General features: G+C 36.4%; 16 protein-coding genes across 31 annotated transcripts; 9 read left to right on the forward strand and 7 right to left on the reverse strand.

The window, feature by feature from the left end:
* Window positions 1,169–9,573, forward strand: LOC109725600 (enhancer of mRNA-decapping protein 4-like). Of its 4 annotated transcripts, XR_002220299.1 has the most exons (13): window positions 1,169–2,145; window positions 2,846–2,895; window positions 2,978–3,134; window positions 3,233–3,451; window positions 4,210–4,338; window positions 4,531–6,021; window positions 6,617–6,976; window positions 7,055–7,174; window positions 7,461–7,631; window positions 7,904–8,062; window positions 8,258–8,401; window positions 8,566–8,731; window positions 8,807–8,940. XR_002220299.1 is itself a non-coding variant. In XM_020254842.1 (12 exons), exons 1-12 carry the CDS (start codon window positions 1,339–1,341, stop codon window positions 9,113–9,115), a joined length of 4,116 nt encoding a protein of 1,371 aa, XP_020110431.1. In that variant the 5' UTR covers window positions 1,170–1,338; the 3' UTR covers window positions 9,116–9,573. The 4 variants fall into 4 exon arrangements, 3 of the variants coding, with proteins under 3 accessions (XP_020110431.1, XP_020110438.1, XP_020110444.1); XM_020254842.1 differs by lacking the exon at window positions 8,566–8,731 and having other exon boundaries at window positions 1,170–2,145; window positions 8,807–9,573; XM_020254849.1 differs by lacking the exon at window positions 8,566–8,731 and having other exon boundaries at window positions 1,170–2,145; window positions 8,273–8,401; window positions 8,807–9,573.
* Window positions 12,845–17,758, forward strand: LOC109725151 (probable galactinol--sucrose galactosyltransferase 1). The gene is made up of 13 exons (XM_020254238.1): window positions 12,845–13,330; window positions 13,708–13,967; window positions 14,110–14,200; window positions 14,655–14,703; window positions 14,793–14,884; window positions 14,968–15,075; window positions 15,208–15,342; window positions 15,463–15,873; window positions 15,985–16,126; window positions 16,213–16,280; window positions 16,364–16,498; window positions 16,602–16,819; window positions 16,912–17,758. Exons 1-13 carry the CDS (start codon window positions 13,140–13,142, stop codon window positions 17,286–17,288), a joined length of 2,277 nt encoding a protein of 758 aa, XP_020109827.1. The 5' UTR covers window positions 12,845–13,139; the 3' UTR covers window positions 17,289–17,758.
* LOC109725159 (cytochrome c oxidase assembly protein COX15) lies at window positions 19,590–22,585 on the forward strand. The gene is made up of 7 exons (XM_020254248.1): window positions 19,590–19,919; window positions 20,437–20,750; window positions 20,831–21,056; window positions 21,147–21,392; window positions 21,497–21,607; window positions 21,765–21,896; window positions 22,101–22,585. The coding sequence occupies exons 1-7, from the start codon at window positions 19,713–19,715 to the stop codon at window positions 22,272–22,274; spliced, it is 1,410 nt and encodes a 469-aa protein (XP_020109837.1). The 5' UTR covers window positions 19,590–19,712; the 3' UTR covers window positions 22,275–22,585.
* LOC109725167 (small nuclear ribonucleoprotein Sm D1-like) lies at window positions 23,075–23,714 on the reverse strand (the record flags this gene model as incomplete). The annotated part of the gene is given in 2 exon segments (XM_020254261.1): window positions 23,075–23,403; window positions 23,523–23,714. Coding segments are annotated over 2 exon segments (254 nt in total), but the record flags the coding sequence as incomplete, so codon positions are not given.
* LOC109706675 (probable galacturonosyltransferase 4) lies at window positions 33,012–39,208 on the forward strand. Of its 2 annotated transcripts, XR_002215294.1 has the most exons (9): window positions 33,012–33,360; window positions 33,483–33,517; window positions 33,724–33,832; window positions 33,993–34,396; window positions 35,366–35,634; window positions 36,183–36,540; window positions 37,223–37,798; window positions 38,035–38,747; window positions 38,837–39,208. XR_002215294.1 is itself a non-coding variant. In XM_020227622.1 (8 exons), exons 1-8 carry the CDS (start codon window positions 33,249–33,251, stop codon window positions 38,308–38,310), a joined length of 2,139 nt encoding a protein of 712 aa, XP_020083211.1. In that variant the 5' UTR covers window positions 33,012–33,248; the 3' UTR covers window positions 38,311–39,208. The 2 variants fall into 2 exon arrangements, 1 of the variants encoding a protein (XP_020083211.1); XM_020227622.1 differs by having other exon boundaries at window positions 38,035–39,208.
* LOC109728205 (acanthoscurrin-1-like) lies at window positions 45,079–45,507 on the forward strand. The gene has a single exon (XM_020258570.1). It carries the CDS (start codon window positions 45,079–45,081, stop codon window positions 45,505–45,507), a length of 429 nt encoding a protein of 142 aa, XP_020114159.1.
* Window positions 58,248–58,698, forward strand: LOC109706956 (nuclear transcription factor Y subunit C-6-like). Its single transcript, XM_020227985.1, has one exon. The coding sequence runs from the start codon at window positions 58,252–58,254 to the stop codon at window positions 58,696–58,698; it is 447 nt and encodes a 148-aa protein (XP_020083574.1). The 5' UTR covers window positions 58,248–58,251.
* Window positions 60,497–65,951, reverse strand: LOC109706761 (KH domain-containing protein At5g56140). The gene is made up of 7 exons (XM_020227738.1): window positions 65,623–65,951; window positions 65,155–65,240; window positions 63,003–63,151; window positions 62,101–62,202; window positions 61,910–62,026; window positions 61,234–61,377; window positions 60,497–61,136 (listed from the first exon to the last, which is right to left on the reverse strand). Exons 1-7 carry the CDS (start codon window positions 65,733–65,735, stop codon window positions 60,987–60,989), a joined length of 861 nt encoding a protein of 286 aa, XP_020083327.1. The 5' UTR covers window positions 65,736–65,951; the 3' UTR covers window positions 60,497–60,986.
* Window positions 69,101–75,427, reverse strand: LOC109706760 (ERAD-associated E3 ubiquitin-protein ligase HRD1-like; the record flags this gene model as incomplete). Its single annotated transcript, XM_020227737.1, is given in 9 exon segments — window positions 69,101–70,042; window positions 70,151–70,351; window positions 70,443–70,683; window positions 70,796–70,949; window positions 72,216–72,324; window positions 72,420–72,569; window positions 73,312–73,488; window positions 74,258–74,887; window positions 75,315–75,427. Coding segments are annotated over 7 exon segments (1,541 nt in total), but the record flags the coding sequence as incomplete, so codon positions are not given.
* Window positions 76,796–78,555, reverse strand: LOC109706728. Its single transcript, XM_020227701.1, has 2 exons — window positions 77,464–78,555; window positions 76,796–76,908 (listed from the first exon to the last, which is right to left on the reverse strand). Exon 1 carries the CDS (start codon window positions 78,146–78,148, stop codon window positions 77,468–77,470), a length of 681 nt encoding a protein of 226 aa, XP_020083290.1. The 5' UTR covers window positions 78,149–78,555; the 3' UTR covers window positions 76,796–76,908; window positions 77,464–77,467.
* LOC109723174 (protein FATTY ACID EXPORT 1, chloroplastic-like) lies at window positions 79,277–82,966 on the reverse strand. Its single transcript, XM_020251453.1, has 6 exons — window positions 82,683–82,966; window positions 81,725–81,941; window positions 80,707–80,874; window positions 79,852–79,898; window positions 79,727–79,767; window positions 79,277–79,637 (listed from the first exon to the last, which is right to left on the reverse strand). Exons 1-6 carry the CDS (start codon window positions 82,845–82,847, stop codon window positions 79,544–79,546), a joined length of 732 nt encoding a protein of 243 aa, XP_020107042.1. The 5' UTR covers window positions 82,848–82,966; the 3' UTR covers window positions 79,277–79,543.
* Window positions 84,676–106,194, forward strand: LOC109725088 (proteasome activator subunit 4-like). Of its 9 annotated transcripts, XM_020254179.1 has the most exons (36): window positions 84,681–84,914; window positions 85,715–85,817; window positions 85,897–86,009; window positions 86,587–86,709; window positions 87,256–87,357; window positions 87,465–87,630; window positions 88,647–88,763; window positions 88,965–89,032; window positions 89,134–89,235; window positions 89,325–89,541; window positions 89,701–89,925; window positions 89,999–90,126; window positions 90,219–90,336; window positions 90,425–90,643; window positions 90,717–90,866; window positions 90,986–91,062; window positions 91,175–91,238; window positions 91,338–91,392; window positions 91,854–92,070; window positions 92,171–92,250; window positions 92,323–92,440; window positions 92,569–92,739; window positions 93,429–93,597; window positions 93,673–93,719; window positions 93,825–93,867; window positions 93,944–94,089; window positions 94,382–94,476; window positions 94,587–95,491; window positions 96,880–97,149; window positions 97,225–97,320; window positions 99,993–100,171; window positions 101,306–101,387; window positions 102,072–102,196; window positions 102,366–102,455; window positions 105,529–105,682; window positions 105,939–106,194. In XM_020254179.1, the coding sequence occupies exons 1-36, from the start codon at window positions 84,754–84,756 to the stop codon at window positions 105,978–105,980; spliced, it is 5,337 nt and encodes a 1,778-aa protein (XP_020109768.1). In that variant the 5' UTR covers window positions 84,681–84,753; the 3' UTR covers window positions 105,981–106,194. The 9 variants fall into 9 exon arrangements, with proteins under 9 accessions (XP_020109798.1, XP_020109782.1, XP_020109760.1 ...); XM_020254155.1 differs by having other exon boundaries at window positions 91,175–91,392; XM_020254164.1 differs by having other exon boundaries at window positions 90,717–90,830; window positions 91,175–91,392.
* LOC109728215 (transcription factor MYB80) lies at window positions 108,475–111,837 on the reverse strand (the record flags this gene model as incomplete). Its single annotated transcript, XM_020258581.1, has 3 exons — window positions 108,475–109,231; window positions 109,579–109,708; window positions 111,759–111,837. Coding segments are annotated over 3 exons (966 nt in total), but the record flags the coding sequence as incomplete, so codon positions are not given.
* LOC109725140 (transmembrane 9 superfamily member 12-like) lies at window positions 111,890–114,801 on the reverse strand. The gene is made up of 2 exons (XM_020254228.1): window positions 114,566–114,801; window positions 111,890–114,224 (listed from the first exon to the last, which is right to left on the reverse strand). Exon 2 carries the CDS (start codon window positions 114,131–114,133, stop codon window positions 112,145–112,147), a length of 1,989 nt encoding a protein of 662 aa, XP_020109817.1. The 5' UTR covers window positions 114,134–114,224; window positions 114,566–114,801; the 3' UTR covers window positions 111,890–112,144.
* LOC109706573 (phosphatidylinositol/phosphatidylcholine transfer protein SFH13) lies at window positions 129,275–137,331 on the forward strand. 4 transcript variants are annotated; one of them, XM_020227500.1, is made up of 16 exons: window positions 129,275–129,614; window positions 129,775–129,989; window positions 130,175–130,246; window positions 130,329–130,647; window positions 130,741–130,840; window positions 131,359–131,625; window positions 131,786–131,863; window positions 131,946–132,047; window positions 132,142–132,191; window positions 132,308–132,407; window positions 132,550–132,648; window positions 132,752–132,865; window positions 134,144–134,306; window positions 135,048–135,430; window positions 136,166–136,240; window positions 136,997–137,331. In XM_020227500.1, the coding sequence occupies exons 3-16, from the start codon at window positions 130,240–130,242 to the stop codon at window positions 137,015–137,017; spliced, it is 1,878 nt and encodes a 625-aa protein (XP_020083089.1). In that variant the 5' UTR covers window positions 129,275–129,614; window positions 129,775–129,989; window positions 130,175–130,239; the 3' UTR covers window positions 137,018–137,331. The 4 variants fall into 4 exon arrangements, with proteins under 4 accessions (XP_020083089.1, XP_020083091.1, XP_020083090.1 ...); XM_020227502.1 differs by having other exon boundaries at window positions 129,775–129,939; XM_020227501.1 differs by having other exon boundaries at window positions 129,785–129,989.
* On the forward strand, window positions 138,255–140,484 carry LOC109724424 (GPI-anchored protein LLG1). The gene is made up of 3 exons (XM_020253245.1): window positions 138,255–138,647; window positions 138,777–138,833; window positions 139,857–140,484. The coding sequence occupies exons 1-3, from the start codon at window positions 138,566–138,568 to the stop codon at window positions 140,216–140,218; spliced, it is 501 nt and encodes a 166-aa protein (XP_020108834.1). The 5' UTR covers window positions 138,255–138,565; the 3' UTR covers window positions 140,219–140,484.

Consider the following 141,983-nt stretch of genomic DNA (forward strand, 5'->3'; position numbering starts at 1 on the left):
GATTCTTACAACCAAGAAGTTCTTGATTGTAAGGCTTGCCTTGCCCATATTTTTATCTGATTTATAACTTCTAAGTTTTTTAATTATCTTTATTTATTTTGTTTTAGTCATTCAAATTTAAATTTTAGGAGTGTTTGGTCCCTGGTTGCATGAGGCCACGCAAAATCTCCGCTCAGGAGCTGCATCATGCAGCTAATCAACCCCTTTATCAAGTTATATCTGTATAAAGTGTCACCCTGTAATTAATTTTCATTCATAAAATATTTGAACTTTATAAAATAAATTATAAATATATATTGTATATAAAAATGAATAAAAAATTTTATGTCGACAAATGAAATTTTAAATGCAATAAAGAGTATTTCATACACATTGGAGGAATTTTTAAAAATAATTAACTAACTAAAAATAATTTATGTTGTGAATTCGATCTATAGATTTAAATCTAAATTCAAGCTTTAATATAAATTTTAAAATGAATTCAAATGTTTAAACTTAGCGTATACACTAAAAAAATAGCATGTTACAAACCACATATTAAAAATATTTATGATATAACAAAATTGAAAACATACTTAGAAATAAATAAAATTTAGAAAATAAGTCAATTAAAAACTAGACTCGTGCCACAAATAATCATTTAAATTTAAAATATAGATTTCAAATCTATTTGTAAATGTGACATGCATCACACGTACACTATACTAGTATAATAAAAACCTGCAGTCCGCTTTGACATTACCGCTATTTTTATTTTTTAATATTAATTTTATATAATTTGCTATAATGCTAGAATTACTATTATTTTAGATATGATTAGTTAGCTAGAAATGGACTCAAGTGATAGGTGACGATCTCTAAATTTTTTCTAAAGAATATGAAAGTGGTTACAAATATTTTTTTATTTCTAAAATAAATAAATATTTGAATGTATGAATTTGGAGGTAATCTAACATTCCTTTGCATACTATTTACATAGAATTGTTATATATTTTTAGTTTGATGTAAATGATATTTATATTATTAAAAACAATGGAAATTAGGAGGGGTTAGGTGTTAACCAAAAAAAAAAAAAAGGAGAGGAGTTGGGGATGAATGTTAGAGGAACAAATAGTGGAGGGGTGTCTATACATTTTTACCGCTGTTTCTTTCGCTTTTTCCAGTCGCCCCCCTCGTCACTTCTCGTTCTCCATTTTCATCAGTCTCCCGACTCTCCACCCAGATCTACTAACCTGCGCCCCCTCCTCTCCACCCGGCGCACGATAGCCGGGCCCAACCCTTCCCCTTAAACCCTAGACCCCGCCGCCTCCGCCGTGCTCGGAGGAGTCGCCGCCTCCCATGGCGTCCCCCTCCGGAAACCCTAACCAATCCAGCCCCTTCGAGCTCGGGAAGCTGTTCAAGCCCCCTCCCAACCCTAACCCTAACCCTAGCGCACCCCCTCCCTTCCCGCCTCCGTCCTCCTACGCCGCCGCTCCGCCGCCGTACCAGGCGGCGCCGCCGCCCCTCGGGCCCTACTCGTACCCTCCCGCCACGCCGCCGCTCCACCACCACCCCTTCCTCCACTACCCCAAGGAGCCCCTCCACCGCCCCACCATCTCCTACCCCGCGCCCCCTCCCCACCTTACGAGCCCGACCCCGAGCCCGACCCCGAACCCTAGCCCCCCCGCGGGGCCGAACGCCGGCGCCCGCCTCATGCAGCTCCTCGGGAACGCCGCCCCGACCCACCTCGAATCGGTGGTCTCGATGCCCCTCCCCTCATCCATCCTGCAGGACTTCCCGCCGCCGCCGTCGCCTGCGGCGAGCTCGCCGATCTTGCAGGCGATCCCGTCGGCGCCGCCGGCCGTCATGGCGGGGGTCGCGCAGCCGCCGCCGGCGAGGATGCCAAGCAGCAAGATGCCGAGGGGGCGGCACCTCGGCGCCGGCGATCGGGCCGTGTACGACGTGGACTCGAGGCTGCAAGGGGAGTCGCAGCCGCCTCAGCTCGAGGTGACGCCGATCACCAAGTACACCTCGGATCCGGGGCTCGTCCTGGGCCGTCAGATCGCGGTGAACAGGTCGTACATTGTTTACGGTCTCAAACTCGGCAATATCAGGGTGCTCAACATCAACACGGCGTTGAGGTCTCTTCTTCGGGGGCACACTCAGGTTTGATCTTGTAGAACACTTATTATCTGAGCTCTCTATATGGTCCACCTCTTCATACAAATGTTTAACTTTGAAGTTCTTGTGATATAACGGTATTCTTCGCCATATTTGGATGGTCTTGTGATTATTTGTTATCCCAATTCATAGTGGAATGACCATACACCATACGCCATACGCCATACGCCATACGCCATACGCCATACGCCACCTATATGAGTAAAGATTTGGAGTGCCTTTTTCTTCGCCTCCTTTTCAAGATTTGGACTTCTATTAGTGAAATCTTTGCAAAAGTTTTAGCATTCTCCTGATGCGGATGAGATAGCTACATGAGATAGCTACGTACTGGCTTGTGAGAACTGGTTTTGTAGACTCGAACTTCGAATTGAATTCTCAAATCTAAAATAAAGGTTGAGGGATTCTTCTTGTGGTCATATTACTTCATCTCCTAGCTTGCTTTTATTTAGTGAGCTGACTTGGTATGTATCATTGTTGGATGAGATCTAACTTTGTCAAAGCAGTCCATTTAAGTTCTATAATTTCTTGAAATTGATTTGATATTTGTAATTGCTGGGATATTGATTTGATTTCAGGTTCTTATATAGTGGTTTTTTGTATGCTTAAGATGTGCAAGAATCATGTCCTTTTTACTGCAAATTCTGCTCTTTACCCTTCGTGTTAATTACATTTTTATTTTCTTTAGAGGGTTACGGACATGGCTTTCTTTGCTGAAGATGTTCACCTTTTAGCAAGGTAACTTTGTGTATGTTACCTCTTTGTCTCTTCCCTGTTTTTTCTTCAATGCATTTTATCGATTTCCCTGGTTTTTTTACAGTGCCAGTGTAGATGGGAGGGTTTTTGTGTGGAAGATTGATGAGGGACCTGATGAGGAAAATAAGCCACAAATAACAGGAAAAATTGTTATTGCGATACAGATTGTCGGAGATGCAGAATCGTTTCATCCAAGAATATGTTGGCACTCTCACAAACAAGTAAAGCCAGCTTTCTAAGATTACTCTTACATTGAAGCACTTTTTTTTTCCCCTGAATTTTATTAAGTTAACTCCGTGCCATGATTACTGTATCTCAGGAGATTTTATTTGTTGGAATTGGCAAACTTGTCCTAAAGATTGATGTAACGAAAGTAGGACGTGGAAAAGAGTTTACTGCAGAGGAACCTCTTAAAAGCCCAATGGAGAAGCCGATCGATGGAGTGCAGCTTATTGGTAAACATGATGGGGATGTGACTGATTTATCGATATCCCAGTGGATGACAACTCGATTAGCTTCAGCATCAAAAGATGGCACGGTTTGTAATTCTTCTTGACTGCACGCCGCTGTGATGTTTGTCTTTATTTGTAGTAGTAATATATCTGTTTTCATGCATATAATATATGTAGGAGATAGTTGTTTCCTTCATTTAATAGCAAATGATACTTTAAGTTTGCATATTGCATTCCTAGCCACACACTATTGGACATGAATACAGTGCTAGTGTTACTGGCAGGATTCGGCAATACTTCCGTTTTGATACTGGTTGCCCTGTTTGGATGTTGGAATTAGTTTTCCAAGAATAAGGTATTCCGTATAAGATTTTCTAGTATGATTGTAAATAAGGAGTTTGATTTTTGCTCCTTCAAATATTTTGCAATCAATGATTTGGTAGGACAACATATTTCACCTACGAGGTGATTTATCTTATCTAAAAAGATGATTTGAAGGCCAATATAGTATCTAATTCTAAACATTCGATCACATTCCTTATCAATCAAAAATACAAAATTTTTGAATAAATCAAAGGGATATGCCAAACAAGATATTCATGTATCTAAACAGGATCTTATTCTTTCTGCCTCTCCCAGTACTTCTGGATTATAAGCCTAATGATTTTGTGTAACATCTGAATGCATAAGCTGTTTAAACTTGTATGATGCAATGCTTCAAGAGGATTTCTCATAATAAATAAATGAGTGAAACAATGTTTTAACTTGTAAGGCAGCATAGTTTTTACTTTTCTGGTGCAGTTTTGGTTACTAACACCCTATTACAACTATATTTTTACTACAGGTAAAGATTTGGGATGAGCGCAAGGGAGTGCCTCTTGCTATTTTGAAGCCACATGATGGGCAAGCTGTTAACTCTGTTGCATTCTTGACATCACCTCATCGTCCCGATCACATCAATCTTATAACAGCTGTATGTGTTCTTATTGCCATTCCGATTTCTTCTTGATGGTAGTCATTTTATAGCTTTATTCTTTAGATATATTTTCTGACATGATCTTCTCAACATTTATCAATTTTGCATTCTTTATAGTCAAATTAGTCAGCATTAACATGCATCTGATCCATGGTGACTTCTCTAACAGTTTCTTATTTGTGTTATTAGGGTCCGCTAAACCGAGAAGTTAGAATTTGGGCTTCTGAGAGTGAAGAAGGTTGGCTATTGCCAAGTGATTCTGAATTGTGGCAGTGTAATCAAACCTTGGATTTGAGAAGTTCTTCAGAACCTCGGCTTGAGGAGGCCTTCTTTAACCAAGTTGTGGTTTTGCCTCGAGCAAGCCTCATTATACTTGCAAATGCAAAAAAGAATGCAATATATGCAGTCCATATTGAATATGGCCCATTTCCAGCTGCTACACGCATGGATTACATAGCAGATTTCACCGTTACAATGCCAATTTTGAGTCTCACGGGAACCAATGAATACCTTCCTGATGGAGAACAGGTCGTTCAAGTCTATTGTGTTCAGACAATGGCTATTCAGCAGTATGCCCTGGATTTGGCACAATGTCTACCTCCACCAAATGATGGTAATACTACACTGGGAAGAGATTCTTCTGTCTCTCGTTCTTTTGACGCCCTTACTTTGGAAACAGCTGAAGCTTCCCGTGGAAGTACTTCTAGCATCGCTGAGAGTGCAATTGCGACTTCAGACCCTGCATCCTCGGCTTCTGCAGAAGTTATTAGTAGTCGTGATTTCTCTGTATCTAATCTTGAAGTCAAACCATCAGCACCTCCACTTCTTTATTCAGAGGCTGATGCCTCACGTGTTCCAACATTGCCCATTCCTTTGGATATAGATCTTGCAGGAATTCCTGCTTTAAAAAGCCCTTCAAAAGGTTCTGAACATGCACCTGATACTCCTGCAAATAATAACATGGCAAGGGAGGAACCTAGAGGGGGTCAAACTGATATATCATCAGTTCAGGATCCTCATTTAATGTTTAAACCAGGTGGCAATCCAACCCATCTTATAACTCCATCTGAAATTATGGCAGGTGTCTTATCTTCCTCTGAGAATACTCAGGTCAATCAAGCAATAAAAAGCAATGAATTGAAAATTAAAGATAGGGCCGCTAGTGATAGCTATGAGAGTGTAGAGATGGACGTAAAGGTTGTGGATGAGAGTAGATTAAACCAAAATTTGGAATTCACTAGAAAAGATTCTCAAGGTGCTCTCGAGGAGAACAAAGAAAAAATCGCCAAAAATTCAGAAACCAGTACTGAGGTAGTTGATCGAGATTCTGCACTAAAAGAGATTTCTGGTTTGGAAGATTTGCATTCTAGAGATGAAAAGACAACTGCAGAGTTCTTGGAGCAGCCACCTGGTACTAGTAAGGAAGAGGTGCAAGACAGCACGAAAGATGTCCCCGAGAAATTTGAAGAGTCGGCTGTTGCTACTGTAGCACAATCTGCTTCAGCTGCAAAAGGGAAGAAGCAGAAAGCGAAGCAACCTCAAGCATCCATTCCATCGTCCCCTGTTGTAAGCCCTTTTAACTCTACGGACTCATCAAATGAACCAGGAAGCAGCGAGAGTGTACCTCCAACTGATGCTGTTTTGCCTCAAATCTCATCCATGCATGACATGTTGAACCAGGTGATTTTTCACTCAGAAGCAACATCCTTATGTCCGTGTATTTAGCTTTTAACATTAGATTAGTTGCTTCTCTCTATTCACGTCTCACTTGATTCGTATTAGAAAGTTCTCTTCTAAAATTGGTAAATGCATGATTAGAAGAGTAGTATTTTATAAGATGTGCAACTTATACTACATATTTGTCAATTTTCTTGTGATTTTAGCATCCTTTTCTAATGATGGCATTTCTCTTATGTTTTTGAACTGTTTAAATAATAGTACTGAGATTGCTGGCCTTAAACATGGATGAAAAATTAATTGATTTGTGCAAATTACTTAGAAAAATCTTCTAATTGTTTTACTGCTGTCAGAAAAGGAAGTGTTAGTTTGTAATAATTTGTGTGGTTATTGTTACTTTTGTTCTGTCTTATTAATATTTGCTTGGATGGAAATGAACGGTAAAATTGTTTAATGATTGACTTCCTGGATTACTTGGTTCTTATACAAAAATTTGACCACTATTTGTTAATCTGAAGATTCTATAAAGCTTTCGCATGCAAGCTAATATAAGTCTAGTTGAACAGGAGTTTACTGATTGCCATGGGCTATGTCACAGGTTATTGCATTGCAAAAGGATCTGCAGAAACAGATGAGTGTAATGGTTGTTGTTCCTGTTACCAAGGAAGGCAAAAGAGTGGAAGCAGCCCTAGGGAGGACAATGGAGAAATCTATCAAGGCTAATGTCGACGCTATGTGGGCCCGCTTCCAAGAGGAAAATGCGAAATTTGAGAAGGCTGAGAGGGATCGAACCCAACAGATTACTAATTTGATCACAAGCTGTATGAACAAGGATCTACCTACCTTATTCGAAAGGGCACTAAAGAAGGAAATATCAGCTCTGGCTCCTGCTGTAGCTCGCGCAATGACACCGGTTGTCGAGAAGACCATATCTTCAGCTATAGCGGATGCCTTTCAGGTTGTGTTTAAATTCATGTTACTATTTTGTCATTGATTTGCTGAACTATCCGGGACCATTAATACTTTTTTCTTTCAGAGAGGGGTTGGGGATAAGGCAGTGAATCAGCTGGAGAAGTCGGTTAATTCGAAACTGGAAGCTACGGTGGCTAGGCAAATCCAAGCACAGTTCCAAACTTCCGGCAAACAAGCTCTTCAGGTGTGATGGCTTTGCAAAATCTTCTTTTGTACACCTTGCATTATATTACCCATGATTTAAATCAGTGTTTTAGTGCTTGTATAGTTTGTCCTTTTAAGACTATCGTAAGGTTTTCTTTTTTCTTTTCCTTTTTTCCTCTTCTGATATTCTGAGACTGCTATCTACATGATGCCAAGTTCTCGCTCTATAACTATATTGCACTAGTCCTCTGGAAAAGCTATCTTTTCTGATTACACAGTTTCATATGTAATTAAAGAAGCTGTTCTAATAATGGATGCATATACAGGATTCATTGCGATCTTGTTTGGAATCATCACTTATCCCTGCATTCGAGCAATCTTGTAGAGTAATGTTTGAGCAAGTTGATGCCACATTCCAGAAAGGCATGTCTGAACACACTGCCGCTGCTCAGCAGCAACTGGAGGCGGCACATACTCCACTGGCTATTACTCTGAGGGTAAGTGTTAGCCTTGTATATTAATAGTTATCCCAAGAGAATTTTTTGATAATATAATGTTTAAATTGCATCGGAGGTGCCTCCCCTTTCTAGAAGCTCTAAATTTGTACCTAACTTTCAGTCGTTACAATTGGGCCTCTAACCTTCTTATTAAACTTTTCTTCAAGTTCATCAATATTATGAGCCCCTCTGGTTGAAATTATGCTAATATAAACAATGTGAACTAGTTAATTTACTAATAGACAGTAACTTGTGTTCTTTCTCTTTTACAGGATGCAGTCAACTCTGCATCATCGATCACCCAGAGTCTCACCACTGAATTAGTTGATGGCCAGCGCAAGTTGTTGGCTCTTCTTGCGGCGGCAAACCCTAAAGCAGTCAATCCAAATGCCCAGGCAAACAATGGCCCTATGGCTGGTCTTCCTGATTTGGTAACACTCTTTTCTTTGTCCATTTCTTTGATTTCTGCCTCTCTTATTTTATTATGGGTGTCTCTTCCTCTCTCTCTCTCTCTCTCTCTCTCTCTCTCTCTCTCTCTCTCTTTAACTGGCTTATTTTGGAAACCAATATAGCAAAAAGTACTTGCGCATGATGTGTACAAAATATTTCACACTCACTTCTAGCAGGCCTTATCTGTTCAGCAGGTTGAGGCACCATTGGATCCCACAAAGGAACTGAATAGACTGATATCTGAAAGGAAGTACGAGGAAGCTTTCACGATGGCTCTTCAAAGAAGCGATGTCTCCATTGTCTCTTGGCTTTGCTCTCAGGTCTAAGTTCAGAAATTACTTAGCCCGGATGTTTCAAGGAGCTTAGATATAAAGGGCCTGTTTTGCCTTGGAGTTTTTGCAGAAATGCTGTTTTTGAGAGCAGTTTAAAAAAGCACTAATAACTTTTTTGTGAAAACCTTCTTCATTGCTTATTTCTGCTGCAGAAACAGGACCCCCAAATTGAAGCTTTTGCCTTTTGAGCCGAAAATCTCATTTTAGTTTCGCCCACAAAACTGTCTGGGCTATTTGTTATTAAATGGTCGATTTCTAGGAGTTTCTGCGTTGTAGATGAAGCTATGCCAGAAGTGACACCACTCTTGCTACAAATAGGTTTCGATAACCTCGGCACTTTAAATTTTACTAGTTTGTTTTCATGTTTCCCATTTTGGGTATCCTTTCTTGCAGGTTGATTTGCATGGGATATGCTCCACCGTGCCGCTTCCGCTTAACCAAGGAGTGCTCCTCGCTCTTCTACAGCAGTTAGCATGCGACATCAGCAACGAGACGTCACGTAAGGTCGCGTGGATGACGGACGTGGCCGTTGCGATCAATCCCACCGACCCAATGATCTCGGTTCACGTGCGGCCGATATTCGAGCAAGTCTACAACATTTTGGCCCACCAAAGATCACTACCGTCCACGACAGCTTCTGAAGCTACCAATATCCGGCTTATAATGCACGTCATCAACTCGGTGCTAATGAGCTGTAAATGATCTCCGTCTCCCTCCCCCCCCCCACCTTCTGTGATTTGTTAGTGTGCAGCTGAAACCTTTTGTATAGGCTAAAAAATAAAAAAAAGGAGAGAAATTAGAGGGACAATTGAGTAACGTTTGGACTTTTACTGGGGGTGTTTTGTAATGTAAATTAGATGGTAGGAGACCGGTATCATCCCCCCTTTTCTCATTTCGTCCATCGTCGCAGTTCTTTTAAATTTAGGGGGTAAAAAAATTGCCATCTTTTTTTCTTCTATTTTAATTTTGTTAAGTGTCTATCAACAAAAGGTGGGCCTAAAGGTTTGTATCTTCTGCTTTGTCGATGAGCTATGCTTTCTCTGTGGTGGCTATCTTTTATTAGCAGAGTCCTAAATTGTTGTTACGTCCTTTGAAACTCTGGGATTATGAGGCTGATAATATTTGCAGTAGCACAAACATTTACTTGCTACATTTTTTTTCTTTTTTTTGTAAGTGAAAACCAGTTTACTTCAACACAAACATTGGTTGTGTCGAGTTCAAAGTTAAGCTTGTTTAGTCTCGCAGATTTATCCTTGCGACTGACCTTAAAATTGCATTCTATGTACATTGCGAAAAGCTGCTAATGGAAGAGTTATAAATGATAGCTGAATCGTTGCTTTATAATCGAAACGGAATATTATCTTATGTCAAAAAACAACAAAAAAATAGACTGAATAAAATGTTTCTACGTCCGAACAAAACTAAATCGCAATATGGAAAAGAAAGGTTCAGCCACTTGAGAAAGATTGGATTCGGAAATTTTTGTCATATCACGTTGTTATCGCGTTTCGTCGTATCCTATTCAACGTTGGGTGCTCCAAAGCCGCGCAGCAAAAGTACCAAAAATCTGAGCTACGCATGACTGGGACAAACAACAGCAACAACAACAAAAACCGTGAATACGAAGATACACATGCACGTGATCCTCGATAAAAAAAGACATACTGAATTCTCAGGTAAGTTTGTCTCCTCCGTGATGGCGGTCCTTTTCGGGGAGCCACTTTAACTTGGATTCGCGTGGCTAGTTATGGCCTGCTGCTAATCTCAGCCTACAGTTTGATATTATAATTGCCAAAATTTCCTCTTTAATTTGCATTATACAAAGCTAAAACGATAAAAAAATATTTTCAATTTATTCTTCTCGTATACTGAAGAATTGCAATTACAATTGCCGCCGAAAGAAGCATGTCACGCTCAGCAATTGCGTCTCCTCTGTGATCGTGGTCCTTTTTGCGAACCACCTTATTTTGGACTCACATATGTGGCTAGTACTTACCATTTACTTGTCCCAAAAACCATTATTTTTACGCTATATATATACATGGAAAAAAAAAGTAAAAATTATTTTTATATTCTTTTATACTACAAAATTTCGGTTGCAACCGCTATCTTAGCATCATTATGTGCTAGATGGTTGCAGTTGTGATTTTATAGCATAATAGGAGAAAAAATTGGAAGAACTGATGAATTTTTTGAACCTTTCCCTGGTGTAAAAATAGCATATTTTTTTATCCACCACATTACCAAGCTAAGCTTTACTTGGATATAACACAATTGCACAATCCCTCCAAACTTAATTAGCTTGTTTTAATTCCATGGCATTTTCATTTTCCATTTTTGAGCTCGACATAATAGTGCTTTTTTCCTTCTAAGTAATTACAGTTAGTTCTGAAACCCTTCATTCATAAAGATGGTGGCTTCAATTCCCTACGTCCATGCCTACTTCAAGTGTATCTCATCTGTTCCCATCTTTAGGCTTTTGTCCGGGCAAATTTTTGATAGATAAATAGTTAATTAGTTAACAGGTCTCTAAAGAGTAATCAAGGGCATATTTGGTGAACTGCTGTTAAATAAAAGCTATTAGAAGAAGAACCATTTCATTCAAAATCCTCCAAGACCTAGAAGCATGTTAATATTGATCAAATGAATGTTAAACAATATACAAAATGGATGTTGTGATACTTCCAGAAGTAGGTGGAGGTGCATGTGTATATGGTAGCTACCCCTCTCATGCCCATGAGTAAGCAAGAATCTTATTTATCTCACATGTGATCTATAATCTTCTCGGTTGAGGACAAAGATGATTTGTCGAGAAATTCTAAAATGATGGTCTAATTATGTTTTGATTAGTTTTGTTTTTGCTTTTTTTTTTTTTCTGTGTATTCATGTTTCCGTGGTCTGACTTTGTTTCTGAATTGAATAGCATTTTACTTTTTTGTATTAAGTTAGTGATATTAAATTTATAATTTCATTTTGAGTATTTCATATTGAATAGAGCAGAACAGATGCCCTTAATACATATACATCAAAAAATAGTTTAATATACAACTTATTAATTTGACCCCTCACATATTAGACCAACAATTAACTGCTTAAATAGCATAAATGTTGAGGCTAAGTAAAGAGAATTATATGCGCAAAAGCAAAGGGAAGTGGCTCGTCTTTGTTGGCACAACAGTATCATTCCCTTGTGTGTACATTAAGGCAAATGAATGATGAATATTAATCAATAAACCTGGTTAATTCACTACGTAATCTTCATAATTTTCGTGTTTTAGAAGAAACAAACTCATCCAATGATTATTCTATTATCAATCATTAGCTTTCTCTAAATTATCACATTGCAATCTCTCTGAAATGACAAATTTATCCTTTCAATTCTATTAATAAATTTTATACAAATAATAATAATGATTATACTAATTAGTGTAATTTGTTGGTACTTTTGTGATTTCAAACTAGTTTTATAAGAACTTCGAAATATAAATAAGGGAAAACTTCAAACCCCCCCTGTGGTTTCACACTTTTTCATTTTAGTACCCTGTGGTTTGAAGTGTATCAAGTTAGTACCCTGTGGTTTCTCACTTTATCACTTTAGTACCCTGTGGTTTAAAATGTATCAAGCTAGTACCCTGTGGTTTTGCACTTTATCACTTTAGTACCCTATGGTTTCACACTTTATCACTTTAGTACCTTGTGATTTAAAAAACTATAGGGTACTAACTTGATACAAAATTAAAACCACAGGGTACTAAAGTGATAAAGTGCAAAACCACAGGATACTAACTTGATACACTTTAAACCACAGGGTACTTAAGTGATAAAGTGAGAAACCACGGGGTACTAACTTGATACATTTTAAACCACAGGGTATTAAAGTAAAAAAAATTGAAACCACAAGGAGGGTTTTTGAAGTTTTCCCTATAAATAATATAAAATTATAGAGGGTAATTTGGTCATTTTACTTGGGGCTCCAACTAAAACCTCCCTGTACTCCCGATACGCCACCTATGATCCGACGCAGACGATTAGACGATCGTGACGCTTTGACTCAACACGTCAAACCGACGTGTCCTTTGGCTCTGACTCGGACCTAAACCGGCCCACCCAGGCACCTCACCCCGAGATCCGGTCGGTCCACGGCCGGTCCGAACCCGGGCCCAAAAAACCGGGTCCAGTCCCGCCAGAATATATTTTCTAGCAGCCAATAGTAACTCGACACGTCCGTCCTTCCACGTCAGCAGGACATATTCACCACTCAACTTAAAAGCAGTAAAGCACCCACCGAAAAGTGTGGGGCCCACTTCCCAAAGAGTGGGTTCAAAAAGTGGGTGCGAATGGCGGGTGAGAGGTGCGCCGAGCCGACCGTTGGGCACTTCCCGCCACTGCCACCCTGTCTACGGTTGGGAATTGTGGTGGGCGCATTTAATAATTAGCTTTTTAATTTTAATTTTAATTTTTTTTTCATTTATTGATGCTCCACGATCCTATAAAAGGGATCGGGGAGGCATAATCCCCCTTTGTAATTTGCTTTATCTGTGTTTGTTCGAGGGAGTTTCTCTGAGATCAAGAGAGATCTCTCCTCTCTTATTAATTTGAGGGTTTTTTTTTTTTTGAAAAAAAAAGATTTTTTGGGAGGGTTCGTGAGTGATTTCGATCAATTTGGGGGGATTGAAATTGTGGGTTTGTTGTTAATTTCTTAATTTGAATTGCAAATTGGGGAAAAATGACGGTTGGGGCTGGGATTAGTGTTCAAGATGGGAATTTGATGGTGTTGGGGACTAGGATTTTATCCGATGTTCATGGGAACATAATTTTGACCCCGGCGAGTGGGAATGGATTGATGAACGGGGCGTTCATCGGCGTTCGATCCGATCGCGGCGGAAGCCACAATGTTTTCCCCATTGGAAAGCTTCAGTAAGTTCTCGGAAAAAAAAAAAATGCGTTTTTTGATGTATGATGTATCAGTGCTCTTTGATTTCCTTTTCTTTCTTTTATTAATTTTTGTTGGTCTCTTTTTTCAAGTATGTTTATTGTTTCTTTCTTTTTCTTTCTTTTTTAGGTCGATTTTCTTTCATGGTGGAAATAAATATAATTGTGACATGCAATAATTTGGCTAACAGATCGCATGCTAATGATTTAGTTTTTATAAATTTATTTCCTTTCCATCAGATTCTATGCAGTTCATCAATTATTTCATGGGTTTTAGTCTCATGCAACAATTTATTATTATCATTCATATATTTCTGCTAGAATTGTATGATAAACTCTATATCATGCTCTCGGAATCACAGGGATTTACGATTCATGTGCACCTTCCGATTCAAGCTGTGGTGGATGACACAGAGGATGGGTTCATCCGGCCGAGACATCCCCTTCGAAACCCAATTCTTGATTGTCGAGGGAACCGATTGTTCACAATTTGGGGAGGGGAGTGAAGATGGGTTCGGTCGATCCGCGGTCTACACCGTGTTTCTCCCAATTCTGGAGGGTGCCTTTCGCGCTGTTCTTCAGGGCAACGCGAACGATGAGCTCGAAATTTGCTTAGAAAGCGGTACGAGTTTTTAGTATTATCTCCTTTTCCTCTTGCAAGTGTGATACTGAGCTTAAAGAAAAAAGAATTTCAGGAAATCAAGAAATTATAATTGTTTTCTGAGAGGTTAGTGATTAAGGATTATTGCATTTTGATATTTCAGGTGATCCAGCGGTTGAATCTTTCGAAGGAACCCATTTAGTTTTCGTCGCTGCTGGATCGGATCCGTTTGAGGTCATTACAGATGCTGTAAAGTAAGTTTCCTGTACCTTCTACAATTGGAATTATTTAGCCTTATTGTCATGCTCTTAGCAGGGCTTCCTCGCTTAAGTTAATAGATGGACCAAGCAAGATAATGATTGTGTCCAACAAGTTTGGTATATATGCGACTCATCAAGTTTGTACTAAAACCTGATTGATATAGTTTTTCTCGCAACCAATAGAGACCGCGTAGTCTGTCAATAAAGAATGATTTCATATTTTCGTGCCTTAGCGGTGGGAAAGATCACAAATGGAATGTTAGTAAGAAAAGATGTGCTTTTTTATCGTTTGTTAGTCATTACTGTTGGCTCAAAATAGAGCTGATTGAAGGAATAAGCTCATACGGCCGATACAGAATAATTGAGGCTGAAGCCTTTTTGTAGGTGTTTATGTTTCTAATCCTATGTCTACTACTTATTTATCTTGTAAACCTTTAACTTCTTATAGGACCATCGAAAGGCACTTGCAAACTTTCTCACACAGGGAAAAGAAAAAGGTATAATAAAATCCTAATATCATTATATATAGGTTTCATATATTCTTCAATTGGTTACTTGGACTTAATTATATTCATGTTCTCAACAGATGCCAGACATGCTAAACTGGTTTGGTTGGTGCACATGGGATGCTTTTTATACCGATGTAACAGCGGAGGGAGTAAAGCAAGGACTCGAAAGGTGCCTTCGTATCCTTCTACTTATTTCTAGTGCTTAATCTTGGCTGATAATTAGACATCTCATCTGTTTTGTTTTGTTCTCAGCTTAGAGAAAGGGGGAATTGCTCCTAAATTCGTCATAATCGATGATGGTTGGCAATCGGTGGTCATGGACCCAACTGAAATTGCTACTGAATCTGATAATGCAGCAAAGTAAGCACTCAAGAAGCACTTCTTCTGAAGCTGCTATTTTGCATGAACATTTTTCGTTATAATTTGTCAAAATGTTCTTGTATTAACCGTTTCCCTCCCCCCCCACCTTTTTTTCCTTTTCTTCTCGATTAGCTTTGCAAATAGGTTAACCCATATCAAGGAGAACTATAAATTCCAGAAGAATGGGAAAGAGGGCCACCGTGACGAGGATCCAGCGAACGGCCTTGCTCATGTTATTTCCGAAATTAAGGAAAAGCATGAACTGAAGTAAGACATCATTGCTCTCTATTAGACAAGATGTAAATTTTCAATTTCTAACTGTATTTTTTGATAAAATTGATCGATAATTTTTTATCTGATTTTGATTTTGATTTTCTTCTCTCTCAGATATGTCTATGTGTGGCATGCAATTACTGGTTACTGGGGTGGAGTAAAGCCGGGTGTTACTGAAATGGAACGGTATGAATCGAAAATGCAATTCCCTGTTTCGTCCCCTGGCGTTCAGTCCAACGAACACTGTGATTGTTTGAATAGCATAACAAATAACGGACTCGGCCTTGTTAATCCAGAGAAAGTGTACAATTTTTACAATGAACTTCACTCTTATCTTGCCTCTGCCGGGATAGATGGGGTGAAAGTAGATGTCCAGAACATTCTAGAAACACTAGGTGCCGGCCACGGCGGAAGGGTACAGCTTGCCAGAAAGTACCACCAAGCTCTAGAAGCTTCTATTGCAATGAACTTCCGCGACAATGGGATTATATCATGCATGAGCCATAATACTGATAACTTGTACAGGTAGGCCATTCAGTCTGTATCTGAATTCTTTGGCATGTTGCTTATATGGTGAAGTATTAGGACAGGTGAATTAATACTCAAATCTCTTTTGCTTTCTTTTTGGGGTTTTAGCTCGAAGAGAACGGCAGTTGTGAGGGCTTCTGATGATTTCTGGCCGAGAGATCCAGCATCGCACACTATACACATTGCATCTGTTGCATATAATACTGTTTTTCTTGGAGAATTCATGCAGCCTGATTGGGATATGTTCCATGTAAGTGATTTTACAATCGCTTTTTTAAACACCGCTATGCGATAATCTACTATATTTATTGCTGACTTTGGCTCTATTTATAAAAGAGTGTTCACCCTATGGCCGAGTACCATGGAGCGGCTCGAGCAGTCGGCGGTTGTGCCATATATGTTAGGTAAATTGAAATTGCTTAGAACTTAAGTTTAGTAATAATTCAAATTAAAGATTCATTACGTATGTATAAAATGTTTCATGCAGCGACAAGCCGGGAAACCATGACTTCAACCTATTGAAGAGACTTGTTCTTTATGATGGGTCTATCTTGAGAGCTAAACTTCCTGGGAGACCCACAAGAGACTGCTTGTTTTCAGACCCTGCTAGGGATGGAAAGAGGCGAGGATCAGCAATTTTTTGTTGATTAACTTTTTTTTTATCTTTCGCTTTAGTAATGCTTTCTAACTGTAGTTTCTTTGAATTTTTGAATTCTTCGTTGCAGCCTTCTAAAGATATGGAATTTGAATGAGTATTCTGGAGTTATTGGGGCCTTCAATTGCCAGGGAGCCGGCTGGTGTAGAGTTGGGAAGAGGAATCTGATTCACGACGAACAACCCGGGACGATCACTGGGGTTATCCAATCGAAGGATGTAGATTATCTTCCGAGAGTCGCTCATGACGGCTGGGACGGCGATGTTATCGTGTATTCTCATTTAGGAGGTACATTGCTTGCTCTTTTCCTTCGAAAATCACTTGATTCAGTTTATCACATATGTTTATCATCTTGTAACTGGTTTTAATTTTTGATACAGGAGAGGCAATTTACCTACCGACGAACGCATCTTTGCCTGTGACGCTTAAACCACGTGAGTATGAGGTCTTCACTGTCGTTCCGGTCGCTAAGCTATTAAGTGGAGCCTCTTTTGCTCCCATCGGATTGATCAGAATGTTCAATTCCAGTGGAGCCATTAAGGAGCTAAGATATGAGTCTGCGGAAAATGCGACCGCGGAATTAAAAGTGCGCGGTTCGGGCACGATTGGGGCCTATTCATCGGTTAGGCCAAAGAGAATAACAGTTGATTCAGAGGAGGTTGAGTTTAACTATGATGTGAGTTGTGGGTTGGTAACCTTTGAACTGGGGGTACCACAACAAGAGTTGTATCTGTGGAATGTCTCAGTGGAGTTGTAGATTGGAGTTATATGCTGCACTTTCGGAGACTTTTCCACTCTAGGACTGAGAGAAGCCGAGTTACAAAGTATGTAATGATGGAAGGATCTCTTGCTTTCCTAAGCATTGCACCTAATCACTAGATGATAAGGATGGAAGTGAGATTTCTCTTTGCTTTGATGCATTTGCATAAGAATGGAAGTAAGGTCACCTTTGGAAGAGTAAGAGGGAGCTAGGAATTTAGAATGAGGGGGCTTATGCAGTATCACAAAACACTAACATTTTGTATTTTGGGGAGCTAAGGGAGTATTTAAAAGATCCATTTATGCGGATTTATCCTATGCTTTTGCTGTTCTTGTTGTTGTATTTTCATTATTTTCGGTGCTTAGTGATGAATTAAATGTGCCCACTGTTGTAACCTTCAGAGCAAAAGGAGAGGCTAGTCTTTACTGTGGACTCGGGATTATTTTTATTAATAGGGTATTAACTTCTCCGTGCTTTCAGGATGAATTGGGGACGAAGCTGAAGGGCGCCGCGTGGCGTGCGGGCGCCCATCACGACCGTCCCTTTTCCTCACTTGCTTCTTTCTCTCTCTCTAAAAAATCTGGAGTCCACAATTTTTCCTTTTTTTTTTTTTGTTTCTGAGGGTCATGATGGGTGCCCGCACACCACGCAGCGCCCATCGGCATCATCCCCAAACAAATTCTTTAGGGACGATGCCCACAAAATTTTTGAGCACTAAGCCTAGGCAAAAGAGTAACTGGCTGGCTTTCAAAATGGCTTGTCACTACTCAAACACAGTAGTAAGATTACTGTAATCACGTTGGGCAATACTATTGATACATCCTAAAATAATATGCATGTTTGAGGGTGTAAGATCTACACCTCTTTTCGAGTGTATAAGTAAAATTTTTCTAACTTTCTCATATATGGAGAGATACTGTTGAGGTATAAATATTTATTTAGCATATTTTTTTAATCTACATAACAAGATATAGAATTTGATAGTCAAGAAACATTCAATTTGGTCTCTAGTTGATGAGAACTATTTGGTAGATATAAACTGTGATTAAAAAAAAAAAGATACATGTACATTTCATTAGAGGTTATACGCAAGGTTTGAAGTGCCGTGACATGAGAGCGTACCGCTGTCTGCATGATACGATACAACACTGGCATGCTTCCTTGCCGATATATGATACGTCCGTATGCTGATGGATACGTATGACCTCCTACTGGCATGCTTTCGTATAAATTTATTTTAATTTTTTTAGTTCCAATAACCTCTTATAACATTATTTTGAAAAATTTAATTAAATAATTATGAATATTTGCTATATATAATTTACTAAAGTCATCAATTAATATACTTGTAAATTTTTTTTTATGTAAAGTACAATTACACTTGATGCAGGATAAAATTTTTACATGCCAGAATTTTAAAAATGTAAAAATATCTTTTTTTTCTTTCTTTCGACCATATTACAAATTTTTTTAATAAAATATAAAAAATATTTTTTAAAAATATTTTTTAAAAAATATTTTTTTATTAATTTTTTTAAAAAATATTAGATCTATCAAAAAAATTAAATAATAAATTGTATGATAAATAAATTAAATAAATCTAATTATCAATTGATTTAATTTAGCTTTTAATTTTATTAGTATTTTTAATCTTCTAACGCAGAAATATAGTTTTATGTTTAATGTCACTCAAAATTTATTTATTGAATTCTATTTTGTTTCCTTAATTAGCTAAAAATTTTACGATGCGACAAATTTTGATAAAATAATTATGAAAAAAAAATGTCTGTGATGGAAATGAAGGGCTCGGGCCGATAAGGAAGGTGCGGGGGGCTTTGCCTTCTGCAGAATGGATCAGATATATAAATTAAAATTTTATCTGTATATTGATAAATAAAAAATTTAAATTATTTTTTTTAATTTATCAAATAAGTAAATTTTCGATTTGTAATATTCTTCGAAGGTGTGGATGCTTCGGTGTATCCCACAGAACAAAATAAAAGAAAAGCAAAAAAAAAAAGTGTGCTGCTAAGGCACAGTGCTGTAGCATGGGCTTGCGTATCACTCCCTCTCGCGTGATATATGTAGATCCGTGCTGCGGCAACGGAGGGGGGTTCGAGACCCCCCTACACCGTGCCACCTTTTTTATGGCACGGTAAGTGTCATCCCATGCCATACAACATAAGGCGGAACTTAAAACCTTTGGTTATGCGTCTCAGTCACACACTAATATCATTTAAAGGTTTGAAAACCATTGATAAGTAAATCTAGACTTTTAAAAGGGCATGAAAAAAAAAAAAAAAAAAAAAAAAACATGGCGTAGACGACGCCAACCGCGCTCTTTAACTAAACCGCCGCCCGCGGTCGTCGTCGTCGTCGTCTCGCATTTTCTCGCCGAAACTGTGGGCGCTCGAAGAGGCGATGCTCGGGAGCAGGGTGGGAGCTCTCCTTCGTCGGAGCACCAAAACCCTAACCCTAATCTCTCGAGATCTGAGAGGCTCTCCTAGGGTTTACTCCCATGAGCACCCCCTACTCTCTAACCCTTCGCGATTCGCCGTCTCGGAACCCTGCGGGAGATGCTTCCTCTCCAGATACAGCTCCTTCTCCGCGTTCAGATCCCTACCGAAGGTTCGATCGCATTTCCGCTGTGGTTTCTGTCAAATTTCGATTTGATATGGCTCTTATGTACCAATGAATTTGTTGATTTAGTTGTTCATAAGAATCCTTATTTATCATTGTGTGGATCAAACTTGCTGAGCAATATCCGATCTTGATCGATGCATTGTATTTCGAGAAATCTATAAAGATTTGTTGGAAATGATATTTTAAGTTGGTTAGGGTTTTGGAAAGGTTTAACAAGCCACGTAATTCACTAATTTGATCAAAACTAGCTGTAGAAGCAAGTAGGACCTAAATGGCTTACTGTTTGAAGGAAATTGGCGATAAATTATATTCATTTTGACATCTGAAGATCACCATATTTCTGTCATACTGTATCACCGTAGTAATTAAGTTAAAGATTAGTTTCTTTCTGGGTGAACCTCATTGTAGTATTAGAAAACACAAGACGGATAGTGGAGTTTCCATTTCTTGAGATTATGTTCAGCTTGAAAACAATCTAACAGCAATATTTACTTTCCTTTAGAGCTTATCTGGTCAATCTTCAAGGAAAATGTCCACTTCAGCGACGCTTCTGAATAAAACCAGGACAGATGTAACAAATGCAGGATTGAAATTACTCGTTACGAAGGGACCCCATGCACAAAAGGTAGTCGGGATATGGCTTTTTGGTTGTGCTGCTTGGGTTTTCAGTTTGGTGGTTCTTGGTGGAGTCACGCGCCTCACTCGTTCTGGTCTATCGATGACCGACTGGAAATTCACTGGTGCTCTGCCTCCATTGTCAGAGGATCAGTGGCGTCTTGAATTTGAGAAGTATCAGCAATCGCCCGAATACAAGCGGTAAAATTACATTCACTTCGCTTTTTAACAAATGAATGAACATATCATTTACTACAGTGATGGTGCATGACTTTGTGCAGGGTGAATAGAGGAATGAATATGGAAGATTTTAAGTTCATTTATTGGATGGAATATGCACATCGGATGTGGGGAAGGGCGTTAGGTGTTGTGTTTGCTGTCCCATTTGCATATTTTCTCGCAAAAGGGTACATTACCCGCCAACTTGGAGTTAGACTGTCAGCTCTTTTTGCTCTTGGTGCTGGGCAAGGACTTATCGGCTGGTGGATGGTAAAAAGTGGTCTGGAGGTATAAAAATCCTTCAATCTTCTAGTGCCAAACTGCTGAAATGTCTATTTACAGTTTACAATAGTACAAGTTCTTCTTTTCCAATTTTAGGAACCGGCTTCTGAGTATGTTCAACCTAGGGTTAGCCCATACCGTCTGGCAACTCATCTCGCCTGCGCATTTGGTATATATTGTGGCATCTTGCGGACTGCTCTGTCGGTAGTCATGCCTGACCCTCCAACTGGATCGATGAATTGGGTAAATGGGGCAGCAAAAATCCGAAAACTGGTTCTTCCTGTAAGTGTCCTTGTGGGCATTACTGCTGCATCAGGGGCTTTTGTTGCAGGAAATGATGCGGTATATGATAGTATTCTGCTGCTTTTCATTTTTTTTGCTTTTTTTGATGATTGCTGCTTGACGAATTTTCTACATAATTATGTCTAATTCTTGATGTGATACAGGGTCATGCATACAACACATTTCCTAAGATGGGTGATTCCTGGATCCCTGATGACATATTTGATATGGAGCCACTCATTCGCAATTTTTTTGAGAACACGTCCACAGTACAGGTAAACTGTTTTTAATGCTGGATCAAATTTTTGCTGTCTTTGCCAATATGCGGAATGAATATTCAAAGTTTTATTATTTACGCTCTAAGTTTTTGCCAGAGTACTAAGGTAAACTTTGGACAAAGACAATCTTAATTAGAATTTTCTGTGTTTGCAGCTCCATCATCGCATTCTTGCAACAAGCACGTTGGTGTCAGTTGGTGCTTTGTGGTTGGCTGCAAGGAAAATAGAGATGCATCCTGCAATCCAGTCATTGATTGGGAGTACATTGGGAATGGCCGCACTTCAGGTAATTATCTTCCCTATTTGAAGTACCACTTCGGGTGTCGTAAGTCACTTAGGAGAAACAGAATTTTTCTTCTTATGAATTATGTCTAATTATGAGAGGAGTATCATATCACTTGAACTTCCAAATAAGCTAATGCAACCACGGAAAAGGCCCTAAGAATGAAGTTTGTGTAGGTAACCATTGTATGACCTTGAATCTTTCCAGGTGACACTGGGGATATCGACACTGCTGACGTATGTCCCAGTCTCTTTAGCCTCAGCTCATCAAGCCGGAGCATTAACTCTGTTAACCCTAATGGTCCTTCTTGTTCACACTGTGAGGAAGCCGTCGCCATCCCTTCTCAAGTCGTTAGCTTCAGTGCCAAAATCTAAGGGCTGACTTACAAATTCCATAATACGTCATAATCTTCATCACTACTGGAAGATAAAAAAAACTGGCAGCTTTTCATCTTTCAGTAGAAAATTATCGCCCAAAGGTGGTAGTATATTGTCTTTACTTCTTTATAGTCCCTTAATTAAGCATGGGACTTCTTGCTGAGTAAAATTCTTCATTCGCCTGTCGCTGTTGCTGTGCTCTTCAAGCCCTCTGTGTTATTGATCAGGCCTCTGTAAGTGTACCTGTATTACATCTTTGGTTGTCTGACGAGGAGTCTAAGAATGACTAAAAAAATTTTGCACTTTCATGTACTATCTGCCATGTATGTTAATAGCAGGGTATTCTAGCATCTTACTAGAGTTAAATTTGCTAACTAAGTCTTATGTTATGAAGAAGAAAAAGAATGATTAATCAATTTCTAGCTAAACAGCTTTTAAATCTCACGGGTGAGTGCTCCGAAGTTTTAAATACTGCCAAAAATTGACTTGTAGCTTCCTTTTCCCTCTTCATTTGGCCCCCGTTTAACTTGACATGAAAAAATATCAACCGCACCTTAATGCAGGCAACGAGCACAAGCACAACAAGATCACATCCAAAATGACATCTTTTCTGCTGCTTCCTCAACTTTTCACAGCATTCCAAGTGGAATGAACAGTGTTACTTGGTTCATTTGGGGCTTGATATCGGTCCCAGATACAAATGCAGCCTCTTTTATTTAACAATGCATGCAACATTACCCACCTTCATTATCCACCAAGGATGAGATAATTCAAGCAACATTCAAAACCCACAAAGCCAAATTCTGGTCTCCATCAAACTAGGCACAATCTTCAAATAAGTGTGCAGATCTTTTGCCTGAATTGTCCACACATACAGCATGCTAAAAGTAAGCTCATCTACCGACATAAGCTATAAATTCACAAGAGACACTAACTCTCCAGGAAAGAAAGCAATTAAAAAGCTGTGAACATAATCCTTTGATCAGCCAATTCTTGAACCAAAAAGCTTAAAATAGATCTCAAAGCTAGTACAGAATACATGCTGCAAAAAGTGAAAAGCAGGCAACACTTCTAACGGCCCCGGCCACGACCACGGCCACGTCCGCGGCCACGACCACGCCCCAGCGGTCTCCCTGTTTTTGCAAAAACAATAGCAGTGGGTCACGTAAAATACTATCTAAAAGGTAACAAAAAAATTTTAAGCATAATATAATGAACATAAAAAATAGTAAATAAAAAATTATAATCTTACCTGCAGTCGGCTTTTTAGGCTTAACCCTAGGCGTCTCCTCAACCAGTAAAGTCTCCAGATTTAAGCTGTCAGGTAGGATATAATACCGAATATTGTTACCTCTCACACTGAGGTGATCAAGTGTAACTGGATTTTTTCCTTTCAGTGTAAGCTTCACCGTTTTTAGGTGTGTATTCATACTAATATCAACACCTGCATTTAAAAAAGAAAAATCAATATAACAAGCCTTAGTTCCTATATCACAAATGGTTGGTAGATGCACTACAACAACAATACGACTCAATTGGCATGTCAAATGAGCATCAAGGGTAACAATATCTTTCTTGCATTGCATAAACTCTATCTACAATTAAAGCATGAAGATTCACTAGGCTTACTAAGTGCCGCACTTGGAATGGAATAGTTGTTGCAATGGGAGTTAGGTCTATTGTGATTTTACATGATTATCAAGCTAGTTTTATTTGCTTAAGCTAAGCTCGTGTTCGAAAGTCCCGCCTGTATCCAAGACAGCAACAAGTGACTCTTACAGGAATCAACTGCTCATTCAGATTCACAATTGATGCAAAACAGTCCTCAACATGTGATTTTCAGAGAAACCAGAAACAACATACCGCCTATTAAAACCATCCATATAGAGGTAAAAGATTAATGCATAGAAAGTGAGAAGACATACAAAATTGACTGACATACAATAGAGAGCCTTCCCTGATCAAAACAATCTAACATACCCTCTTACAAAGAAGCAATTCCTCTTTTTTTTTTTTTTTTTTTAAAAGTCTCAAAATAGCCAAGCTTAGAGAGGAACTAGCAAACACATGTTGATGCACAATGTTCCGGCAGATAAACCAAAATAAAGAATTTACGATGAGCAATCCTTGTTTTATATTGCAAATAGCACACAACAAAAGAAAGAGCAATCCTTGTTTTATATTGCAGATGAGCACACAACAAGGATTGCAGATGAGCAATCCTTGTTTTATATAGCAGATAGCATATAGCCATCCTTCTTCCTGCAATTGATCAGTTACTTCGTAAACTCTCTACCCATACTCACTACACCTCTATTATCTGGAAGATGTGATAGAACATATAAACTACTTCCAAACCACCTACAGTGACTGAGAATCAGTTCAAGACATAAGAATGAAACAATTCATTACAAATTTCAACTCTAGTGCTCGGCAAGTCCAAGACATTCGTTACTCAAAGGAGATATAGTAAGATTCAGATGTGCCTAATGATGCCTCAAGAAAAGATGAGGTTATCACAGTTCCATTGTACATAGTTGGAAAAACATACAACTTACAACACCATAGATTAGAAACAACGACTAGTTGTAATAAGTCAATGAAATTCTGCCAGTGATTGTATATACTGAAAAATGTAGCAGCTGAGCTGGTACAGCTCAGGATACATAACTTTTCAGAATCATCAAAAGCCCAGCCTACCACACACTATATCACTTAAAAAACTGATAAAACTACAACTTCTTGAGCTGGTTAAGTTCAGGATATTGCAAATAGTTTTTTAACTATGTGAAGCCCAATAATATCACTCAATATACCACACTCACAAATGTAATAATCACCGAAAGCCCAATTCATCACACGCAAAATTGCTTTTAAAATCGATAAATGTATCGCCGTCTATTTGGTTAAATTCGGTATGCCTTCTCCCTTGTTGCCGTAAAAACTCTCTCTTTCCAAGCTGAGGCACCGCTTAATACCCCATAAGCAAAGGTAAGAGATCTAGGTTCAACTGAGACTAAAAATAACAGATGGGGCCCGTTATTGCATCTGGTGATAGCAGAGGTAATGTGGTGTTTCTGCAGTCCTCTTGAAAGAGAAAAACACGCTTTCTACGCCAAATTGAGAGGATTTGAATGAGAGAAAACAAGAACAGTTATCTCCATGGAATTAAAAAACAAGAAGAATCAGGGAGCATTCTCGTGTTTGTTCATTCATAAGCACTTTCTTCTACATGACAAATCATTTGAAATCAATATGACGCACAATCTACATCACTCCATTTCCACATGCGGTCACCCCCGCAAAATCCTTCGCAAAGGGGAAGCGAACATAAAACCCTAGCAGCATCATAAAAGCAAATCCCTATCCACGAATTTTCACAAAACCCTAGAAAACTACACTACCTGAGAACAACTAGAGACCATAAAGAGAGAGAGAGATAGATGCGACGCAGCTAGGGCTTCAAAACCTGTGCGCAAAGCCGGCTTGTCGCAAGCGGGAGCTTAAACCCTTATTATTATTTGTAAATAAAAGACGAATAGCCAGTGCAGATGGATCGGACCGGCCCATTTATCCAACGGCCCATTTCTCTAAAATAGCAGTTGCCCAGTTGCTTTAAGATGGGTCGCATCCAATTACTTTCGACGCGGGGGATGCAAATAGATTTAAGTTGGTGGAGCTCCCACCAGCGATCCAACCGAATAGGGCAAAGTAAATGGGGGGCCAAAAATTTAAAAAAAATAATAATCTATCTTTGATCCTTTGAGAAAAATGAAACGGAAGTTGGGTCAAAATTTTGCTCCTGTCCTAATCCAGTTTGAATGAAGTATTACGTAGAATTACTTAAAAAAAAAGATAAAAATTAGCCTATCCTGACCAATCTGATTTGTTACATAAAACGCAAAGTATTGTATTTCAGCATAAAAATCATAACAATCGTAGGGATGCAAATGGATCTGGATTGGTAGAGCTCCCATCCCAAAGGGGTAATAAACAGGAAGAAATAAACGGATTAATGACAGAAAACGAGATAATTTTTATGATCCAAAATGGATTCGGGCAGAAAATGAAAAAAAAAATTTATCCACTCCGAATCCGCCCTGCTATGATCCGTCTCGAATCCACCCCAAAAATTATTTATAGTTTAAAAAATATTCATAAAAAATAATATATTTATAAAAAGGTTCAAAATACAAATGAATTGACGTCTTATTTCTCATATATTTGAAACTTTTAAATTTTACTTCGATTTGTGATTGATATTTTTTATTTTTATAATTGATGTTGTTAATATATATATAACTTAGTAATATTATTCATTATTATTAAAAAAATATTAATTTATATTTATAAAATATTAATAATATTATAATTTTTAAAACATATTAATTGGCGAGGCAGATTCGAGGGGTTGGGAAGGTGGGTGTGACGCCCTACTTCCAAGGGGTCATCCATTCTAAGATTACTCTTAATCCTAGCACGCTTAACTCTTTAACCTCTCGGACCTAGTTACCAGTAAAGAGGTTTAGGACTACTATATCTTATATATAAGATTATTTGGGATCTCATATTCTCCCATCCTTTAAGTTCTTATGTTCTCGTCAGATTCACACTCACAAGTTCAAGCAATGTGAGACTAGTCTCGTAAATCTTAACCGACCTTGTTGGGGAGCCGCACTCTATCGACAACAGTTATCAGTATGAGAATTTCACTCTCCCCGCTGTATAACCTGACTTAGCCGAGATTAATCTCACATTTTCGGCTGGTAATTGACTCTGATAATAATTGTAATGCTTGACTTTGCAAGGGGTCATCCATCCTAAAACTACTTTAACCCTAGCACGCTTAACTCTCTTAAACTCTTGAACTTAGTTACCATCCAAAATACTATAACTGGTTAAGTGATTTAGCCATATAGCATCTCGTATATAGGACTATCTCGGGTGTTATAGTGAAGCGGATTATGAGATATATTTTTTAACCCATCACAAATTCGGGATGGGAGGTGGGACAGAATTTTTATAGTCGAAGTGGGAGGCGGGACCGGACTCCTGCCTTCAGACCCGCCGCGTTTGCATTCCTAAACAATCACTGCATAGAGTTGTAATTTATTATTCAAAGTGTTATCTACGAGGTTGTTATTTGACCCCATCATGCACCTAGCAACTTCAATATTATTAACTTCAAAATACTAAGGCTCGGTTTGAGGTCCTAGGATAATCATATCGTATTGAATAATATTAAAGTTCCTTCACACAATTTCTGTTAGCCGAGTAATATTAGGCGGCCCTTAATACCAAATACAACCCTAGTTAATGGTTTAAAGTTACTCCTTTTTCACTTCATTAAACTCTTCATTGGATTCCATGGTCTTTCCATTTATAGCTTATCCTCACAGTAAATGAGCTACTTAATTGACCAATTAATCAAGCGAAGATATTCCACTGGCACCTGCGTTTCCTGCAGTAACTGCTAAAATTAGAGGCTCCCCACTTTTTGGTAGTCATGTGTATTAATTCGTGCAATTATTACCTCACTAAGTCAAATCAACAGTATTATCCAAAACTGATAATAATTATCATTAAATTTGAAAATCAAATTCTCATTTTTGTATATTGTACTTATTACATAATAAATATTTTTAATATCGTTGTATTACGCAATATCTTATAGCCTTATGGGATATGTAAAATTGGTAACTAAGCTCCTAATGGTTCACAAACTGGTCCCTTTTGCACGCATAAGCTGTCACCTTAAGGGAGCACAGGAGGGCCCACTCCTTTTCGATTGATCCAATTGTGCACGAGCTTACGACAGCTAATTATCAATAAATTTGTAATTAATGAGCTAATTAATGGTTGAAACTAATATTCAATAGTAATAATAATAATTGGTAATGATAATAATAATAATAATAATAAAGATAAGTATGAAACAGTAAGAGCTCCTAATCTCTCGTACAAATTGTGGTTTGTATTCGACCCGTGTACGGTGCATCCAGTTAATCACCCTTCTACGCGATCAAGCTAATCTTATGATTTTTTTTCTTTAGAGAGAAAGATAGAATGCTATTTGTTTCGTTTATTTTTTAAAAAAATAAATTTTTAGTTGAAAATATGAAACAACTAAGAATTTAGAATTTTGAATATTAATTATCAAGCCTTTAATCATTTACTCCAGAAACAGTCGGTTAATCGCATGATTGTTATATTCCACGGATCCAAATCTTTGATATGGACAAAATTTTAAGATTTTACATTGCACTTGTGAACAACTTTTAATGGTCTTCCAAAAGCTAGGTGGTGCATACCTTCCTAACTCTGTCGCAAATTACTATATGTGCCCCTATATTACGATTCATACCGTTAAATATTATTTAGACCATTTAAAAGTTTTAAAAATCAAATTTTATAATTTTTTAACATCATTTGTCTTACGATCAAAAAGTCATAAAATTGATAATTTTCTACGGTAGGTATGGGATACTTGTTAATTTAACAATGTAAAAAAATGGAATAGGCTAAATTATTGATAGAAAATTTTATTCACTATCTAGATAAAAATCAATAATTCTGATCGTAAATTGAAAAATCTGATCAATTATTTTTATGACGTCATTTGATTTTGATCGTTCATTTTATACCCGCTTAATAGATTTTATTATGATTTCGAAAAATTACGAAATTTATTTTTTACAAGTTTCAAATAGTCTAGATCATATCTAATGAAATAAACCGTCGATTAAGAAGCTTCATCATCAAAAATAATTTATAAGTATGAAAGGCTCTATACTTATAAAAATATAGTAGCCCCTCTCTCTCTCTCTCTCTCTCTCTCTCTCTATATATATATATATATATACACGCACACTCAAATTGGATGCGGTGCATGAGGATATTTGGATACACCGGGTACAGGCAACTATATCTCCCCAATCACGCAGAAGGAACCTCGTAACGGACGATTCTGACCCTCCCAACTCTCCACCTAACCGCGCACAGCAACGAGCAAGTTAATTCATCTCACAGGGGCAAAATCGGAATAGAAAAGTAAGTATGGTTTTACGAGCTTCGAGCGCCAATTGTATGCGCGGAGATGGTGAGCCATAAAAGGAAAGCGCTAAGTGCGCCCACAAAAGCCCACGAAACGATAACAAGGAAAGAGAGACTGAGAGAGAGAGTGTCGAGAGGTCCGCTTAAACGGGTTATCGGGTACAGCTTAGGGTCCGCGAAGCTCGAAAACCAAAGCACCTCGAGCTCCTACGGCTCTCTCTCTCTATATATATATGGAACCAAAGAAACCAACCGAAGGCATCGTCCCCTTATTGTTTCCTCGTGAGCGAACGCCGCATCGTCCGATCGAGCGAACTGAGGTACGAACACAATGTGTTTGCGTGCACGGTCGATCGATCTCTAATGCGAACAAAATTTTATGACTCATTTTATTTATTTATTTATTTATTTATTATATTTATTTATTTATTTATTTATTTATTTATTTATTATAATATAATGTTTGTGGATCGAAGGTGAATGGATCGTGAGAGCAAGAAGAAGCGAGGGAGGGAGGAGGACGCGGCGAGGGAGTCGAAGAACGCGAAGAAGCGCTATGAGGACGTGGCGGCGGAGGGGGTCCAATCGTGGGGCGACGCGTGTCGGCCGCCGCCGGGGGTGTTCGAGTTCCCGTGGGAGGGGAAGGGGGCGCGGGAGGGGCTGGTGGCGCTGGAATCGGACGGCTGGGACCTGCGCCACGTGTTCTTCTCGTCGCTCGTCGACGGCCAGCGCGCCACCATCGGCATCCCCGGGGACCGCCTCTGTCGGCCGAAGCCGGCCCCGATCGCCATCCCTGATGGCGATCCTCGGCCGTCCAATGACGCCGACGCCGACGCGGAGTGCATCTGGGCCGCCGCGCTCCGCGAGCCCCTCGTCCCTATCGTGTGCACCGGAGGAGAGAGAAAGATGGGCTAAGCGAATGTGGCTGCAGTGGCGGCGGCGGCGGTGAAGTGATAGAGGTCATCATTCCTCTCTCTCTCTCTTTCTATTCTTATCATAAAATTATCATAAAATTAGGAAAAATAGTCCAAGTGTCGTCATATAGTGGAGATATATAAGTGCTAAATAGTTTTGAAAATGTCAATTGGAGCATTTCTGTAGAATACCAAACAATATATATTTGAGTTACAAACAAAAACTGTTTTAGATTTTTTTTTTTTTTTTTTTTTTTTTTTTTTGGGAGGGGTGGTGGGGAGGAGGAGTAAAGCAGAAGCTCTAGCCAACAGGAACATGGAAAATCTATCGACACTGTAAGATGACAATGAAGGAAACAAATTAATGTTTTCCTCTTTAGTTGCATTCTGAGTATTTTGCATGAAATGTTGAGTTTTATAGATTGTAATATTGTTTGCAGTGAGTAGATCAATTATTTTTACTGCACAATTTTGCATCAGGTCGTAGCGTATCTGTTGCATTCTTAGTAATTGGATAATAGAGAAAATATTGGTTCAATGTGCGTGCAGTTTGGGCAAATGGACGGATCAAATTTCTTATCAATCGTGACACATCGAATGGCCATGCACGTTTATACGTTATTCGACGTGCTAAATCTGCTGTGCAAAGATAAGGAAGGCTATATCTGCTGTGCGAAGATATCGAAGTATTTAATGACTGAATCATTTTCGAATCATTGGCGGCACGTCCAATGAATGCACGGCTGCACGTATCTTCGAGGTTCAGTAACGCAAATGCGCATATTTGGTCTTTCTCTATCAAATATATATATATATACCTATTTATAAATAAGTTCATACGTGTGTGTACGTAGTACACCGTGGACGATTAACGGTAATAACGGTTAAATTGAAGAGCTTTGTGCAGTAGATCTCCTGGCTATAAATAAGTGAATTTGCGCGAACGATAGCTGCAGTTAATGAAAGGCAAGAAACGACTTCGTTATCCATGAAATAATTACGATAAGCGGCGGCACGTCCAATGAACGCACCTCTGTGCGTATCTTTGAGGCTCAGTGACGTAAATGCGCATTTTTTTGTCGCTTCCAAAAATAACCTAGCTATAAAAGAAGTGAATATGCGTGTTTAGTACACCGTGGAGGAATAACGGTATTAACGATTTAACTGTGGCACTTTGCATATATATCTCCAAATATAAATGTGCAAAATGGGCATAACAAGCATCTTTGATCATTCTACTCAAGTAGTCACTTATGATCAATAACTTGTGAATTTCCTCTTGTTACTGTTGATATAGGTCATTTTCATAATTCGATATTGAGAGATCATTAGAGCCTCGCTTATTTGGGAGAAAATGACTTCAACAAAAAGAAACTCAACCTTAAAAAGCCTTTGGGGGCCACTTAGATGCAGTTTTTGATTATTCTAGCTAGGAGTTGGCTCCTATTCCAAGTTCATATATAGTGTCTTATATAGTTCCTAGTTTATCCTCACTTTTGTGCAAAGAAGAGATAACCTTCACTATTGAGAATGATAAAATATTACGAACTAACAAAAGTAACTTCCTCAACTATTCAGGGGAGAATTGGTTGATTGTAATAAAAAAGATTCTTCGTTTTGGATTATATTGTACAGATAAGTAATCATCGGAGAGGAAGATGATCGTTGAGTAATAGAGTGTAAAACCTCTTGTTTTAGACGTACTATATATCATGCGCCTACGTACGCACTACACCAAAAGGAACTTTTTGTGGCAATTATTTAGCGGTGATTATCAAACGGCCGCTATTACTATTATTTTATTACCCTTTAGCGGCAATTATTTTCAAATATATAGTTTTAACCTACTCATGTTTATATATTAAATATAATCCTAACCCAACCTAAACCTAACCCAACTCACCCGAACCCTCGCCCTCTCTCTATCGCGAGCGTATCTCCCCCACCCCGCCCNCTGTGCCCTGTCGCTTGGCCTCCCCTTCTTCTTCTTCGCCGTTGTCTTCTTCTCCGCATCCAGCCCGACCCCGTTCGCCGCGGCCGCTGCCGCCGCGGTGACGGGATCGGGCTGGGGGCCCGCGGCGGCGGAGGAGAAGAGGAGGGGGTCGCGGGCGGTGGAGAGGAGTGTGAGGAGGGGGGCGACGGTGAAGAAGAATGGTGAGGAGGGAGACGACGGTGAAAAATACATTTTAAGGATTAAATCTTATCTATGTTGTTACATCAATAATTTATAAAAATAATATATTTGTGGGGGGACTGTTGCAGTAGAGGCTAAAATAAGTGATTTTATATTTTTAACGTCCAAATTTTTATTCTTGTTAATTTTATTGCTATTGAAAATTTTTTTTATAATAATTATTTCATCTGTGATACATGTATATCTCTCAAATCAATTCATGGTTACAACTAATTAAGGATATAATATAATTAATTTAAATTTATACAATTTTAAAATATTATTTACATATGTTTATACAAAGATAAGAATTCAATTAACTGTTATTTATTTCTATTAAGTTTACATACGAGATGAAAATTTTAGCCCACTTGTTATCCTCTTGTGGTCTTTATAAGCAATCTAGTGGAATGCCCAAAACACCCTCAAAATTCCACAAAAGACAAGCGCTCAACGGAGGATAAGGTAGTAAATCTAACATCGAAGCCACGTGGCACCCGATCCTTTTCCCACGTCACATCTCAGTCGCTCATTTCGCGATCTTAAAACGTTAAGCAAAGCGCGGCGTTTTCGCTAAAATAGCAAGGAAATTTAATTTCCTCTCATAAAAAGGGACAAAAAAAAAGAAAAGAAAATTGCAGTACAACGTAGATCCAGAGAGAGAGAGAGAGAGAGAGAGAGAGAGAGATGTAGAGAGCAGCTACTCGCAACAACGAAGAAGAAACAGAGCTCGAGAAGCGATTTGTAGAAGCAATTTTGGGGGGCATTATTTACCGCTTTTGCGTCGCCAAGAAGCGCTTCTGGGGGTCGTCGGGAGCGGAGGAGATGAGGTGCTAACATGGCGACGAGGAAGAGCAAGAGGAGGACGGTTTTGGGCTTTCTCCTTCTCTCCGTTCTCGCCCCCATCGTTCTCTACACCGATAGGATCACCAAGTTCTCCAATTCAATCCGTAAGTGTTCGATTCGATTGGAAGAGGCCGAAAAGTACGATCTCGATCGGTGTTCTCTTTCTTTTTTGGTGTTAAATGGTGGTTTTTATTTTTAAATTTAAATTTTATTTTATTTTTTGCAGCAAATAGCGATTTTGGTCGTGAAATTCCGAATCGGGTAAGTTCCCTTTTTTTTTTTTTTTTCCCTGCTCTTTAATTTTGTTACATTCGCTCTCTGTTTTTAAAATCGTGAAGAAAATGCTGTTCTTTTTTTGGTCTATTTCCTCTAGGTTTCCGTGAAATTTTAGTTGATTATTCTACTAGTTTATGCTAAAAATGTATTCATTTGGGTGGTTAATTTTGATGCGAACGATCTGGTTGTAGGTGTCCTTTGATTCTCTTCAAGAACCCGTTCGGATTGTTCATTCTAAGAGCAATGCCGATGCGATCTCAGCTCGATCGGTGATCGGATTCACTGCATTAACAGCTAACGGTGAGGTTCCCTCTTTCCCTCATTATCAAGTAATTAGTTTCCCCCAAATTATGACGCTTCATTCTAATTTGTGGTTTTTGACGAGAATAGAACAGTAAAAGGGCGTTTTTTTAACGGAGTAAGGGTTAAGGTTTGATTGAGTGCCACGTTTTCTGTATAGAATTGCCACGTGGGATCTCAGACGAGCATAAGAGCCGAGTATTATCGGCTACCTACGATGAAGGGAAGCAGTTGGAAAGAGACAGCTCAGATGAGAAAGTCGATGCAACAGATCAGGAAAAGGAGAGGGGATTAGACAAAGTCGGAGATCAAGAACATAAGAGTCGGGCTTTATCGGTGATGGATGAGGGGATTCAATTGGAAAAGGAGGGCATAATTGAGCAAGTGGTAAGATCGGCGAATCTTGCAGAGGGGGAGAAGAATATGGAGAATAATGAGGGCACTCAATCAGAAAACAAGGGCATGATTGAGCAAGCGGCAAGCCGAGAAAGCGACAAGAAGCCTGAGATGGAAGAAAAGAACAAAGAGAAGAAGATTGAAGCTCCGACTTTTCCATGGAAGCAGGTAATTGGGCCTATCAAATTTCATTATAGTCTTTAGCTTCTATGCGGATGGAACTTTTAACTAATTCCTTGGACTAAGATGAAAGAATGAGATTTCCGAATTTGACTATAGTTATGTGACTTGGTCATCAAAGCTAAATAATTTCATGTACCTGTCTTTGCAGAGATAACTTCATCATATTATAGTTTCTCTTTTTTATTTGGGTAAACACTAAACACTATATTTGTGTAATATTGGAGATATGTCATCATATTTTTGCGTCATTTGTTTCAAGATTTGATTGTAGAATTTCAATACAACCAGTGAAGATAATTTGGAAGTAAAATTATTTTCTTTTTACTGGAGGTTGCTCTGAGCGCCATTTATTATCCTTTTTCTGATGGACTTATCCCTTAAAATTTAATTTTGTTATTTGATGAGTCAATGACTACAAAGAGGACGTGAAAGGTATCTTAATTAGCTGCCCTATTGTCTTAGAAGAGAGGCAAACTGTTGTTGCATTTATGTTCTGTGTCAATTTAGCCCCTTCAGCAAATTATGCCAACTCTGCGGTGATTAAGACCCTTTGAATGTCTCTAAAGGGGTTTCCAGAAAAATATTGTTGGGGGTGGTGAGAATTGTATTTTGACCCAAGGTTTTGTTCTATTCTCCTGTCATGCATATTTTCTTATTATCTAATCACTATCCGTATTATATTTGTTAGTCTTTACTTTCTGGATTGACCAATTGATGTGGTTTAATTGAATCTTTATCAGTTTTTGACCATTCATCTACTCATTGAGGAAATATAGCTTTCGGCTTAGGGGTTTTTTTTTTTTTTTGTCCTGGAGAATTGGCCTACATCTTGTCTCTCCTGATGCTTGATTTCTTCTTTTTTTCCCCCTTTTTTTGGCTTTTGAAATCTGTTGCTTGAATACCCTCTTTTTCTTTCCTAATTTATTCATTACTACATTTTGCTCTATTATCCAGGGAAATAAGGATGGAAAGCCATCTGAACTAGTTCCTTCTCAAGTTCGTACTCGAAAGCATAGGAGGAGATCCACTAATAATGACCGTAGTGGTGCCACGACTTTACCTGATGTTAGAGTGCGCCAACTTAAGGATCAATTAGTAAAGGCAAAGGTTTATCTTGGCCTTTGTAGAAGCAATACCAACTTCGTCAGGGAGCTTCAAGCTCGGATAAGAGATGTTGAACGAGCACTTGGCGATGCAACCAAGGACTCAGAATTACATAAGAAGTACGTTTTTTGGTTTCACTAATTAGTGTTTTGACCTTGTAACCTTACATCGCCTGTTATTGGTTTGCTTTGTTGTGAAAAAATTTCACTAATTGTCATTGGTTTGCTATGACCTAGTAACCTTTTATCCCTCCTTTTCCCCTTTGATCAACGTGCTGTTTGACTTCAGATAATTCTTTCCAAACTTAACCATCATTGTAACTTTTCTGATGGAATATCTACAGCTTAATAATAGAATTTTTCAAAGTTTTTGACAGGAACTTTTTGAGGGAACTTTTAAAATTGAATAAAAAAAATTTAGTTGAGAAGTTTAGATCCAAAAAATTTAGTTGGAGGTTCTGTTTGAAAATGCAGTTGTGGATGTATACGCAAATTTTGCATTTTCTATAGTTTGCTAGTTTAGAATATGTTTAGTCTGATTAACAAGTTAAAACATTTGAGATTAGTTTTAACATTTACACCTAGTAGCTCTTTTTTATATTGTGTTGCATTAATCAGTTCACGTGTACACCTAGTAGCTCTTTTTTATATTGTGTTGCATTAATCAGTTCACGTGAGAAACTTCGGGCGATGGAGGAAACATTGGCCAAGGGGAAGCAAATTCAAGAAAACTGCTCTGCTGTTATCAACAAACTCCAGGCGATTCTTCACTCCACTGAGGAACAGCTCAATGCACATAAGAAACAGGCTATCTATTTAACACAGCTAGCAGCAAAAACTCTACCAAAAGGCCTCCACTGTCTTCCCCTGAGACTCACCACCGAATTTTATATTTCAAATGTCAGCCAGGAGGAGTTTCCAACTCAAGAAAAGTTGGAAGACCCCAAACTCTATCATTATGCACTCTTCTCTGACAATGTTTTAGCTGCAGCAGTGGTTGTGAATTCTACTGTCTTGCATGCTAAGGTAAGCTATATGACTTATACAGCTACAAACGAACCAGACCAGATCCAAGTTGAGCCAAAAACTGTGCTGCTTAGTGTTTTTTTTACCGTGGCGTCTAATATAGCTTCTCCTTCAAAAAGCATGAACTTCTAGAAACTAGGTGTTTTGGCTGATAATAATTTTGAAGCTTTTGTGGTGATGAAAAGCTAAAATGAGATTTTGAGCCCCTAAAGTAGAAGGTCTAATTTGAGGCATCTCCTTTGTCTACGGGCAAGTAGCTTTTGAATAGGTTGTAATGAAAAACTTGTTACTGCTTCTTCAGACAGCTTTATTTAAATTGTGCTTCTACTTGGACGCTCCAGTGGAGCTAAGCTTTAGAATTTGGGGATATTTGAACTCTGCCTGAAGCTTATAAACTATGCTTAGTCTTGTCTTGTTAATTTTTGAATTGAGCCTTTCGATCTGGAATTAGTGTGAATTTCTTGCTTGTGTTCATCTTGCTTATTGGGTTAAGGCTTAAAATATAGGTTGACATTGTCTTCTCCTACAAGCTATTCAAGCTACACAGAGCTTTTACGAGTCAAAGTCCTAGTTGCTCACTATCAGCTTTACTTGTTCCCAGCGTTATTGATTGCGCTTTTCTTACCATTTCCATCAATAAGAGATGATATTTATTTATGATTTGACCTTTATTTTCTTGCAGAACCCAGAGAACCATGTCTTCCACATTGTCACTGATAGACTTAATTATGCAGCCATGAAAATGTGGTTTTTAGCTAACCCGCCAGGCAAAGCGACCATCCAGATTCGGAATGTTGAAGAGTTCACATGGCTAAATTCCAGCTATAGTCCGGTTCTGAAGCAGCTTGGGTCAAAATCCATGATTGATTACTACTTTAAGACTCATCGAGCTATCTCTGATGAAAACTTGAAGTTCCGAAACCCTAAATACCTCTCCATCCTGAATCATCTTAGATTTTATTTACCCGAGATATTCCCTAAGCTTGATAAAGTGCTTTTCTTAGACGATGATGTTGTAGTCCAACGGGACCTTACTGCCCTTTGGTCTATTGATCTCAAAGGGAAAGTTAATGGTGCGGTTGAGACTTGTGGCGAGAGCTTTCACAGGTTTGATAGATATCTCAACTTCTCAAATCCTCTCATTGCCGAAAATTTCAACCCTCGGGCTTGTGGATGGGCTTATGGCATGAATATATTTGACTTGGTTGAGTGGAGAAAGCAGAACATAACTGATGTCTACCACTCTTGGCAGAAGCTGGTAAATTGCATTAATCGCTTACATAACCATGCAACTAGTTACTATCTTTTGTACGTTTTTGTCCTTTTTGTGTGCATTTCCTGGGTTTTGGTGGAAAATTCTTTGCTTATGGTCATGTCTCACACTTAAATTTCAACTGAGTTACTCAAACCTTTTTTTAATCTTTTATTAGGTATAATTTATGCTTGTCATTACATCATGCTTTGAACCTGAATTCTGGTGTTTACTATATGCAGAACCAGGACAGACTATTGTGGAAATTGGGAACTCTTCCTGCTGGTCTTGTTACTTTCTGGAATCGCACTTTGCCCCTCGATCGGTCGTGGCATGTTTTGGGTCTTGGTTATAACCCAAACATTCGCCAAGAGGATATCAAAAAGGCGGCAGTAATACACTATAATGGCAACATGAAACCTTGGTTAGAGATTGGATTGCCCAAGTATCGCAGTTACTGGTCCAAGTATGTGGATTTCAACCAAGTTTTCCTAAGGGAATGCAACGTAAATTTCTAAAAAGTTGAGGGTGTCCTTATATTTCTTTCTTAGTAGGCCTTGTGGATGTATATTCAGCGGAAGGTTTAGTTCTTTCCCTCAGCTTTTCTTTTCTCCACTTTCAATAACATGTTTAGATTTATTCTTTGTGCTCTAGAAATGTAAATTTGCTAGAGCTTCTATTCTTGTCATCCTTTGCTCTTCTCCTTTGCAGAGATGCATGCAGCAGAAATTGTACATTGTACATTAAATCATAATAGCGATAAAAACATGTAGGATTTATAACTTATAGTACAGTATCTTTGAATCCTTTTAAAGTTGGTGTTGCTGCTGCTTTGCAATAATTAGTAACTCCTCTTATTCTGCTATTATTCCTTTCCTACTCTGCTTTGCCTTTTTGCGAGCCGTGAAGCATCAAAGTGGCTGTGCATTTTCAAACTAGGCCTAAGTAGTATAAAGTGAGTAAGTGACCGTTCGCCTGTTCTCCCAACTTGGCATCTTTGATTACGGTGGCCATTTATCGGAGTGGGCGCCGGTTTGGCTGCAGGAATTGTGATCGAGGAGGCGATCAGTGCTGTGGAAAGTGGCCGAGGGAGTGGCAGTGACAGCAGTGACAGCAGCGGCGGTGGCGGCGGCGCTGGCGGCTGTGGTGGTGGATATGATGGTGGCAACGGCGACGGCGGTGGATGTGGAGGCGGTGGTGGATGTAGCAGCGGCGGAGGATGTGGTGGTTGAGACTTGAGAATCGAGCAGTGCATTTATATCTATTATTATTATTTGAAAATACTTTTTACGGTTTTTTCTCTCTTTTTTGCATGGATTATTTCTGTACCAGCAGTAAGATTGGGGCTGGATTTTTGAGTGTTGATGCTTTGACGCTGTTTCTGAAATTTGAGGATGCTTCTTTTTTATTTTGTAACTTAAATTTGATTAATTCATCTCGACAAATGAAAGTTATTTTTTTTAATTTTTTTAATGAACGAAATTGCACTAGTAAGCAGAGAAATTATTTTCATAAATTTGAAAAGTTCCTGGGTATAATGTTGCACCAAATATGCCCTCTTAATGAGGACCCAAAAATGACTGTTTCTTTTTATAATTACATGTTCCAAAGTGTTATATTGACTCGAGGGATTGTGGGCATTGTCCAAAAGTTTATGTAATTATGGTAATAAACTTAGAGATTGTTACATTTGATATGATCTGTATTATTTAAAATATGCAGAAAAGTAAATCACAAATGTCAGAGCACTTTAGTCCTAAGATCAACTGTTTCAATATTTTAAGAACTAGGCTAATATACTATTAATAGCACCAAGTCATTGGTGCTATCAAGTTTTTGGCCATTGGATTAAGAGATGTGCGGTTAGGATGATGCGGGCCCCTTAGGGTTGAGTGGGTGGTTGGTTGAATAGTATGATCTAACGGATGAAAACAATCAAAAGGGTAGATCTAACGGCGGAAAACTTGGTAACATCAAGTGCTTCGTGCTATTGATAGCATAGCAGCCAGACTCATATTTTAATGTCAAATTTCTTTTACTTTAAGACCAGATGGTGTTACGCTTTTTGAAACTTTTTCACATTAAATAATTAAATTATTTAGTTGCAAACGTAATTAGCTGCCGAAAGGTAACATAATTTATATTGAGTATCATATGTATAAAGAATTCTTATAAAAATATATTACTATCATTTCACGCACCCTCACTAATCCCCCAAAATTATAATATTTTTAGAAGTATTTCAGTATAATTTCGCATATAATATATTAACCTAAGTATGCCTCCCCTCTCTCTCTCTCTCTCTCTCTCTCTCTCCCTCTCTCTCTCTTAAGTATGCAGCCCCCCAATTTTCATAATTTGCATAAGGATACTTTATATATAAAAAATATAGTGCTCTCTCAACTCTTGAGTTTTTTCTTTTAAATTTAGTATCTTCATAACTTTTAATTATTTTAAATAAATTTTTTATTTAATTAAATTAAAGATTATATTAAAATTAATAGTTCGGTCAACTAATAGTCATTTATTGTCACAATTATATTTAGTAAAAATTAAGAAATTAAATTATTTATTGAATTACTATTAGATTTAATAAATTTCAAAGTTATTTGAGTGAAATAATATAAATAAAATAATTAGAAGTTAACTAAGTATAAATAAAACAGGGGTAATGCTTTTTTACACTAATTATTTAGCCAATATATTTTTTCATCAAAATTTTGACTAGGTAAATTTTGTTTATTTGTTAAAATTTTGATTTGTATATATTTTGGTCCCCTCATAATCAAGTGCTAGTTTCGTCCCTGTAAGTGCGATCGCCCTTATGCTTATAAGTCGTTTTCGATGATAGAGCTTCCGAATCGACGATTCATATCATTAAACGTTATCTAGAGTATTTAAAACTTCTATAAATCAAATTTTATAATTTTTTGATATTATTTATTACGATCAAAAAATTTCAAAATTGATAATTTTTAACGGCCAGTATGAAATACTTACTAGTTTAACGGTATAAAAGAATCGAAATCAATTGAATTTTTGATAAAAAATTTTATTTACTATCTAAATAGAGATCAATAACTCAAATCTTAAATTAAAGGATCCGATTATCTATTTTTAGGACATCATTCGATTTTGACCATTCATTTTATGTCGGTTTGATAGATTTTATTATGATTTCGAAAAATTACGAAACATATTTTTTAAAAATTTCAAATATCGTATATCATATTTAACCGAATGAATCGTCAATTCGAAAGTTCTATTATTAATAAATAACTTATAAGTACGAAAAAGTTTGATACTCATAAAAGTATAGTAGTCTTACTTTATATATATATATATATATATATAGTCCGTTTTCAGTGTCTCTCTGTATATTGATACAGAGCGATAGCATAAAATTTCTCTGACTTTGAGCGAAATTTGTGTAAAATTCACAAGCTGAAGCAATTTCAATTTAAATAGGAGAAATTAAGATGGCTAGGTTTCTTGCTGATCGAGTTGGTTGACTACAACAACAATTCGAGCACGGTAAAAATGCGCAATACATGTTAAAATTAGGCCATCAATTCACGAAGGTTATCAAAATATTTAAAATAATAATAAAAAATAAAAAAATAGGACTTGTCAACGCAAGGATTGTCCCTTTCAAAAGACTTGGACAATATACTATGACAAAATATCTTGACCAACTCTATTTTATTCCCATTCCACGCGTCATTGGCAAGGAAGCTTAACAATTACGGAACAGGGAGACCACTAATTCAGGCGAAGACTTTGAGGGCCAATAACACTATCCCCTTTTTCTTCTAAGACTTTTTATTTTTAATGTTGTTCAATTTGTGTATTTATAACAATATTTTGAACAGTATATACTTGGGGAAAAATTGCATGGATCAACTTGGCAAACTTAGATCTTAATTTTTTCCTTCTTCTTGTTGGCATTCGGTTAAATCAAATCGGGTGCGTCCATGATCGAGCTCAATCCGACAGTTACTATATTATCTCATTATATTAAAATTAATCTTGCTTTTAAATTGAAAAACTATTTAGAGATAAATTCTACTCATAGGATAACAATTAATAATTGATTTGGCCTTATCTCTTACGCATCTATTAGAATTTTGAAATTCCTTATAAATATGCGGGCGATCTCATATAAAATAAATAAGAGAACGAAAGAATAAGAAAACCAAGTGAGAAAAATTTAAAAACCACATTTTCTATCAACTTATTACTTATTATTCTAGAGGGTCTTGAACGATGGATTTGCGATCGTGCTTGTTTGTAGTTCGATCCATCGCGAGTTTTGAGCGATAGAAGATTTTCAAGGACAATCCGAAGAGACGTGAATCAACCTTTACGATCCTGACTCGTCGCATTCTAGCGCGAATCACTTTCGTAAAAAGGTACGAACAAATACTTCTGCTGCATTCTACACTTCTTATTCAAATTTATATACTCCCTAAATTTCTAATTATTTTGACTTGAATTATTTTTATATACTGAGTTCAAGTTTCATTAATTGCAATTTGCAGTTCTCAAAATTCACAATTCCATGGCTAGAAAATTCTTTCATTATAGTTAAATTTTATAAAATCAGTATTAAATTATATACATTTTTTTAATTTATTTGATGACACTACTTAAACTAAAAAAAATTAAAAAAATAGAATTGAAAAATAAAAAATAAAAACAATTGAGAGCATATTGTAGAGGGTGTCTCTGTACACTTTCTTCTATAATATGCTTTTTGAAATTTTAATTTTGAAATCTAATTATTTTATATTTTTAATTTTATATAAGAATTGAGGTAGAATACTTTTAGAAGTACCGACCTCTTGGTGCTTCTAAGTTTCTAGCTCTTGGATCCACTCATTGATTACTAATAGCTTTTAGATCAAACACTATTCCAGCTAACACCATCTATCACTATCATCTCAACCCTACATCTCTCCATCCAATGGCTAAAAATTCAAAAGCACTATCCTCTTGGTGCTTTTGAGAGTATTCTAATTCAACTCTCTCTCTTTATATATATATACTAGTTGAATGTACGTACAAATGCACGTAACAATTAATTATTTAATAATTATTTTAAATTAATATGAAATTGTACATCATATTTATTAAAAAAAAATATAATTGTTTAAATAAGTAAATTTATTTATTATAAGCTATTAGAAAATACCTACCAATAAATTTGTCAACAATAATTATAGTGTTTTTTTATTTTATAAAATACTATATATAAGTGTAGATATAGATAACATTAAATATTTTCTGATAAAATTTTACATAATAGTGTAGATATGATATAAATTAAATATTTTTTTGATAAATAGATACTAGTGGTAAGTATAAATATACATAAATATAGATATAACAATTAAAAATTTTGTATATCTAATAAATTTAAAATTTAAATAAATATTTTAACTAAAGTATCAAAATAAACATTAATATGAATAATAAAGTATTATAATAGAATAAGAGATAGATAATATAATATTATTATAACATATATTATATATATGTAGATAGATATACAGGAGATAATTTTTCGGTAGGCAAAATTTGGATAAATATAATTTTTTACTGTTGTGAAAACAAAGAGATTAATAAAATTTGTTTAATTCTTTATTTATTTACGTAAGAAAAAGTAATTAATTTTTTTTTTTTCGCCAAATAAATGGTCTGATCGACAGATCCCGAAATTGAATACATGCTTTATATAATACGATAAAATGTACGTGCAAATACACTTAATAATTTAGAAAAAGTTTATATTTTTAAATTATTTTTATATTTAGGCCATATTTTATATGATTGCCAAATATGTATGCTGAAATAATTTAAATAATAAATCACGCTATTTTAATACGATATTATCTTTAAATGAATAAATAATTAACAGGGAATAATCTTAATGAAAAAATTAGTCTTAAATAATAAAAAATAAAACCATCTGTTAGAATAAAATTTGAAATTAAATAAGAAAAAGAAAATCCGTTATCGTTAAAGAATATATAATTGAAATAAATAGATTAAATCTAAAAAAGATATTAAAAATAAAATGAAAAATACTTTTATAGATTTCACAGCCTGTAAATCTGTTATAGAGAAGCTCTATTTTTGAAATTAAAATAGAAAAATTTATGTTATTAGGATTTCACATGACAGCACTAATCTGTTATAGGAGAACGTTACGTATTGCATTGCTGTTTCTATTTTTATTCTATATTTAAAATTTTCGTAACGGAGAGATGAGGGCGCTAATTTCCCACCGAAAAAATGGTTTGTCGAAAGACCAAATTTGATATAGACGTGCTTTTAATATCAGTGTATAGTATATATAATATATATATTATATATATATATATATTATATATATATATATATATTTAATAGGCTAGGGCTACTATCCTATAATAGGATAGTAGCACTTGTCCTTCAAATTGTTCTTCATGATAGAGATTCTGAATCGATGATCGGAGCTTTGAAGTTGAATCAAGAGATTCGAAATATCTAGAAACTAAATTTCATAAATTCTAAAATTATTTACATGGTGATGAGAGGTCGCAAAAATCGACAATTTTTTGAACTGGCATATTATGATCGTTCTTGTTTAACGTGATGAGTAATCTAAATTATTTGAATTTTTTGATAGAAAATTTTTTATACTATTTAAATAATATTTGATAATTCTGATTATGAATTGAAAAAGTCTAACCTCTATTTTAAGAAGGTTATTCATTTATAACCATTCATTTTTCAACTCTTAAGATGAACTTGATAATAATTTTTAAATATTACAAAATTTGGTTTCTAAACATTTAGATCAATTTCTCTTCTCTCTTTCAATTTGATGGGCGGTTAAGAACTTAGGAGCACAAGGGCTGCTGTGTTTCTAATAGCACAGTAGCCCTACTCTATATATATATATATATATATATATATATAATATATATATATGCAGCGTGTTGCAAGCCGACTAAGCAGTTTATAAAGAGATAATTGATGGAGACGACTTAGCCAAAGATGAATATAATAAAGAGCTATAAAATGAATATTCGGAGTTGCAATATCTTTTTAAAGCGCATTTATCTTGTCAGGTAACTATTGGGTCAAACTTCACATCGCACAAGAAAAGAAGAGGTCCATTTGGATATATATATGTAAGCAAGATATTTGTAAAGTTCGCCCTACAAAGCTTAAAATATATAATAATAAATAAACACCTCTTTGAAGAAGAAGAAGAAGAAGAAGAAGAAGAAGGAAAAATGGCTAGGGCTTTAGCCCTCTTGATTTCCGGCGATGTCGGCGGCGAATCCGTTTCTCAATTCTCCGGGATTCTTCTTATGATATGCATGGTTTTGTTGACGGTCTCCGTCTTGGCCATCGTCGCGTTCAATTGCGGCGTCAAGAAGCCGAAGCCGAAGAATAATGTGTACTACTACGGCGCCGGGAACCCTCCGCCTTACTACGGAGGCGGTCCGACCTACGCAAGTGGCGGCGGCGGCGGCCGTGGTGGCGGTGGCGTCGGTGCAGGCCTGGCGGTCGGAGCTGGCGTAGGCTTGGCCGCCGGTTTGGCCACTGGCCTGGTCGTCGACGCCGCTATCGACAGCGCTCATGGCGGCGGCTGTGGTGGCGGTGGCTGTGGTGGCGGTGGCTGCGGCGGCGGCGGCTGCGGCGGCGGTTGTGGTGGTTAACTATTATAGTTTTCTATGTATTCATTCTTGGTATCTGTTTAAGTAAAGCACATAACCAATCCTTTTTAAATCATTCGAGGATTAATTCTTAATTTGTGCTGTGTGTTAAAACAAACGTTGTGTTGGTATTTTGATTGCTTCTAATGATCTCTTAATTGTACACATTGATTTAAGTTTACTTTTCTGTGCACGTGGACTAAATGATATTTGAAAGCTGACTCTGCACCTACGACGCCACATAGTTATGATAAACTTGGTCGAATGGATAAGCTTTGTGTTAATTTAAGAGTAATTTTTCGAGCCTCATAAATACTTTCTATATATCTATGTGCACCCATGGCCTCGGGAATGGTTTCGAGATAATTCCACCGCACCCCCTGTTTTCTCTCTTGGATCCTCGTTGAAGATCTTTTTCGATATTTTAAAAAAAGGGGGGTGGGGATGGGGAATTTTCGTGAGAGAATTTTCGAAATTTTAAAAAACGGCCGTTTAACGAATAACACGAATTTTATCATCACGATCCAAGAGTAAACTACATGAAATATCCGATTTTTCTAAATATTTGAATAATTAAAGAATAAATTTCCCCAAAAAAAGGGTTTAATCCCTCTTCTCTCTTTCTTATCACAATGCAGTAGCGTGCGAATGGCCTAAAAAATCGGACCACAGTAGGCTTTGGCCCAATTTGGGCCGGATGTGTAGCCCAATTCAGGCCGGCCATGTGGGCCCATCTTCGATAAATTGTGTAACATGATCTCTTTGATTTTTTTTTCCCCCCATTTTGCGATATATTTTGTAATATCCCCTAGAGATGATAATTAAATTTTATCTTTCTCTTTATTCATTAAATTATTCATCTACTTTGTCATCAATTATTCTTTTTAAATTTTACTTGAATTTTATGTGGATGAATTGCCAGATAGATTAAATAGAAAAGAATTTGAATTTGTAAAAGAAAAGTACACACGCTTTTATTTTTTTATATTTTTTCGTTGCCAAGTACAAACCCATATTTAATGGAAAAGAATTTGAATCTGAAAAATAGAAAACAAAAATAAACATAACCAAAGAAGTCTTAGTCAAGAGCTATTTAAATAATAATAATAATAATAATAATAATANTTTCTCTCTCTTAATTAAGTTGGATTTGGCCTTTAATGGTTTCAGATTCCCACCTTCCAGATAATGGTTTGCAGATCCGCCAACCTGTTAGCGCAAACCGGTTTGGTAGTTTTTGGATTCGGGTTTGGGACTTGTTATGATTCGCCCAATACCAGATTACTTTATTGGATTTGATTTCTAAACCCTAAACCCTAAAATCCTATTCTAATCTACTTATGAATTGATTGCCACATCCTTCGTGTCAGAAGTTGAAAATGAACTTATGAACTTCAAAGAGCTTCCTTTTTTTTGTTTTCACACTGGTCTTATTAATTTTTTATTTTAATTTTTTTTTTGAGAGAGAAAGGTAACACGCTATCCGCTTTATTTATTTAGCAGATGAATTTAGCTATAGAGATTGAGACAACCCGGCCTCGAAAAATATTAAAGGCAACCAAAACAAAAAAACCAAATAAAAACTAAAATTAATATTAAAGGCAACCAAAACAAAAAAACCAAATAAAAACTAAAATTAAAAAACTATAGAAAATTGACACTTGTACTCTTCATTTAAAACCAAGACACTAATAAGAGTTGCAAAACTTAGTCCAATCTCTCCCATATTCATCTAATAGTCAAAAGAGGGTCAAATGATTGACTCCTAAAAATAATATTATTTTTTTTTCGCCGTATCATTTACCAACAGATTACGTTGCCCCTTGGTGGTGGTCCCAGCCAGAAGCTCCCAAACACTCCTCACTTCCATCCCAAGCCTAAGGACGTCCCTACTTTCTAGGATGTTGTACATAAAAAATCTGTTGATTACGCATCCAATCAGCAGATGATTAACAGTCTCTAAATCGTTGCCGCACGTCACACATTGTTGATTCTCAGACCAACATCTTTTTAAATATTGGAATAATTAAAAAATAAATTTCCCAAAAAAAAAAAGGTTTAATCCCTCTTCTCTCTTTCTTATCACAATGCAGTAGCGTGCGAATGGGAAAAAAAATCGGACCAGAGTAGGCTTAGGCCCAATTTGGGCCGGATGAGTAGCCCAATTCAAACCGAGACCATGTAAGTTTGGCCGGCCATGTGGGCGCATCTTCGATAAATTGTGTAACATGATCTCTTTGATTTTTTTTTCCCCATTTTGCGATATATTTTGTAATATCCCCTAGAGATGATAATTAAATTTTATCTTTCTCTTTATTCATTAAATTATTCATCTACTTTGTCATCAATTATTCTTTTTAAATTTTACTTGAATTTTATGTGGATGAATTGCCAGATAGATTAAATAGAAAAGAATTTGAATTTGTAAAAGAAAAGTACACACGCTTTTATTTTTTTATATTTTTTCGTTGCCAAGTACAAACCCATATTTAATGGAAAAGAATTTGAATCTGAAAAATAGAAAACAAAAATAAACATAACCAAAGAAGTCTTAGTCAAGAGCTATTTAAATAATAATAATAATAATAATAATAATAATAATAATAGAATCTACAGTTCATCTGCTAAGCAACTTCTCAATATTTGCATAGGCAATTTAAAAAAGTGTACTTTCGCCTTCATTCACCTTAGAAATAGCACTATTCCTATTCTACTACTCTTGTGTACAGCTCAGAACAGCTATAAACNTACCGTCTTTTAGAAGACGGTAAACAGTTAACCGTCTTATATAGGCACCTTGTGCCACGCGGGGAATTGCTGAGAAGGTGGTAGGGTGCGCGGGGAATTGCTGAAAAGGCGGCATGCTACGCCTAGAGAAGACGGTTAACGATTTACCGTCTGAATAAGACGGTTAACCATTTACCGTCTTCAAGAGCTATACTTATAGACGGTGAACGAATCACCGTCTTTATGAGAAATGCTGATCTGGCCGCTGAGGTGGCGAGAGGAATGTTAGTTTCACAAATAAAATTTTCACAGGGTTAGTTTGGCAAATATGAAATTTCACAGGGTTAGTTTCGAAAAAAGTCCCAGTGTACAATTCTCCAAGCTTCCCTGACCAGGTGCCAGATGAAAACAATGAAAACATCTACTTACAAACAAGAGGGAATACTATAAGCCACAACTTTATTTATTTATTTATTTATTTATTCCATGATAGCACCTTGTGTTGAAATTAACTAGGGGGTGAAGGGTGAGTACATGTAGATCGGTACGGTTTGATTTTTGTGCAGCAGTTTTTAAAATTGAACCAAACTGAATTAATTTGTTTTGAGGAAATCAACAAAAAGTGGCTATAAGTATGATTAATTTTATAGTAAAATCTGTAATTAATATGAAAATAGTGGTCAAATTTTCTAATAATTTGACTATTACATCAAGATAATATATATATATTTTTTAAAAAATTATAAGATTAAATATATATTAAATTATTGAAAGTTTGGTTAATTTGAATTTTCCGGTATTCAAATTTCAAGATCAAATTTAATAGAATTTCTTATAATTAGAGCTAGCTAAGATGAAAATAAGCGGATTCGATTCAATAATTCCATTTAAACCAAAGAGTTCTCACCCTATCTATAACTGTGGATTCGCATTTTGATCACATATATGAATCCTAAAATCTAATGCTATGTCATTTTCACATCCATATGTCAAGTAAATTTCTATAACTTTTCGTGGTTACGTGCTTGGAAAAAACATTGGAAAAATCAAGGGAAAATTTCAATTGGCCCCTATATATGTGATTTAACATATTTTAATTTGGCTATTTAAAAGTAATATTTTACTATCTTATATTTTGATTTTCATTTGATTATAATAATCTATTATTAAATAAGATAGTAAAATAATACAATTTACAGCCGATAAGATAGTAAAGTAAAATTTACAATTGAATAGTATACTATATTTTATTATTCTGTAATTTACAATTATTAGTTGTGATTTTTTAATTGTATTACTTTACTATCTTATTGAACCGTAAATTTCTACAATAAAATAAAAATAAAATCACAAAAAAGCAAAATGACACTTTTCAAACTATGAAATAACAAAATAATAATACACTAAACCCTATTGGACAACTCAAAAGTCTTTCCCAAAAAATCAATTTACAACAGGTAATAGTATTAGTCCCCATATATATATATATATATATATATATATATATATATATATATATANGCGTTGCAAGTATCCTTTCATATTTTGACTCACATATTCGCAAGCCTACATATAAGGAACTCACAGTCCTAATACAGGAACCATGAATACATTCACAACATTACGTATTTGCAACCTCAATTAACTAATTGAAGAGAGAAGGAGGGAGAGAGATGGCAAGGATTCTGGGAGCTTTAGGGCATCCTATTTCTATGGTTTATGCCACTCCAGGTGTGTTATTGTTTTGTGCTATTGCAGCATCACTTGCGGTGATAACCATGGCCATTTTCATTTGTGGCGGCGATCATGGATCAAACAAACGTAGGCGGAAACGTTCGCACTATGCATCGGGTGGTGGTGGCGCCGCCGCTGGCAGTGTCGCCGCCGGTGGCGGCTGTGGCGGAGGAGGAGGCGGCGGTGGCGGTGGGGGCTGTGGTGGAGGAGGAGGTGGTGGTGGCGGAGGATGTTGATTGTGTACCTGCGCATATATGGGACCTATGAAAAACCAATAGCAGTTTTCTCTACAATATTATTCTGCTTGTTGAATAATTTTATTCGTGGTTTGGATTTTCTGAAATAGTACAAAATAATGTTTTGATGATCTTGTTTATATATATATATATATATATATATATATTCTTTTCGATTAGGATGATTTGGATTGACCGTGAGTTTATACTGTATGTTTTATTTATATATATATATATTTCTTTAATGAATCGTGCAGAAAAAAAACAGTAATAAGTTCTATATCTTTTCTTTCTGAATTGTTTGATTGTAAGAGAAAGCAAAAAAACAATTTACTATAGATCATCGAAAGCGTTCCCATTTTCAGAATTTCTTATTTAATTTGACTTTTATTATATTTGTCTAGTAAGAAGAGAAACAATAAGAACTCATATATTTTTCTCTTTCTCGATTGTTTTGTTATTAGAGAACTCTAAAAATATATTTTACTATTTATCATTTAAAACATTCTCTCTTATTAAATTTATATTGATACCCTCTATATGACAAAGCGATTTGTAAATAACATTGCACGCTGCTTCAAAATTTAAGCTCTGTATGTGATAGTAGAAGATCAGAGTACCACGTCAGCCATAGGTCAGTCCATAATTTTAGATGCCTATATACGAAATATCGTAATACTTCACAAAAAAAATAGATATATAAGAAAAAAATTATGATAGATTAGAAGTTTTTATGAAAATAAGCGGATTCGATTCAATAATTCCATTTAAACCAAAGAGTTCAGTTCTCACCCTATCTATAACTGCGGATTCGCATTCCAATCACATATATGAATCCTGATATATATGAAACCTAAAATCTCATGCTGTGTCATTTTCACATCCATATGTCAAGTAAAATTTCTATGAGTTTTCGTGGTTACGTGCATGCTTGGGAAAATCACTGGAAAAATCAAGCGAAAATTTCAATTGGCCCCTATGTGATTTAACATATTTTAATTTGGCTATTTTTAAAATAATATTTTACTATCTTGTATTTTGATTTTTATTTTATTATAATAATCTATTATTAAATAAGATAGTAAAATAATATAGTTTACAGCCCATAAAATAGTAAAGTAAAATTTACAGTTGAGTTTTGCCGGCTCGGTTTGTAGGCTCTAACTGCTTCCGTCATGTACGCCTAATTCATTTTGCTTAATGAATGAAGCAGGTAGCTTGCTATCTATTTCTCAAAAAAAAAAAAAAAAATACAGTCGAATAGTATACTATATTTTATTATTATGTGATTTACAATTACTTGTGATTTTATTTGATTTTTTCTTTCTTTCCTTTTTTGGCTCCTGACTCCCTTAAATTTTTCTGTCTCTTTTACTCAATTTTTTCCTCGGAAGCTTCAGCTGCTTCCATTCTGTAAGCTTAGTTTATCTTCCTAATGAATAAAGCGGATAGCTCGCTATCTATTTCTAAAAAAAAAAAATAGTTGTGATTTGTTAATTGTATTACTTTGAACACACTTTTCAAACTATAAATAACAAAATTTGGATAAATTGAAAGTCTTTCCGTCCCAAAAAGTCAACTAACAACAACAGGTAATAGTGTTAGCCACGACATATATATATATATATATTAACTAACTCCGCAATAACGCGTGGCAAGTGTCCTTTCATATTTGGACTCACATATTTGCAAGTCTACATATAAGGAACTCACAGTCCTAATGCAGGAACCATGAATACCTACACAATATTACGTATTTGCAACCTCAATTAACTAATTGAAGAGAGAGGGAGGGAGAGAGATGGCAAGGATTCTGGGAGCTTTAGGGCATCCTATTTCTACGGTTTATGCCACTCCAGGTGTGTTATTGTTTTGTGCTATTGCAGCATCTCTTGCGGTCATAACCGTGGCGGTTTTCATTTGCGGCGACAATCATGGATCAAGTAGGCGGAAAGGGGATGTCGGAGGGGGCGGGGATGGTGGCGGAGGAGGCGGGGATGGTGGCGGAGGAGGAGGAGGAGGAGGTGGCGGTGGCTGTGGTGGCGGCGGCGGCGGCGGCGGATGATGTTGATTGTGTGCGCATGGGACTTATGAAAAACCAATAGCAGTTTTCTGTATATTATATATTCTGCTTGTTGAATAATTTTATTCGTGGTTTGGATTTTCTGAAATAGTACAAAATAATGTTCTGATAATCTTGTTTGAATATTTTCTTTTTTTTTTTTTCCTTTTCGATTAGGATGATTTGAAAAAAAATAAAAACAATAAAAAACATTCTACGCTGCTTCAAAAATTAAGCGCTGTGTGTGACAGTAGAAGATTAGAGTACCACGCAGTATCAGATTAGATCCGGTATCTAAACCANTTTTTTTTTTTTTTTTTTTGAGAGAGATAGATAGCACGCTACCCTCCAATCAAACACTCTACTATTCTAATTCATACATATAATCGGTTCATGACCACAACTCACAAAAATGTAGTGCACATATATAATTCACTGGCAATATAAACGAATTTTACCGACCGTCCCTAAAGCAAATGGCAATGAATTTGATGGTTGGTATTCGAGATCCAAGTTCGAATCCTAGTTGATTCACATTTCTAGCCAAGTTTATTTTTAAATAAAATAAACGAAGCGGGTAGCGTGTTACCTATTTCTCAAAAAAAAAAAAAAAAAAACGAATTTCCTAGCTAATAACTAATTCTTTTTTTTAATAACTAATTTATTAAGACAAACAATTCTGGTAATAATATCAACATCATATATTTCACATTGAGCAATCATGCATTCAAGTTTCCGCGTGTTTCCGTAGCTTAAAAAAAAAAAAGAACCGTGCTTCACGACAAGAGCAATAATGGAAAGAAAAATCAAAGTAACTAGAGGTAATAATAACAACCGCTACTTTTCTGAGGCCAGAATATATCGCGTGCGCGTTGTAACTATGCGTTCATATATATCTTGGACTTGATGTATTCATATTTTGTACTATATATAATTGCAACCTTATCTATAAGGAACTAAAGAACATATTTATTTGATGTATTCATATTTTGGACTATATATAATTGCAACCTTATCTATAAGGAACTAAAGAACGTTCGGTAGTTTCTAAGGAAAAAAATCACACTGAAAATTTGATTATATTAATTATTTAATTAATTTTATGATAAAAATTAAATTAAATTTACAGATAAATACTAAAATCTAAATAAAAAATTGTTGAAGAAAAATGCCAAAATATTTATTCCGGAAGCATGCGTAGCATTGCGAGATTAATCAAAAATATTATCCCAAAGTACGACCAAAATTTCTTCTCATGTGAACACGAACGCAAAAGATCTTTCAACACCCGGAATCTCTCTCTGCCATGTCCATCTCATGAACAGTGAAAAGAATACTATAAATAGTGGTGTAAATAGAACGTTGGAATCAAACCCAATGTTCCACTCCAAGGCAATACAAAATAATAATAAAAGTGATTGAAAATTTTTGAATTTTTTCACCAACATAGTTAACTTGATCGAAGAGAGAGGGAGAGAGATGGCAAGGATCCTGGGAGCTTTAGGGCATCCAATTTCTACAGTTTATGCTACTCCAAGTGTTTTGTTGTTTTGTGCTATTAATTGTAGCATCTTTTGCAATCATAGCCGTGGCGGTTTTCATTTGTGGTGGTCATGGATCAAACGAACGTAAGAGGAGACCTCGGAATGATTCAGCCTTAGTACACGGAGGCAGCAGTGGCGGGGCGGTGGCTGCGGTCGTGCCGGTGGGCGCGGGCACGGGCACGGAGGTGGCAGCTGCGGGCACGGAGGAGGCGGCTGCGGGCACGGAGGAGGCGGCTGCGGCGGTGGTTGTGGCGGCGGAGGCAGTTGCTTGTGTGCATGGGACATGCATGCAGGACCAAAATACGTAGAAATATGTACCTACAGCGTAACCATTTTCTATTTTTCTACTTGTTGAATAAATTTTTGGTTAAGATTTTCTGAAACAGTAGAAAAGTAGTGTTTTAATTTTTTATTTTTTTGGGTCTTAGTTTTATTATAATAATAATTATCTAGTGTGTGTGTGTGTCTATATATATATATATAGAAAAATAAGAAGCCATATACTTCGTTTTTCTTTCTCTTTCTCAATGCTTGACTTGGTTCGCACGATTTAAAATTTAACTTTTTAGAAATTATAACCCTAAACTTGAATTTCAATATTCTAGTATCTTAGAATACCTAGGATTATGCCTTGTTCCACATGTTTGGTTCAAGATGGAAAAATAACTATATTATATTGATAAGTTTGCTGTTAAGTCTATAATATCTTTTTTTTGATTAAACAGTCCTATTTGAGTCTATAATCTAAAATGATATTAATAAAGATGATATTATATATTATTCGATCTATACTAAAATGATGATTAATATCAAACTTAAGTAGAATATTTTATTTCATTAAGATCAATTCTCGTGGAAAAATAAAAAAAACCAAGAGAGGGTGCGTTTTGAATTCCCATTTTTTGGTGGGGTTAGAAGATTTTTTTAAATCCCATATTTTGTTGGATTAGAAGATGAATTTTTCTGCCACGTTAGATTTTTTGACTAACCAAACATAAATCCTAACCCTAATTCCTAGAAATTTAAAAGTATACTTCCAACCAAACATACTCTAATAGATAGTTAGAATTAATTTACCTATAAGATCATTTTGAAGCATTTTGTATATTGAACAAAAATCATTTGACTAACCAAACATGACTAATTCCTAAGAATATTAATTAAAAACTATCGCAAACCAAGCATGCCTTAAGTGATAGTTAGAATCAATTACCTATAAGATTATTTGAACAAAAAATCAAATGATGATCATCTCCACGGTAAAAATGCTATGTAAAATGCATCTACTCTATCATTCACGAAATTGTTGGGGAAAGGCGCCCCAATTATCCCTGACAACACCTTTCTGATTTTTGATATTAAATATTATAAGTTTATTCGCTAAAATAATTAGAATAGGACTAATAATTTATCAAAATAAATTGATCATGTTTTTTCTTGTAATTTTCTTCTATAGTAGCACACCAATGCCCCTCCAATAGTTGGTCTATTGAGTAAGTTATCTAATGTGATAATTTAACGCTAGAAGTAGGATCTAAAAAGAATGAAGCGGATAGCATACTATCTTTTTTCTCAAAAAAAAAAAAATGCTAACAGTAGGATATAAATTTTGCGTCTATCTATCTTTTAATGTAAGTAAGGAGAAAATAAAAAATATCAAAAAATTTTTTTTAAAAAATGGCTAAATTACATAAAATCTCCGTGTCAAAACCTGATTTTTCACTTCCCCCCCTATCATTTAAAAACGGATTAATTACACCATTAGTCCCCAACCTTTGCACTAATTTTTACTTGGGTCCCCAACTTTTTTTTTTTTGCAATTGAGTCCCTAATCTCTTAATTTTATTACAATTATGTTCCAACCGTTAAAAAAACTATTAAAATTAACGGAATCGCCACGTCAGCGCCTATTTGGCATTCTTTTGCATTTTAATTTAGGTCCCTAAACTTTGCACATTTTCCACTTTAGTCCCTAAAATTCAAAATTCAAAATTTTAAATTTAAATTCAAAAATAATATTAAAATTAAAATTTTAAACTAACGAGAAATTAGAATTTTGAATTTGAATTTAAAGCTGAATTTAAATTTTGAATTGAAATTCAAATTTTAAATTTAAATTTTTAATTGAATCTAAATTTTGAATTCAAACTTAAAATTTTGATTTTGATATTTCAATTTACATTTAAAATGAAAGTTTTGAAACCGAAATTTAAATTTAAAATCTGAATTTAAATTTAAAATCATAGGTAAAAATTTGATATTAAATTTTAAATTTGAATTTAAGATTTGATTTCATTAAATTTGAATTTAAACTTCGAATTCAAATTCACATTTTGAATTTAAAATTTCAAATCGAAGTTTGAAATTAAATTAGAATTTATAATTCGAAATGTGAATTTGAATTTAAAATTTAAAATTTAAAATTAAATACAAAATCGAAATTTGAATTCCAATTTAAATCTAAATTCAAAATCAAAATTTAAATTTAAAATTTAAATCTTAAATTAAAAATCTTATTTTGAATTTATAAATTTAATGGGTTAATTACACCATTGGTCTCCAATCTTTATACTGTTTTTCAATTTGGTCCCCAACCTTTCTTTTTTTTGCAATCCGCTGACATAGCGCCACCATGGTGCTGACACGACGCCTCCGTGGCGCTGACATGGCACCTCTGTGGTGTTGGCTTAAATGGGCCAACATCCTGCCCTGTGGCGGGAGCCCATGTGGGCCGAGTCATGTTCGAAATGGCGTGAGGTTGGGTTCGGCCGAGTCATGTTCGAAGTGGCGTGAGGCCAGGTGGGCCGAGTCACAATCGAGATCCGTGGGCGCTGTTTCTGTACGCTTTAAGTGAATTGATTGCGTATTTCTAACAGCTCGAGCTTTTGGGATTAATGGTTAGCGCCAACGATCCGACACGTGGCACTGACATGGTGCTGACGTGGCATTTTTCGTCAATTTTATTATCTATCTAACGGCTGGGACTTAATTATAATGAAATCAAGAGATTAAGGACTTGATTGCAAAAAAAAAGGTTGGGGACTAAACTGAAAAACGGTGTAAAGGTTAGGGACTAATGGTGTAATTAACCCTTTAAAAACCTACACTTTGTCCCCTTGTAAAATGAAAAATGTTCACAGAGGTACGGTGTGAACTGTAATGACAAAATGACCATTTTACCCCTCACCATTTTCATCTCCTTCATCCTCTTCCTCATCAGCCGCCTCGATGGCGGCCGATCGTCCGCGATTCATGCCTCGATCGGCCGTGGTTTCTCTCCATTTTTTTCTCCACCTGCTCCCTTTCTCCTCCTGCACCCTCGTTGCCCCTCGATTTCGGTGACAGTGGGGAGGAAATCGAGGTGGGTGTGGATGGAAAGGTGGGCAAGGACAACGAGGGCGAAGGCGAGGCCGTAAAGAAGGGTGAGGGAATGTTTGTGGGCGCGGACGGAGATGTTGACGAGGGCGAGGCAGTGGAGGAGGGCGAGGCGGCGAGGCGAAGGAAGGCGAAGCAACAGGAGAAAGGGCGGAAGGGTATTTTTGGCATAAAAAATATATAATAATATTTTTTTAACGGAACCCTAACAATTCACTAATGGTAGGGGGTAAAGTGAACATTTTTTATTTTACAAGGGGGCAAAGTGTAGGTTTTTAAATGACAGGGGGGGAATGTGAAAAATCAAATTTTGAGGGAGATTTTCTGTAATTTAGCCAATATATATATATATTATATATATATATATATATATTATATATATATATATAATATATATATATATATATATAATTATATTATATATATAATTTTTTGCATTTTTCGATATCTTTACCTAGCAATCGAAGGATTTTAAAATCAATAATTTTAACAGTTGAAAATAAAAATCCTATAAAAAGTGGTGATATAGCACTAAATTTCGATCAGAAATATTGATCTTGTTGTAGATAGTTTAAAGATTTTGTATCAAAATTTCATCTGATTTGAATACTTCTACACATTAAACTTGAAAACGGCAGATATCAATAATTAAAATTATTGATTTTAAATCATTTCGATCACTAGATAAATGATATAAAAAAATCGCAAAAATTATTTTCTAAAAACTTCAAATGCACTAGATCAAAGTCTAACGGAGCCGATCGTCGATTTGAAAATTTCATCATCAAAAACGGCTCAGGAGCACGAGGCCTCGTGCTCCTGAGAGCACAGCAGCCCTGCTATATATTTATATATAATATAATTATATATATATAATATATATAATATATATATATAACGTTTGATGGATCAATTTATAAAATGGTCAATAGTGGAGGAGTCGCTCTGCATTTTTCACCCTTTTCCCTCATAATTTCAAACCCGAGGAATTTGGGGGCGTACCGTTCCTAAAATCCTGCGCACGAGCAAGTAAACTACACCAACAGAAAGAACAAGAAGAGGAGACGCAATGGATCCGAGCGGCGACGGATCCCCTCCTCCTCCTCCTCCGGCGATCGTCGGCGCCGCCGCGGTGGTGCCGTACGCGCCGTTCCCAGCTCCGCCGCCGCCGAGGGAGGCGTTCTGGGCGGAGCAGTGGCGGGAGGTGGAGCGCACGGTGGACGTGAGGGAGCACATCCTCCCCCTGGCCCGGATCAAGCGCATCATGAAGGCCGACGAGGACGTGAGGATGGTCGCGGCCGAGGCGCCCGCCCTGTTCGCGCGCGCCTGCGAGATGTTCATCGTCGACCTCACCTTCCGCGCCTGGGCCCACGCGCACGAGAACCGCCGCCGCACCCTGCAGAGGGCCGACGTCGCCGTCGCCGTCGCCCGCACCGACGTCTTCGACTTCCTCCTCGACGTCGTCTCGCTCCACGACCACCCCGCCCCCTACGCCGACTACTACATCCACCCGTAGATCTCCTCTCTCTCCTTTTTTTTTTTTTTTTTTTTTTTTGGTTTTAAGTTTTAGGGTTTAGTAGGCATTCTCATCCCCCTGTTTTGCTCCTTTTTTCTTTTTCTTTTTGGCAATGAATATAGGTAGTTGAAAATTGGATTGTCTTCTTTTTTCTTTTTTTTTTTCCCCCCTTTTGCAGCACGAAAATGTGTAGGTTTTGGCCTCTGAGGGTTAGCTTCAGATTTAATGGGCTTAGATTGAATTGAATTGAAGACCTTTCTTTATGTGCGTAGTAGTTGCAAATGGCTCTATTACGAAGAACACGAGAGAAAAGGATTTGTAAAAATGCTCATTGCTTCTGTGGCGGCATTGTACGAATCTTTCTTGCATATGCTTAATTTGATAATTTCTCGATTTCTTTTAGTGTCTAGTTATGCAGATTCTCGGAGGTTATTTGTAGATTCTGTTGTTTCTGCTATTTTCAGATAGATTGTGTGTTTTGGGAACAATAGATAGATGAGAAGCCTCGTGAGCAGCTCTGTTTGTCACAGATTGAAAGATCAAGAACTGCTACCTACTATAGTAGCACGCTCATTAAAGGATCTGAAATTAGAAATTGAGCTTCTGTGTAAAATGTGGTCTTTGGAAGACATAAACGACCAAAAGTGAGAAGGGCGGGAGAATTAGTTAGCTTCCAGTGTCGGTGTTTCGTGCTTATAACAGAGCATAGCCTCCAGCATAGAAATTTTATATGAATCTTTGTTTTAGGTATTCGTGATCTGTTAGCAAATCGAAACACAGATAACTTTATCAGTTTTTTTAATTTTGTATTCTACTCCTCTTGGCTTGTATTTTGTGTTTGTAGGTTAACCGTTGTTCTTAGATTTTCTTCAGATTTTATTTTTTAATCTCCAATAAGTATTGTTGTTTGTTAGGTAGCAGATGTTTACTTTTTTCTAGAGTGGTCCGGGTGTTACATAGTTCAAGCTCCAACTGCGGGGATTTGGATAGGTTGAAGTTGGTAGCAAATAAGAAAATAATGAGGTAATGAAGATGTTTTTTTTTTCTTTGAAATAACTCTTTCCTAAATTTTATTTGACCAACTTTTTTTTTTTTTTGCCAACTTAGGACAAGAATGAGAAAAACGATGAATCGTTTATCATTTTTAGATTGTTATTATAGTATAATTTTTTTTTTGTATGGATTGTTGGAATATTTGTAAGGTTGTTAGGATTGGATATGAATTATTGAAGTTTCAGTTTGATTGTATAACTAGGTTGTTAGAATTTTTTGAATTATTTAGATTGTATTTTATTTGTTGAAATTTTTATCTAGTTGCTAGAATTCTATATAGGAAATACAAAGAAACAATGAATGCTTTTGTTTCCGAAGAAAAGATGTTGAGTTGAAAGAAATAGAATTATTTGATCAATAAAATTTTACTAGAATTAGTTGACAAATTATAAATTTTAAAAAAAATTATTTGAAAAAAAGTCCACTAATGGTGGTTAAGCGATGCTATATTAGTTCATTTATTTTTTCTGCCGAATCAGTAGGCTATTATTAGCGGATGAATCATTAGATGCGTCAAGCTCTAATAATTTTCATAAAATTAGCTTCGATTTTCTTGATTAGCTTAGAACTCTAATCTTCAGTCTCCACTTAAATCTTTCTCTAACTATTCTAACTTTTCCCCAGTTTCATGGTGTTATGAAATTTGGAGTATTGATGATCAATCATTCAACGTGATCAAGTGATTTAGCCATAATAACTTCATATCCAAATTTCCCGGAGCGAGTGGCTTCACAAAACTACGCAGTTAACAGGTACAATCCATATCTTCTTTCCTGTTCTTTTGACGAACCAATAATACACCAATCAACCGTGCAAGAACAGAGACATCTTACTATTACAAACATATATATATATATATATATATATATAAACTAAAGTTCCTATACACTGAACTACTACGTGGAATTACTCTCCCAGTGACACAGCTTCCCACCAAAAATAACGATTACTGTTTCAAACACAAAACTCAAGCATAGTGACATGTTAATATTAAAAGATATATAAATGGCAAACCTCACAAAAACCCAAAACTTGCTCACTTTTGACGTCACAATATACAGCAACATACCCCCACAGCAGAACATGTACTTCAGATAAATATTGCAGTAGAACAGGCCCTGGTGCCGCTCGCCCATCAGCTATCTAAGGCCGTTATCCAGCATATCAACCCCCCAGTGTGGAACTACATTTTCTGCAGTTCTCAGAATATATACTGGTGCTGACAAATTTTCATTCTACCCCCTGGTCTTAGCCCTCTTCATGCCAAGCCCATTGTGGAATGGCGAGACCGAGCCAGACATGCTCGACCCTTCTTCACGGAGCGTTCCATTAAGCATGGCGAGTTCACGAAGCTGCTGCTGCTTGAAGAAATCATGTGATTCATCCTTCATAAAAGAGTGAAAATGAATTGATAAATTAGATCATATATTGGATACTAGATATAAATGGCAAAGAATAATGAAGCTCAAAAGATGGTGATACCACAGGCTTTAGCAGTTCTTCGAGGATCTCATGAGCTTGCATCAGACGGGCGTCAATGATTTCTACAGGTAGCTCAGCTTCCACCAGTATGTGAAGAGGTTCGTTCAGATGTTCATACCCTGGCTTGCCTCTCATCAGTTCCTCCTACAGAAATAAGCACAAATTCCAGTAGCCAAGGTGATTTCAGACTGTTCAGTAGAATTTTGTTTTCATATTCGGAGTAGGTTTGCACCTTTCAAAAGAAAACATATTTGTAGTAGGCTCTCTTATAAAACTTTTAGGTAGAGATACAATAAAAGTGCTCCATCCAGGATAAAGCAAAGCTGGAAATTTATGTCAGTCAGTAAAATGCATAATCTGATAATTTTTTTTTTTGGGTAAGAAGTAATCACAATAAACTATGTCACCGAATAACTTTATACACAGATGTATAGACCCAGCATGTATTGTACTACCCAAGTATCTTTTATGTCTTTGATTGCATAAGAATGGCCACTATATAAAATTTTATACATCATTATGCACGCCTAAGGATCCTGATTGACCCAATTTCGTTAACTCTTATGTTATACGAAGATCATGCAATGTGTAACTACTTTTATTTCTCAAGTCAATACAGGAGGGCATCTATAAATGATGCAAGCGCATTAAGCATGAATCATCTAAACATTATTACCCTAGCTGGATCTTTGATGCTGCCTCGACCTCTTATCAGAACACGGCAATCAGTAGTTGCCTCCACTCGCTTAAGAGAATTTCCCCTGGGACCAAGCAGTCGGCCAACAAAGTTGTACTACACAAAGAAATAACAGAGTATCATAATGTCTGATAAAACCAGCCCAGAAACATAAAAAAGCGGTGACTTACTGTTGGGTATTTGTCGACAGGAATATCAATTTTGATTGTTTTCTTCACAATGAGACCTGAGGAGCTACCTTGGGACCCGAGCCAAGAATGTACAGAGGAAGGCTACAAAACGACAATTTATGCATGTTACATCTAAATTAACTTGAAGGAGCCAAAAGATATTCGAAATTTGTTCTTAGGATGCAAATAATACCACAAGAAGGCCTTCCACTCAAAATTCTTTTTACGCTCGTAAGGCATTGCACTTATGAAATCTTTAGGAAAGAACAATGACATCAACCATAACATGATAACTTACATTATAATCAATGGCAACAATATGTCTATGCTCTAGTGACACATTAACAAGGTAGAAGTGAAGGCAAACAATATATGTATGCTCTAATGACACATTAACAAGGTAGAAATGAATAAACAATATATGTATGCTCTAGTGACACATTAACAAGGTAGAAATGAAGGTCAGTCCAAATTTGCCAAACTTTACATCCTAAATATTAACCATTACAGATTTCTGCTTCTCTATTATAGTTAGTTTTGCTGCATAATCTGTGCAATTGAAGTTTAAGACAAATGATATGCACTAGGTGTATTCTGTTAATGGTGAGGTTATGTTAATGTAAAGTAAGGTCTACAAAATTTAATCAGCAAGAGACTACTTAACTTAGAATAGTCCAAATATTTTAAACACTCTAAAGTTAGAAAGCCCGCAGTTATTTGGATATATTAGGTACAACAGAAACATGTAAAATCACTAGGCGCTGAACCACAGTATAAAAAAAAAATTGTCAGGAATGTAAGCAGTCCAATAGAAATCTAATTAATTTAGGTTAGAATGAAACCTATAGCAAGCCCATGGAGCAGTAAATTAGGTACCAAATGTTAATGGTTAGTTTCCGTACTTCTGATTGAAATGCTGAAGCCCAACTGTTCATATCAGCTGCTCCTCCGTTCGAAAATAATCCTCCAGTAGTTAGTGGGCTACCATGTTCAATCCCACTTTGATTTAAAATAGATGCATTCTCCAACAGTTTGGAAACACGCAAAATTTCTGCTTCAAGATGTCAATTTCAAGCATAAGATGTACCAGTTAGCAGTTGTTAAGATATTAGTCATCAGTAACTGCACAGATTTAGTGGTTAGGGCGCCAAGAGATTCTTTTAAATTGAATGTATGTAAATTTTGCAACCAAGTAGCCATGAATAATTATTCCTCATGTTTAATGTCAAAAAAAACTTTTGTAACATGCACGTACTATTATATGGAACTACTAATAAAGTACCAAAAAAGTCTGATTTACTACATACGGAAGAAACTTAAAATAATTTAGAATTCAAAGTTATTCAAAACTAATGCTTAAGGCACGGCCGGAGCTTTCCCCTCCGTCTTGGGAGTTTGAGTCTCCAAACGAGTGTACCAGCCTGGGGTTCTTTGACTCTTCGAACATATATTTCAAAGCTTCACTATTTATAGTTTCCCATGTAAATTAAATTAGCCTGATGAACATTTTTCAACATTTTACATATATAAGCTGTTAGTGAAAACATAGTGAAACTAAAATTTGACTCTAAATTATGATAAACTCTAACGGACTAATCAAAAAGGTAGACTGTGCTTGTACTTTCCTATAAGGACTTGCTTGTGTAAATATCACCAGCTGTAAAACTTGGAGAAGGAAAAATGAAAGACTAAGTCATACAATTAAAATCAACTAAAGCACTATCATCATCCTCCATAGAGACATACATGATAACCACAAATTTGACATCGTTTTACAAATAAAAAGGCATCAAGTCCTAATTTGCACAAGCAAATTATGTTTCTACTGCATAAAGCTTAGTTTCAAAATCTGATTTACTTTGTATTAGCATGGTTGGAAGGGCATCTGGTGTCTTCTTAGAACATGTCAAATTTGCAGTAAATCTAATGGCTTTATTAGGAGGGTTACTCCATCTTTTGCATTTAAAATATACCAGATTCAACAATTACAATCAAGTTTCCAGCCCTTAAGCTGAACATGCTGCATGCTACCACATGGATAATGCTCGCTAAATACTTAATGTGGTTTTATTTTAAGACGAAATCAACCCTAAATGGTCTTCACATTTGTTGACCTGACTATAGCCTGCAGAGGTATAGCGAACTGTCAACAATAGCAAATCATAAGTCAGTACGAACAATGTGAAGAATTAATTAGCCAATAAACAAAGTAGAATGTCGGGTCTATCGGTGTTAATATAAATTATTTTTTAAACTCAAATATGTATTAGCTGTAACTGTTTCACATATTTCCAGCGAGTTAAAGGATATAGAAGATGTTGCATTCATGTTCCCTAGTAGGATTAGGAAAAGTAAAAACGCCTCTCTTAGCGAATAGAGAGGTATGTTTCTTCACTGACAATGAGCAATTAAAATGTTAAGAGCCCAGCGATTTAGCTTTCAGGAAAGAGCCCACTTTCATCAGGCAAAAGGCTTAGCAGCTTTCAAAGGGGTGGATGCCGCAACTAACCAAGGGGATTAATGAGCTTGGAAGAGTAGGGTCATAGTATCTCTCTTAAATTAAAAAATAGCTGTGCATTAGCAAACATGAATCTCTATGGATAATATGCAATCAAAATGAGCTTGAAAGGTGCAGTATGACAATTTGCCTTCAAGGAGGGACAGAGAACAAGGATTGTAGAGACCATTCATATCACAAACCACACTTAGAACAGAGAGGATCACTATTTCAGAACAAGAAGGAACTGCTTCAGTAAAGAGCAAACAAAACCCACTTAGTGGTAACATACAGCTCAAAAAATCATCCGACCTTTCACACCAGCAACATGTCCTATAAATACTCTTCCAGAAAAGTAAAAGGACAACAAACCAGACAGAAAAAAAAGAAAAAGAAAAATGGGAACCACGCGCTGTATCACACCAAGACATTGTTGTCATAGATTCTCCTCACAAAGGGATATCCCATATGGCCACAAGAATGAATTCAAAATAAACAGTGAAAATTGAGAAGCTAATAATTGAGATATTTATTTTGCTTCTGAATCTTAAGCTTACCCTGATTTAACAACCGATAACAATGAGGAAGCACCGGCACAAAGGGATTGAGCTTGTGACGCTCTGCAAACAACTCCGCAAGATACCTATCAAAACACTTCTCACAGTTTATAAATCTATCATCGAATCAAACAATACATAAGTATTCACACACAAAAGTTTCAGATCTTGCACAAAAGAAGCATCCAAATCAATAACCATGGTATAATACGCAAAGGAAACGGAATATGGATCTTAGATCTCAAATTACGTAGCATAATTCGACTCTATCATGAAAACGAAAAAACAAATCTCGACCGCGTCATCGTCACGTAACTTTTAACGAGAAAGAAACGATCGAAAGCTTCTAGATCGAATCCGATCGAAATCGAAATGGATCGAAACAACCTAAAACATCAGATCATGTAGAGATCCAGCAGTTATCGAGATCGAAGAGCGAGATTTTGGGGAGGGGGAAGAGGATCGTACTTCTCCTGATCCGCGACGAGGCCGCTGGCGGCGGAGCGGAGGCCGGAGACGTGGGGAGAGTGGGGGCCGGTGGAGGGAGAAGGGGAGTAGGCCATGTACCTGCCGGAAGACATGGCTCCGGCGGGATCGGCAGCGAGGCTCCGGCCAGGTTAGATCGGCTCCGGCGAGATCTAGACGAAACCCTAGAAGCTTCCGTGTGGTGTCGATGGGGGGAGGGGGAGAGGGAGAGGGAGAGAGAGAGCGCGAAGTATTATGAGGGAGAAGTAAGATGAGGACGATGAAGAGGGAGAGCGACACAGTGAGAGGCGATCGTCGTATTATCACACTGTTCACTGCCTTAGGACTACGTAAGGATTAAAAATCGTAGGCGAAATTTCAAAATACCCCTTGTACTTTCACTCGTCTGTTGATTGCACCTTGCACATTTTAGTTTAAAAAAAAACAAAATAAAACAAAAACACAAGGAACCTTTGGTTTCAAAAATCTTAATTTTCTAGCAAGAAGATTGAATAAAATTTTTTAATTAAGAAAACTTAAAACTTCTTGTACCCACTATCAAGTTTTTAACCAATTATGCTAAGTACTCTTAGTTTTTCAGTATTTCTAGAAATGTAAAACAACTTCAATCATCTTTTTTAAAATTTATTAATGTCCACTTTTTAGTGTTTAATAACCATTGAACTAACATTCAACACATCACTTAACTACTTCGGTAGTTAATCACAGAGTTTGAGTTTTAAATATCCAATTTTAAAATTTAAATGGCCATTTATATTTGGGATTAAGAGTTTCATACCCCTCTATCCTTTAAAAAGATATTTTAGGTGCTTGGCTTATTTATTGAATTAGATAATCATTTAAAGTTTAAAAAGCTAAACTAATTAAATGACATAATTCTAGTAATTATTTTGATCAAGCTTCTCCTAAATTTTTGTTAATATTTCATAATAATTTATGGCAAACTTGATTGTTAAATATTTGGTTGTTTTTCAATAGTTGCAAAATTTTAGAAAATAAACTAGTACAAAATCAATAACTTACCTGAATTGAATGATTTCTTAAGACAACAAACGAAGCAATGCCTAAACGCCAAGTTCACAAGTGAACTATAGTGAAAGATGATGATTTTTCATTTCAAGTGAAGAAAACGAATACCAATGAAAATATCGTACATTATTAAGCTTTTTTTTTGTAGCTAATGATCTGATGTTGTTTCTTGTGGACACAACTATTGTTCTGAAACTAAATTTTTTTTTTTTTTTTTTGAGAGAGAGATAGGTAGCATGAAACTAAAAATTTTGGGTTTTTATTGCAAATAGCCCCCTGACAAATTTTATTTGTAAAAATAGCCCCGTCCAAAAATTATTTGCAAAAATGGCCCTGCCCATGCCACGCCAGCGCCACGTCAGCGCCACGCGGGCAGAGCGGGCCTAGGTGTTTAAGTTGAATACGGTGAACCATTCACCGTGTTCAATACAAAATTTTTGTATTGGACACGGTGAATGATTCACCGTGTCCAATACAAATACCCCAACAATGACTAAGTTGGAAGTATTTGTATTAGACACGGTGAACCATTCACCGTGTCCAATTATTTGTATTGGACACAGTGAATGGTTCACCGTGTCCAATACAAATATCTATTTTGTATTGGACACGGTGAATCATTCACCGTGTCCAATACAAATAATTGGACACGGTGAATGATTCACCGTGTCCAATACAAATACCCCAACAATGACTAAGTTGGAAGTATTTGTATTGGACACGGTGAATCATTCACCGTGTCCAATACAAAAATTTTGTATTGAACACGGTGAATGGTTCACCGTGTTCAACTTAACCATCTGGCCCAGCCCCGCCCGCATGACGCCGACGTGGTGCTTGCGTGGCGAGGCCAGGGCCAATTTTGCAAATAAATTTTTGACAGGGCCAATTTTAAAAAAAAAATTTGTAAGGGAGCTATTTGCAAAAAAAGCCCAAAAATTTTAACCAAAAATTTTAACCAATCTAATTAGTAGAAGAAACTTGTAATTACTTATAATCACTTGATACAACTTCAATCTTATAAAATAGATTAGAAATCAGTATTTGGTAGCAGTGGCATAAAGATGACAACATTTTTTTTTGGGCTATCTCCAGACTCTCCTCTTCTTCTCTCTTTCTTTCTATATTCTTCTCTAACCTTCCCCTTCACCATTTCCTCCGGCCAAAATCTGGCTAATAAGCTTGAGTTTTCTGTCCTTTCATTCTCTAAATTTTTTTACTTATATTTTTCTTTAGGTTTTACAATAATTTAGTTTTTTTATCTCTTTTTTTTTTTTTGCTACTCAGGACTTTTCTTCTCTTTTTTTCAAGGACGGGATTTAAATAATTGTTTTTGTCTATAGTATTCTCCACACTTGATCGATATATTTCTTTATCTCAGATTGGGGACTGTCATTCTTTTTTTTTTTTTCTTTTATCTTACTTTGAATATATTTCTTTTAATATATATATTTCTTTTATTCTTCAAAATGGTGTACTAAAATAATCAAAATTTACTTTAATCAAAATTTACTTTTTAAATAAATCACCTATGCCTTTAGCATAAAAAAAAACAGCCTCTGTTTTTTCCTCTCTCCTGCTGCTTTTTTAATTTACTTTTTGTTTTTGGGTCATATAAATAGGGGGTGATACCATGGCACCCATGTGAGAAACATGATGATGATTTTTCAAATAAAGAATTGGTAGACAAAGCATCATGCAAATCGTTCTTCAGAAAATACAAATCAATCAAACTCATGAATTTGATATTTTGTCTTTGCTTGTTATTAAAGGAAAAGAGAGTAAGTAAGATGCTTTGTTTAATTAGACTATTGATTCGGGTTGGTTTGTCCCCATCACCACAGCTGTTTGTGAACAAGATATAAACCACCTTTAATTCCCACTTGAAAAACCCAAACAAAAAAAAAAACTAAGAAAAAAAGGTTAGAATCTTATTTCTCATTCATGTTGTCATTTGTAAATTTATGACTCTCTTGGTTGCCGGGTGGCTTTCTACAGGTGTATATAAGTTTGACACGGCTGTTTACGGATGGTGATACATAGAAAATCACATGACAATAATAAGATGCTCTTTAGCTCAAGTAAACCTAGATTTTTATAGGTGTAAAAAAATTTATAATAAGGTTAAATTGATATGAAGATTAACATTCAGAATTCTGACCCCAATAAAGACCAGAGACTTGCCCTGTTACTGTGATTCTGTTTAACATTTATCACAGCTAAGATTGAAACAAGTTATTACGGTTTCGTAACTAATTATATCTAATTATATCGATAGCAAAACTAGCAAAAATAGTTGACCACATGATTTTACGCATAACGACAACTGTTTCACAAACTTTTTTTAAAAAAAACAAAGAAACCCAATTAAATTCACTACACAGGTAGATTAATAAAAGATCCTGATGGGAATCATGCACATTACGAAATATTGTGGGCAAATTGAAATAGCTCGCTTACACAGAAGATAGCGAAAAAGGAGTGATGACTCAGGCAACATTCGACACTTAGGTGCTAGAAAGGGGTTATTATTGGTGATTGGCTGGTTGTTTTGTTCGCTTTACAAGATTCATTAACAAATTAGCCCAACAGCTCCCTCCATAAAGTGGTATTATATTGCCCCTTTTTAAGTGATCATTTGCCCATCTGGGCCAACAAGATTACTTCTTCTCCTACAAGATGTCTCAGAATAGGCCTCACCAGATGATCATAAAAATTAACAAGGAAACACAGGTAATGATTAGGATATATGTAGAGATTCGCCCAAAAAAAGAAAGAAATAAACAAGGACATCAAAGGTAAGTTATGTCTTTGGCTTGAACATCGAAATTTCCACCGCATCATTAGGCAACAATTTTTTTTTGTTGTACCAGGCGTAGATTTGCACCAAGAGAAATAATTATATGTTGCAAAGCTTTTCTTGATTCCTTCATTCGTTTGGCCTCTCGAGAATGAAAGATAACCAAGCTCACATACATATAAAGGCTAAGGAAGCATTTGGATTAATGTGATTGCAGTTTAACCTTAGTTCAAGTTTAGCACGGATAAAAACATTAAGTTCTGCTGCTAAACGCAGTGATAGAGAGGAGATCCATACCTAGCCATGGACCATAATTTGGATTTTATTTTCCATGAAAGAAAACTTCATGCAGTTCTAATGGAATGCTGCCTTCAACAAAATGAGTCTACAGCCAGGCAGTGCATCTTCGAGGCGTCGTAATAATCAACGACGGAATTAATATTTTTACTCTCACTAAACTCGATTGATAACTAAATAGCAATCACATCAACCCAAACACTCCCTAAACCAAATTATATGAGCGATGATGCTTGGCACCAACATCAGGATCGAAATTTTCCTCTTCGCAAGACACTAAACAAAAAACCACAAATGTTTTTTTATATCACCTATGCCCAGCCCAGAATATACCTCTCTACAGCATTAACATCATAAAAAGGGTGAATTGTGTATCAAATATACCTCTCCTACTGTTTAAGGGCTTCAGTCTGTGTCAGCATCTTCAGTCTCAGCATGATGGCCACAGTCATCGGGGAATGCTGGGGTATTCGACACGAGAACGGCCTTTCCCTTGCAATCAGCAGAAATTCCATCTCCACCACCCAGTTTGCCTTGATCGACTTTCTGCTGGTGCTGTAAAACTTTCAACTGGGTCTCCAGAAGCTGGAAAAGATGTTGAATAACGTAAACTTCATTAACTGCTTTATAGTGAGAGACGAATCAGTAAACTGAGTGGGAACAGAAGCTGTATTACCTCAATCTGGCTGCGGATGTAATTTTCCTGCGCCTTCAACAATGAAACTTGTAGCTCTGAACCACTGGATTCAGGTGCTTGGAAAGGTATAGAAGCGGAAGGGTGTCCGTTTAGTTGTGAAGGTTCAGTATGGCATGATTGCCCATTAGTATTTGGGTGCTCACTTGACAGCTTGACCGCATTATTTGGTGTCTCCATTTGCGTCACATTTGTTTGAGGTCGCAAAGGATATCCTGAGGGCCTTAAGTGAATAACAAGAAGAAGAGGTTGGATTAAGAGAGCGAAAAAGTAAAGGCAAGAGAATTCAGTTATAAACCAACTTTCTATGTGGCTTTAGATAGGAAGAGGCATACCTATAAAACGTATTTGTCGGAGGATAAACAAACGACTTTTCATATGCAGAAGCAGCCAATGCAGCAGCTTGAAGCTTTGCCTGAAGATGGCTTATATTTTCACCTGCTGCACCTCCATCTGAGGGTTGAGGAGATAAGCCTGTCGCTGCCGGTCCTAATAAAATTAAGTTGTTAGTACTTCACATGAAAAACCTATATCAGTGAGGTAAAACAGGAGGATGTTTACCAGAAAAATCTACATCAATGAGTTGATGAAACACAATAGGCACTAAAAACTACTAAATTCCATCTAACCAGAACAGTTTCAGGTCAAACTTGATATTTTCTTGTTAAAAGAAGCTCAATTGGCAATAGAAAGCCACTGCATGCCAGATATGATGTGATTTCAAAAAATTAGCATTTTAGATTCACAAAAAGACTAACTGCATGCAGTACAGGTAACTCATCATTCACAGCTCAATCTTTTTTCCTGAAGGTTTCAGCTTATGGTTCATCAAAGAAAATCTATGACTGACCCATCTAACCAGGATATCTAGCAGGATAAAAGAAGAAGAAACAACAAAGATCATAACTTCCAAATATTCTAAAAAGGATGGACATATAATATGAATAGTCTGGCTTTTACGTCTGTAAATGACCACAGATTGATCTTTCGAGCATGTCCAGAGTCCAGACCAATACTACCTTTGTCCTCGACATTAAACAATGTTACAGTTCCAAAGGGGCAAAGAGATCAAATGCAGCACATTCTTCTTTAATATTAAAACCAAGGATTAAAATGCCCATCGGCACGGGTCGTATCCACCGCGCTGTATCATGCCAGCAAGATATCGGCGCGATACAGCTCCCATGCCGATGGCACAACTCAAAAGTCAAAACCCTCTATTTTGAAATTAATAAATAATTTTCTCAATAAAATTCAAAAGATTTGATAAAAATACATAATAAATAATTGACATATTTTGTTGCTAAAGAAAATAAATATTTCATGCCATCACGTGTAGGGCTGTAGGCACATATATATTTTTTGTGACCGACACGCATCGGTATGGCCCGGCACGCACTGTGCCGTACCGTGCCAGCAAGTTTCCAACACGACTCCGTGCCACGGCACTTAAATTCTTAGTTAAAACTGCCAACGAGCTGAGTGGAACTGAGTCATTGACTCATAAAAATTTAAACTTTAAATTTAAAATTTTGAATTTAAATTTAAAATTTAAAATTTGAATTCAAAATTAAAATAAAATTTTAAAATTTAAGTCTAAAATCAGAATCAGATTGCAAGAAGCAAATTTTAGCTGCTTCTAATTTTGGGACTTGAAAATAATAAAATTGATGTTAAATATAAGAACCAAATTCTGAAAATGAGATTGCCAAATGGTCTATTAAGCTAAAAATTACTTTTGAGTCCAAAATCACNTTGACGCTCCAACCATGAACGCAGACAATGCACGTGAAAAAGGTGTCCACATAGCAGCTTTTTGGCAGTCACCATCTCCTCCCGGCATATAATGCATGTTGCATCACTTCTGTCTCCAAAAATAGGTGAAAACATTAGCTATTGTAGTAGTTACATACTAACACAAATTAGAAATGAGAACGATAATTTAATTAAAGGGCTTACGCATTAAGCTCCTCAGGGGTTGCATCTGGGAAGCGTTCATTCATATTAGATGTGATCTTGCGGTAACGAATATAGTCAGCAATACGAATCCTGAAGTTGCGGAATGTTTCATACAGTTCACGGATCAAGTGCAGCGGGATACCATAGTTCCTAATATTAGCATTACCAACGAAAATAAGTCATTTACGATTAACACTAATTGCCAACAATAATTTCGATGTTCTAACAAGTTAAAAACGTCCGGTTATAGCAAGTGAACTTAATTGTTAAGTATGTTGATCAACAATATAATCTTCATATAGCTAGACACATCAATGAAAGCACCCATTTGTTATTCTTTTTTTTCATTTATCTTATGTTGTGAAATTAAACTTTATAATAGTAACCAATGTGGTGAAAAAAATAACTTAATCTAATCAGTTGGTAATGATACTTCAACAATACATTATTTAATTTGGGCATCTAACCCTGTGGTTGAATGTTCGTGTGTCTAACAACATTTACATCTTCGAAATACCAACAGTACCAGAGACTTTCTAAAAAGACGATAAGATGAATGCCTCGTTCCATATGTATTAAGTATAGAATCTATTTACAATGCAGCCGATCAATTCTCAAAATCTCAGTATGCTTACAGCAAAGTTTGGTCAGTGATGATGCACTTAGTATATGACTAGCAAATGCATACTTCTTGTAGCAAACAACATATCACTAAATACAAAGATTGTGCAAGATGGTATAGCAAGAAGAAGATGTACTTTAACCATATGACACTTAAGTAACATTTATAACGTATTTTGATAAATTTGATTACGTAGAATGCAATGCATGGGGGTTGTCATCATACATAATAATAATAAAAAAGTAAGTAGCAAAGGCATAAGACACTTACACAAAGATCACAAGGAAAAAGAATATATACAAAGACAGGTGCAGGAGGTCGCGAACAAGTTCCAGGTAAAATGTGTACACAGCCTTTCTCTCCCATTGCCCTTCCATAAGCATGTCACTTACATAGAAAACATACTTGACAAATGTTGAAACTGTTGTTGTAGCCAGAATTGTGTATCTGAAATGAATTTTCACTCACCATATTAAACATGAAGTCAAAATAATTACATAACATTCTTGGAATGAAGTCCACAGGTCATTCGATACAAGTTGAGTAACTAGGCAATTCCTAGCAACAGTCTCACTAGGAAATACATATTCTACAAGAATACAAATATAAAGAGAATCTTGGTGCTTGAGGCTTCTCCATCTTTGCTAATGGCTCCAGAACATCATTACCCCCCATAAGAAGAAAAAAAGTATCTTTAACAGCAAATGAAAGTCTAATTTATTAATCAAAACAATATTATTTAGAAAAAAAAATCAATTAGTACCCAGAGGTATGAACCAGGGGTCTATATCGCAGATTACCATGGATTGCAGTATGAGTATAGTTTCATGATATATCAACAATCTTTATTACTTGTTACTGCTTTATAACATTTGAATGCAGGAAAACTCTTGCACATAAAACAAAAAACCAAAACAAGAGCAGTAAATAAAGAAAATTAGCACTTACTTTCAGAGTTCAAAAAAGAATGATACACAAACAGATCAAAGTTGTAATTCATAAAAGTCTCACAGTTCTGCATATCCCTTATCATCATGCTATATAAGATGATGAAGAGTTTTCATAAAGAATTAGTTGAACAAATTGGGATTTTAGAGGGGTCAACTTATTTTATAAAATTACAGATAAACTGCAGCATACGGATAAATGACATAGAAGCTTTTTTCAAAAAAAAAAAAAAGAAAGCAAAAAGAGGCAAATTGATCGATTGACTTACTCAAATAAAAAGAAGAGTGCAACCGATGCCTGTCGGGTTCGTATGAGAGATTTCAAGGAGCTGGACAAGAAAAGGCAATCGATGACAAGAAGGAACCCCATAAAAGAGACGATCCGCATGTGAGAGAGAATAGGGACAGATGGGGTCGTCTCAATATACTCAACCCTCTTCTGAGCCAACCAATGCAAAGCTTTAATCAGTAGCAGAGCAGTTACCATAGCAAGAAAGGTAACTGAGAAGTCCTGACGGAATATGGTGACCGCAAAAAGGATCTCCATCACCTCCCTCCAAGATTGCTCATTAAGCCTTTCGACCTCTGCTTCACGAAGGGAGCCGAGGAACAAACGCTTTACTAGTTGCCACATTATGCACATGATGACCAGACCCGTGTTCAAAAGAAGAACGAAGCAGATCTTGGAAGTCGAGAGGTACACCATAGCCGGGTAGAACTGCCCTCGGCTGCTAAATGCATAATAAATCGCCATAATGGTCGCTAAGAAACTAAATCCGGCGTATGTTTGGAGCTTCATCCTTTAAAAACAGGAAGCTTTGCCAATGATTTTCCGGATTTCAAATTGAACCCAATTTTCTCCACAAGAAAATTACAATGACAGCTTTTCTTTTAGACACCTGGAAAATTGAAAAATTGCACAACCGTAAGCAACAACATATAAAGAACTATTCAACAATATGAAAAACCTTCAATATGTAATCTTTCTCGCAGCTTAGAGATGAAGTTATGCGAAATGTAAACCCTAAGTTCTATTGATCATCTTCTACCTTATTCACCGAAACAAATCTCCCAGCTCAATTTCTGAATAATTTTTTTTAAAAAAAATTCTCCTCAAAATTGAAGGATAAAGGAGAGATTTTGCGAAAGCAACCACTAATTCAGCCCCAAAATTCAAAGCATGCCAATAAAAACCAAGAATTACGATGAAAAACCTAGTCGAAAACGAGGAGTGTCGATTGAGACGGAGACGAAACCCTAGAAACCGGTCCAAAATAATGGAATCGGAGATTTGGAATAGGAGAGAGGCATCACGTAGATCATTACCTCAGCAAAGGGTTTCCGATGGTGATCCGAGCGAGGATCCAAAAATCGAAAGCTCCGCGCGACGAAACGAGGGAACGAGAAGGAAAATGGGATTAAGGACGGTGGAGAAGGTCTACGCTCGGACGCAGGAGTCTACTGCGTGTCCCCGCCAATGGAAGGTAAACACGTGTCCGATCAGGGCACCGGACAAGGACCTGATTTGAACCCAATCCAATGTCTCTGGGCTCGGTGCACAGTTCCCGAACCGGAAGCGAGCAACAAAGCCTACCTTGTAGGGGTTTTTAGTTCAATAATCCACTTCCAAAATTTTATTTTAAAAATAAATCTATTAAAATTTTATTTGTTGATATAGTCTTATAAAAGCGGTGAATGATTCACCGCTTTCTTTCTTTTTCTCCCTTTTTATTATAATTTTATAATGGTAAAAGCGGTGAATGGTTCACCGTTTTTATTATTTTTAGAAGTTATGAATACAGTGAATGATTCACCGCATTTAAAGATCTATTTTTATAATTATTTTTTTAAAAAAATTATTTTTATAATTATAAAAATTGATAAGATTGGTTATAAAAAATATTCTACCTCGTACCCGTGGCTTTGTAAATAAATTTTTAATATTTTTAATTTAAAAACTTTATGACAAATTAATTATTTATTATAAATAGAAATTTTATCTAAAATGTCAAATAATAAAGTTATTAAAAATTTTTAACTCATATGGTTGAAAAACTTTAGATCGCAGTAACTAAAATTCAAAAAAAAATTAACTAATAAAAAAAAAGTTTAGCGGTCTATTTTAGAATAACCTCAATAGTAGACGAATTCTCTCATATTTAAACTTCATTTCTATTCGTGTGTTACCGTATTAGCCTATAATATTGAGTTTGGATCCAATTAATTATTGGATCCTTTTGATGTTCTAGTTGGATCCAAACTAATGCACAATTTTAGGAATTAAACCATTGTCATAAAAAAAAACAATACAGTATCTCTAAGTAAGTAAGTAACTTTGGCAATTGCCCTTATTACAAATAATGAAAGAATGCCCTCGGCTCGCCTGCCCGCGCCACTCGCACATGCGTCCGCGCGCCGGCGCCCGCTCGCCCACCCGGCCCTGCTCGCGCAGATCGCGGGGGCCCTGCCGTACCATTTAGTACCCACGATTCAAGAGTTATATAGATTGTTATAGTCAGGAAAAAAAAAAGAGAATAAAAAAAATAAATGTCGCCAATCACTTTTGCTTTCCGAGTAGTGAAAAATTCTAGAATGCAACGGGTTTATTAGTGACGTGGCATAACAAACCAATCAAATTAATCCTTTTAAGAATATATGTCCCATCATGATTGTAAAAAAGTATTTTTATTTTACTTTTGTTTGAAAAGAAGGAATGTAATTGGCTTGTTATTGATGACGTGGTGCAAGTGTGACAGTGTAGAATTCCTCCCGAGTAGTAGTGAGATAGAATTTAAGAAAGTAAAAAGGTAGATAACAAGAACGTTTTGAGTGAATACTAGAGCACAAGCAGTGATCTCTCAAATTGCGAGTGATTCTTCAAGTAGATGATTTTCTCCGCTCTTCATTTCTCAATGGGTACCTGGAATTTACATGGGTAAATAAATCAGGTTCAAAATTCTTTTACATTGAAAAATCAAAATGACATCGACAATTTTGAAAAAATGTGTGTATATCCAAAAGTTGTTTGTGTGTGCACACAAATATGCGCACTCTTTGATTTTTGATGCACGGAACAATCAAATCTTTGCCAACAAAGATCAAACAGTAATTTTGCTTTGTTAAGAGAGAAATTTAGGAGTTTTCAATCAAACTTGCAATTTACTTTTGGCCACACAGAATCTTAAAATAGAGGGTACCTTTCGTTCTCTACTTTTAATCTGCAGGTAAATAAATACACAGTATAAATTTCCAACGGAACAAACACTGCACACGGTTGTAATATGTATTACGTTCCCTCTTGCAATTACTTTTTCAAGCAAACATAATTCAAAGCTCTACATAAATGGAAAAGAATCAAAATTTATCATCCACAATATGCAAGGGGGAAAAAAAAAAATCAAAAAACCTTGCGAAAAAAGAGAGTATAAAAAAGTCGCACCTACAAAAAAAAGAAAAAAAAGAAAAAATAAGTTACGGTGTCAGCCGCATAGGATGAACTTGCAACAGGGGACGACGACTCCGGCGACGCAAAGCAGGGCGATGGTGACGAGATTGCGCGAGACCCACGCGATCGGGCGCCACGTAACCTCCACGCTGGAGCTCTTCATCCGCTTCGTCGACGCGGCCGCATGCGGTTGCTTCGACAGGTCGAAGCTCGCGCCCTTCATCCGCAGCTCCTGCATGCACCGCGCGAGCGCCCTCCCCTCCCCGCGCTCCCTCGTCAACCTCCGCGACGCGTCCCAGTAGCCCGAAACCCTAGCGTGCACGGCGCACGCGAGCACGAGCGAGGTGGAGAGGGAGAGGGCTGCGGGGACCCACCACGTGTGGCGGCACGCGCGGTGGGGGAGGTGCGCGGAGGAGGCGAAGAGGAGGGTGAGGGAGAGGCCGTGGAAGGCGAAGAAGAGGGAGGAGAGCTCGAAGGCGCCGCGCTTGGCCGCGTCCATGCGCGACTCGAGGGCGGCGGCGCGGCGCCCGTGGAGGTCCTCCTCGCGCTGCCACAGCTTGAGGAGGAGGAGGTGGCCGGGGCTCTCCGAGATCTGGGTCAGCGGGTGGTGCTGGATCGCGGCGGAGGCGGCGACGATGCTCGGCAGCGCCGGCGACTGCGGCGGAGCGTCGCTGGGGATTTCCACGACGTGCGCGTCTCTTGGATCCGCGGCCATTGGCGTGGATTGGTGGACGAATTGGGAAAGAATCAAGAAAATGGGGATTTTTATTTTTTTTTTTTGGTGGGGGGTTTTGTGGGTTCTTCTTTTCTTAAAAAAAAAGAAAAAAGAAAAATGGGGAAGTTTGGAGTTTCTGGGGTTGCGAAAAGGAAATTATCTGAGAGGGGGAGATGGGTGCAGGAGTGGAAGAGGAGAGATTGGGTTTGGGGTGTTTGGATTGGAGGCGAGATAAAGGGGAAGGCGATACTGGGAGTTCGGAGAACGTACGCGAAGGCCCAACGGTCGAATTTTTGTGGTTTCTCATCTCGTGCTCCAACGGTCAAATTTGGTAATACGGGATGCCGAACCGGCGGCAAGTTTCTCTTCTTCTTTCTTTTTGCTGCAATTTTTTTTTTTCCCCATGATGCTTAAACTTCTGGTACTACAATTTCGTATCTAGCAGCTGAAAAAAAAAAAAAAATGAAATTCTGATTGTTTCAAATAAAATTATATATTCAACCACATTATAAGAACACTAACATCAAAAAATAAAGTTCTAAATTATTATAATTTTATAGAAAAAATATGTGGTTTTATATTTTACAATCGTAGATAGAATTGTAGTATTACAATTTCATTAATCTACGAACTATTCAATTTGGGTTGCAGGCTTGCAAGATTGATGCATTAACACAGGACATGTATCTGCAATTTATCCCATGACCAATCCAACATACGAAATGAAAACGACGAAATATACCTGCAATTTATTCCATGACCGATCCAACATACGAAATACATACTAACATCTGGTGGAAAATAGAATTATCTCGCGTAACATAACACGTCCACAAAGTAAATCACCTACCAAATTAGCCTCAGATATGTGTCAGATGAATTCAAGTTAGTGATTCTCATTCTAGTCCTTTGGTTTGGGAAGTTCAGGTTCCCAATTTGTGGTGGAATGGAAATAACACAAATCTTCGGAAACCAAATCACCTGCAGAGACGTACCACAGCCATCTATTTTGCAGCCCTGCTACCACTGTTGCAGCTGCTGGACATTGCCGCTGCCGCCTCCAATTCCTCGTGCGCCACCACCCAACCAATGCCCACATTCCCTACTGTTTTTATTTTTCTAGAAGGATTTTCAAAGCCTCTTATCAATTGTGAATTGAAACAGCTAGTTATAAGTGAACAGCCGATAAACTGCAGCATACGAGCACACAGGAGAATAACTGATCTTCCAGGACAAAGATATTCCTCAGATTTGAGTCATTAGACATACAACATAGGGACATAGGGTCGAACGAAAATAGAAAAAAAAAAACTAAAATTATACAATAAAAGCATATAGAAGATCTACACAAACTGCTTATAGAAGATCTGCATGAAGAGGAGCATTCTTCCTGAGCTAGGATGGCGAAGCTGCTGCAAGCTTCTGCTTCTTTGGTGGTGGATTTCCTCCAGCAAGCATCACATACGTATAGAAACAAAGCATTGCACCACTGCATCATGTTACCATTAACAAGAAACTGAGTAAAATTTTTAGCGAACAAAATGAAATTTACACAGAGGATAGGAGGAAATGAAGTACCTTAAGAAAGCATAAAACCCCCAAGGCAGTATTTTCTTAGTCTACAACCAGAAGAAACAGGGTCAGCAATTAGAAAATAGAAGTGGATAATTTAGTCAATAGAAAGCAAGGGATAGAGTACTTACCATGTTGTATGCCTTAGAGTACTGCCATGTAAGTATGCTAGATAATGCTGCATACAAAACCAGCAGAATCATTAATGATAGCATACAGCAAGCCTCAAACAGTAATCATCTGTATCATCGGTTGGGTGTGGTTGCTTAATATGACCTTGCTCTCATAGGAAAAGTGTCGAGTCACACATTGTCAGGGCCAAAATGAAGGATACAAATATTATACTGCTATAGAAAAAAAAGTTATTTATAATGTAGTCCCCTCTATTATGAGGACACCAATACAATCCTTAAATTCTTCCTGTAACAATTCAGTCATATCAACTTATCAAGTACAGTAAATTATCATTGCCACCCTTTTGTCAAATAAATTCATTTCGAATTTCATCTTCCATTCATATATTAGCAAATTTGCCCACATGGACAATTAAAAGTGATGGGGTAATCAACAGGCATGCAACTGATTTTGAGCTTATAGACCAAAAGTGTAGTAAAAAAAATGTTATTTGGCTGGGAAAGAAGAGCATGATAAAATTTTTAAAACTGGGTAGACTTGCTATATTTTAAAATATATATATACACACACTGACCACATCGGTTGCTAGACAAAAAGAAGAGATATTTCTAATTATCATACTGTATAACAGAACTTACAACGGTTCTAGTGCTTTATCATAGAACTTCATACATCTATCCAGTGATAAATGATAGAAGAGAAATTTTCCAATTTCTCCAGTTAGTTAACCATTTCAAAACAAAAAATTTACATAACAGATTCTTTTGATGATGAGCCCAATCTAGAGGAACGCATTTAAAAGTAAATTCTATAGTACTATTACTCGCTCAAGAATAACAAGATCTACGCACCTGCTTGCCCCAGTATGAATGGTACACTGGATATTCCACTCCTCCAAACCTTCAGGCTAAGTACACCCAGCAAAAATATAGTAAAGCCAGGTGCAACACCTAAAACAAGACTTACAGGGCTTCTCCATAAAAGGTATCCGATAAGTCCCATAGAAAATAAGAAACCACCTGTAAAAGAAAATTTCAACAATCTTTAAGCAGAAAGCTGCAATTTATATTCTCCATCACAGCTTCTAAAGTTTCACCTGTCAATTGAAAACTTTCAAAGAAGTTTATGGACAAAAGTTGTTGAAAAGACTTTTTTGAGTTCAAAACCTCTAATAATCAGAAGAAAAGTCGCATGACTAAGTAGACAGCTTTGGTCACGGTAATTAAAGGTGGTATTGACCAAAGGTGAATCACCTATTTGTTATTCACACAATCTTCTGCAAGAGAAAGCCACGACTAGTGAGGCCAATAGTGGCTAGTCAACAACCTTAGCTGAAACTTCCACACTATAGTTTGAAAGAGAATTTGATGATTTTGGTTATTGTATAATTTCGACTTTGGTCCAACCTTTGGTCAAAACAATATAAAACTATTCAAATGTAGAGCAAATGCAGTCTAACGAATTTGTTTTGCATAATTATATATGCTAAACTAATACATTAGTCTAGTATAACCACAAAAGTTTTCTCTAATTATTTAAAAGAGGAAAAGCAATCAAAAGAGAGGCTGAGGGATCAATACTTAATGAACTAATTCTCTACACACACACAAAAAAAAAAAAGAAAAAAATGAAAGAAAAGACGGCGTAAGTTGCATAAACAAAGATGGCAATTTTACGATTCATAAATCAAAAATTAGTAATGAAGAATCGAAACTATCTAAGGCTCTGACACTTTCTAGTTTCCAATATTGTCCAATGGGAACATGACAAGATATTTGAACATGAAACAAGACTTACATCACAAAAGAATTTTATGGCGTAAATTGAAATGCAGAGGAGATTTGCATGTTTGCTGTTTTTCAAACTTACCAAAAGGAATGCCTAAACAAAAATCATGAATTTTTGCACTTCTTTTTGGTGGTGGAGCGACTGCTTTATCCATCGTCATCGTTTCATCCACTGGTTCGGCAGTGAAATTTGTCTTCGGTGATTCATGAGTTTGATCCTCATTATAAGTTACCGCAGTATTAGCCTCAAAACCAGGAGATTTTGTACTATTTTCTCTAATACACATGGAAACTGACAGCTGCAATAATTTAAAAAGAAAAAAAAAAGTGAACAAGTTAATGCACACCATACAGCTCATTAACATCAAGCTTCAATATAATTCTTCACTGTCGTTATCCATTCCGATTCCTTTCCAAACAAAAAGTTTAATCAGCATAGAACAGGATTATGAACAATCAAGGAACGACAAAGGCACTATAGAGAATTAAAAATGTTTCAAAACATTATAGTCTACACAATACGTGGAAGATAACTCTAAATAAATTAGACGTCAGGAAATAATGAAACTTATTTGCAGTCGCATGAAGATCTCACTTGACATAAAACTTTTTAAATGGTAGCAAGATAACAAAACGGTAAATCACCAACACTGAAAAGCCAAAACAAGATATAATCGTACATATTCCTAAAAACATTTTTTCAAAATTTTCTTCAATCTCGGTTCCATTTTTTTACACTCAACATGAGATTGATCTTATTGAGACGTTTCTTAGAATTTGATGCAATTATAGTGAAGTGCAGAAACAGATATTTCGATTCAACAAACAAGCCCAACAAAATTAAGATCACACAGCAAAAATAACAGTTGCGGCAGAAATATTCCATCTCCAACACCATCTTCTCGGGTGCCATCAATATGATTCCGATTATGAAGAGAAATAATAAAAAAAAAGAAACAAACAATAAAATCGTGCAGTAAATTCATATATTAGCGAGAACGAGGGTTTAAGAGTGATGCCCCGATCCAATGCACACATACCTTTGGGGCGCCATGACTAGGGTTTTTGAAAGTCCTTTCGATCCCCATCGGGAGGTAACGCAAAACCCTAGGGGTGGAGAGCGAGAGGCCGAGACCATTAGAGGGGACGAAGGACCTCCTCGGCGCCGCTACCGACGCGTAAAGCTGCGCCGCCGCCATGGCCATGACGAAGAGAAAATCGCAAAATCAAAGAGCAATTTCACACTAACGACCAGAATATTTGGTGACAAGAGATCGCGAAAGCTCCCGAATGGTTTCTCGAGTAGGCGTGTCGGATTCGTGCGACAACGACGCGAGTCGTGGACGCTTCATTTCGACCGTTGGGTTGAAGGTCCAGTGGAATGGCCGGTTCGAAACGCGCTGGCGGAACGGAGGTCGGCGAACCGGGTTGAGTTCAGAAGCTGGACCGGGTGCAACTCGCTTCGGGCCATCCTCTAAGAAGGCCCGCTCTTTATTTATGGGCCTTGGTACTTTCTTGCTTAGACTCCGAGCTAGTTTAGTAATCCCATATTTTGAATCTTTACATGCTACAATTTTTTTATGTGAAAAGCCTGTATTCATTTGATATTTTAAATACACTACCCCTTGGTGAGATCTCTTTTAGGGACGGTATAAAATAAAAAGACTCTTGTGTCATGGATTAAGAATAAAGCGTGTAATACATAAATAATGGCCCCCACAATACTTAAATGCCTAAATGTCACAAAAAAATAAACCATGTAGCTAAACTAGCCACATCAGACACTCATTACACAGTCACGCTTGCCATTTCTAATTCACGATGACGACACCATAGAGTAAAGCAAAGTTATTCACAATTAAAAAAATAATTATATGGGGAGCCGCTCCAAGGCTGTAAATGACGATAATACGCGTGGCCAATTATAAGGGACTAAATTTTCGGAGGCTAAACCGTAAAAAAATGAAAAAGAAAAAGAAAAAAAAGGCATATAATAAGGACCATGGCTTTTTTTGCAAATAGCTCCCTAATAAATTTTATTTACAAAAATAGCCCTGTCCAAAAATTATTTATAAAAATGGCCCTACCCCTGCCATGCCAGCGCCACGTCAGCGCCACGCGGGCAGGGCAATGTTTAAGTTGAACACGGTGAACCATTCACCGTGTTCAATACAAGATTTTTGTATTAAACATGATAAATGATTCACCGTGTCCAATACAAATACCCCAACAATGGCTAAGTTGGAGGTATTTGTATTAGACACGGTAAACCATTCACCGTGTCCAATAATTCGATCTTAGCTATTTTGTATTGGACACGGTGAATCATTCACCGTGTCCAATATATAAATTTTATATTGAACACAGTGAATGGTTCACCGTGTTCAACTTAACCATCTGGCCCAGCCCCGCCCGCGTGGCGCTGACATGGTGCTTGCGTGGCGGGACCAGGGCCATTTTTGCAAATAAATTTTTGACAGGATCAATTTAAAAAAAAAAAATTGTAACTGGGCAATTTGCAAAAAAAAGCCCTAAGGACCACTTGTACCCCCATTTTTCCGTACTCCTCGTCTCCATTACTTTATTTTATTTTATTATTATTTTTAAAGACTTTCGGGACTTTAGGGCATATTGTCGGAGCAACTACACCGGGAGGTGATTCGACCGCGCTCCAACACAACACGGGGACTCGCGTTTGCCATGTGCGACGTCAACAAGTCATCCGAAACCTATTCCCTGGACACGGTGTAGGTGTACAGTATTCCATTAATTCGATTTAGCCGTCCATATCACTTTACCGTTTTAAGTCAAGAAACTGTCGAGATTCGATAGTCGGTGCAGATGGAATTATGAGATGAGATGTAGGGTTGGGAGTGTGCCGGTTCATGAGATATCTTCATGCACCAGGTGCACGATATTGTTTTTCCAAGTCTTCGAACGTCTTCGCGAGGAAGGTGTGGAAAGAAGGGTATAAATAGCCCAGTGGTCTCTTGTTCACGGAAACTTCCAAGGAGAGTGTGAGAGCAAAGAGAGAAGAGGAAAAGAAAAGCGGAGGAAGAGAGAGAGAGAGAGAGAGAGAGAGAGAGAGAGAGAGGAGGAGGAGGAGAGGGGATGCATCTCTACAACGCATGGCTACCGCCGATGGTGGCAGAGGAGACGAAGAAGGAGGCGGAGTCCTTCGCATCGGTGGTGCGATCGGTGAAGGGTTCGTGGCGCCCTGACGATCCCAACTCCGTCTACGACACCCTCAAGTGGATCCCAATCATCGATCTGTGAGAGTTCTTGATCCTTCCCCGTTTTTTGGAGTCCGAAGGGATTTGATAGTTTAATTCCCTTTAATCTTGTTATTGAGCACCTGGGATCGGATCGTGTTCTTGTTACGTGGTGATTCTAATCATGTGATTGTCCTCAATTATCTAGTCTTGATGATTTCTTCTTAGTTTCTTAAATGATATGCTACACTGTATCCGCGATTACTGTTTGTTGGTTTAGATCGTTTATATTAACTCCCATTTAGTTCTTTATGTGATGTAATGGGAATCGTTCTTGTTCTTGATTGTCAGAGAACTATTGTTAGGAATTATGATTTTGTAATGTTCATTCTCAGACTTGATGAATTCAATGATTTCTTGTTCGACAGAGTCAAGGCCAGCTTTCTGATGAGATTGATCGATGGTATATAATGCGGTCATCATGTAGCATCGCATTCTTGGATAACAGTGTGTTCTCCTGTTTTAGTACTACTTTTTTGTTAGTTTTATAAAAACAGTGAGTGATACATTGCTCTAGGTTCTTGATTTTGAAATGTTGGGAGCTAAAACCAGGTTTATTGGGAACTACTATTAGGAGTATTATTGCTCTTGTTCTCGATTGCTGAAATCAATCATTGCTGCTTCTTAAGCGTTGAGACTAAGATTCTTGATGAAGTAGATGGCATATAATTCTATAATTCTATAACATTTTATTGCCTCTGTTTGCTGAATATTAATTCATTGTTCTGTCTTAGCATTTCTAATGTTCTACTTGTGTTAATTTCACACATTATCCTAATACGATGATTGTTGTTCTGTAGTTTTTTAAAAGCTAAGAGTGATATATCTCCTGGAGATGTGAAAAACCTTGTGGAGTTTGGGTTGGAATTATTTCATGCATCACAAGGCAAATTGTATCCTCAGGTAAGGGTATGTAATTTACTATTGGTGCATCGGCATTCTTGTTGTTTGTTTGTCTCCTGAGGTATATCATTCTGATTAGGTTATGTGGGGACGTATCTTAATCACACTTCTGAAGAAGCATGGGAAAAGGTTGTCAATTGATATTCACTGGAGACCGTTTTATGACAATTTGATGCTTACGCACTTTAAGAGGTTAACATTTCCCTGTCACCCTTAAATTTTGGACAACTTTACTATTGACAAGAAGATAGACCTATGTTATTAAAGTCATGCTAGATATAATGGCTATTGACTATTATTTAGGTAGTGCTAATTTTGCTACCCTCTTACTATAAGACCTCTTGCCAAATATTTTTCCTACCTTTTTCTCAATTTTGTTCATTTCAGAGAACTCTTGCAAGCTATTTGCTTTACTATTTTTGTTATGTGTCAGGTCTCTAAAACCTTCCTATTTTACTAATTTCTAGCCAGATTTGAGGCAGTGATCTCCTAGGCTATTCAGTTTAGTTTTTCCCTTTCCAGTTATTACATACTGAATCATGTGGATGCTTACAGTTGAGTAAAACCCTTGATGTGGCTGAATTTCAGTGGAGAAAATAGCTCAGTGCAACTACATTGATTCTCTTCTTCTCCTCTTTCCAATAACTTTCATGTTGTTAGATGCTTTTTGAAACTTTTGTAAGATGTAGACATGTAGTTGGTTAATGACATGTTGGAGTTTTCTCCTTTTATATTACCTTTTGACCAGAGTTTTTCATATATTGAGCAGAAACACAGGACCCGAAGGGTGGAGATTGAAACAAAAGCACATAGAAACTGTCACTTCCCTTGTTCAATCTTGTCGAAAGTTTTTCCCTGCAGGTTCTTCTTCTGAGATATGGTCGGAATTCAGGTATTCTTTCTCCCTGTTTGTTTTTTTCTGCTAGTAAAAGACATTAAACTACAAAGAACATTAAAGTTCCTTGTACCATCTGATGTGCAAGGTATGTATCTTGCTTGCTTCGCTGATGATTATACTGGTCCAAGAAATTCCAAACATCATTATCACATTTATCCTGGCAATATTGCTTTTTCTGTTTCCTGGCATATAAACTACTGTAAAAATGCGTCAGCTCCGTCCGAAAATTTCTTTGTCCTTAATTTTAAATGCTCCTCTGCTACTAAGGATATAGAATATGGATGGTCCGATCTACCCCCTGCCTTCCCCTTTTTCTTGACTTTTTTATGCTTATAAGGAGATCTACTTGTATAGTACTATAGTTCCATCCATACTTGATTTCTTGCATAACCTCTCATCGAACCATTAATACTTTAATTAAAAACCATCTAAAGAAGGTACAAGATCATAGCATTTCTGCGACATATTCTTGTATATGATCCTATTGAAATAGTGAGACTCATTTGTTATACATGTTTCTTTCTCTTGACAAATTTGCAGGCCTTTTTTGGACAATCCATGGCACTACTCAGCTTTCGAAGGTTCTGGGTTTCTAAGGCTGTTTCTTACCATGAACTCGGAGAATCAGAATTACTTTACCGGGTATATATACTATGTTCTCATGTAGGACCTATGTAAATTTTTCTTCTTCTGTTCTCAGAACTAATAATTTATTCTGCCTTCCCTTATTCCCTGTAACCTGATGGCAGAGACTGGGTGGAAAAGAGCCTTAATATATGGGACTCTATGCCAAATTGTCAGTTTTGGGATATTCAGTGGGCTTCTATTATTGCTCGATGCATAAAAAACTGCAAATCAATTGATTGGGAAGGTTTTCTGCCAACACTTTTTACAAAATATTTAAACATGTTCGAGGTGAGACTATTTTATTTATATGGATTGTGTGGCAGTAATCATGTCGGATGTGTAATAAGTTACACCTTAACGATCAGCATTTACTTCGCGATCTTGTCCATGGATTACTTCTATACATATTCTCTAGAGATCAAAAGCTAAAAACTTCATACGGTTTTCAGTTTTATTCCATTTTTTTTGATACCTGGTTTCTAGAAAGGCTAATACTATCGTTAGTTTAAATTGATTAATTCTAGTGACCGTTTTGTGGATATCTTCAAACATGCTTGATTTGTTTGACATTTTCTAAACTGAGCTCAAGCAATAACTGAAATCCTAAAGTGTGGCTTTAGTTAGTGTATTTGTACTTGCTTCTTCTCAGAAGCTTTATACATACAGGACTTTTTTTTGTTTGATGGAAATATTTCTAAGATTCTTTCCTTTAATCTCTTTAGTTAAACCTCCTCTTTTATACAATTGTCGACTTGTCGTTATATGGGCTGAACTTCAAACCTTGTCTCCTGCAACAAGTTTAGTCTATTGAGCTCGTGAACTTGATATAAAGCACAATGGTACATATTAGCAGTGTGTATGAGTGTTCTATATTTGTGTGTATTTGTATGTATATTCCAGAAGTTTATTTTATTTTATTGTTCATTTTTTTATATAAGATGGACAGAAGTAACTTATTTGTTTCTTTATTTGTTTCTTGTTTTGTTATTTACTCATTTATAATTTATGAGTTGCAATCTAACCTCTATGTCACACTTTTCTTCATATACTATGTTTGCTTTTGAAACCTAGAAAGTTTCCACACTTCTAAATTAACTACAAAATAGATTTTTTTTTTTTTCCGAAACAGTCAACATTTTTTTTAGTCTTTTGTTGAGAATTACCCAAAAGAATTAGATTTTATTCCATCAAAACGGGGCTTCGCTTATGCAAATTTAAACTGGCCAAGAAATTGGTCAATATTAATTCATTGCGGATATAATGTGTGGTAACATCATGTCTCTAATGATGCCATCTATATTTAGGTTCCTGTCTCAAATGGAGTAGAATCGTATTCTTTCCCTATATATGTTCCTTGGAGTGTGAGATTCTTGTTTTCAAGCAACATGCGGACACCTTGTAAGGCTATAGCAAAGTCAATTGTAAGTGTACTTTCTTGGTTTGTGTTTATCTGTATTTGGACGTGCACAGCATCTATTTGGTTGTTTGTTTTCACGTACACAGGGGTAAAAGGATTTATTTTATTTAGTGTATCTGTATCAGGGTAAATGAAAAGTGCCTATTGTTGTCTTTTATCGAGTTTTATGTTATGATCTCTTCTCTGGTACATCATACTTCTGCAGGTTTATCTCCTGAAGCCTCAGGGTTCGGCTCAAGAATACTTTGAGAGATTAGCAAATCTATTAGAACAGTTTGGTTTCTGACCATTTACATCACTTTGTTATCTTCTCACAGTTTTATGCCGCCAGTAAGGAACTAATAATTTTATTGCTGAATTTGTTTGCATTCTAGATATTACCATCCTTCTAATGAAGGTCACTGGACTGACTCATTGACGTACTTCTTGTGGCATTTAGTAATTACTTTCCAGAAACGCCTTCAGCATGAGCTGCAGTAAGACATTAATCTATAAGCTCTTTCAAAGAAACTCAAGCCCGGTAAACTTTCTGGATAGTTATTCATCTCATAAAAGTACTATGCAGTAACACAAATAATTGCATTCCGGAGGAATTTTGTTTGGGGAAGTTGGAACGAGCTTCTTTTGTGAATGTGGTACTAAAGTTGATTGCTCATGGTCAGTATAGCAAGGATGAGGATCTTTCTGATACAGTTACTTTCGTCACTTCAATTTTGTCATATGTGGAGCCTTCTTTGGTTCTTCCGTTCATCGCATCTAGGTTTGAGATGGCCTTACAAACAGTAAGTTCTTAATATTGTCTTTCTTTGTTTAATTTATTGATGATGGGTAAATTGATTTCTTCTTAAAACTTCAACACTTGCAATTAAATGATTGTGTTGTTGTACATCCTCAAGAAATGACAAAAAAATTGTTCTCATGACTGCTTTCTGTCTAAACAGATGACAGCAACTCACCAGTTGAAAACTGCTCTGACATCAGTTGCCTTTGCTGGTCGTGCAATTTTTCTTGTTTCCACTTTTGCCCAGACTGATAAGTGTGACACTGCTGATGTTTCGTTGGCTCTTGTACTTAACTCACTGTCCAATGCATTGCTTGGCATAGATGCCAATGATCCTCCAAAAACGCTAGCTTCCATGCAGTTGATTTGTTCCATATATTCGAGTGTAAGTGAGGATGCACTTGTTTCTACATGCACCATGATGAATGTTTACCCTAATGTTTTATTCGTACTTTCAGTTAACTATAATTGGAAGCAGTGATAGTGAGCCTGTATTCCAGCAAACTATCAGCTTATCTGAATGGTTGGATTGCTTCTTTTCTCGCTTATTTTCCCTGCTACGTCATGCAGAATCAACCGGTGTTATGTGAGTTCTTGCATTTAGACATTAGGGTTTCACTTATCTTTTGGTTAACTCTTCTTTCATATCTTTTCATAGTGTCTATCTGGATGTTGTAGCAATGATGTTCTCCCGAGTTCGACCATGGAAGAAACATTTCTTATTGAAGATGATCCTTACTACTTCTGCATGCTTGAAATTCTTCTTGGGAAGTTATCTAAAGTTCTTTTTAATCAGGTTTTATCTTAATTTCACACTTTTTAATTTATCATGGATATCAGTGTAATGCATTTAGGTTTTTATCATCCTTTTTCAAACTGTTCAGTCACTGGAGAAAATTTCCAAGTTCGTCAACACAAATATCCTTCCAGGAGCTACAAAGGAGGTTGGACTTCTCTGTTGTGCCTGTGTAAAATCTAAGCCAGAAGAGGCTGCAACCTACCTTATTAAACCGATATTGGAGACCATAACCTCGTCCTTGAGAGGGACACCTATTTCAGGTTTGTGGGGAAGCACCACATCTGATACTTCATCTTTTGCAAAGGTATGTTCTGCAACCTGGCATGAGTTATCTCCATTTCCGGTGATTATCTTTGAACAGTGCAATATCTATGCAGGCTGCTCTTTCACCAACTCTGGAAATTGTCGCAGAATACCTTCTAAAAGTTTTAGCCAGAGCCATTAGATTTGCAGGAACTGTGCTACTTCATTACCGGGAGGAACTAAAAGAAGCAATTGCACTTGCATTTCAGGCTCCTTCGTGGAAGGTTCTTGAGCTTGGTTATTATTTTGCTGTAGCCAGTTAATCTTCAGTTTACATAACTTTTTCCCCCCTTCTTATAACTCCTTTTTTAGGGTTTTTTCTGAGATGGTTTTGTAATGATAGGTTAATGTAGCTGGTGGTCACGTTCTTTGCTCTCTTCTTGGTAGCTTGGTGCTCTATTACCCAGTCAATCAGTTCATGTATGTAGGCTACTAATTTTCATTCTCATAGCTTGTTGGGCATTCATTACCTTAGATACTGTGCTAGTGGATGTCATTTTTGCACTCTGATAAGAATATTTTGGCTTTCTAGGCCTTTACTTTGTCAGCCTGCTAGTGCTGCTTTTGAACCATGGGGATGCTCAAAAGATTACAATGTTGGAAGAAATGAACCACTTAATCTCCCCCCAAAATGGCATATTTCTAGTCAAGATGAGCTCTCTTTTGCAAATGAACTCTTAGAGCTTCATTTTCAGTCTGCTTTGGATGATCTTTCTAGGATTTGTGAGACAAGAATCCATACTAATGCAGGTGAATATGCCATGAGATTTTTAGCAGCTCTGTTATCAGATGATTTTACATTCTTGAAAAGTTTCTGCTCCATATATTCTATAAAGCCACAGGTGTTGATGGGCTGTCCTTTTTTAATTGACTGGCAGCCGGGTACTCCATAGCCTTAATTAAATTAGACATCAGTTATGTATTTGCCAAATGGACTAGGGTAGATCTTTGAGACTCGCCATCTAATATTTTGATGATATGGCTGTTTTGGAAATGTAAAGGATCTAGAGCTTTCATCTTTTCCTTGTACCAAACTTTTGCCATATTTTAACGAGTCCAGTCAAATCAATCTGTTTCATCTATTGTTTTATTGTAATTTATAGGCTCTTTCTCTGCTTCTTTTTCATCACTTAAGATTATCAATGATCACTTTTGTTATTGTAGAAATGCATTTTATCAACAAATGTCTTCTTTTACATTTGATATTGCAGGAACTGAGAAGGAACACTTGAAAATCACGCTGTTGCGCATTAAATCTTCACTACAGGGTGTAATGTCATGCTTGCCAGATATGCGCCCATGCGACAAAAGAACTGGCGTCATAACTGTGGAGCATAGTTACTTTGTAATTGCTGGGGCAGTTGGTTCCTCTGTTGGTAGTCCAGAATTACGGGAAAGAGCTGCTAATATTATACACCAGTCTTGCAAGTAGTGTAAATGTTTGATGGTGCTTCTTTAAGATGATATACTCTCTCGATTAGTCTTGGTTAGTCTTGATTAGTCTCATTAGATGCATCATATTTGACAGGTTTTTACTGGAACAAAGAGCTGATGACAGCATTCTTCTCATCCTTATTATACGTGTCATAGATGCATTGGGGAATTTTGGTATGGACACTTCACCTAATGAATCATATTCTCAAAGTTTTTTAATATGGCTTTCTTATGGTATTTATGTAGGAAGCTTTGAATATGAAGAATGGCTAGACTACATTCAAGACCACAATCTAAATTCTGCTGTCATTACTGAGCCGCCATGTAATTTCATTGTTTCTTCTCATGCTCAAGGGAAAAAATGGTGAGGCCCTTTTTCACACACAAACACATATATATGTATGCATGTTTGCATGTATGCCGGTGATTCTATTTTAGCTAGAGCTCACAATACTATAATTTCTGCTGTGAGAGATTTCTCTGTTTTTGCAGGCCCAGGTGGGCGTTTGTTGACAAATCATACATGCACAACATGTGGCGATCTTCACAGTCATCTTATCACAAATTTTGTTTAGATTCTGACATTGTCCCATCTCAGAATATGAATCTCCTGATGGAGAACCTTCTGGATCTCGCATTGCACAGCTATGAAAGAGTTCGCTTGTGAGTTTTCAATAGGTAAAAATGTATGGAGAATCCCCTCAACAACTGGACATTTTAAAATAGGCCCCCAACCTCTTTTTTTTTTCTTGGTTGGACACCCTGTCAACTTTTGGTTAATTTGATTGGAGTTATTATAGTCATTTAGGAATTGTGTTTAAATTTTACATTTTCTTGTTGGCAAATTAGTCATTAACTATAAATAGAATCTGCAATTTTTGTTTGCCAAAGAAGGTTAGAGCAGCTAATTTAATTGAGTCACCACTAAGTCAACAAAATTCCCAATTTAGCTTACACTATAATACCTCAAATCAAAGAAACCAAATTGAGTGGGTGCAATTAGGAAACTAAAGTGTGGGATCTATTTAAAATGGCATATACTTGAGGTCCCTCCATACAATATTACCTTTCCAACTGCAGCTGTTTTGCCTTCTAAAGATATTATTGTTAAATTTGTCGTCTTTATAAATTATAACTCCATTATAGCTCAGACGTTTCTCAAATAAATATACATTACATGAAAAATCTTGATAAGTTCAGTTTGAACTACTGCAAGTCTCAATCAGCACTGCAAAGGGAGATTTGTTGTTATATGATGCTGAAACGTTCACTATAAATTTAATAAAGCATTTTTCAGTTTCTCTTTTGCTGTAACTTTTCCGAGTAACACAAAACTGTTTATTTTACTTTAGGCTTGCTGGAAGATCTCTTTCACGGATGCTTAAACGATGCCCATCATTCATTGCTAGTTCTGTTCTCACATTGATTGGGAACTTAAATGATCCAAAGGTTCCAGAACATGTAGTTCTAGGTTCTTGCAGACTTCTCGAAAAACAGAATTTTCTTAATCACTTGACAATGGTAATTACTATTCAACAACATATTGGTATAGTCTATTCTATATATGTTCCTTTAATGACGTCTTTCTTTTATTAGGAGGATGCTAAACTGTTCCCTTCGTTTATCCAGAGTCTTTTGGCAAGGTAACTAGTTAAACTACTTTGATTTTTTTCAGTTACCATTTGTCATAAATCATACATTATTGCTACCTGAAGTTTGCTACTAACTTGGTTCGTGTCGATTTGAAGCTCCCATTTCGAATCACTGAAGGCTCAAAAAGCTGTTATTAAGGTATCTATGAAAGTTAAGTATATATGGAATGTGAAAAGAAAATTTTACTAATTTTTTGCTTGTTTGACTGTAACAGCTGTTCTTAGCATTTAACAAGCACTTTTCGGTGATATCAAGGAGCTTTTTCAAGACTTCAGATGCTCAATCACGTGATTCAAGAATTGCAGATTTGGTTTCTCAGATCAGTTTGCTGAGTTCTGGCACAACTGGACGACATTGGCGGTACTCTCTGTTGTCCCTTGTTAAACTGGCCTAATAGCTTTCATGTCAAGTTCCTCTTATGTAATTTTGCTATGAGAATTTGGATATTGCTTTTGAGATTCTATCCTGTTGTAGATGTTTCATGTTTCTTACTTCTTTCGGAACCTTTTCATTTTTCTTTTGTGGCCTAGCTGACTCAATATTGTTGGGGAAGACCCACGGAGGAAGAACTCGATGTTCTACATGAAGTGTAATCTTGCATATGTTTTGTAATGTTATGTTTATCTGAAATTAATTCAGATAAATTTTGTAGGTATAATTTGATGGCCAACAGAGTACTGCTCTTGCTAACTTTATCTTCTAGGAATCATTCATCTTTGACCTCAAATATGCTCGGGGAAGCTGTTGGTGAGTGTACATCTAGCTACTAATGAAAGAGTTCTAGTTTGATAAGTGTCTTGCAGCTTTCTATTCCCAAATATTTGAACTTAAATAGGATTCTGGTTATCTGATGTCAGGACATTTTTTGAGGGATTTGAAAAGTAAGCTTCCTCATTCAAGGATACTTGCAATCTCTGCATTGAATGCCCTGTTAGAAGGAACACGATGTCAAGATTCAAGTCAGGATGAGCAGTTTTACTTTTACCATAACAAACAACTTGGTAATTCATCCATTGGAAGAATATTGAATCAGATAATACAGGAGGAGGGACTCTTAAGTGAGGCACTAAACAGTCTCTCCCTTTTACATATTGATGATGATAGTGAGACTTCTGCTTCTAAAGGATATATAGAATCTTCGTTCTTTCAGAGTGTGACTGATGAAGAACTAACTTCATTCTACTTTGACTTCCTGGCACAATGGCCACGTACCCCATGTTGGATACCTTTTCCAGGAGTTGATAAATTTCACCCCAACTTTGCAAGAATATTTCAGCGGCTTGCACAAGAATGTGGAACACCAATTTTGCATGCTCTTATGAATATCATAGAACAATTTTCTAGTGCGAAAGAGAGATCAAAGCAGTCAGTTGCTGCTGAAGTCTTGGCTGGGATACTTCACTCAGATGTTAGTGGTCTTCCTGGAGCGTGGGATAGTTGGATGATGCTTCAGCTGCAGAAAATTATGGTAGCACCATCTTTGGAATCAATTCCAGAATGGGCATCTTGTATTCAATATGCAGTCACAGGAAAAGGAAAAAATGGCACCCAAATTCCTGTTTTAAGGCAGAGAATTTTTAATTGTTTAGAAAAAACTTCAGCTCAATCTGCCTCAACCAGTGCAATAGTGGCTAGGAGGTATTTTTTCCTTTCAGTTGCACTTACTGAAATCTCTCCACCTACAATGCCTGTTGAAGAGTTCCAATACCACAAAGAACTTCTCAAGGAATTGCTTTGTAATATGAGCCATTCATCTGCCAAGGTATATGTTATTTTACAATTTCTTTTCCATTTAACAGCATTTATACTGATTCTCCTTCTATTGTTGCAAATTTATGTGGTAGATGGAGTCATTCGTGTCAATTTATTTTGTCTTTTTTGTAATTGTGAGTTTGCTTTTGATTTCGAAATAAAAACTTTGAATATAATTATATTGTTATTCACATTATGACATTAGAATTGCTGTTAGAGTGGCGATGGACTTGTAAGAGTGGCAATGGACTTGGTGGGGCAGCCAGTCCTTGTAACTGACCATGAGAGAAATTTGGGCCTGATACCAGCCTCATGCCCTCTACAGGTTAAAATACATCGACCTATTTACAGATCTCTGTCTCCATCCTGCCACATATTCCTGTCTATCGTCCAACTTGCTCCACTACCCTACATCACCCAGCTCACAACCATTGGATTTGTAGAGTACTTAGAATTTTAATACCCTAATTATAGATCTTTATTTGGAGTGAGACGTTTTCCGTGCCCCTTTTAGCTTGCCCAAAAATCTACCGTATATACTAAGTCATCCCTATTGCCAGGGTCCAAAATGGGATAAACCCAGTCATGAAATGCTTTGGCCTAGTCTCAGCCTACATCATCAAATTGAGAGCTAATGGAACACACTGATTCTTTCAACTCAATGGATCTTAGTACAATTTTCTATGTAGATATAAAAATGTAGCTATTTTTATTGGTAGAACTACAAATAAATGTGACTGTATGTGCTTACTCCATTTTCTTGTCTTTGGTAATTTAATTTACTGCAAAATCGTCTAGGCTGATGTTGACTGTTATTATTAGCTCATCAATGTCTACATTAGTGCTGTAGACAAGCTGGCCATGCATTTTGTATTAACCTTGAGACATCTTATTCACATGTCCTTCTTTATATATCAAGAAATAGTTTACTTCTTTACAACATGCAATTAGGTCTAGTGGTCTGCAAATTCATTTGTTATACATATCTTGAACAAGTTTATCTGGATATAGTTCTGTGACTTATGAAACGAATTGGTATAATTTCATGTTACGAATTTGTTAGATTATTCCATATTGTCAAACAAGTTTCTAGAGGAATCTTGGAAATTGGGCTCATGAATTTAAGAATAAATGATTGTCCCAAAATTTTTCTCTTTTCATTTTTAAATCCAGAAATAATAAATAATATTCGAAGTAAATCAAAGTTATTACTAGGCTTTAGACTCCACTTTCTGATTTTTCATCTCCTTCTATTACTCACCACAAGTGGAAGCTACTTATTCTATATCTACTGATCATGCAAAATCTTTATTGCTGCACACATATTGTCTCAGATTATACCAATAAGTATTCAGTTTATTGTCATGCTTGCATCGCTTATTGAGACATGAATGATAGGTCAGGGAATCTGTTGGTACTACACTATCTATAATATGTTCAAACATGCGTCTTTTTGCATTATTTGGGGATAAGCACTTAAAAGAAGCTGCAGAGGACATTAACATGGTTGAACCACCTGAGAAGGAAAATTGGGCTAAAATTTTGATGGAGGGAACTTTTGAGTTGTCTAAAAATATAATTGCTAATTTACATACTAAGGCAAATAGTGATTCAAGTCATGGAATCATGAATACGGCGGTGGAGGCTGATATTAGAAGGATGGAGACGGTACTTGTTCTAATTTTGCTTGTATTTACACTGTTGATTTTACTGCAGTTGCTAATTTGATCTTATTTATGGCAGATATTCCATTTTATTATTTCATCTCTGAAGTCTGGGAGATCTTCCTTTTTGTTGGACATACTTGTTGGAAACCTTTATCCCATTCTTTCTTTGCAGGTATGGAGATCAGTAAATTAAATACTGAATGCTCTATTTCACTAGCAGTTTTGTATATCTACCAATTTTGCAAAAGAAGTCGGAGAATCTAGATATTTGTTTATATGAAAGAGTATCGTATTTAATTGGTTAATTTCTTTAGTATATACTATGTAGAGTTTGTTACATGCATTCACTATGACTACTTTGGTACAATATATTTCTGGTTATCTTCTATAAGAAAGCCTGGGGAGTAATATTTGGCTTAATTAATATCAGAATGTTGCATAGTCTTTTAGGGTTGTTTGGATGAATGAACATCTCATTTAGCACCTTTTTTTATTTACTCAAGAAACTTATAGTAGTTGGTAGATGAGGAGTGCGATGAAATGTCTAGAAAGACATACTATATTCGGTCTCCTAGTCATTCTCACGATAAGACAAATACATTATCCAAACATATCATGGCTGTCAAGACTTTACAAGAAGCTAAAATCAACCTCCTAGCTTACAATCACAAAGAAAATCCTTACAGAGTACAAATTATTACTGAATAGCTTAGTCTGACATCCAGACAAGCCCTTGATGTATTGGTATATTTTACATTTCAAGATAGCTTGACACCTGTGTTCTTGCTTACATTCTATACTCTGAAGGCATATCTTACATTTCATAATAACTTGACACTTGTCTACCTGCATACATAGTATAATTTTATGTAAAATCACAGTGTGATCCTAGCTTGTTCATGGCAGAGGGGATTCATGTACGTCAATTTGAGACAGAAGGAGGGGAAGGTCAGTGAGTTGAGAAGAATAAGTCTTGTAAACGATTTTAATAACCGCCTTTTCATTTAAACTAAGGAAAAACTAAGGAGAGCACTATACCAGAAACCTAGTGCCAGATGTTTTACATTCTTTTTCTAGTGAGCCTTAAAACCAGTATTTTTTCAATTCTAGATGCACTGAGTGTGCTTCTATTCAAATTGGTTTGTCAATTATATTATCATCCAAATGAACCTATCCCAATTTTCTGGGTTTGATTTTCACGCAAAATTCTAAATAAGAAAAAGAAACTTTATTAAAAGTTTGAGAAGAATTTAGTTACATCCAAATTACAATTTAATAGGAAAGGGTATAGCTGGACCCTGAGCTCTAAAAATTTGAAATTCTGTTCCTATATCAGAACATTTGGTTTTTGTCTGTTTTTGATCATGTAGTTTGCTTTTTGTTTTTGCTTTTGTTTTTTCTCATTCAGATGAATTTCCTGAATGCAGTATATAAAAAGAGAGAGTAGAAGCTCTAATGAGTTCACATGCCAAGGAAAGGCATCAATGTACTTACATAGTACATACAATTTCTAACCTAGTACATAGTCTATAAAAACACAATGAGTAAAAGCTCTAATAAGTTCACATGCCAAGGACAGTATCAATATACTTGCATCACGGTTTAAGGTGCCGTGGCACAGGGGTGTGCTACTGTCTGCTTGGTACGGTACGGCATCAGCATGCTTCCGTGCCAACACATGGTACACTTGCGTGCCGATGGATACGCATGACGCCATGACCTCCTACTGGCACACTTTGGCACGGATTTATTTTAGTTTTTTTGTTTCTAATAAGGTCCAATAATATTATTTTGAAAATTTTAATCAAATAATTATGAATATTTGCTATGTATAGCTTACTATACTCATCAATTAATATACTTGTAAGCTTTTTTGTATGTAAAGTATAACTACACCTTATGCAGAATAGAAATTTTTATAGATTAGAATTTTAAAAATGCAAAGTCATTTTTCTTTCTTTCTTTTGACCATATTATAGTCTTTTTTTATAAAATACAAAAAAATAATTTTTAAAATTATTTTAAAATTATTTGAAAAATTATTTTAAAAAGTATTTGAAAAAATTATTTTTTAATTAAATTTTTCAAAAAATTATTAGATCTATCAAAAAAATTAAGCAATAAATTATATGACAAATAAATTAAATAAATTTAAGTATCAATTGTTTTAATCTAGCTTTTAATTTTATCAGTATTTTTAATCTTCTAACGCAAAAATAAAATTCTATATTTGATGTGCCTCAAAATTTGTTTATTGAGTTCGATTTTGTTCCCTTAATTCGCCAAAAGTTTCGCGGTGTGACAAATTTTGATAAAATAATTTATGAAAAAAAATTGATGTCTATGATAGAAGCGGAGGGATCAGATATGCAAATTAAAAATTTGGCCGTATATTGATAAATAAAAATATTAAATTATAACATTTTTGACTTATCTAACAAGTAGATTTTCGATTTACAATGTCTTTGGAGGGTGTGGGATACTCCGGATGCTTCTTGGTACCCAAAGAACAAAGCAAAAAGAAAAAAAGCAAAAAAAAAAGTGTGCCGGCACGGCACAGTGCCATGGCATAGACCTGCGTATCACGCTGTCTCGCGCGATACGCAGGTCCGTGCTGCCGCATGAAGGGGGGGTCCGAGACCCCCCATGTACCGGCACGGTACGTGTCGCCCCATGCCGTATGGCACGGGGCGATACTTTAAACCTTGACTTGCATAATGCAAATAAAATTTCTTACACAAATTTCAATCTTTTATAGAGTTGAGGTGGCTTTCTTTTGAGTTTGCTATTGACTGTGAGTTTGCTTGGTGCTCTTTAGCTGATGGCATTTACTGATGCTCACAGGATATATCAAATAAAGATTTGTCCGCATTGGCTAAAGCTGCTTTTAAGTTACTAAGCTGGAGAATTCTACCACGGCCTTTTTTGGAACGTTTTGTTTCAGTGATCCTTTCTTCAATCAATGATTCTAATTGGAGAACTCGATATGAATCTATCACTTTTCTTGGTATCTTTATGTACAGGTTTGAATTTTAGTTATCTCTCATTTTGTTTTGAAAATGTGATTTTACCTGTCAGAATAAACATTTGGTTTATAATGTTTTAGTTTTTCATATTGTTCTTTAGGCTGCTAAACTTTTAACACATCTCAGTCTATCTTTAATGATATCTCGTTTTGCCCTGCCAAATCTCCTCTTTCACTTATTGCTATTGTTTCTCAACAACTGATCACAAATTAGGGAGAGCATGGGCAAATATTTACCTAGCAGAATATTCCCACCCTTTGGTACTTTATTCTTAGTTTTTGTTTTGTATCTTCTGAAGTGATATGTGTGATATCTTATGGTGTAAATATTTTCTAAATATTTGTATGATTATACCGAATCATCAGTGATGCATTTCATTTTATTGCTATCGTGAATGCCACAAAATATGTACCTATAAAGTATAAACCGATGTTGCATCCATCCTGAACAAGAATTATAATGATGGGTTTTCTGGCATATTTGTACAATGACCACTTCATCCTAATTACCCTCATCTCCAACAATAGTAGCCAAGGATGGGGTGAGATTCTCATTTTGCATTAGGTTATTGTAGATGATACAGCATCCTTAGTATGATGTCATGTCATCTTAATATTTGCTTTTGCATCGACCTTTTTCTTTTCATTACTTCTATGGAGATTCATGGTGGTATTTGATTCAAAGTAGGACTAGTTTGGAAGTTAAATCCTTTAGATAGTAGTTGTTCAGGCAGGAATATTGAGTATTTTGTAGATGTCTAGATTAATTCCTCCTTTCTTATTTCTCTGTGCATGGAAGTATCTTTGCGTAGGAGAGAAAGTTCTTAGAGTTATTACTTATGAGATGCTTCATGACACGTCATTGACTTCACCAATAACTTTTTTTTTGTGTATTTCTAAATTTTATTCTTCAGGAAAATATGATTTATATTTTTACATTGCAAAATTCAGAAGAAAAATGACAAAAGGTTTCAATTCTTGATTACTCAGTGTTTCATAAGGGCTTTTTTCTATTCTGCTAGTGAACTCTACTTTCTTGACACGATGACAAGACTAAAAAAAAAAAAAAACTTAACTCCAAGAAAAGTGTCTCGCAGACTATGATTCTAACACTTCGCCAGCGTTTTAACAGGCACACTTTCACTCTATCTAGATTGGAAAAATCACAAATATGGCAGAACATTGAGAAGCTACTTGTTGACAAACAAGTTGAGGCAAGTCCATCTATTTGGTTTTCATTCTCTCAAAATGCTCTCTTGAATTTCTATTTCATAATTTTTTCTGGAATTGGAAAAGGACGTATTGAAAAATTTAAAGGAAAAAAAGAAGCTAAAAATTTGATTTTTTTTTTTAATGGCAAACTGCTTGAAGCCCTTACACTAGTAAAAGCACATACTTGTAACTATTTTGCTACTCTTTTATCATGTGATTCTATTCACTATGTCAAAATTTTGATTACATTAGAACGTACTTTCACAATTTTAGAAGGGGAAAAAAATCCAGACTCACCTAAACTTGGCCAGATCACGAGTACAAATTGCCGTCCAAAGTTTAAAAATTTGAAGTTTACTACATTGATAATTAGTTTGTTTCAACTCGCTTACCTGAATTTCCGGCCTGATTTCACCCATAGTTTGGCACTATTACAAAACTTAAAAAAGTAATATAAAGAACATGTTGCGAAAAAAAAGAAAAGAATAATGCACGGATGTCCACGCATGTTTTCAATGGTTGGAAAGTGTGAAAGAAAATTACATTTATTTTCTGAACTCAGGCACATGTTTTTTCAATGGTTGGAAAGTGTGAAAGAAAATTACATTTATTTTCTTAACTCAGGCACATGTTTCGAAAATATACTGCACATTATCTGCTATTCTTTTCTCTGCATGAAAGCTCAGGTGAGAGAGCATGCTGCATTAATTCTTGCAAGCTTAATGAAGGGCGGAGACCGTGATCTATATAGGGAGTTTCGTGATCGATCATATGCCAAAGCACAATCAGTTATGCAGAAGGGAAAACCGAGGTTTAATATTGACTTCTAAAATTTTTTTTTGTGATTATTTTACATTAGCTGAACTTCCTCCTTTTTTCTCGTTACTTAGTGCCTGAATTCTCTGTTCTTTACCTGCTTAAGTGGATAGATATCTGTTATGCCTATTGTAGTGGATTAAATGAAAATTATGCTACTGCAGAAAAACTTCTCATCATTCGGTAGCTTCTATACATGGTGTGGTCCTTGCTCTCGCTGCTTCAATACTATCAGTTCCATATGATATGCCCAGGTCTGTGGTGCGACAAAAAGTTCCTATCTTAAGCCCACAATAAAACAGAGGCATTTAGTTTCAGTTATCTATATTCTTTCAGCTGAAAAATGTCAACCTGTTAAATTATATAAAACAACTGCTATTCTCCAATAGCTTAAAATATCAAGGAACATTTATATTCAACACTCCTCCTCCCGTTTGGACTCAAGACATTTTGATAAGCTCAAGACTTGGACTTGAATTAAATGAGAGAAAATTAGTTATATTAAAAGCCTGGTGGGAGTTGACCTCATGACCTCTGGCTCTGATACTATATTAAATTGTGTGAAACAATTGTTGTTCTCCGATTGCTTAAGCTACCAGAGAACGGTATTTTTAATTTTTTGTATTCAACACAACCAAATATAGATGCCAGTTTGGGCTTATTATATTTCAGGAGTTATTGCTTATATGTTCTCTGGTTTATAAGTTGATGTCGTAGTGTCTAAATCACCTGCAACATTAACTTTAATGTCTAAATGACCTGCAACATGAACTTAATTTTGAAATTTGAACAATGAAGTTCTCTTCTATGTAATTAGAAACTTAGTATAATAAGCTAATCTAGAGCTATCAGTATTTGACTAGAATGCTTTTCTTCATGTCTTTTGGATGGATGGTAGGAGATTGTGTTAAATTGTACGAAATAACCGTTATTCTCCAAAAGCTTAAGTTGTTAGATAATAGTGTTTTACTATTTATATTCGACACTCCCTCTCACGTCTCTGCTCGAGACTTTTTTTATAGACTCAAGACATGGACTTGAATTACATGGAGGAAATTAAATAATACTAGGAGCCTGGTGGGACTCGAACTCCGTACCTCTTGTTCTGATACCATATTAAATTATACAAAATTACCGTAATTCTCCAAAAGGAGCAAATGAAATATAAAAAAATACCATTCTCTAGTTGTTTAAGCTTTTAGAGCAAACAGTTGTTTTACATGATTTAACATATTGCAATAGAAAAATTTTTTAAAAAAAATTCCTGTCTATGACTAGTCATAGATAAACTAATCCACATCCTAAGAAAGGTGGCTGAAAACTCTGAGATGGATTGTTTTTTAAAAAAAAAACAAAGTTAAAAAGAGCTTACGAGGATAAGGTCTTTGAATCATCATAGTGGAAGTATAGAAAATACAAAGAGTGTTGATTAAGATAATGGCTTGCCCTCTGCTTATTTTTAAATGGGATGCCTGTGTAGCTACTGTGAGATATGGATCCCAAGGATCTAAAAGGTGAAAAACACCTAGAGGGGGGTGAATAGGTGTAAACGGTAAAATAAAATAAACTCGATGCGAATATGAAATAAATGCGGAAAATAAAATCAGCACACCGAGAATTAACGTGGGAAAACCCCAAATCGGAGAGAAAAACCCACGGGACCGATCACACAAAGAAATCCACTAAGAAAACATGAGTACAAGTGATTTAGCAAAAATACAAGACTCAAAATACCGAATCCTCGTTGTAGATTATCTTTGCTGGTCCACGATCGCTTGGAACCCTCCAACCGATCACACTGCAAGTCCTTGCAGCTGCACACGCCTCGATTCCACGAAACGCCCACCGAATCCACGGTCTCCACGCGAGATCCACGCGCTAAAGCTCCATCTGAAGCTCGTAGAAGTTCAACAATTTGTGGTGATTAAAGGTCTTTGAAAGCACATATAATATGAGGAGAAACTCGAATTAAAACATCATCAATTTGATCCTTAACTAAAATTTGAATCAAAACGAAGAATCACTAAAATTTGAATCAAAACGAAGAATCAAATTGATGATCTAATGCTTGATGTTTTAAAAACATAGAACCGAAACTCCGAATCAAGCCGTTAGGGTTTTTAAAAAGTTATCTCGCTCAACTCTCTTCAAATAGAGATCCTCATATCATATTTATAGGTTTAGAAGACTTCTAGATAGATTAGGATTCCAAAAACTCAATTTTAAAAACTGACGTCGGTCTCAGGGTCCGGTCCTTTCGAGGAGACCGGTTCTTGGGAGACCGGTCCTCCAAGGTGAGGTCCGGTCTTTCGCTGCGTAGATGTCAAAATATGCGTACAGGGACCGGTCCTCAATTCAGAGACCGATCCTTCCCTGCGCAACAAGGAAAACCACGTACGGGGACCGGTCCTCATGATCAGAGACCGGTCCTTCCCTGCGCAAAAAGGAAAACCACGTACGGGGACCGGTCCTCATGATCAGAGACCGGTCTCCCAAACCTTCTACGCAGAGAAGCTTGATGGGTCCGGTCCCTCTGATCAAGGACCGGTCCCCAACCCCTGAGTTTTTCCAGAAAACTTAAGTTTGAATAAACAAAAAGGAAACCAAGTCTTCTAAACATCTTTTAACAATGAAAACTTCACCACAATTTATTTATAATCATACCTGAGTTCTCAAGGGTCTTTGATCACAAAAACTTCAATTCTTTTCGTCAATCTTCATCTTCTAATTCTTCGAGACTCCATCCAAACCATCACGAAATTCGCCAACTTATAAAATCCTTAACAGCTACCACAACTACTGCAATGAGAAAATGAAAATATATTGGACTTTTTTTTCCAATACATGTAACCTCTTTTCCTAGTTCCTACTTATCACAAAAATATTTTGAAACTCTTAATTTACATCGGAAATCTTAAAAAAAAAAAAAAAAACCTTTTTGGTATGGCGCATGCCTCGCTTGCATTTTATCACCCTTTGGTTCAAAATGTTGTAATTTGCTACCCTATGATTTTTGTTTTACTCTCCATAAGGGCCTGTCCTTTAGTAGGGTAGCAAAGTGATGCATAGTACAACCAAAGTATGCAAAATGTAGCATTTTATTATGCTGTGGTTATTAAATAACGTGTGACGCTGTCTTATAACAGCAGGTCCTCACAGCAAATAAAAACAAAAACCACATGGCAGTAAAGTGCTATATTTTGAACCACCAGGTAGTAAACTACAAATGCACTGAAAGCAAAGGGTGGATTTTTGAAGTTTCCTTTTTCTCTTTTTACCTTGATTCCTTTAACATGAATCATATTCCTGTTTTGGCATTTTCTTCAGCTGGCTACCCAATCATGTAACCTTGCTAGCCCAATTTGTTGATGAACCTTACCCCACCAGATCAACAGTTACCAAAACGGTTGCAGAGTTCCGGAGAACGCATGCAGATACTTGGGACATTCAAAAGCATGTATTCACAGAAGAGCAACTTGAGGCAAGCCCAATCGTTTCTTTCTTGGAATCATATAGAGTCTCACCGAGGAAACATTGGTTAGACATGTTCTATCATGTCAACAATAACAAATGACATGAGCGCTAAACATGCAACACAAGCCCTTCAATCCTCACAGGGCTGTGATTGCATTTTTGTCGGCCCAGTATGAGAGCCTTGATCAAGGAATGTTTTCTCTTCATTTTTATTGCATTGAAGTATCTTCTATCCTCTAATAAATCCTTATTTATATTTGCAGGTCCTTGCAGATACCTCATTTTCTTTCTCATACTTTGCTTAGTTAATCCATTATCTCATCTTGCAGTAGTCCATAGGTACCTTTAATTTGGAGAAGTCGTCCCAAAATTACACTTTCATGTTATTTTGTTTTATTTAGCAAATAATTGGTTGTATTTGTATCATCATAATTGTAACATTGTGTTATATCCTTGATATATTTAATTTGGTTTCTATTCAAGAGTTCAGATTGCCAAATAAATAGGCCAAATTTTTTAGCATTGTTTTTTCCCATTGATTCCTTGAGCCTTGGATACCATTAGCTTGCAATGGGGCTACCTACTCAATATATGTAATGAATTTAGGAACTCATCAACATGAACATACCAATTTTCACCATTACTTAGTTTACCTTCTTTCTGTGCACATGATACTTCTTCCGAAGAGTCACTTGAAAATGAGTCTTGTTGCAATGAGTATTGACGATATGATTCAAATGGTATTTTCAAATAAATTTGTAAGATTATCAGTGCACTAGCTTTCTTACCGTTGGCTCCTGAGGTGATTCACCTTTGTCTTCCAAAAATCTTGGGGAAACTGCTGGTGACTGTTCATGTGTGGTCAAATCTCTTTATAATCCAAGGGTACATGCCAAGTGGATATTTAATGAGGCACTAAACCATCCACCGAGCCAGGGAGACCTTATTCTTTCAGAGCATGTTTGGTAAGGCAACTCTTTCTTTTATTTGGACTTACTCAGTGTGATAACCTGGCAGCCTAAGTTGGATAATTTTTTCTTTTTTTTTTTTTCGTTCTCCTCAGATGCGATACTGTGTCCAACTTTGATACTAGAATGTGAAGTAGCTGATACTAGAATGTGCAGCAAAGAGGTCAAAGCTGTGAGTCTGTACTGGAGCCATGAATGATATATGGTCCACTCAGGTACCATGTGGCTTTGATTTTTGAAAGCATGAGACAATTGAATGATGTTTTAGCTGCAAAACTATCTGTGGGAATAATTTTTGACCGGGACTGCTTTTATTTGATACATGGTTGTGGATGGCTAGGCTGGACCATTGCATCTAATGAACCAGTATAACTATTCCTTGTGGTTGATCTTATTGAAATTTATTTAACTAGGATGGCACCTTTGGAGATCAAATACCATGCCATTCATCCTTTCAAATTAAATTAATTTTATTTTGATAATGCTCGCCCCATTAATATTTTCTAGTTATCTAAAGATGATGCTTTTATTATTTCTCTTTTATTTCTCTGTCTAATTCCTCTGAAGCTTTTAAATCATGGCTCATATGCATGTATCTCCACAACCCCTTCGAGTCAAAATTTGCAGATTGCTTAGCTTGGCGAGCATTTAATCAAGTTTGCTGAGAGTTAATCCTTCCTTTTGGTTGCTCTTACTGAGATCTCTTCATTTAGGATGACTTCTTTGGAGGTCAGATATCGCACCATTCATCTGCCTATATTGTTTAGTTTGCAGTACACATAATACCCCAGGCGGAATTCTTTTAATTGCTTTGAAGTATGTTGTGAAGCTAATATATATAATAATTATGCATGATTCACTGGTTGTGTAACTATGTTTTAGGAAAACTCCTCTCTGACCTGAACTTGCTCCAACTTCTTCGGGATTGACATCAAGTTGACTTCTGTTGGAAGTTTGTAAGTTCCTCGCCAAACTTTCTCAACCTTTTTTAATTCTGCTATCGCCAATTTCGTAGACTCGGATGAATGGATTGAGCAGCAACGCTATTCTAGTGCCTCTTTGGCACGTCATGCACCTTCACTTAAAGTTCTTTTTAGAAATATAATTTTATCTAATTATGTGCCTAAGACATATTCTTACAGTTTTTCAAATGTTTTTGCTTGACATTTTCACTTTAGTTCAAGCCTTAATTAGCATGTTGATCATGAAAATACGTGATGGGCATTTATTATACCAAGAAAGAAGTTTCTTCCTTCTTCTATAATTGTTCTTGGGGTAACGGAGAAATCGCCTTTATAACATATCATATATGAGCTTATCAAATTAATGTTTCTGTTGAGAATTATTATCCAATTCATCACATACTTAGATGTTATTAGAGCTCATTCAGTGTAATTTTACGAAGTACTGACCCATCTATCTGTATTCTTGAGCTACTTCGGCAGTTCCTTTATAAATCTTTGCCAGAGTTAATCATTGTGTGTGACCTTTGTATTTTCATGAGCAAGTAAATCGACAGTGGTTGTGTTCTTCACATAACCAATCGCCCGGTGTGTTCTCACTTTTTGTCTAGTAATTCTCAGAATGCCAGCAATTCATGGGGATTACTAGAGGTACCTCTCATAATTAGATTGCTTTTTGTTTCGAAATTGTGACTTAGTTTTTTGTTATTCATTTATACAGGCAGTTTCTTGCATATACGCTTTCCCCTCATTGTGTAATTCTATTACAAATGCTCTTATATTCTAACCCTGTACTCTTTTATTGCGGGCTTATAATTATTTTTCTTTTCTTTTTCTGTTCCATTTCAGCTGTACCATTTGTCCCTTTCTCAAGCCAGAGGATTCATCAGATCCTCAGGTAAGTCCCAGAGAACGCAGTCAGCACCAAATATACCACCGTCCCTTTTTCTGTCATCTTTCCTGCCCTCGGCCTCTTCCCCATCGTCATCCTCCCCTTTCTCCCGCAATATGCCGGGCTTCTGTTCCGCCGCTCCCCCCGTGCACGTGCTGCCCGTGCAAATGCTCTGGCTCCACGCGGACGCCTCCCCGTCGTTCCCGTACGAGGTCTCATCGTATCCGAAACCCTCTTCGCCCAGTTCCGGGAATGCTCCGCACATCCCAGCAAGCCCACTGGACGGCTCCCCAGCGGGCCCCACCATCGCACTCCACGCCTTGTCGGAGCTATTGGGCTCATGCATGACCGCCCGGGAGAGCCCCAGCTTGATCCTCCGGATGGTCTCATCCTTGACCTCGTCCGGATTCGTTGGGGGAAAGGCCGTGATGGTCGGACCGCCGGCGGCTAGCTGCGGCATCGGCGGCGGAGGGGGTCCGCCGGAGAAGTCGGTGCGCTTCTTGGTGAGGAGGTGGAGCATCTCGTCCTTGAAGCAGCCGAGGGCGGCCTCCGCAAGGTGGGCCACTTGGGGTGGGGCGAGGGTCGTGGCGATCTCGGCCATGAGGTGGGAGAAGGGCTTGTGGGTCACAGGATCGATACCCATCCCGGAGAGCTTCTTCTTCAGCTTGGTGTTCCAGTGGTTCTTCACGTCGTTGTCCGTGCGCCCTGGCAACTGCGCGGCTATCAAGGACCACCTATAGTGCCCCAAACCAGGTGTGACTGAGAAATTCAAATTATGTTTTGCAATTCAATCAAAAGAAAATTCTTTCTTTGGTGTGTTAATCAGAAGAGATCAGCTTTGGTATTGTGCAATTTGCAGTAAAATTGTCACTGCCAACCGCTACAGCACCTTAGGTTGTGGGGCCAGCTAACCTTTCTGTGCTAGAAGTTTGAACAGCTATTGCAGAATTTATGCCAAACAAGGCTTATGCTATAGAAAAACTATAATGAATAATTTTAAGTACCCAGAAGGGGTTTGCGCGTGAAGATGCAGGTTTAAGTTGCAGTGGGATGATACAAGAAGCATGAAGAAGAGCATTGCCTGTTTCCAACAACAGAGTGCAGTTTGACTATGGTTTGCTCTTCACACTCGGAGAACTCTCCATGCTTGAGATCAGGGCGGAGGTAGTTTGTCCACCGGAGCCGGCAACTCTTTCCACATCGCTGCAGACCTATTGCCCACGTTTGGCAAGTCACGGGTAAGTTACATGCAACAAGTTTGTAATTCTCACATATAGAAACTTCACCAGGAAACAGCTAAATGCCTACTTGGCCTTGCTTAGAGAATATCTTCTTACTAAGAAGCAACAGCCGCAGTTTTGACGAACAAAAGAATCCTAAAAAATCTAGAGCTTCTGGTATTTGGAAGCCAAAATGAGTTTCCAGTCCAATGAATAGAAGCTACGAAAATTTTTCATGTAGTGGTTACTAGAAATTCTACTTTTACAGCATCCAAGCTAAACAGGCTTCTGAGCACAAATCAATTAAAGCTTTAGTAGGCACATAGTCTACAGTATAGGGCTGTGGAATTAATACGCCTGGGATGAGGTTTGTGTAGCTACCAGCGTTCTTAGGGATGAGACGCCAGTTGCGGGTTCCATGTTGCGCGATATAGGAGGATAGCTTGTTGTCTTCCTCCGGGGTCCACTGTCCTCTTTTTACGTTGTCCTTCTCACAACACGGGATCCTGCCCATTCTTATCTTGCTGGCTTTATCTCTCTTTATATCTAATCTTAATCTTACTACTCCCCTCTTCGGGCCTCTCTCTCTCTCTCTCTCTCTCTCTCTCTCTCTCTCTCTCTGGAGATTCGCTGCACCTAACTAATTAACCCACTCTGGAAAAGGTAAAGACTAGGAGAAAGAGGTTTCACCGTTCCTTCTTTTTCCCTATTCTATCTTTTGCTCGTCTTTGTATTGTATAAGGCGGTAGCTATTAATATTATTTGTCCATGTAGAGAGAGATGTGAGGAGGGAAGTGGGGGTTCACGTGTGGATGCATGGAAGGCTCAATGAGCATGATTTGTATAAAGAATTCAACGCCCGTTGAGTGCGTGAGGCTCGGGGCAGGTGGCTCACCCACAAGATGCCTGGTCAACCCTCACGTCTCTCTCTCTCTCCTCGTTGACCTCTGAAATTGAGCATCTGAACGGAAGTGCAGGTTGTTTCTACCCTTAATTATTAGCATTTACTAACTCTTTGATTGTGCGCGGAGCTTATTAAGGTATCTTATGTGTGCTCGCTTTCGACGCCTGAGATGATTCTGCTATATTTTTCTTTTGCCCATTTATCTTGCTATTGTGATCAATAATATTTGAATATGACAATGCGTTCCGAGCTCACAAACTCTAGGCCTAAGATGCATGGGCTCGCAACTCCAATGTTTATATTCAAGCAAAAGACGTGATCTGGGATTCACATTGCAAAGAAGGCTTGGTCTTTAAACATGCTATGCTATTATTTCATTATTTTAGGATGTGCAAATGAAATATCCCAAATCTTTTATATGGCCTGATGAAACCGACTACCTATGTGGGTAGTGCCGTAGTGGGCTCGGAGTTTGGTCTGGATTTTTGTCCGATTGAATAACCCTAACCTAAGATTTTCTAAGTACTACATTAATATAGCTCAAACTCTTTTTTTTTTTTTTCATATTTTATGTTCTCAAGTTTAGTTAAGCCAATCACAGGCGAGCTATATCTGTCTAATAAACATACCAAATTAGTGAGCCACACCATTAAATCCTAAACAGTAAGCACGGCCCTAATCTTACCACAAGAAATTGATGTCTTTTGTCTAACTTACTAAAATTAATTGAATGAAATAACGAAGTTGATATATCTATTAAAAAAACAATGTAGTGTTTTTCCTCTTGAAAGAGATGCTTAATTTGTAGCCTAATTTAAAAACAGTTAAGCGTAGACTTTTTGCACAGGGAGAGAGCGAGAGAGAGAGGGAGAGGGAGACCAGTGTTAGAGAAGATTTAATAACTTAATTTTTAAGAAGATACCAGTAATGGAGAAGGAGATTTAATTACCTGAACTCATAAGAAGACTATTGCTGACCCAATTTCAACTGGTTAACAAGAAATGTTCCAAACAACCTTGGCTAGCCTCACAAGTTTTTGGAGATCACTATGCTGTGCTCAGGTGAGCCATCCGTTAGGAGCTAAGCTACTGATGCCATGCACGGTGAAAAATATATAACACAAGCAGGCAATCATACCTGATAAATATCTATGTTGTTCTTTGTTGCGCAAAATGCCAATTCCAAATGCATTAGCTGCATAAACTGCAGAACGCAATCACCACCATCATGGAGTAAAGAGAACTTCAAAATATTGCTCTTTTCTAGGAAAAGAAACAACCTCCACCATAAATCCAGAATATTGATAGAACTTGGAAGCTACATTAAATATTGCTAAAAGCACATAAGCAGCAAGCCTGAATTACAAAAGTTTATGCATGAATCTGAGAGAAATGCAACAAAAGAATACAGAGTATGAAAAGGTACAGGTTGATTAATGGTAAATTTCAGCTGTAATAATAGGTAGACTCTGGAGTAGATTAATTTACTAAACTTATGGCATCAAGAGATGGAGAAGAGTACCTTCAATCAATCTTTACGGATGAGAAAAGATAGTAAACAAAAGAAAATGACATCAAAAAGCCGATTGTGCCGGTCGATAGCATGATAGCAAAAGCCATGATCAGTGAATAACCAAGGTAGAGTATAGCAGAAACAGGCCCACTCAAGCTTCTAAGGTCAAACACCAGGTAGTTGATCGAGTATAGGAGCACATAAAGGGCAACCGAGCCAGAAGCAAAGAAAGCTTTCCACCACCATTTCCAGTCCTCCACGCAGAGATGCATGTAAGTCAAAACGACCGACACTTCGGCACAGACAATCACAAGCAATAGGAAAACGATAAGTAGGAATCCAAACACATAATAGAACCTCCCAAGCCATATACTAGAGAGAATGAAGAAGAGCTCAATGAAGAGGGTGCCAAAGGGAAGTGTTCCAGCACCAAGAACAAGAAGCCAAGATGGGTATTTCCCTTCAGGAATTTCTCTTGGGATCTGATTAGTACGAACTGGGAATTCTATATGTTCAGCCCTTGTGCCCAGAAACCCACCAAAAAGGGTAAGCGGCACCGAGATGCAGAACCAAAGGGCCAGAAGAGTGAAAAAGAGTGAGATGGGTAAAGCCCCAGTACTCTTGTTCTTCCACAGTATAAAATTTAGTGTGGTGAGAATTACGAATATTATTCCAGGGAAAAAGCAGGCAATTGACCAAGAAAGCGACCTCCATCCTTCAGAGCTACCCTTTATAGTCCTGTAGAGGCGAACACCAACATATCCAGCTGCAATACCAAGGAAGAGATAGAGAATGATCATGCCTGTCAACAGCATTCCTCTCGAGGCAGGAGACATGAATCCTAGAGCAGCAAAGATGATTGCGACTATGCCCATTCCCAAAATCTGAACTCCATCCCCAACCATGACGCATAGTAGCTTTGAGCAAGCAGGCTCTCTGAATACATCGCCCACAACGAGTTTCCACCCTGAAAGCTCCTCATTCATCTGAGCTTGGGCTTCTTTATCCAGCTCCTCATATTTAGTTAGATCTCTCCTAACAGTCCTTAGGAATATAACAAATACAATCCCCGCCAAGAAGAGGATAACCATCAAAGAATTCATTATCGAGAACCAATGGACCTTTGAGCCCTCCATTTTTAAATAAGCATCCCACCGTGAGGGCCATCTGATATCGCTTTTCACAAACTCGACTTCATAAGTAAACGAGATCCTTTCTCGTTCGCGAATCATCTGAGATTTCTCAATCTCCAGTGGGCAGTTCACAGAATCAATTTTATCATACATGTTTTTCTTCAACATGGATTCTGGGTCCCGCTTCACACTGCACGGGACAACTTCAAACCCTACAATCTCATACCCCGACATCTTCTTCTTATCGGTATCTGAGATCACTCCAAAGCCCTCTTCCCCCGTGCTAATAATCTCCACGTTACTTCCTTCATACTCATGAACCAAGACCTTAAACTTCAAGTGGTTGATAATATAATCTTCTGAACTACCAACTGGAGTGTACCCAACAGGGAACCCAGTCCACTGAACTGTAAGCCCATTCTGCTCAGTGAACCGCAGTACAGGAAGGTTGTCGAGAATCATGTTGACCTGATAAAGATCACGGGTCCTCTGCTTCAAAAGCTTCACTTCATTCTCATTTAATGGGTTTGTGGTGCAGAGGTAGAGGGACTCACTAACATTAACACGAAATCTATACGGAGAGTTATCAATCTGATCGCCCATGAGAAGCTCCCCTAAATTCTCAGCACTCTTCTTGATCCCGCCCTGCGGCCAGCAGTAGGGGAGGCTGTAGTAACTGAAAGGGAGCTCGGTCTCGATGGAAGTAAGGGAGTTGACTTTGACCCAAATGGTTTCGCCTTGTGCGTATGTGTGCATATAACTACCAGGGAGATAGAAGGCATTGCCAGGAGAGACGATTAAGAGCAGATACAACAAAGCAGAGAGGATCAGAGAGTAAGATCCATCTGAGATCCGAGATCTCGCCATATTGACTTCAGCTATAGCAAAATTTACACTGCCAGATCTGTTTGCTCAGACCCTAATTTATTCTACAAATTAACGTCATCTACTGCGAATCCTGAAACCAAACAAATTGAGAGGAAATACCCCAAATCAGGCCTAAAAATAAGATTTATATAGCTAAACACAGTCCAAATCCGATCAATACGACAAATAAACCCTAATCCGAACACAACAACGAGCTCTTCATCATCCAAATGTATGAAAACCAAGACAAATCAGATGAAAACAACAGTAAAATTACCAGATTACAAGCCCTAACCAACACAAAGTGAGTGGTTCAACCTAAAACACCCTCGATCAAAGAACAAACCCTGGATTCCTCCATTTTCGATCCGAAAAAACAACGAAACGATGAATAGAGAGTGAATGGAACGGATCTAGGAATGGGAGAGTTACCTGATTCGCAGGACTAGGGCAAGCAGAAGCCAGAACGGGAGGATAACGAGGAGGGATCTAGAAGCGAAACAAGGAGAAATGGGGAGAGGAGGAGGAGTTAATAAAGAGGACGAGATTCGAGATTCGAGAAGCACCCTCTCCGGATCCGTCTCAGCGTTCGAGGGAGAAGATGAGTGATTGAGTGAGGAGAGGGAGTTGGGAGCGCAAAACGAACTACATTTTATATTTTTTTTTATTATTATTATTATTATTATATATATATATATATATAAGCGGATAGTTATTGAGAGATGAATCTACGGTGTAACAGTTTTTGTGCCATTGTAACTATGTGACATGTGGGCCGGGGCTTTTCCGAATCCAACATTTACGGAGTAAGCTATTGACGGGCCCATTCTTTAAAAGTATGATCTCCAATTGCGTCTCGTGTAGAACTTTGGTGTTGTGGATCATATTTTATATTTCTTAGTTTTAGAATTTTAGATTAGAAAATATGAGTTTGTTTTTAAATTAATGTAACGAATTGATTTCTCGAGTATAAAAGACCCTTGACTTTGCCAAGGGCTGGATCCCACAAGTAAGCCTAGGAACCATGATAAGCACCGTAACTTCAAAAGCAGTACATGTCATAGGAAAGTATGATTTTCATAATATCACATTTTGCATATCATAATAAATCAGTTATTATATATTTTTTATAATTCTGTCGGAAAACAGAGAAATATACCTCTATATGCTTTGTTTAAACTCTGTTTTGCCTTGTAGTGTCAGTGAGATAGATTACATGTTATTTTTAACTGTGCATTGTGGGCTCCAAATGTAATTACAGTCCAACACGCTGTGATGCGCTCTTCTCTTTTACTCGGCCCAGAACCCTATTTAATTTGATTGGCCCATTAGAAGGCCCATTGGGCCTTGCCAATTGCCCCATCATCGCTTCAGTATTGGCCCACCCAAGAGACCTCGGTTGGCTCCTGCAACCTCCGTCGGCAACGGACCGCGTCGAACCACCGCCCCGTTTTGGCACGGCCTTTTTGGTGCAATGCGGCCCTCTGCTAAAAAAAAAAAAATAAAATAAAAAAAAAGCCCATTTGCAGGCATCTTTTGGCACTGCAGTTCAACAAATTTATTATTCAGATAATAAATTTAAAACTCAAACAGTTCGAAAGTTTTTTTGGAACAAAAATTACACAATCAACACTTTTTTTATATATTTATCTGTTCTTTTCTAGAAAGTGAAGGGACCAATATTATATATGTCTCATCAAAGGACAACTAATAAGGACAGGATGGTCAACGATGCAACCATGCACAGAGAGAAAACACTATACACTCTGCAACCTACACAACCACCTAAGAAGAAAAAGTTAACCTAATATGCTCTATATATATATATATATATATATAAAATATATATACAAGGAAACCTACATTGATTAGCATCATCATGGAGAAACAAAGAAACCACGGTATGGCTTTCCTGATGTACTAAAAACACACGCAGCTCCAAGCTATCACGAGACCCGTGCCTGACCCTTCGTCGATATCACATTCCCCGACTAGTCAAAGCAAAGCAAAACAAAACGAATGCTTATAATATAAACGCACAATATAATGCACTACCAAACACCTAATCATCACCACCACCCACGTTATTTGTTGTCCTAACTCTCCCCAAGAAACCCACCATTTTTTGTGTCTCTTGAAATACAAGGTGTTAGTAGTAGATAAGAGAGATTCCGGAGATAACATCGCTCTCGCTGAGTTTCAAACTCGATATCTTAGTGCCCTCTGTGTGATTTGTCGTATAAATAGCCATCCAAGTGATTTTTCTTAATTTTTTTTTAAAACAAAAGAGTAACATCCTTTCGTTTAGTACTGTTTAGAAATAAACTCAGCATAACGAAGTAACTGGATCTCAGAACCTGAAATCGCAAATAGCGATCATTAAATTCTTAGCCATCGAAAATTTTTAATTGGAAAAAACGAAAAAGACAGAGGACATGCAAACTGTTGGACAAGGCCTGGCACATTTATTACTCCGCTCAGAGTGCCGCATTATATATTCTTTGTCGAATTTTGTCACGCATGCTTTAAATACTAAAGCAGATACAAGTGGAACCAGCATTTTGATTAAGATGATTTCCTTTTTGACCTGTCCAAGGGTGGATATATATTCAATTATAACTTGTATATATGTACCAGTAATATAAATCTTCTCCCACCACATGAAAGATATATATATATATATGTATATATGTATGTATGTATTGCCTCTAAAAGTGAACTCATTTACTATTCATTTAGGAAAGAGAGAGAGAGAGAGCATGATGCCCCCATGATCAGTATATGGTTGGTGACGTTGATTCCCCACCTCTCCAGCGATCACATGGGAGGAGTTGGAAATAGAACAGTTTTTTTCTGTTTTCTTTTAAAAAAAGAAAGGAGAAATAGGTGTAGGTTACTTGAACTCATCATGTTGTGACTTGTGAACAAGGGAGTAGTTTTCCATACTTTGTCCTTAAAATCTTTGCATTTTAAGGTAAGCTGTCCAACTTATAAAGCTAGTGGTATGCAAAAAAAATTTCTCTGATTTTAATTTGAATTATGATTTGATTGAAAATTATCATCCAAAAAAAAAAATAAAATAAAGTTATCATATATGTAACCAATTAATTCATTACTTCAATATATATTTTATAGATCTAGTCTTAGTTAAGAAAATGTTTGGTTTCCCGTGAAAGTGTACACTTTTTTGCAATAAACACGAATTCAATAAAAACGACTAGGAATCAAAAAGTTGCACATATGTGTCAATGCATAAACAATATATAGATTTTATTTGGATACATGAAAGTTTTATTTGATTTAACTTTTCATTTGACTTAAGATTGTAGCATTTAGTTGATAAGAAACGCGATCAAATATCTCAAATGAATATCATATTTTGTCTTTAAAATCATTATTTCAGAATAAATAAATTGTCCCGTAGATAGAATATGTTTTCTTACTAAATTATAAATGCCGATTTTTAACTTCCAATTACGTAAAACAATTTACTTACTGAATATGTTATTATTAAAGATTTAATTCTGATACCCAAATTGGTCCTTAGCAAACTTAAATCCAATCAAATATTATAAACGATATATGACCAAATTATAGGAGAGCTCTTTATATGTTTAATAAATACGGATCCAATCAATGATCCAATGATATCCAAGGTACGCATTGCAGTCCGGTCATAGTCCGGTCCAATTTAGATACAACTACGCTAAAGCTCCATGTGCTAAATTGTACGGCCATATTAATAAATATGTGCAAATGTCAACCAACTGAGCAAATAATAAATGGTGTAACCATGCATGTGACATCCCTGACTACATATATATCTATTTTTGGGGGGATCAAAATAAATGAGGGGAAAAAAAAAAAAAAAAAAGTAGGTCGTTCACATGCTCGTTGCTGGGCCATTGAAACGTACGCTAATGCATAATTTTGCTTAACATATTTATACTGCAATTAATCCATCTCCATGCGCATCTCAAATATAAAAAATTATATAATGTACAAGTTATATTGCCGGTACTGTATTCTCAATCAATAGAATTGTCCCCTTTAATTTTACTGTCCCGCCATGATTAATAAAAAATATATTATAATTTTCGCTCAAGAAGAGAGATATGACTTGCTTGTTATTGATGATGTGGTGTAAGTATGACACTATAACCTTTCTCCTGATAAAAAATACACAAGCCCCTCTCGGTTTATTATTTTGTATAAGACTCTGCATATGTGTGTTTTCTTACTTGAATCTAGAAATACAAAATAAAAAAGATGTTGTGTTATTTGAGGAGGTGAGTTGTTTTGTTTTCATATAATTTTTCTTACTGATTCACTAAGAGTGCGTTTGTTTCAAACATAGAAAAAAACTGGCGTAATTTATATCGTGTGGGATATATCTTTTAAACACAGAAAAACGCTACCTACCGACTATCAAAAGGTGCGAGCTAATGATCAACGGCAGTGCCTAAGATGCACGCAACAATTTCTATTCATACATAAGGTGGGCATATGGTTCTTGCTTAATTTCATTAAATTCCACATGCCATTCCCAACATGATCTCTTTTCTCACCAACATATATATATATATATTGACCTTTACTCACCTCTATAAACAGGTTATGTTTAATAAGAAAAGTTATTTGACTTTATAGTTGTTTCATTATATATTAAGTCACCTTTTGATGCATCCACGTCCAAACCTAACTTCAATTGTCTTAAAAGCAAGATGCGTTTTTCACTTAATTCCTGCGTATCTGGACCATAACCACCACCTTGACTATGAAAGATTTGAAAAATGAACACTAAATTTTTAAATTTTGAATATGAACTTTCAAATTACTCTATTATATGTTTATAAAATTTTATCCAGAATATATATAATTTAGAATCGGATAAAACAAGTTATCCAAAGTTTCTTTTTTTTTTTTTTTGAGAGATAAGTAGTATGCTACCCCCTTCGTTTATTTCATTTAGAAATAAACTTAGCTGGAAATATAAATCAACTAGAACTCGAACTTGGGTCTCGGATATCAACCACCAAACCCTTTGCCACTTACTTTAGGGACGGTCGGTAGTTATCCAAAGTTTCACATGCTAAACGACGTACTCTTTTCACAAGCAGCTCTGTACAGCAACAATATTAATAGTTGGACTCACTCTCAAACAAGCCCCCTCTCTAAATATATTCAACATCCTGCATAAATTTTCACCACCTAATGGAATGTTCTGTAATTAACTTTTAAATATATAGAAGTTTTCATTAAAAATCAAATAAAACTTGAGTAAAGATTTTTTTTTTTTTTTAAAGGTTGTAGGGTGTGTCCATGCATTTTAGTCCATGCTATATATACTATTCCCAGCACAAAAACAAGTTCCATAGTGCTGTACATGTCACGCCCCTCATTGCCCGCGGTCACGAGCAAATTATGTACTGATTTTGATTGGATATAATTAAAAATACAGTCAAAATGTAACAACTATAACTATTAACATTTTATTTGATTGAACGTAGTAAAAAATATTATAACTATAAATAATTTATTTAGTTACATGCACTTGAGAAGTGCATTTCTAATTAAAAAATAGTTCTTCGAATATGTGGCGATTATGAAGAAGAGATTATCCGTAGCTCAAAAAAAAAAAATTCAAACTGCTGTAACTAGAATTGTGACCAATTTAAGAATAGTACTAATTGCTGCAGTTAATTATATATATATATATATATAATTTTTACTGTAACAATTAAAATTAAATATTTTGGATCAAATACCAAATTAAATTTTACATAGGCGCAGTGGAACAATCAAGTGGCACACACGTAAACGGTGGCAACAGCCGCAGCTAAAAAAAAAAAGAAAAAAGAAAAAAAGAAAAGATTGTGACGAGACAAGTCTATAAGACCCATTGTGAATGTCCCCTTATGAGAATTACAGCTGGACCCATTAATGTCGTTTATACGGACCTGGCCCATGCCGTTTTATTAATGGGCCTAATGGTAGCAGGCATAGGCCCAGAGGCGTCACTGGGCCCAATTTTCGTATCAGGGATCAGATTGTGCCTGGCCTTCGCTTCTCTAATGCGTACTCGTAAATATTTTTAATGATCTTCCGAGTTATATTTTGAACTTTCACCTGTAAAAAAAAAGAATACCCCATTAACTTTTATGAAGGAACAACGAAGAGAAATTAAGATTATGATAATCTGTTCTCTGGGAGTAGCACTACAAGGATGTCGCATTGCCTCGCCATATCAAATATAATTAAGATTTCTGAATTACAGCCAAGCAAACAATGTGAATAAAAAAAAAACAAAATTGTAGGCTTTTTGTTTTTTGTTATTTTAGAAAAAATAATACAAAGAATGTCACGTTGAATCTCAGTTTCTCTTGGATGCTATAAACTTTAATGCTATCCTCAAGGTGCATCAAGGAGAGATTCTTACTAAACACAACACCTTCCATTGAAGGACTCGTAGCTTTTTTCCGCAATNTTTTAATTTGTTAGAATTAAAAAAAAAAAAGAGAGGTGAAAATTTACCGTATAACACTTACACCGTATCATCTATTTCTAACCAATCATCTTTTTTTTTCTAAAAAAAATATAATAAAAATATTTTTTAAAAAATTACAATGGAATGAGTAATATTAATGTTGCCAAGAGAGAGAGAGAGAGAGAGAGCAGCAGCTGTACGGCAGAGTTGGGGGGCCAAATCAAAGTCGACAAATTGTAAAAGGGAATATTGGGAAGTGCATATGACAAAAAGGACTTTATAATCCAACTTTGCTCCTGCGCTTTTTTTGGCCCCTTATAATTGGAATTGTTGAAAGAAATTGACTAAGGTCCTGTTTGGTTGTGGAATAAAAGGGTAATAACCCTTTTTATCCCACTATTCTTGTCAAATATAAAGCAAAATTGGCATGTTAATTTATACCTACGTTAATAGGTTATTCTCGAATAACCCGTTAAGAGGAAGAATAGTAGTTCCATGTATTGGGTGGAACAAGCTATTCTCTAATTTATTCCTTCACTAAGTTGTAAATAATTATAAATTATAATTATTTAATACAATTATTTTTTTTAATAATTGACTAATTAATTTTTTGAGTTATTAAATTAATAAATATTTAAATAATAATCTATTTATAATTTATTATTATTTATCTAATTAAATAGTTAAATTTTAAAAATTTAAAATTTTAAAATTTATAATTTGTAATGTCACGCCCCGGATTACATATTTTTCTGGGCACAGCAACAGACCCACTGTATAAATAGGAATTTTTTCTGTATACGAAGCGATAGCTGTACTAGTAAACAAATCGAAGCTACAACCACAAGGTAAAGAGCTGCTAAATAGANTAATTTCAAATTTTAAAATTTCAAAGTTAAAATTTTAAATTTAAAAATATAAATTTAAAAATTTAAAAATTCAAATTCAAATATAATAAGCGTATAATATCATTATTTTTTATTTATAAAACCTACTATCCTTATTATTTCATCTTACCTAACCAAACGCTATTTTTTTACTCCCAGGAATAGTCCAATTTTCATCCAAACGTAAAATTGATCTAATCCCCGCCCATACCTCAACCTATTCTTGGAATAGTCATTTTTTGCTTATTCTCGAACCAAACGATACCTAAGTATATATCTAGTGGCCTCAAAGCTCGGCTCCCCAGTACTTAGTACTTACACACAAATGCTCCTACTACTTATTTCCCCTTTATTATTATCCATGCCCTATATAATTTTATCGAATAAAAAATTTTAAATAAAAAATTACCATAATTCATTTTATTTTAATTTTTGCAACGCAATATATTTAATTTGGAGAACCAAATATCCTTCCAACAATCTCAAATGCAGACTAACTTATCGTTAGGCTGATAATAGTTCGGTAAAAATATATTAAAAATTATAACAATTGCTCTTTCTATTTTATTGGTTATTTCTTTGTAGGTAGAGGCCAGTGTCTGTAATATCAACATAATGTCACTCTCTATTTTTTTTTTTTTTTCATGAAATAGGGCATATCATTTTCTGTTTTAATTTTGAAAAAAAATTGGCTAACCAAAAGTAAATTTTTTTATCTTTGAAACGATAAACTATAAAAGGTGACAGAAAAGAATCATGTTCAACTCTTTTCAGCAAAGTACACACAAGACAATTTTTTGAAATAGCGAGGGCACCAACTGCCAATGCAAACTTTTGATCACATAAATTTTAGATATTCTAAAATCGACCAGCCTTATCTTTGGAGGTGAAAAGTGTACAATTTGGAATCTAGCTAGGTGAGGAGAAAGTTTACTATATAATACTTACACTATATGATCAATAATAAGTCAATTATTTTTTTACTGACTGGCCCTAGAGTAATTGGCAAAAGGCTTGGTGGTTGGTACCCGAGATCCAAGTTCGAATCCTAGTTGATTCACATTTCCAGCTGAGTTTATTTCTAAATGAAATAAACGAAACGGGTAACGTGCTACCTATCTCTCAAAAAAAAAAAAAAGTTGATTATTTTTTATTTAAGAGAAGAGTACAATAAAAATAAATTTAATAATCAAAATAAAATTTGTGAACCCAATAAAATAATCTGATTAGTTGAGAACACCACATCAGCAACATAACTGACGCACTTTAGATCTTTTTCTTTCTTTTTTTTTGAGAGAAAGGTAGCGCGCTACCTGCTTCATTCAGTTAAAAAATGAATTAAGCTACATGGGTAAGACAGTACAGGCCTCAATGGATGGCGAAACGAAAAAAAAAAAAAAAAAACTATTTACAGTTGGGTCACCCTCAAAAGTTTACAGTGGTTCACTTCTCCGACCTAATTTTTTTCTAATAATGGCTGTCGTGGGAATGTATTATATATAGATCTATGTGTTAGGTATTTTCCGTATCCCACAGTGGAGACAAAAAGGAGAATATATAGACGGAGAGAGAGAGAGAGAGAGAATTTATCTTAGCACGGCGATAGCGACCCAACGGAGGCGTTATGAAAAGGAAAGCGACTCCACTATGCACCCTTCTTGGCCCCTTCTTTTCACTATTTTCTTTGGTCGAACAATTCTCATTCTCTTCTTCTCTTTTCTCTCTCTCTCTCTCTCTCTCTCTCTCTCTATATCTCTTTTGTTGGGAATTCTCTGCCAAAACAGAACAAAAAAAGTGCAAGTGGTGAGTGAATAGGCTACTGATAAGTCATTCACCGGTCTTTATTTTCAAGATAATTGTTATTTTCAAGATAATTGTTACCGTTAACAAGAGTATGTTTTTTAACAGAATATAAGTAAAATAATAATTTTATTATCACAAATATATCTATCCAAAAGTTTCCATCTGTTAAAATTATGTAAAAACATCTTTTCAAAAATTTCAATGGTCATCTTTCTACCATCACAAATAATATAAGAGAGATAAAAAGGTCAATTTGTCTTATTATCTATCATAGTTAAATATTTTACTTAATTAACTATATTTTTCTAACGAATCCTAATAATAGAAGTACATTTGAAAATTTAAAATTTTTACCTGAATAAGTATAAAAATTTAAATTTTATAGAGCTATATCTACTATTTGATATATTTACAAAAAAAATTATATATAATTAATCCTATTTTAAATGATATCTAAATAAATGGTTCCGTGTACACTTTTTCTCTCTCAGTTTTCATTATAATTTTGAAATATTGAAAAAACAAATTGAAATTTATTTATAAAATAAAAATGATGCTATTAATTGTTGCATTATTGATTTGTTTTTTTTTTTGGAGAAAGGTTGCATTATTGATTTGTAAAATCTTAATTGGTGCGATAAGTTGGACAAACGCATCAAGTTAAAATCAAACGAATTTGGACGGTGGTTTACGAGGCGGGCCTAGCGATCCTACGGCGTAGAGTAGGGGTGTCATTATTCGACATGGTCTTGTCGCTCAAGTACACTGTAATGTTATGCGCACGCAAACCCAGCCTTTTCTCTCTCACTCTTTTTCTTTTTTTTTATTTTTTTGCCCTTTACAGCGCTTTTTGGGGGCTTTTTTGGGTACCCTTTATTATCCTATCTCTCCCTAGGAGGTAGGCGTAGGTTAGTTACCCAAGGCGCATGTTAGCTCAGGCCTTTATCTTATGTGGGGCCTCTCTCAAACCAACCGAACATGCCGTGACGTGTCGCTCTCTCATTGGTTGAGGAAAAAATCTGCTATCGTACGAAACGTCGTTCTGAGCCTCGCGTAACCAAAAATGTACCCAAAAGAGTACCATCGTTCACAAGTTTTGTTTCAGTTGTATTTTTTTAAAATTTTTTAATTACCATTGCAAGAAAAATATGCGACTGGAATAAAATATATAATATTAGATAATTTTTTAATGAATAATTATATGTTTATTAGCTCGCTCTGGATCCGCGATATTTTATTTTGATAGTCTTAGTTAAAAATAAAAAATATATTTTGTATATACAGTCATATCGTTTTTTTTTTAATCTAATGTTGTTTGTCAATTCTCAATATCTAACTTATCCCACAAAATTATTATATTATCTTTGTAGTAGAAATAAAAATATTAAATTGGAGATTTTGTTTTGGTCATTACAATTTTATTTAATAATTATTATAGTAAAGCTATTAGTTTCTTTTATAATTGTTACATACTCCATCATATAAAATAATATATATATATATATATAGAGTCCGGCTACTATGCTATTANTAATTAATTTAGTTTCTATACTTTTAAAATTAAGATAGGTGTTTGTAATTTTTTGATCTTTGGATTAAGAGATATGCAGTTATGATGATAATAGTCTTCTATGATTGAATGAATAGTTGGTTGAATAGTATAATTTAACGAATAAAAATAATTAAAAAATTATATCTAATGATAAAAATTTTATAAATACCAAATGATTTATATAAGAAAAATGAAAAATAAATTGGACCCATGGTAAGGAGGAATTCTACACTGTCACACTTGCACCATGTCATCAATAACAAGCCAATCATATTCATTCTTTTCAAACAAAAGTATAATAAAAATATTTTTTACAATCATGATAGGACATATATCTCTAAAAAAAATATTTAATTGATATGTTACGTCACGTCACCAATATACCCGTTGCATTCTAGAATTTTTTCATGGTAACAGGAGGTATTCATTTATTTGCCAACATCTCGCGCTCTGCCTCCTTCTGATGACGTGGAAGGTTCTCAGCCGTTACTAGACCGTTGAATCTTGATCGGCACACGAGACAAAAGGGAATTACACATTTTACACCATCATCATAATTGCCAAATTATTGGCGCATTAATTGCAACACAGAGATTTTCTCTACAGTGTCGATTTATTATTTCTCCCCCCCGACACAACAGTGACTTGTCACTTATTGGTAACTGCTCCGATCTAGTAAATAAATTTAGGAAAAACTTCAAAAAATCCCCCTGTGGTTTTATGCATTCTCACTTTACTATCCTGTGGTTTAAAACGTATCAATTTGCCTCCCTGTGGTTTCATTTTTATCTTTTCGGAAGCTTTTTCGTTAACATTTTGTTAAATTATATACAAAAAACTTCAGATAACCATTTATATTTATCGAATATTCACTTTAGTATCCTTTAATTTTAACTTTGTCACTAATTTAAGAAAAAAATAATAATAAAATTGATAACAAAAAGAGAAAAACGAAACCACAGGGGGGCAAATTGATACGTTTTAAACCACAGGGTACTAAAGTGAGAAAGCACGAAACCACAGGGGGGTTTTTGAAGTTTTCCCATAAATTTATTTGTTTCTTGCAGAGTTTGAAGTCCAAACGTTTTGCTAAGATACATGTTCGAATCTCGACCAAAATAAAAAATAAAGTATCTATTAATAGGTTGCAATTACTTTATTTTTATTCTTGAGCATAAGGTCGAGATTCGAACCTCCACTTGCATGCTTATTAGTGAAACATTTGAACTTCAAACTCTATAATAATAAACACAAATAATTATCTATATCAGGGAATGGTTTAGGTAAGGGCTATTGGCTTGTGAAAAATAAAAAATAAATTCAATTAGAAAATAATAATTAGATTCGATATATATATATATATGGCTCTGTCTTGTTCTTCAATCTATATATTCTAAATGTAGGATTATGGTTCAAGTGAAAAATAAACCACATGGTTTGAAAAGCTTGATCAATTCGCGCACAATTAATTGTATATGAGATTCCATAACCCAAATTAACTTGGAAATTTAGAATGGTTTTGAATCATATTTGTTGCTTACTGAATTTTATATAACTCATACTGGATTTGAATAAATTTTTGGTTATTTATTATTGTAACAGTGTTGGTATATAACTATAGCTGTATAAATAATAATAATAATATTAATAATATAACAAAACCGGAACATCTTTTAATTATTAAAGCGAGGAGCGCTGAGCATGCTATGCCTCTTTGAACTAGACAAGGACTTCAATTTTTTGAGTTTTGAACGGTGTCGTATAGCAAAGCTTCTTTTTTTGGGGGGGTTTTTATATATTATGAATTTATGATCTTTAGCTTATTAAAGAAAAAGACTAGGAGCTTTAAAGTGGGGAAACAAAAAGCACTACAAAATGTACTACACGCATTAAAATAGAAGCAATTTGAAAACAAGATGTACATATCATCGTTGATAATTTGGACGCTGCATTATTTGTTGACTATATTAAGCACATTATAAAAGCATTTTTTGAGTCCATGATTGATACTGGGACTGTATTATTTGTTGACTCAGCATCTCTAATCACGCAAAGCATACCAAATTTATTGGCTTGGACTATATTTTAATTTTCAACATCAAGCCTAAGATACATAAAAACAAAAGACAAATCTTCTTCACGTACGCTGCACGATTAAAAAATATATATAATACATCTTTTGAGGACTCTAGAGAAAAATAAGAGTTTTTGTGAGAAAAGGGGGAACGTAAAGAAAATTGGGAAGTGAAAACTAAATTGGACGCAAGGAGGCTTAAAAATATAAAAGAGTGATCAAATTAAATTGAGATTCAAGAGATTTTGTGATTAGGGTAATAATTACTTTGGATAGTTACATTTTTGTAAATGAAATATAGGTATTACAGTTTTTTCTGACTCACATGACAAACAAAAATTAGGTTGACGAGTGTCCGAGATGTGGAGAAAGAAAAAGAAAAAAAATGTTCAGCAATTCTGCAATTAGTGATAGACATGTTTTATAATTAATATATGGCTAATGCATTTGCCTAGAAAGAAAAGAAAAATCTATAGATTAATAAGCTGTTTGTTTCTTTTTTGTATGCATTCTCTATAACTTAACCAACTTCAAGAATACCGTCTGTAGTGCAAGTGGCAAAAGGGTTTAGTGGTTGGTACCTGAGATCCAAGTTCGAATCCTAGTTGATTCACATTTCTAGCTTAAGTTTATTTCTAAATAAAATAAACGAAGTGGGTAGCATGCTACAATTCTCTCAAAAAAAAAAAAAGAAAAAAAAAGAATACAAATGAAACACTTAAATAAACTCACAATATTATGCAATTACACTAGTATGTCTTTATGCTAAGTCCTATTTAATTCTCAGGCCTAAATCGAATAAAAATATGAAATTTAAAAATAAAATTTTAAAAAAATCCTCATACGCATATGTATATTATATTATATATACATATTATTATTTTTATCTTTGAGCCTAGTCACTCCGCATATAATTTTCTATGCAACCGTGAGATGTACCGCACACATCACGATGTGCGCCCTCAATCCGTTTCTTTTACATCTTTTGTACATATTTAAGCATCAACGGCTAGGGTTCATTTAGACGATCTCTTGGACGGCCGATATGCGTTAACCTATCGCTCTTGTCACGAATTTACCGGTTCGCCGACGTGTACTTCGCACCGCACCACGCGCCGTAGCCTCGCAATAGATCGGCGATTAAATCGGCTGGTCCAGCTGATCCGGTCGAAAGCGATGTTGCCCCCCTAATTAAAATAGTGTTAATTTCACCAATTAATCCTAAATTTTATCAAATTATTAAAAGTTGATTTCAAAATTTTGTAATTTTCATCTGTAAATTTTAATTCTCTAATAATTATTATTATAATCAGAGGTGAATGGCACATATATCTTCATAAAATAATACAATTACATTTTGTCATCTTTATTCCTCTATAAGTTGCTCGGGTTGGAAATTTATCTCGCTTGGTTAGTTTAGTAGTGAAAATTAATTTTTCTCATACAAAATAATCGTTCCTTCCATTAAAAAAAATATTATTGAATTATATTTAGTATTATTAGTTATTTTCAATTTTATTATTCAAAGTATTTTTTATCATCCGTGTACTAGGCCATAAATTATAAATTTAGAAATTATAAAAATATTATTTTTAGAAGAGCATAATAATTTTAATGGGAAAACTTTAACTGCTGATGTGTAGAAGTAAATTATATATTTTGGAGCTTTAGAATAATATGTGTGATAATTAAAATTTTGTAAATGATGATTAAAATTGTATAGTGATAAATCTATAATTTTAAAAGGCACATAAAGTAATAATACAATTATATCTGGTCATCAAATTTATCTCGCACCATTAGTTGACTAGTTCAAATTGAATTTTCTCTTACAAAATAATCATTCCTCACATAAAAAAATATTTAATTATATTTAATATTATTAATTATTACTAATCTTTATTATTCTAACTTTTTTTTTATCAGTTGTATAGACCATAGATTATAAATTTTAAAAATATAAAATATTTTTTTTACAAGAGCATAATAATTTTTACGGAAAAAATTTAACGGCCGGCTAACAAAGACACATGTAGAAATAAATCATTTAATTTTGAACTTTAGAATAATGATATAATATATGATAATAAAATATATTGTAATGATGATTGAAAGTTTATAGTGATAAAATATAAAATTTTAAAATTGTTTGAACACATATGAAACTATTCCTTTAATTAAAGTAGATGTGTGGAGCTAGTGACGCAATTAATTAGCCCTTTAATAACAGCTTATTAAAGCTTGAGAGCGGCGTACATAAGGCGTATAAAGAGTCAAAGAGGTGTACAGTGTCACGAAAATATAAATAGGAGGAAGGGAAGAGTGAAAAAAAAAGAAAAAGAAAAGGGGAGAGAGAGAGAGAGAGAGAGAGAGAGAGAGAGAGCGTGGAAGAAGCGAACGAAAGAGAGGAAGCAGAGTAACAAGAGTGCTCGAATCTTCGTATTCTTTTTCTCCTCCGAATCCACCGCTACAAGAAGCTAACGTGAAGAGAAAGAGCGAGAGAAGGGTTAGGAAGCGAAGAGGAAGGAGCGGAGGAGGAGGAAGGGGGAGAGAAGAAGCGATCCAACTATCCCTTCCCTGTCCCGAAGATCTCGAGGTTTTGGATCCCGATCTCGGTGTTTCTCTCTTCAGATCTCACCTCCAGCTCGTGCTTGATCTCGATCCAGGGTTTCCGCGAGGTGAGATTGCGTAATTAAGATCCGGATCTTACGTTTTTTTTGTGATCTCCTCTTTTATCGTTTTGGTTGGATGAGACGTTTTTATATATCGGTTTTAAATCTTGTTTTAAATGGTTTTGATCCGATTTATGATGGCTTTGGGGTGATTTCTCGGTTTTAGTTGGTTTTAGGCGGGTTTAGCGGATACACTTGGAGGATCTTGATCGGAGTTATGAGATCTGTTACGAATTTCTGGATCTTGTGAGGGTTAAATTGGATTTAATGCTGCGTTCGTTGCTACAATGGAGATTATCGGGGAGATCAATAACGGGTTGAGCAAATGCAGGTCCTGCGGATCTTGTTTCAGGAATTTTCGCGGTTTCTGTTGTACTGGAAGTTAGTGCCGACTGATGAAACATACCCTTCTTTGAACCAATCGTCCTGTTGTTGCAATAATTTAAATTTTGGGTCAATTACGTGTTACAAAGGCTAAAAGATCCAGATATTCCTTGTTTCAAATATTTTTTCCATAATATTTTTCAGCTTCAAGAGGTTGATAATGGATGTTTATTGCGTTTCAGAGCTCCTAGTAATGGTGGGTAGATGGTGTTGTGAATCTAAGATCTGCTAGAGAAATATTTAAACAATGTCAGGTACGAAATTCTTAGAAAAATTTAAAATGAACAGTGGATCTTATTATGTTTTAGAGTGTTATTGTGCATTGTTCTATTTCAGCAAGAATTGCGGAAGGTGTTGAGATCTCGGTTAGTAATGATGAGAGGAAAGATAGAAGATCTGATGTCGAGAATTCAGAAGACGAGAGGCGGAGAATGACGATTGGATCTTTAAAGAAGAAGGCCATTCATGCCTCCACAAAGCTCACCCATTCTCTGAAGAAAAGAGGGAAAAGGAAGGTCGATTTCAGGTTTCCTTCCATTTCGATCGAGGATGTAAGGCCTGCTGAAGAGGAGCAGGCAGTGAATGCTTTCAGGGAAAGTCTGATTGCAAAGGGTTTATTGCCGGAGAAGCACGATGACTACCATATGATGCTCCGGTTCGCCTTTAATATAACAGTGTCCCTTTTGTTTCATTTATATGCTCATCTTTGTGGCGTAGTGATTTTATGTATTGTTGGCAACTTATGTAGATTTCTCAAAGCTAGGAAGTTTGATTTTGACAAAGCAACTCAGATGTGGGCTGAGATGCTAAGATGGAGAAGTGAATTCGGAACAGACACAATCTTGGAGGTGAGGCCGCCATCTTATTTTCGTGCTAAATAAGTGGAGTCTAGATTGCCTGTAAGATGTATGAAGGATGTATACAGACCAACATGCAATTATTTATCTAATTAATTTTGTCTATTTAGTTACGAAGGGAACAAGTTTCCTTTTTGTAGTAGTTTGTTACGCTGTACAGTTCTGGTTGGAATAAGAAGCTCCTTAGGGCATTACCTTGTTGTCTGTTGCATTCAGTTCAATATTCTATATGTCCTTTCAATAGAATGTAGAAGTTTATGTTCTGAACAATTATGCCATGTCTTTCATGCTACTTTAATATTTCATCGTCAATCAACTCTTTGCTGTTCAGTACCAGTGTGGTGAACAAACTAGCCAGTAGCGCCATAGTGTTTGAATGTCATCCCGGATGGTGACTAGAAGATTACTTAAGGACTATGACGCGAGGATATTTTGTATCTTTGTCCTTTTTTTCCTACCCATTTTACATAGTGTGCATCATTATGGCATTTAATTGTCCTTCATTTCAGGACTTTGAATTTGAAGAGCTACAAGAAGTCCTAACCTATTATCCCCAGGGTTACCATGGGGTTGACAAGGAGGGAAGGCCTGTCTATATTGAGTTGCTGGGTAAAGTTGAACCCAGTAAGCTTATGCACATTACCACTGTCGACCGCTACATAAAGTATCATGTGCAGGAGTTCGAGAGAGCCTTCCGTGAGAAGTTTCCTGCATGTACATTTGCTGCCAAAAGACATATAGATTCAACAACTACCATATTGGATGTTCATGGTGTAGTATGTTTCTGCCTTTTTTTGTTATGTTCTTGTTCTTCTAACTATAGCCTGAGACAGTTGGTTTTTTTATTTCTGTTCGGCTGAACTTCTATTGGAGTCCTTTAGTCTCACTTTTATGAATCTTGATATCTAAACTGGTTGTACATTTTCTCAAACGCAGGGCTTGAAGAATTTCGGCAAGACTGCAAGGGAACTTGTGCATCATATGCAGAAAATAGATGGTGATTACTACCCTGAGGTACTTTCTAGTGGTTTCATGAATACTTTATTTTTTGTTTAGCTACCTTACGGTTATGAAGGACTTGACATTCAACACGCAGACTCTTCATCAAATGTTCATTGTCAATGCTGGCGCTGGTTTCAAGCTGATCTGGAACAGTATAAAGGGATTTCTTGACCCCAAAACTTCATCCAAGATACATGTAATATTTGCTTTAAAATTATAAATAGTGTAATCTTTGTTCTGTTATCGCGTGTATCTTGGTTGATGGTTCTTTTTCTTCCCTTTACGCACAGGTGCTGGGAACTAAGTATCAGAGCAGACTTCTTGAAGCAATTGACTTGAGGTTGTGTATCATAGTATTTTACTAAATATTTTCTGTGAACTTTTGCTGCTTATGCTTGCATTCAGTGCATGGGCAAGACTTCTGTTATCCTTACAATTCTTAAATATACTTTTCAGTCAATTGCCAGATTTTCTTGGTGGATCATGTACATGCTCTGAGAAAAGAGGCTGTCTTAGATCAAACAAGGGACCATGGAATGACACAACAATTATGAAGGTAAGACTTCTTGCTCAGTGATTGATCAGAATTCACAAGTCCCATTATAGAGTGTGTTAGCTAACTAGATGGTTTGTTTATATCCTATTAGAAAATTTGATAGATGGAAATCTGAGTAATAACAAACTTTTTTCACTTCTAGCTTGTACGTAGCGTTGCAGCAGCATCTGCCCGGGAAATGAGGAGAGTATTTGATGAAGAGGAAAGAAGTGGGACTGCTCTCAGAATACATCGATTAAGGGCAAGATTCTAAGAAGTTCATTTTCTCATCAATTATACATGCTAACTCTTGCTCTACACTAGTTTGAAATTGAATTTAACTTTGTTGCTTTTTTATATGATAGGGAAGGATAAGTGATACCTACCACACAGAATCAGGGTCAGATGTTGATGATCTTGGTTCGCCCGTTGCATCTAGAGCTGCTGATTATGCCCGTTTGACTCCAGTTCGTGAAGAAGTTCGTACTATTCCTTTTACATATCTGTTTACTTTCATTCTTTTTGAAATAATCCTTTCAATGCAGAAATATGCTCCTATGTGCGGCATAAATATGATAATTTTATGCAGAGAAGGATTGAGTACTATGCAGAGATCACTAACATATATATATTGACATATAGAGTCCAGCTAGTATGCTTTCATTAGCATGAAGTCCTCCGTGTTAATGATTTGTTTTTAATGATGGGACATTCAAATCGATTATTGGCTGCATTAGAAATGATCTACATTATTTAAAGTATTTAGAAATCAAATTTTATATTTTTTTTCAACATCATTTGACTATAGAACAAATAGTCTCAAAATAAACGGCTGAAAGTAAAAATCTTATAAAAAATAATAATAAAAGACTTAAATTTCAGATCAGAGTTGTCGATCTTGTTCTAAACAGTAAAAAAAAAATTATTAAAATTTCACCGGAGTTGGATTGGTTTACATTGTTAAACTTACAAATGCATCACACTAGCCTTTAAAATTATCAATTTTGAGATTTTTTTTATCACTACTAAAATGATGTTGAAAAAACATAAAATTTGGCTTTTAGATACTCCCAATAGCGTAGATCATATCTAACAAAACCGATCATCAATTCGGATATTTCATCGTTGAAAACAAATTATTAGTGCGGTGGTCTCTGTGCTAGCGTAAGCACACTAGCTGGATTCTCCCTCCCTCGGTCCCGTCCTGTGCTGCCCGCCGCCGCCCCCGCGCCCCCCCCCCCCCCCCCCCCCCCCCCCCCCCCCCCTCACTTTCTGTGTGTGTATATACACATAAACACAGTTTTTCACATACTCCAAATATTCTTTGGGCCCTATTTTTTAAGTTTGAACGCTTTATTATGCATCCACCCCCCCCTCCCCCCTTCTGTGTGGGTATATACACACACACACACACATAGTTTTTTCACATATTCCAAATATTCTTTGAGCCCTATTTTTTAAGTTTGAACACTTTGTTATGCATCTCTTGGGAGTATGCCATTACGTCCCATTGATTCCTTATGTTTAGGAACTAGAATTTTGCAAAGTTAAGTAGGCTTTTAATGAAGAGAAGATTGGAGAGAAGATGAATTCCTTTGGTGGCTAGCTCCATTTAGGCTGTTAGCCAATGACATTGCTTGGCTTTTCCGTGTTCTCCCATCTAATTACAGTACCATTTTCAGTTTTGACTAGTCCTATTCTATCTTCTCCAATTTTAGTCCTGAGCCAAATGGCACTTGTTGCTGTTATTTGTTTAGGTCAGGGCATCAGATTCTACAGCTTACTACAGCTGTGATGACCGATTCTCACTGGCGAATAATGCAGCAGAAGCTGGCAGAGTATATGGAAGTGCTGGGAGGGCATCCAACCAACTCACGGACCAGGGTCATTCTTCAAGCAATGGAAGATTGCATGCACTTGGTACTTGCTGTCTATTCTGCAGTCTTTACCCCATTTAAATAGCAATTAAACATGTTGTATGAAGTGGACCTTCCTTTTAGAGAAAAGAAACGGAAAAACGAATTACTTTCAAAAAGTATCGAATTTTCTTATATTGTTGCAGAGGGTAGAAGTTATTCTTTAACTAATTTTCAATTAAATAGTAGAACTCATTAATCATCTATGGACATGCTTTGCCTAGTTTCCTGGCATGGAGTTTTCTAGAATATCTCATAGCTGTTCCAAATGCTTTGGTTTGCACTCCATGGTTGTGAGCGCACAATGTTAAGAAACTGGGTCCACAAAATGTGCTGTTCCTTTTCGTTTCCAATGTTTATAAACTTAGTTCTTAGAAGTTTCTTCATTAGAGCTCTGATCAGTCATGGTAGCAAAAAAAAATGTAGAATACTTATACTTTTTAAAACTCTTTGATGTACTTAGAACCACTAGATAGTGAATAATATGGAAAAACATGAAAATAACTTTTTTGTTTATTAATGCAGTATGATCTTGTTAAGTAGGTTCAGCTGATTCCATAATTTACGAGAAGAGAGAGTGAAATTCTTTTTTCTTTTTTTTTTTTACTTCTGAAGTTTGTCAGTTGACTTATTTATTCAAAACACACTTGATTTTTTGTTTCGAGTGTGGTAGGCTTTCCATTATTTGGCCGGACTGCAAAATTTTTAATTCTGGAATCATGATTATCAGCATTAATGATCTCAGGTAACTCAGTTCATGATATGCGCAATAACAACGAGGCTGATTCAGGGGAAAGAAGTGTTCTTCATTATCTTGCAAGAGCAGCTGTTGCATTCTTGCTCAAAGTACTATCTATATTTCGCATTTTTAGTTGTAGACAAGAGAGGCAGTTGGAAGATGTTCATCTTTCTGAAACACTAGTTCCTAGCCCGAGACGCCAGGAAGCTGTTCAGGTTGTTGAAGAAGACCGAGTTAGCCCTTGTTTAGAACGCCTCCAAAGGCTTGAGATTGCATTCAACCAGCTCAGCACCAAGCCGCCAGAGATTCCCCAAGAGAAAGAGCGCGTACTTCTTGATTCTTTTGATAGGATAAAATCCATTGAGTATGACCTCGAGAAGACAAAGAAAGTAAGTTTTTGTTTCATATGTTAGTACTACAAATTTGAAGTAACATATTGTGAGCTTTTTATATAAAAAAAGGTGTCAGGCATTTCACTGGCTGTTTGGGCAATAAATAGAGCATTGTTCCTCTGTGGTATCCGAACTTCAAATCCTGCTGTTGTAAAATCTGCAGTGTTGCAGCATTTTGGTCAATGTGGGACATTTTGTACAATAAAATCGAAACAAAATTAAGCGTTTTGAACTCTTCCTAATAGAAGTTACTAGGTGACAAATAATAAAATTTCTTTAATATGCGTTAAAAATCAAAAAATTGCTTAGTACTAGTATTTAGGATAACTTATTTTGTACCGCAGTGGTTTTTTAAAAAATTCATTTTTAATTTAGGATAACTTATTTAGTACTAGTATTTAGGATAACTTATTTTGTACCGCAGTGGTTTTTTTAAAAAAATTCATTTTTAATTTGGCTTCTGTTGTGGTTTTGTTGCTATTTTGAACGGTGTGGTCTACAGCCTACCTGTTTATCTTTCACATTGTAATGGAGATTAGAGACTACTTGTTTTTAAAGACCCATACATACCAAAGTTATTCTAGCTTCCTTTTGCGATTTATGGACCTGCGGTTATCATTGTTTCCTTTGCTGCGTTACATGATAAGAAAGCATATATATATTAGGATTTGGATTTTATGCCGGTGCCAATTTTTTTATGTACTAAATAACACCTTGTTTCTCATCTTTCAGATATTGCACGCTACAGTAATAAAGCAGATGGAGATGGCAGAGACTTTAGAGGCTGTACACGAGTCCAGTCTTAGGGTAAGTAGGATTCCTCATATTGTCACGCTTTAAATTGGTGATGGCGGAAAGTATCATCCCTCTGCACAAATCCTTTTGAATATCCTTGTGCAAATTGTTTGAGCTGAGTAGAGAAAGAAAACCGAAATGTTAGAACCGACTTGAAGATGTTTTGTGTTCTTTTCCTTTTAAGAGAACTTTAGGTAGAATAAACATTTGTTTGCAACATAATAATTGCTTTCAATGATTAAGGCCAGTTTGTTTGAGGACATCCATAATTGTTGAACTTGAGGTGAAAAAAGTTGTTCAAGGCCAGTTTAATCTACTTTCTTTCAATTCTCCCTTTTTTGCGTGTAAATCCTTGATCTAATAAAATATTAGCAAGTCATAGAAATCTTACATATCTACAATAGTTGAATTGATGGTGTCTGCTTTGAAAATTGTTGCCCATGCATGCTCTTTTCAAGAAACTATAAATCTCATTGCTTGTCAGAAGTCCTTGATTCTACATTCTTTTCATCAAATTCTGAGCTTTATGATGCTACTTAATCACTACCTGAATGAATGTAGATTGTTCATTTTTCTTCACCAAGAATTCATCTTATTAGTTTTTAACCATCCAATTAGTTGTTCGTTATTTTAGCTACCTCTTAGGGGCACAGAAATTTCTTTTGTGCTGAACAGAGAGCTTCTGTTTCAGAACACATAAGATTCATCTTATTTAGCAGTAGGTTATATATAAAACTGACTTACCTCGTTTCTGATTATTTGCTGCAGAGAAGGAAATTTTGTGCATAGATAAAGAATGGCGGCGGGTTTCGATGCTCAGCTCTTGCAAGCAAAGGAATATCCTCTTGCTATACAATTGCTCCTTTTTTCCCAAAAAAACAAAAAAGAAAATAGTTTTGTTTCTCACTTTTTTCTTTTTTGACCTTGGATGAGTCGTGAGAGTTTGTGCCACATTCCCCGATCGGTGCATCTGATTGGGAAGCAAGTGGCTAGTAGAGGTGAATATATGAAAGATGACAAATAGGGAAAGGTCATCCTCACAGTAAATTATTATGTAAATTTTGCTTCTTTCTTTTATTATTTGTCTCCATTTTTTTTTTTTTGTTTTCCTCGTCTCCTTCAATCCTCTTCTGCATTTCTTATTATTGCTAGCCTGCATTTACTACAAGTTGAGGAATAACATTCGTGCTCTTCCCAGCAAAGATTTTCGATCCAAATCATGGATGTGGAGATCATTTCTACCTTTCGATGGACGGTCAAATTAAACAGCGCTAATAAATTGTGCATTTGGTCTGCAAAATATATCTGCATCCTAAGCATGTACTGTGTGTGACTTGTGTCACAGTATGTAAATTAAAAAAAGATAAATTTCAAATTTCATTCTTATGTTTTCGCACCTTTTCACTTTAATATTCTGTGGTTTAAGATATATTAAGTTAGTGTTCTGTGATTTTATTTTTATCTTTTCGTCAGTTTTTTCGTTAATATTTTGTTAAATTATATACAAAAAATTTCAGATATTTTATCTAGGTTTATCGAATATTTATTTTAGTATCCTTTAGTTTTAATTTTATTATTGATTTAACGAAAAAAATTAGTGAAATCGATAAAAAAAAAAAAGATAAAAATAAAATTATAAGATATTAAACATAAGATACTAAAGTGTGAAATTAAAAGGGTGGTATTTGAAGTTTTCACATTATAAAAGGAACACAAGTACTTGGTGCCAACATGTGGTTAGCTGGTGGTACATTAACGAGCACGGCACTAAAGACAAGTTTTTCACCCTTCATCTATAGCAGGAAAACACTATCTGGTGATTAAACTGTTAACAATCATTTCAGATGTGACGCATTATCGATAGTTTGAAATGGAATTTTCAAAGTGTGACGTTCACGTACCCCGCAGGAAAACAACTTAATACTGACACACTTTACATTTTACTATTTCCTAGTTACAATACAACAGATTATCATCTGATGAGCCTAATAAGTGTTTGACTATAACGTGATTCCCCACAAATCATGCAGTCCTAGCCGTCCACCTGCAGGTTCGACCTCCCAGTTTCCCCGCCGTGCCATATTATATACATAACCGGCACACGGAAGAACCTTCGCCTTCCAAAACCGTGTTTCATAATTTATTTATTGGCTGGATCCAGCTATTTCCATCAGAGAGATCCGACCGTGACCACTCTCTTTCCCTCTTTCGCGCGAGGCACCGCTGGTTGAATCGTGCCGCCCTCTCTTCCGGTGTTCAACGCGCTCCCTCTCTCTCTCTCTCTCTCTACTTGCAAAAGATAGATTCACCTCCTCTGTACGTAGTACCCAAATAGAAATGGGTTTCCATAGAATGGTGTTTCTGCGGACGGTTTTGTTAACATTATGCATTGGATTGGCTACTTCTAGCTTCATCTCAGGTGGGTACTTCACTCATTGCTCTTCTTTTGCTCTCTTTTTTTTTCTTTTCTTTTCTTTTTTTCCTCTTCCCTTTTTCGGGTGCTAATGGGGAGTCTAATTTGTTGCTCCTTGTGGTTATTTTGTTTAAGATGGTGTGTTTCACTCGCACGGATCTACCGGACGGAGCTTGCTCCAGGCCAAAAAGAGTAACTCTTTTAACTACTTTCCATTTCCTTTTTTCTTTCTCTTTCCCCTTTGATTTTATTTGATTTGGGCAAAGATACAGGAGAATCTTCTTTAATGGTTATATTGCTTGCCATAATTGTTTATGGTTTTTCACCATTTTGTAGGATTCAAAATTTCAAACAAACCCACTGCCCCGCAATGCCGATGAATTGGCACAGCGACATAGATCACGTTTCTAGGGTGTATTTGACACTGTAATGGGCTCTAGTTATAATGATAAGGAGCCCCTAGCCCTAGATCTAAGATCGAGAGTGAAATTTCCTTTTCTAATTGCGCTTATTTATCCTTCTATTTGGTTTAGCTGTACTCTCTGAACAACTAAAACAACAGGGACAAAGGAATTTGAGCATCTTCTATCACTACAATTGGATCTCTAAAGTGCATCATTTTTGCGCCCTTTCTTTGTTAGGTCGTAATTTTTGGGATTAAACAGTTTTCTATTTTTGGAACCACCTGAAGAATGCTGTTGTTTGTGATGTTATCCTGGTTTCTCGTCCTGTTCTGTTTGCAGCAGTTTGTGTTTGACTTTCGAAAAGTTCACAACTTTGTCGAACATGTCGATTACTAATTTGAACTAAGACATTACTGAAGATGCTTTGATGTACCGGGAGAGTGGCGCTAAGTGTTTTTGTGAGGTTAGAAGAACATGCCCGGTTTAAATCGCCATTCAGTTGATTTAGGGAAGAAGAAGAAAGCAAACATCTACTCTCACCGCTGGCCAAAAGCCCGAAATCTGCAACTGCAACACATTTTAGAAAACACTGCTTTTACCTGATTGTGTTTGCCATCGTATGCGATATCTTGTTAGTGAATTAAAGAAGCATATCGAACACGCAAGTCCTGTCACATCTTGTTCTACTTGTCATTTGATAAAGACCTTTTGACTTATATATACATGCACTCCGTAGAATCTCGACACTTTGGTGTTAGACTAGGAAAGGAATTGCAGCTAATTCCTTTCTCTTTCTGCATAATTCTTTCAGATTGCCCTGAGAACTTTGAGTTCTTGAACTACACGATCATCACGAGCCAGTGCAAGGGCCCGCAGTACCCACCCTCCCTCTGCTGTTCTGCGTTCAAGCAATTCGCGTGCCCGTACGTCGATTACTTGAACGATGCGACCAACGACTGTGCATCGACCATGTTCAGTTACATCAACCTCTACGGGAAGTACCCGCCGGGCCTCTTTGCCAGTGAGTGCCGAGAAGGGAAGCTGGGGCTCGCTTGCCCTCCTGGTACCGCGCAGTCTGATACCGCAAACACAAGCGATAGCAGTACATTTAGGAGTATCGATTCTTTCATTGCTGTTGTATTTGGAGTTGTTTTGCTCGTCTTATTCTCGTGAATCTGGGAGGCTGTATCTCTCGAGCTGTTGAAAGATTGTTGTAATATTTTGAGATTAGACCACATTACTTTATATTGATCTCAAGAGTATCGGTTTTTCTCTCACGGTGGATAACTCGGGTTTTCTTATTCTGTATTCATGTGTTTTGTTCATTATTTTTTCTTCTTGGGTTAATTGGATATGTAATTTTTTTTGCTTTTGCTAATTCATGTGCATGTATCACGGTCGATTTATGTACATGGACTAAGATATCCTTTTATGCTGAATCTCTTGTAAATGGTAATTCATGCGAATGTATGATTTTTATAGGAGAATCAATCATGTTTGGTGATGTGGACAGTTGTTTAAAGGGAAAAGAAGAAAAGTTCCCTTGTAGGAAAAGAAGCTTAAAGTGGTTGAACTGCCGACGAAGAAGAAGAAGAGCATAGAGTGATCACTTGATCAGATCGCTAGAGTGTGCTGAAAATTCTCATGCTCTTGTTTAATTTATTGATACGTAAGAATGCTGTCTTATCAAAAATATTTATAGTAACTTCTGGTGAGAAAAGTTAGATGTTGAGACTTCATTTTCGCGCGGGAGGGGCCCCGTCCCAATGCTTATCCGATCAGCCCCATACACTCCTGCTTAGCTAATAAGGCTAATATATAATTGTGCCATCCCTGTACAGCTAATATTGATGAGCTCGACTCTGACAAGAACACCCTCCTACTTCCTCTTATTCACAAAATAGCCACTGTTAGATTTGCCTTTGTATGCCTTTATACCCCTCTTATTTTGATCACTTTATGCTATTCTTCAACCTATATTCGTTAATGCTTCATTTAAATTATAATGTTGTTTGAATAAAGTTATTTTTTTAAAAAAATGTGGATGTACAAAACTTGGATCTCAACTTGAGAATTCAAAGTCGACAATAGGCAAGTGGTTGGACTTGGAGAGCTCCATTTAATAAAAACAAAACCCAACTTTAAGACCAAATCAAATCAAATCAAAAGGGAATTAGTTTCTGATATCTCTGTTAGGATTTGGTTAGATTTGTAGTTGAATCCTATTTAGATAAGAATTAATATTTAAATCTGTTGAAGATAAATTAAGATTTAAATATTAATTAGAGGATAAACCTAACTAGATTAGGATTAATATTTAAATCTATTAGAGATTGATTAAAATAGATTTAGATATTAATTGGAGTAGAAATCCTAAATATATTAGGATTGGGGTACGTTTTGGTGGAGCCTTATAAATAGCTCTTTGTGGGTTTGCTTTTTGAAGTGAGTACGGGAGAGAGAGAAAAGGCCTCTTGGGTGCCATACCAGAGAGAGAAAAAGAGAGAGAGAGAGTTATCCAATGTGTTGAGTGCACCTAGTGCACGGGTGTGCATGTGAAGGATTGTCTTCTTTATGGATTTATAGAAGACGAGAGAAGGGTAGAAGAGATTCAGAAAGAGGACTCGGGTTGTAGCTACTCAGTGCAGAAGAGGAGTCAGGTGTAATCTTCTCTTATTTAATGAATCTTATTTTACCTGCATATTTTTCTCTTTTATGATTGTATCAGCTTTTGCTGAGTAGACGGGTTTATGGTAAAAACCCGATTTAACATTTCCGTTGCGGAATCCCAACAATCGATACCGGATCCACAGCAGTCGGTATCGGAGCGGGTTGCGGATTCACGAGATCCGGTACCGGGGCGAGTACCGGATTCCCAACAAGTGGTATCAGAGCCGAAGGTTACCGATCTGCGGGAGAGATCGACGGAGATGGCCAT

The sequence above is a fragment of the Ananas comosus genome, linkage group 2, assembly GCF_001540865.1.
Source record: "Ananas comosus cultivar F153 linkage group 2, ASM154086v1, whole genome shotgun sequence".
Classification (NCBI taxonomy): Eukaryota; Viridiplantae; Streptophyta; class Magnoliopsida; order Poales; family Bromeliaceae; genus Ananas; species Ananas comosus.

Coding starts and splice junctions, on each gene's coding strand:
- LOC109725600 (XM_020254842.1), top strand. CDS start 1,339: ATGGCGTCCCCCTCCGGAAACCCTAACCAATCCAGCCCCTTCGAGCTC. Junction 3,452..4,209: donor CAGCATCAAAAGATGGCACG/GTTTGTAATTCT, acceptor TTTTTACTACAG/GTAAAGATTTGGGATGAGCG. Junction 4,339..4,530: donor ACATCAATCTTATAACAGCT/GTATGTGTTCTT, acceptor TTGTGTTATTAG/GGTCCGCTAAACCGAGAAGT.
- LOC109725151 (XM_020254238.1), top strand. CDS start 13,140: ATGACGGTTGGGGCTGGGATTAGTGTTCAAGATGGGAATTTGATGGTG. Junction 14,704..14,792: donor CACACAGGGAAAAGAAAAAG/GTATAATAAAAT, acceptor TGTTCTCAACAG/ATGCCAGACATGCTAAACTG. Junction 14,885..14,967: donor GTAAAGCAAGGACTCGAAAG/GTGCCTTCGTAT, acceptor TTTTGTTCTCAG/CTTAGAGAAAGGGGGAATTG.
- LOC109725159 (XM_020254248.1), top strand. CDS start 19,713: ATGCTCGGGAGCAGGGTGGGAGCTCTCCTTCGTCGGAGCACCAAAACC. Junction 21,393..21,496: donor TTGTTGCAGGAAATGATGCG/GTATATGATAGT, acceptor GATGTGATACAG/GGTCATGCATACAACACATT. Junction 21,608..21,764: donor AGAACACGTCCACAGTACAG/GTAAACTGTTTT, acceptor CTGTGTTTGCAG/CTCCATCATCGCATTCTTGC.
- LOC109706675 (XM_020227622.1), top strand. CDS start 33,249: ATGGCGACGAGGAAGAGCAAGAGGAGGACGGTTTTGGGCTTTCTCCTT. Junction 33,518..33,723: donor GTCGTGAAATTCCGAATCGG/GTAAGTTCCCTT, acceptor ATCTGGTTGTAG/GTGTCCTTTGATTCTCTTCA. Junction 37,799..38,034: donor ACCACTCTTGGCAGAAGCTG/GTAAATTGCATT, acceptor TACTATATGCAG/AACCAGGACAGACTATTGTG.
- LOC109728205 (XM_020258570.1), top strand. CDS start 45,079: ATGGCTAGGGCTTTAGCCCTCTTGATTTCCGGCGATGTCGGCGGCGAA.
- LOC109706956 (XM_020227985.1), top strand. CDS start 58,252: ATGGATCCGAGCGGCGACGGATCCCCTCCTCCTCCTCCTCCGGCGATC.
- LOC109706761 (XM_020227738.1), bottom strand. CDS start 65,735: ATGTCTTCCGGCAGGTACATGGCCTACTCCCCTTCTCCCTCCACCGGC. Junction 62,027..62,100: donor CTGTCGACAAATACCCAACA/GTAAGTCACCGC, acceptor TTCTTTGTGTAG/TACAACTTTGTTGGCCGACT. Junction 61,378..61,909: donor GCATCAAAGATCCAGCTAGG/GTAATAATGTTT, acceptor TTATTTCTGTAG/GAGGAACTGATGAGAGGCAA.
- LOC109706728 (XM_020227701.1), bottom strand. CDS start 78,148: ATGGCCGCGGATCCAAGAGACGCGCACGTCGTGGAAATCCCCAGCGAC.
- LOC109723174 (XM_020251453.1), bottom strand. CDS start 82,847: ATGGCCATGGCGGCGGCGCAGCTTTACGCGTCGGTAGCGGCGCCGAGG. Junction 80,875..81,724: donor TTGTTTAGGCATTCCTTTTG/GTAAGTTTGAAA, acceptor TTTCTTTTACAG/GTGGTTTCTTATTTTCTATG. Junction 79,899..80,706: donor ATTCATACTGGGGCAAGCAG/GTGCGTAGATCT, acceptor TTTTGTATGCAG/CATTATCTAGCATACTTACA.
- LOC109725088 (XM_020254155.1), top strand. CDS start 84,754: ATGCATCTCTACAACGCATGGCTACCGCCGATGGTGGCAGAGGAGACG. Junction 92,251..92,322: donor AGATGCATTGGGGAATTTTG/GTATGGACACTT, acceptor GTATTTATGTAG/GAAGCTTTGAATATGAAGAA. Junction 92,740..93,428: donor AGCTATGAAAGAGTTCGCTT/GTGAGTTTTCAA, acceptor ATTTTACTTTAG/GCTTGCTGGAAGATCTCTTT.
- LOC109725140 (XM_020254228.1), bottom strand. CDS start 114,133: ATGGCGAGATCTCGGATCTCAGATGGATCTTACTCTCTGATCCTCTCT.
- LOC109706573 (XM_020227500.1), top strand. Junction 130,648..130,740: donor GACTACCATATGATGCTCCG/GTTCGCCTTTAA, acceptor CAACTTATGTAG/ATTTCTCAAAGCTAGGAAGT. Junction 132,866..134,143: donor TGACTCCAGTTCGTGAAGAA/GTTCGTACTATT, acceptor TTATTTGTTTAG/GTCAGGGCATCAGATTCTAC.
- LOC109724424 (XM_020253245.1), top strand. CDS start 138,566: ATGGGTTTCCATAGAATGGTGTTTCTGCGGACGGTTTTGTTAACATTA. Junction 138,648..138,776: donor TACTTCTAGCTTCATCTCAG/GTGGGTACTTCA, acceptor ATTTTGTTTAAG/ATGGTGTGTTTCACTCGCAC. Junction 138,834..139,856: donor CTTGCTCCAGGCCAAAAAGA/GTAACTCTTTTA, acceptor TAATTCTTTCAG/ATTGCCCTGAGAACTTTGAG.